This window comes from Nilaparvata lugens, chromosome 6 (genome assembly GCF_014356525.2).
Source record: "Nilaparvata lugens isolate BPH chromosome 6, ASM1435652v1, whole genome shotgun sequence".
NCBI lineage: Eukaryota > Metazoa > Arthropoda > Insecta > Hemiptera > Delphacidae > Nilaparvata > Nilaparvata lugens.
This window is the reverse complement of record NC_052509.1, coordinates 65,137,010-65,281,188: the sequence shown is the minus strand read 5'-3', so window position 1 is coordinate 65,281,188 and position 144,179 is coordinate 65,137,010. Positions and strand designations below refer to the sequence as shown.

The 144,179-nt window shown below is 33.1% G+C and overlaps 3 protein-coding genes and 1 non-coding gene across 42 annotated transcripts; all 4 read right to left on the bottom strand.

Annotated features, from left to right (window-relative positions):
* Positions 1-7,001: 7,001 nt before the first annotated feature.
* On the bottom strand, positions 7,002-26,035 carry LOC111050750 (zinc finger and BTB domain-containing protein 24). Its single transcript, XM_022337103.2, has 6 exons — positions 25,743-26,035; positions 25,064-25,225; positions 20,252-20,491; positions 17,974-18,383; positions 12,625-12,995; positions 7,002-8,924 (listed from the first exon to the last, which is right to left on the bottom strand). The coding sequence occupies exons 1-6, from the start codon at positions 25,881-25,883 to the stop codon at positions 8,215-8,217; spliced, it is 2,034 nt and encodes a 677-aa protein (XP_022192795.2). The 5' UTR covers positions 25,884-26,035; the 3' UTR covers positions 7,002-8,214.
* Positions 16,036-16,163, bottom strand: LOC120352136. Its single transcript, XR_005571734.1, has one exon. It is a non-coding gene; the product is annotated as a small nucleolar RNA SNORA53 (small nucleolar RNA).
* Positions 26,036-31,109: 5,074 nt separating the features above from the next.
* Positions 31,110-54,277, bottom strand: LOC111060214 (flap endonuclease GEN). Of its 2 annotated transcripts, none has more exons than XM_039431730.1 (8): positions 54,025-54,277; positions 53,228-53,411; positions 50,961-51,050; positions 44,279-44,544; positions 41,549-41,617; positions 37,814-37,970; positions 35,775-36,072; positions 31,110-33,281 (listed from the first exon to the last, which is right to left on the bottom strand). In XM_039431730.1, exons 1-8 carry the CDS (start codon positions 54,180-54,182, stop codon positions 32,404-32,406), a joined length of 2,100 nt encoding a protein of 699 aa, XP_039287664.1. In that variant the 5' UTR covers positions 54,183-54,277; the 3' UTR covers positions 31,110-32,403. The 2 variants fall into 2 exon arrangements, with proteins under 2 accessions (XP_039287664.1, XP_039287665.1); XM_039431731.1 differs by having other exon boundaries at positions 31,110-32,741.
* Positions 54,278-55,073: 796 nt separating this feature from the next.
* LOC111050753 (LIM domain and actin-binding protein 1) lies at positions 55,074-142,459 on the bottom strand. 38 transcript variants are annotated; one of them, XM_039431688.1, is made up of 21 exons: positions 141,411-142,459; positions 130,598-130,741; positions 128,294-128,446; positions 123,662-123,757; positions 121,588-121,671; positions 118,341-118,427; positions 116,012-116,110; positions 112,558-112,650; positions 110,424-110,572; positions 106,780-106,880; positions 105,934-106,005; positions 101,849-102,008; positions 98,518-98,630; positions 89,872-90,035; positions 85,528-85,756; positions 83,784-83,920; positions 81,064-81,246; positions 78,138-78,479; positions 74,904-75,107; positions 61,084-61,214; positions 55,074-55,666 (listed from the first exon to the last, which is right to left on the bottom strand). In XM_039431688.1, the coding sequence occupies exons 1-21, from the start codon at positions 142,248-142,250 to the stop codon at positions 55,516-55,518; spliced, it is 3,732 nt and encodes a 1,243-aa protein (XP_039287622.1). In that variant the 5' UTR covers positions 142,251-142,459; the 3' UTR covers positions 55,074-55,515. The 38 variants fall into 38 exon arrangements, with proteins under 38 accessions (XP_039287622.1, XP_039287623.1, XP_039287631.1 ...); XM_039431689.1 differs by having other exon boundaries at positions 98,536-98,630; XM_039431697.1 differs by lacking the exon at positions 81,064-81,246.
* Positions 142,460-144,179: the final 1,720 nt, after the last annotated feature.

The window sequence follows — 144,179 nt, the reverse complement described above, 5'->3', positions numbered from 1 at the left end:
AGAGCACGTTGCTCACGGTATCTAACCTGATAAGCAAGTGTAGTTCTACCTGCTGGGTTAATACTTCATGAATAATGACTACCGTATTTAAAAAGTCAAAAGGCTACAAATAAAGTTTCCACCTTAAAAAAATGGCTATTTGGTCAAGAATTACATTTTTAATTAGAACCTACTCTATATTAAGGTCCACGTTATAATAGCAGTAGAGAGAAATAGGAGAATAGAGTTGTCGATTCTCTGCATTGCCAATTCCTTCTATAGAGGAAACTGTTAATTGATATTTTATTCTTTTGTTTGAATAAGCATTAATTATGAATGCTCACAGTTCACAGGGAATCTAATAGGAACCAATATGGTACACGAATAGTTTTAATCAATTTTGACTACCGTAATGATTATTCTAACCAAAGCCATTCCACTCCTCCTTTTCCTCTATTATGAATTCTGTGCTTTAATATTATTGATTTATGATTTCTATCCATTTGTATTTTTCTGTTCAAACTACCTGTAATAGCAGTTCCACACCATACACTACATTCCACAGTTAACAATTAATTCCACAATTAGCACAGTACATTGCGCACTAGTCACAAGAATAGATTAATCTATAAATGATACATTTATGAAGGGACAGTTTATCTCTTAGTACTCTTCAACATATTTTTTTTCTCTGTATTATAAACATTTATCAAGTTTTTATATAATTTCAGCTAGGCTCTAAGCTACTCTTTCTTTATTTTCAGTGTGATGGTGCCTCAACACGTTTTTTCAAATGAGGTTACCTAACCACTTTATATTATTGTTTTGTAATGTTTTGTGTATTATTTATTATTGTAAATTGTAAAGTGTGTCAATAAATGAACTAAAAAAAAACTAAATCTTAATTTCACAATAATAAATGTCACATTTCAATCACTCGCTTCTATTAAAATAATATGAGAACTTGGTCAAATGCATCTAAGCTTGACACTGAAAAAATATGCATTGGTGACAAGGAAAATGAAAAATGAGTCGTTAAAGAGCTACACATTTAATTAGAAAATATAAATCACTATATATTTCAAACTATCAAAACGCTCACTCAAAACAAATTAACACACAATTGGTCCTCTTATCTTGAGTGATATTTGTTTTGAATATTATGTAAATCAATATGTTTTGGTTACATAGCATACAAAAATCTGGGTTAATGTACATATTAATAGGTAACAAACGATTTTGACAATCCCTACTTCTTATGTTTATAGGAATAATTGAGAAACAAGATCATGAATCAATTACAAAAACTTCAATTGTATAATCCAGTAATCAGTATAGTATAATTCATCAACATCTTTCAAAATACAATTTCAAGCAGAGTAAAAAATCTCTTTTCTAACACAGCAGTATTCTGATGAAGATTGTCAAATCCTATTAAACCAATAACAATAAAAATACTCGAAATTGTCACAATGTGTCTATCAAATTAAGGTGTAACAATAAATACAGATTTCACATTATTTTTATAAATTGTGATATACTGGAGCAGAGTAATGAGTTTCAACTCTCCTCCGCAGCACCTGTAAATAAATAAAATTTATACTCAAATATAATCATATTTCAGTACTAAATATCCATAATTTACTGGAAACTAATAATGATGTAAAATACAAAAATAGTTTCTCATTGAATAAATTTCAGTGACAATTTCGAGCGTTTTATTGGAAAGTGGATATCTACCATAAAATATCCTTTACTGTATAGAAAGTCAATTACGATTGTTCCACCAATTAATACTGTTTTAAGACTACTTGTAAATCATATTTTCCATTTCATCCATTCTGAAAGATTACCTGAAACCTCATTAGAATAATTAATCTCTCCATTGGTAATCGATGAATATATGTTATCAATATAATATTCCCCAACATCAAAATCGCATACAATATTCATACGTTTAATATCTAAATATTTACAGAAAAGCTGTTATAAAAACTTTACAAACTTTTACTCAATACAATAGACACACCACAAGAAAATAGATCATATTTTTGTAAATTTCTGTTTATTACAAAATGATGTTGAATAACTGCTTTCAGGCACTTAGCCATAAATTTTACAATATAGGACTTCACTTTGTAAGATAGTAAATGTTTTGTAATATATTTTCGAGTCAATATCTATCAATAAATCCACCCAGCGGGCTCCAGGCTCAGTTATTATATAATAATATGTGATGTATAGCAATTTATAAGGATAGGACTCTAAGGCTCAACTCACACTTACGCGACTCAGGTCGAGAAGAGACTCGACTCTAGTCGAGAGCATGTGTTTGCAAATGTTGACACTTAGACCAGTCGATTCTAGTGTCCACGACTGTCACCATTTGAAAACACATGCTCTCGACTAGAGTCGAGTCTCTTCTCGACCTGAGTCGCGTAAGTGTCAGTTGAGCCTTAATGAAGGAGTATTGAATAATTATTTCTAAAGCACAGGGTTTTTTGTATGTCGTGACAGTAACACATACAAAAATACTATTAATCATATTGACATCGTGACAAACAATATCGAGATAAATCGACATAAGCTAATATAATAAACCATGGAATTAATTTAATTGAGAAATTATTGGAAAATTGGATTATTTTCAAGAATGAAGAAGTTAATTTCAAAGAATTCAATCCTAGGACGTTCAATGATAAAAAATGAAGAGATCATAAGTACAAGAAGCTCTAAACTTTATTTATGTAAATTTTCAACTAAATAAAGTATGTTTGTGGACTCACAGCATATTCAATTCAATTTGGAAATAGTGTGATAGAAAATAGTATCATACGACAACCTGTTTTTCTCTTGGAAGACAGAGCTAATGAAAGTCAATACGATCAGTTGTCCAAAAACAGAAAAAAACTAACTTATACAAAGTTTGACACTATAATAAATAAAAATACGTATTGTTCCAACCTAGTCAATCATCCTCATACTCAAGTATAATTGTAATGTTTAGTAACTGGAACTAATATGTGGAAACTAAAACATTCTGTGACAATAAATATATTTATTTATTTATTTATTTATTTATGGAAATCTAGGAAGCTGGTAACATGACATCTTTTTTCAAAATTATCATTTCTTATAAATTATTTCGAGAGACAAACTTAAGGATAGAATTGAGAATAATGTACAGAATTTCAATATAAATATAATTAAATTTGTAATTAATTCTACAATTAATTTTAAATTAAAGTATCAAGCTCCAAAATAAATGAAAGGTTTTGTGAAATATTAATGAAAATAATTTAGAATTAGAAATTATACGGTAAGCAATACCGGTCTTCAAGTTATTGTTGTTTTTTTACAACTCAACAGGATATCATAGATTTTTAGTGACTTTATTGTCGATTATACAGTATTAAATAATTTTATCGTGTTGTGTAACGAAATATAATAAATTATGGTATACGAGTATAATAGGAAGAAAATATTTTCATTTAATGATAGAAAATGGCGACAATAATAATGATAATAATAATAGTAGTAGCCAATAATTTTAACAAAAGTTATTCTTATGATTATTATTATCAACTAATAGTATCAGGATGTTAAAATAGACAAATCACACAACTTTCAGAAGAGTACCACAGATAAAAATAAAAGAACCTATTAAAAAAAATTATGATAATAAAATAGAATGAAAACACTAACCAAAACGTTTTCATCGTAGCCCATTCGAAAAGTATAACTTTATCCCAAACATCAAGATTTTAAGCATTTTGCGTTGAAAAAATTCTAGTAAATCTGATTTTGACCTATTGATTGGAAAATATATACAAATTTAGAATAGACCATCCAGTGGCACATAATTTATTAAAAAATTAAAAGAGTTAAAGCACAAATAAAATAATAATTATTATAATCATATTAATGTAATTCTTTTAGCAATTGATTTACTAGCTATCCGTAGAAAAAAATATATATGAAAATAACTATTCAGAGTGAAATATTTTCAATCCTTCTTAATTGACGAAATAATTTATTTTTATAGATTATAATTGAAATAACTAAGCATATTCTAACTCAATAACATCATATTAACGTTCTTAAAATAGTCTTCAATGATTCTTTGACTAAGCAAGAACTGGTATTTGTGTGTGATTTGAAAGCAATATTTTCAGTTGATTTATCATCTCAAGCTGGGTTGCACAAAAGCCTGTTAAATTTTATTCATAATTAAATTCCACAAGAACCAATCAGAGAAGCCTTATTTTCAAAAAAAGTATTTTGTGATTGGTTCTCATGGCATTTAATAACGATTAGAATTTAACAGCCTTTTGTGCAACCGGGCTTTAAACTGTTTACTTATATCTGTTATTTAGCTTAGTCCAGTTTTTTCCAATTAGCAGTTTAAAGCCTGGTTGCACAAAAGGCTGTTTAATTCTAATCGTGATTGAATGCCATGAGAACTAATCACAAAAGACTTTTTAAATGTTATTCATTATTATTGCAGATACACAACACATGTAAAGCTCATGAGTCTCAAATGCCTACATAAGTACACTGTATTTTTACAATTTCTTTGAGATGTGTAGTTTTCAGTCAGGAAAACATAAGTATGTCTGATCGCCATCATTTGAAGAATTCTAATAAGATGTTATTGAGTTGGAATATACTAAATAATTTCAAAGAATATTATAATCTATAGAATATTGGATGGGTCATAAATTGACCCAAATTTAAAAAAAAATTAATTCACTATTTAATCTACTCCAATATTATCCACATTAATCAACACCACGACAGTCACACTTTTCACAAAACAGTACAAATTTCAACTTTGCAAAATAAATCATATTTACATACTAGTCTTAATCTATTTGTTTAAATACTTTTTTAGTGGTTACTTAAATTAGAATGTAAGTAAATAGAATTCGTACAATATTTAATTACCCGTGACCAGGTATGACTAGTATTATAATGATTACTTTCAATAAGGAGTCTTTGGAAAAGGAGAATGAAGAAATTGGGAAAATTATATTTTCTATAAATAAAGAAAAGATATTTCTCTGTATATGAGTACGATGATGGTTTAGACATGAATGAATGAATATTACAGAGGTGATAACAAAATGGAATGTAAAGTCAATTGGAGACTTAAAATAAGTCATGATTTCGTTTCAAGCAACATTTTTACAATTTCCCACATAACACCGGGCTTGCAAACTATCATGCCAATTGTATTGGATAAAGATTCAACTTTAAACTGTGGTTCTACTAACTCAACACAGACCTTGATCTAGTGAAAATCTGCTCTGCTGTGTAAACAAACTTGGAATACTTCAAGACCCAAAAATGGAACTTGAATAATATTTATCAGGGCATGCTTCATAAGAAATCACAAACACTCGTAATATAGGAATCACTGTACTCTGAAGGTGCATATAGACATAGAGAAACAATACCATAAGTAGATATCCCATGGTATAGGGCGTTTATGTCGCAACTTTTACTGTTACCTCAAGCTGATAGTCCACGTCATTCTCTCCTGTGAACCTTTATGACGCTGGTAGTCTCTCATATTGTGCCATTCATACACTCTTACCGGGTCAAAACAGTGAAAATCGACAATAATCGGCTTGAGATAACAGTAAAAGTTGAGACATAAACACCCTATACCATGGGATATCTACTTACGCTATTGTTTCTCTATGATACAGACGTATGCGCCACAAACACTTGCATTTCACTTTTCATCAACTGCTTATTATATCTGTATCTCACTGTTCGAATACAAATACAGATTTAATACGCATAGCATCAGCTGATGAAGAATAGAATAAGCGTTCTCGTGGCTAATAAGTCAGTACGCACCTTATGATAGCACACACTAGAGATGAAAAGCATATTTCTAGTGTGAACACATCTTACAGTCAACTGTTACTGCATATTGCGAAATATCTTGAAGTTTCATCATACAGATCCTAGCCTAGGTCTTCAATCATAAGAATCAGTTCTAAAGAGCGAATAGAAAATTTTAAAACTATCTACCACATCACAAATACAAAACTAACAGTATCATGTTCTATTATACAAAATTATCAGTCTACAACTAATCGAACCCGTATCTGTGGAGTATCTATAAAAATGTAGAAACTATTAAGTTTTACGCTTTTTTAAGAACAAGTTGAAAAATACAGATTATCACCACCTGTCAGTAATAACAGATGCATATTTTTTCAGAAATATAACAGCGGGAAAAAAATTTATCTCAATCGTGATCAATTTCTGGCAGACAATGCAGTGATGTCAATCACAAACGAATAACAAATCTGTGATTTCTATTGTCAAGATTTGCGGCATTTGAGAGAGAAAAACCGGACAATAATCAAGTCAGCAGTAAAAATAGTAAAAAGTTTACTATGTACCGGTTGCATAAAAGCCTGTTACATCTTAACCGTGATTAATTCCAAGAAAAGGAATCAGAGAAGCCTTCTTTTCAAAATAGCCTTCTCTGATTGGTTCTCGTGGATTTGATAATGATTAAAATTTAACAGGCTTTTGTGCAACCGGGCACAGTGTGCCACTTGTGTGCACACACTGCCACAGTGTGCCAGTGTGCTCACGGTTGTGAGTGTAACACATTTAATAATAAAGTATTTTAATAGGGCTACTTGAATTGTTCAATTATTATATAAATAACTAGTACACTTTTTAAACTTGGTTACATAAAAACTACTATAGTAAGGTCCACGTCATAATGACAGTATTTGATTAACTTTGATGTTGCTATCCTTGTCTATCATTCGACAAAGCCGGTAGTACTATCCTTTTCTAGCTCCACAACGATGCCAATTATGTTTTTGACAATGTAGAAATATAATTAATTAAGACAGAGAATCGGCAACGCTAAACGATGCCAATTATATTTTTGACAATGTAGAAATATAATTAATTAAGACAGAGAATCGGCAACACTATTCTCCTTTCTTTATCCACTGCCATTATAACGTGGACCTCACTATAGTATCAGTATTTATAGTGGGGTGTATATTTATTATTTATTCATAAATATACAAATGCAATCCAGGTAAAAACAACAGGCATTCGCCGGCTTTAAACCTTAATTTGGAATACACAGTCTAGAGGCTTTTGCCTCTATTAAATTATCTATGCTAATCATTAAATTTTATAATATCCAAATTTGTATTGTAATTATTTTGATGAATAAACTTTGATTTGATTTGATCAGCAATAGTGTCATTTTCAAATGTCAAAATGCAAACCGACATTTTGACACTTGAAAATGGCATGAGTGCTGAAACTAGAACTGTTCATGTAAAAAAGTTTAAAAAGGGTGTTTTATTTTACAAATAAATAACCTAGTAGTTATTTCTATAATGATTAACCATTATAATGCATGCGATCATACATACAGTAATGTAGAATTGGATAGTGTTAAACACGGATCAAATGATCATAGATGATAAAAATATTCTGAGATCAAATCTCCACAGATTTTGTAAAACCGTTGTTCAGCCATCAACGAAATCTATAAAACGTGGATAAATGATCTCTGAGATCACATCCCCACAGATTTTGTACAACCGTTGTTCAGCCATCAACGAAATCTATAAAACGTGGATAAATGATCTCTGAGATCACATCTCCACAGATTTTGTACAACCGTTGTTCAGCCATCAACGAAATCCATAAAACGTGGATAAATGATCTCTGAGATCACATCTCCACAGATTTTGTACAACCGTTGTTCAGCCATCAACGAAATCTATAAAACGTGGATAAATGATCTCTGAGATCACATCCCCACAGATTTTGTACAACCGTTGTTCAGCCATCAACGAAATCTATAAAACGTGGATAAATGATCTCTGAGATCACATCTCCACAGATTTTGTACAACCGTTGTTCAGCCATCAACGAAATCCATAAAACGTGGATAAATGATCTCTGAGATCACATCTCCACAGATTTTGTACAACCGTTGTTCAGCCATCAACGAAATCTATAAAACGTGGATAAATGATCTCTGAGATCACATCTCCACAGATTTTGTAAAATCGTTGTTCAGCCATCAACGAAATCTATTAAACGTGAATAAATGATCATAGATGATAAAAATATTGTGAGATCACATCCCCACAGATTTTGTACAACCATCGTTCAGCCATTATCGAAATCTAAGACGAAATCGATAACGAATTAGATTAACGAAATCTATCAAGACGAATTAAGTTTACGGAGAGTTTCCATCAGCTGTTTGGATGCCACCGACATAATTAACGTTTGTTTGCCAGTCAGATTACACACCTGAAGCATAGGGTTAGAGAGAGAGGCCACATTGGTGGAGGACTGAGAGTGAAGGAGGTTGGAGGGCAGTATAGCTTGGGCGTTGATAGTGGTGAGAGGAGGGGGCTGGTTGGGAGTGAGAGGGGCTAGAGGGGGAGGCTCGGAGGAGAGTACAGGAGGAGGAGAGGTGGAGGTGGTCACGAGTTTCGGGGCTAGTACTGCTATAGGAGGGTTAGAGGTGGAGGTAGCTAGTTTAGTGGCAACCGCCTCATCTTGTCGCATCTTCCGCTCGTGACGCATCTTGTGCGACCGGAGATACTGTTTGGTCGCGAACACCTTCTCGCAGATGTCGCACTTGAACAGAGTCGTGTCGTCTGCTGCGGCTGGCGCTGTGTGTGAACTCTGATGCAGCAGATAGTAGTGTTTAATTAGGAACGACTTCCCACACTCCTCGCAAACGTAAGGTCCCGCAACGCCGTGAATTTTTTTATGTTTGTGAAGGTTATCCTTGCGACTGAAGGTCTTCCCGCAGATGTCACACGGGTGACACTTTTGTCCCGTGTGTGACACCGCGTGTCGCGCCAGATGCTCTTTGCGACTGAACTTTTTGTCGCATACCGCACAGCTGTAGGGACGCTCACCTACAAAACGCCAGTTCAGTTATTTTCGTTCATCACACATCAATAATGCCAACCGATTTACTCCCTATCACACTTCAACACACCGTTTACCAGGATAGTAGATTATCATGCTTCTCAAACACCTACAAAATTCCCATTTTCATTGATCATACTTCAAGAATGCCACCCGGTTCATTTCCAATAATCACACTTCAACACACCGTTTACAAGGATACTGGATTATCATGCTTCTCAGATGTAATTAAGTTCATTCACATTGCAAATAATGACAACGAGGAAATAATAAGTAAACTTAAATCACAATTGAAGAAACGAACACGAACGACCAGGATAATAAATTGTCAAATTGGCATGCATCTCTATCATAACCAAGTTTATTTACATGGAAGTTATGCAAATTTATCTCTTTGGATGAACATTCCCAAATTCTGATAATTTAATGTAATAATTTATAATGTAAAGATATGGAACAATTATTCTCATAGATATAGCCTACGATACTGTTGTCAATCAGTTATGGCATTGATAATATCACGTGGTATTGAGCAATGATTGTTTGTCAGAATATTGGCGTTTTATTGATAGTTCATTTTGTTGTTTTGGTTAGTAGCCGGATGGGATATCTTATTTTTGTTTATGCCTTTATATTTTTATTTTCTTTATACTAATCTTATTGTTTGTAGTTTTATCATTTTGCAAGAAAGTTTAAAAAATATATATATATAAAAAATGAACTCACAGCTAGCGCACAAGTTCGCTTTGCTAGCTGTGCCAATTCTATTTATTCAATCGAAATGTATTATTCATTTTGATGATTATGTATCTACTAAATATTTCAGTTATTATTGTATTAATGATTTGAAGTATTTAAAGTGATTTTTTATTTTGTATTTTGGCAAAATAAAGATTTTGATTTTCCAACTTTACAAAAACGACACTGAATGTCAATTTTGGTTGTAATCACACTACATGATACAAATACAGTTATCATGATATAGGATTATCATGCTCCTCAAACACAAGCAAGTTTATTCGGATGACAGATCATGAAGAAATATTTTTGGGGAAAAATATGTTTCAATGTTGGGTAGTCATCGACACTGATATGAAGAAAATTTGGAATCGTACTTTTAGACAAGAACATCGTCTTACCACAATCTACTATGATTATCATGCTTAAGAAGCAAAATCAAGTTTTTACGATTACAGGTCATGGAGAAACAGTTGGGAAGGGAATTTTCAAAATTAGGTACTTATTAACATTAATAATATCGAGTGACTTGGCTGGCTCAGGTCTGGTGTCAAAGTTTTCAGGTCGCAACTGATCAATTTCAGGGCCTCTGACACGACCTAACGACTTCTTTTATTAACACTGGAGTACTATCAAGTTTGTCATCATACTTCATGACAGATAATCAAGTTTCATCAAATTAAAGATCATAACGAAAACACTTGAGATAGACACATTACACTACATTATCACGTTTCTTTTTAAGGCTTTTCGGTACACCTTTTTATTTTTATTTAAATAGGATAATCTTTTTAAGCGTGAGAAAAAGTGGCAACTGAACTTTTTAAGTGGTCTAATAAGCGAGTTATGGATTGTTGTATCATTCATTATTCGCTTCACACATCAGTTTTGGCATAATAGCCTGGGGAAGCGCACCGCACACATACATAGAACAAATACTGATATTACAAAAGAAATCAATAAGGATTATGAACTGTCTGCCATATGACGCTCACTGCAGGCCTTATTTCAGGAGGGACAGAATCTTTACAGTAGTATCCCTCTATATCTACAAGACAATTCTATATATAAAAAAGTATGTAACGGTTAGGCAAGGTAGACACAATATACATGAACATAATACAAGAGGAAAAAACGATTTTGACCTCCCATACAGTCGACTGCTGAAAACACAGAGACAGCCACACACACAGGGTTTCCGCTTTCATAATTGCCTGCCACACGATATAAAAAGTATAAAAGAGCCTAAACCATGTAAGCAAGCTCTAAAAAAATACTTTTTAGACAATCCACTCTATTCACTAAAGGAATAAATTTCCAGTGAAGAGTGTAATTCAAAAGTAGCGACTTTCATTCGCTTCCTTGACGTGCATGAGGGGCACGTGGCATTGTGATGTAGATGGTGAAATAAAAAATGAAATGGAATGAAATATTGAAGTGCTACCTAACTTTCCAGATTCCGTTTTCTTTCCAGATCATAAACGGAGTTTTTTTTAAATATACATTCAGTATATCATTGGCTTTCTTCTAATATGCGTCTTTTCGCGATTAATGCCAAAATAAACAAGTTATCAAATTTACAAAAAATGTTACTTTTTTATTTATGAACGATACGGGGAATAAAATGTTTTAGTTTGGAAAGATACATTTTTTGAATTTTTAAGAGAAGTTCTAATAATATAGTCGAAACCGTTTATGATCTGGAAAGTTAGCACTTCAACAACCCATAACTCGCTTATTAGACCACTTGAAAATTTCAGTTGCCACTTTTTCTCACTCACATCTTAACAATTATATTAAAAAAGATTATCCAATTTAAATAACAAAAAAGTGTACCGAAAAGCCTTAATTCAGCCAATGCTGAAAGTATAGTATGTGATCTAACACCAGCAAGAACTTCTAAAATCGGCCGGAAAAATGCCGAAATCATTTTTAGCATGCGAGGGAATAGTGAGAGTTCAATACCAAGTGTACCTTCATTTTTCGTATCATATAAATCAATCCCTCCTCCACCACTAAAAAAACGATAAAGAAACTGGCCCATATGAATAAAGTTGAGCATTTGCTTATACTTCTAAAATATGGAGCATTTGCTTCATTTTCTATGAATAAACGTGAGCAAAACCTTTTCTCATTGCTCATGCTCATCAAAAAAAAAAGTTTGAGCATTTGCTCAAAAGTAAAAGCTTTTGCTCAAAATTGTATGAATAAACTAGAGCATTTGCTCAACTTTTGAAGCAAATGCTTCAAAAAAGGTGAGTCTTATCTAGAGCAGCTTATCACCTTTTGCTCATAGTAAAATGGCTCAACTAATTCGTATGAGGAAGAGGAAACTATACCAGATACTATCACAACCAATAGTGTAGAACTATAAAACTCTTTTTAGATTCAACCATGATATATATCACCATTATTCCTACAAAAGAATAAATACAAAAGCTACCTGTTTTAAAGATAGCCATCACAAAATAGAAAATAGGCATTTAAGAATATGAGAGTGTAGACGATTATAAGAAGGCTATTGATATTCTAAGAATATGCTGAAGATTATAACAGAGATGACATTTTTTCACGCTATTATTTCAAAATTCTAAACTTAACTAACCTAAAACTGTATTCATAAAAAATAGAAAACAGAGCAGACGACGCAAACACAAGCGGTGCCCCCTGTTTGCATATTTAGCGCTTCCGTGAGCTATAAATACAAATTAAGGCTACAAAAGCGAATCAGCTGATGAAAAATCTTTAAAATATGTGAGCATTTGCTCCAGAGTTCAGGAGCATAAGGTAAGAGTATAAGGTAAAGCTTATTCATATCAAAATGAGCAAATGCTTTTGCTTCTACCTTTTGCTCATGAGCAAAACCTTATGCTCAATGCTTTTGCTCTGGTTTTATTCATATGGGCCACTATGTTTGAAAAGAAAATCTGAATTTTCTGTATGACTAACCTGTATGCAGCTTCATATGCTGAAGCAGATGTTCTTTCCGCCTGAACCGTTTGCTGCAAACTTCACACACCTCACAGGCCGGCCTCCTCCTGCCACCGGGACTCACCTCCTCATCCCCCTCTTCCCCCTCTTCCAGCCGTCCTCCTCCCACGCCCTCCTCATAGCCGACCATGTGACCGGTCAACTCCTGACTAGATCCACCACCTCCTCCTCCTCCGAACTCGCGATCACTCATCTCCTCCTCAACTCCTCTTCTTCCTGCTCCTCCACAATCGGGCAGGTCTCCGTTCTCCTCTGCCAGCGAGTCGTCCATCGACGGTTCAGTTTTCAGCTTGAAGAAAGCGAACTCGCTCAACTGAGCGTCTGATGTCCTGTGTCAACAATTTTTTCACAGTTAAAGATAGATAGATAGATAGATTCACTTCTTTTGCCATCGGATCATACAGTTATCAGCAACGTCAAAACAACTACAACTTAAATCAACTCAAATAAATACAATTCAAAAAACAAAAGTACAGATGGGATACTGCTTACTCAATTCGTCATCAGCATCATTCGTTATGAGCATCGTCACTAAGGTGACGATGATGATAAAGAATGGAGAAGAAGGGTGAGAGGTGAAAAGGAAGAGAAGAATGGTGTAAATATAAAGAGTAGGAAGAGATTGATTGATTGATTGAGTACTTTATTTATGTAGATTACAATATATACTGGCTTATACACTTATATACAATAGCTTACAATACAGCAAAATTATAGATGAATTTACATAATATAGACTAAGAAAATAATTATTGAACTGTATATGATATGAAAAAGCAATTTGTAATATAATAACTATAGATAATAATCATATTGTTATCCATCTACATAAATTGGCGGAGCTTTGGACATATCAATGTCCATTCTTCGGAAAGAATATTAAAAATATCCTCCCCACGGAGACAGAGGAAAGTAAAAAAATCTGGTGTGGCGCACTCACACAACTTTCCTCGCCGTTATGAGAATATTGATCACCTGACGCTAGTGTAAACGCGCATCTCAATTCAAAGATCTGAGCCAGCTGGTGACAGTTCAATAACGCTGGATACACACGAGATCTGCTATCTCTTAATAGTGAATGATTTAATAAAATCAACAGTTGCCAACAGTTTGCAATTGAATAATTACATTTTCTCAAATTTCAAGCTTATTCTTAATTTTAGGTGAAAATGTTACTGGACATTAATTGAAGAGATTTACATGCTCAATCTTTTCTACTCGAAATTATTCGTTTTAATTACAGTATATCTGAGACCTGATAATTGGAAATCTAAAATCAAACTTTGCATAGATGAGGCGGAACTCCTGAAATTTTTACAGATATGGGACTTGTGGCAGTTGATAGAGCTTATCGATGACTATTTCAGGTATAACTTTAATCAAAATCGTTGGAGCAGTTTTCGAGAAAATCGCGAAAACCCATTTCTTTGACAACATTTTCGCCATTTTAGCCGCCTTCTTGAATTGCATTTGATCGAAATTGTTCGTGTCGGATCCTTATATTGTAAGGACCCTACGTTCTAAATTTCAAGTCATTCCGTTAATTGGGAGATGAGATATCGTGTACACAGACGCACATACACTCACACACACACACACACACACACACACACACACACACACACACACACACACACACACACACACATACAGACCAATACTCAAAAACCACTTTTTTGGACTCAGGGGACCTTGAAACGTATAGAAATTTAGAAATTGGGGTACCTTAATTTTTTTCAGAAAGCAATACTTTCCTTACCTATGGTAATAGGGCAATGAAAGTAAAAACAAAAGTACAGATGGGATACTGCTTACTCAATTCGTCATCAGCATCATTCGTTATGAGTTACGATGATGATAAAGAATGGAGAAGGGTGAGAGGTGAGAAGGGAGAGAAGAATGGTGTAAATATAAAGAGTAGAAGGAGACAAAGGAAAGTGAAAACAAGGAAAAAGGGAAAAGAGTAATAGGAGAGGGAAGTGAAAGAGATGTAAGAGGAAGAACAAATACGTAAGTATACGTCTTCAAGGACCCTTTTTCTTTTTCTTTTTTTCACTTTTTGTGTATTTGAGAAGTTGATATTGTGGTAATTATTCATATTGGATGAAAAAGACTAAGAAATTGTCAAAAAACCACTGATTTATTGATAATTAGAAAGACCGGTTTCGGTTATTACACCATTGTCAATCTGATAAACTAGAGACCGAAACCGGTCTTTCTCGGTTATTACACCATTGTCAATCTGATAAACTAGAGACCGAAACCGGTCTTTCTAATTATCAATAAATCAGTGGTTTTTTGACAATTTCTTAGTCTTTTTCATTCAACCCTTTTTATGTTTTAGCACGTAACCCGTGCTTCGCAAGGGTCTGATTAAAACCTTAATCTACTTAAGTCTTTGAATAATTGAAAATAGGCTTATAAACGTCCTTGGTGTATCAAGAATCTATATGTAAAATTTCAAGTTGATCAGTTGAGTAGTTGAGACGTGATGATGCGTCATTTGTGAATTTTCTATCCCCTAAATGTATAAGCCGATTCTTTCCTTCATCATATTATAGATTAATTCAGTAAATTTGAAAGAGGGTTTTTTATTTCATTCCAATAATTTTAACAGTCCTATATAAGGAAAAGTGAAGAGCTATTACAGTATTTGTAATCAGCTCATCATTTGTAATCAGTTATTTAGTTCAGCGGTTGTAAAATATGTAATGTTCCACTCTGTAAAGGTACATTAAATAACGAAGAAGAAGAAAGAGGTGAAAGAGAAGAAGGGGAAGATGAAGAACGAAGGTGACGATGATGATAAAGAATGGAGAAGAAGGGTGAGAGGTGAGAAGGAAGAGAAGAACGGGGTAAATATAGAAGAGTAGGAAACAGAGGAAGATAGAAAAAAGAAAAAAGGAAAAAGAGTAAAAGGAGGAGGAGGGGAGAGAGATGGACAGAGACAAGAGGAGAGTAAGGACTAAGAAATGGAAAAAGAAAGAGAAGTAGAAGGAGAAACTTAGAAGTATAGAGAAGTATAAAGAGGAGGGGAGTACGAGACGAAGAATAAAAGAAAAACATGAAGAAGAAGAAGAAGAAGAAGAAGATGAAGAAGAAGAAGAAGAAGAAGAAGAAGAAGAAGAAGAAGAAGAAGAAGAAGAAGAAGAAGAAGAAGAAGAAGAAGAAGAAGAAGAAGAAGAAGAAGAAGGAACAGAAGAGAAACTGAAAACCTTCTTCGTGAAATAATTAACTATTTACACGTTGACTATTGAGGGTTGAAGCTCAAAACTCAACTTGCTGAAAACGAGCTTATAAATATAAATTTATTCAAATGAACAGACACAACACTTTTAGCCATGTAACCTAATTGCAAAAATTATTAGAATCGTCCCCAGGATCAGTGATGCTAGTGAAAAAGTACACAAGCAGATTACTGATCACGGAGGTATAATGCTTTTGCATACCTATGACTCAAGCACTTTCAATGAGAAAGTGGATCTAAGGGGTATGCATGAACAAAAATATCAATATAGGCCTAGTAAATTGTTACAAAAAAAATGTTCAATAGTTTTTTATAGAAGTTTTACCCAGTTTAAAGTACTTGAAATATCGGGGGAACAACGATTTCCAAACAAGAATGATTCTTAAAGCATGATTGTTTCAACTTGTACGCCAATATTATTTTTCGCCCCACTTGGATGTAATGAGCTGGTTTACGTGCGTCATATGGAGGCCGAAAGTGATTGTTTTCTGACCAGGCCGGTAAAATTTTTACGGCCCTAGGGCTGTAAAATAACCTTGAAGTCAGCTGATTCTGATTTGATGTGAACGTGTTTACAAAATAGTTTATGAAACGGAATCAGTTTATGCTTCTAGAATTGAATAAAGTTTTTGCAATAAGATACTATCATTTTATTTGGATGAATGAAATACAAATAATGAGATATTATAAACTATTCAAATTCAATTTTCAGAGTATAATAGAATCTAACCTCAAACCTCCTAGTACAGCGTTTATCATGGAACATGGTGGATAAACGGAATCATTTTATGCTTTTAGAATTCAATAAAGTATTCTGTAATAATATACTATCATTTTATTTGGATGAATAAAATACAGATAAGATATATATTATAAACTATTCAAATAATTTTATTTTCAGAGTAGGATAGAACTTCTAACCTAAACTTCCGTTGACATTCAGATTGGCCAAATTTCAAGTGTGCTAAAACAGCTGATCAAAAACTTTTCATTCTTTGTGTTTATTATTCAATAATCAAAACATTTATAATAATATCATCTTATTGTCATTTGGAAGAATAAAAAGTATAAACTCAACCTCGAACATAATCTTTTAGGTTATTTAGACAAATCAGAATAAAAAATAAAAATACTTGGACAATTTCTTGATATTCAGATTACCTCAGATTTGCTAGAGCTATGACCTTCCACTTTTGCTTTCGGAAGTGCTTATAATAGACAATTATTCTCATATATATATTGTTTATTTTCCTGTGTGGCGAAAAATAACGTTCTCACCATGGGCAAAAATGTTTTTTCCGGCTCTCAATCTTTTCTAGTCCTCGGCCTACGGCCTCGGACTTGAAAACCGATTTCGAGCCAGAAAAGTCCCATTTTCGGCCCTAGGTGCGAAATATACTATTACAAAAACATAATGGTGGGCCAGCAAGCATGAGGCCTCAACAATGGACGCACTGACATTATTTCGCGAGTCTTTAGAATGTCTTTTCTCATGGGGAGCGTCATCTATTTCGATCGTATAGATCACCCCTTAAGAGACAATGAATCCGACTAATGAGAAAGGAAAAATCAGTACGTTTAGGACGCCCGTATAGTTAGGGTCTTCAACTGTGAAGCAACCTTGAAAAATATTTCAGTTAAGTGTTAAGGTGCGTACAGACTTAGGGCCGTTTGCACAGTCAAAGCTTAAACGAAATTAAATCAGCTGTTGGCTTAAACTCAAAATGAAACACATTGTAACAAACGAGACTTGATACGTATTTAATCCAGTTTAAAATGAAATTTAGTTTAAACTTTGTCCAGTTTAAACTGCGAAAACGGCACTTAGTGTTAAATGCGATCATTCATGTAATCCTAGATTAGCACTGAACGTGTTCGTGGATAGTGAATATGGCCCTAAGGGTCACTTTCTTCAAAAAAATTGAACTAAAATTCTAGTTTCAACGATCAACTGACTCAATAAACACATTATAATAAATGCGATCGTACATTGATTAAACGGGTTCAGTAGTTAATCCTAAAGTAATTAATCCTATGAATCAAGATTATAGTCAACAAACCTGTTCTCGACATTCTCCGTGATGAAATTAGCAGCTGATTCCTTATCCTCATTGGTCAGCCCCAGCTGCAACCTGAACTCCTGATTATGTTGATAACTTATATCATGTTGCAGGGCATCTCCCATGCTGCTACCAGTCATCTCGATCAAAGTCTTCTTCTTCTTTCTGCCATAAAACAGCTGTTGTTCGACATCTTCGTCGATCTCTTCTTTCAGCTGCAATTCGGGCGACGACTGAAAGGTCAACTGCGACTTGTTGAGTGTCACGTGATTGTTATTGAGCGGTGATTCTCGTTTGACATTGCCGTTCAGCAGATTGGCACCGTTGAAGCCCATATAGTTCGAGTTGACAACCACCACTTGACTGGGCACACCGAGGGATACGTCGTTCGACAATGTTACACCTTGGGCCTGCAAATCAAATCAAAAAAATAAATAATCACTACTAGCAGGTAACCCGTGCTCTGCAAGGATCTAATTATAAAAAACTTGACCTACTGAAATCTTGAAGAATTTGATATAGACCTATAACCATCCTTGGTAAATTAAGAACCTAATTTCAAAATTTCAAGTTAAATCAGTCAGTCAATTCAGTAAAATCAAGACAAATCAGTCCAGTAGTTCAGACGTGATGATGCGTCATTCGTGAATTTGAGAAAAATATAAGACTTATACTGTTGACAATGAATCCCATAAGATTCGAAGCATGCTCCAGTCAGTGAGTGAATAATTCATATTTTTCACAACCATTAATAGTCTGCAAGTCGTCATTTCAGTGTTAGAACTCGATGGACCATATTGCAGTTCGTAACGGATGAAGAATATCAAGACTAGGCTATAACTTATAAAAACCTCAAATATTTTTGATGTGAGGAAACGGAACATAATAGAATTTTAGCACTTTTAATGCATTTAATAAACTAATTTATAGCTGAAATAGAATATTGATCAATTGATTCCACCTTTACTACTAAAGAATTGAAGTTTGTTATTTAAAGAAGTATATTTCCAAATATACAATGAACCGCAAATATTTGCACAAAAAATACATAGAACAACTGAAGAAGTATCTGAGATGTGCCAACTGCAGAGACCCTCGAAAGGATGACATATGACAGAGAGGCATGGAGAGTTGCTGTCAACCAGCCCAACGGCTGTTATAGAGATAAAAATATTTGCGGATGACTCATCCTATAGAGATCTAGCGGATGACTCATTAACTACGGGCTTCCATGAGCGGCTGGATAGTGACCTCTTTCTGGCCTAGACCGGAAAAGAAACCCTTTTCTGACGTCAGACGAGAGTCGTCTGCAAACAAGGTCTTTCAGATCTACATAGGGACTGGAAAACAGCTGCTTTCTGTGCAGTTTTGGCGAAAACGTATAATTCAGTTTTCAACATTGTGAGATAGGACAGCTACGTCTTCCGAAGACGTATTTCTAGCTACGCTTAGGCCGGGATTACACGGTCAAATGTTTTATAAAAGATCTTTTATAAAAGATATTTGACAAACATATTTGATAGTCTAATAGGCCATATTTTATAAAAGATTTCTTTTATCAAAGATAATAGGTTGGCATTAACTTTTATAAAAGTTGAGATTCTGAATTTCAGGTGATGTTAATTTGATTGAGGTTAGTTTTATTTCAGGTTAGTTTTTAATTTGAATGAAATGTCTTCGAAGTACACTTGGTGTGTTGAAACCACTATGCTCCTTATTTCCGAATATGAAAATCATGAAAGTCTGTCTATTCAATCCTAAACATCAATATTATAGAAATAGACTATTAAGACAATCAATTTATAAAAGAATTGCCGAAAATATAAACCTTGTAAGACCTGGATGTACACATGATGACATCAAGAAGAAAATAAATGTATTCCTCTACAATTACGTCTTCCAATCCATGGTCTAACCCAAACACGACGATTACGACGACGTTGTCTTTTTTTCAGGATAAGTGATATTGACACGACAGCACTAAGTATACTTGCACAGGAATAGAATTCTTCATCATCCATTGTTTTGCTACAACAATTGAAATAAAAAGTTTATACTTGATAAGTTGAATTAAAAAATACAAAGATCTTTGACAAAGGTCTCTTGACAGTGTAATACGGGTCCGAAATGTTTTATAAAAGAATCAGCATTCAAATCTTATATAAAAGATGGTCATCATCTTTTATAAAAGATCTTTTATAAAAAATCTTTTATAAAACATTTGACCGTGTAATCCCGGCCTTAGCTAGGTGTATAAAGATCTTCAAATTAAACTTACCTCCATTTGATCCCTAAAGCTGTAACTATTGTGAATGGAGTTAACGACAGGCTTTTTAGATGCAGCTGCAACTCTGGAAGTGGTCGAAGAGACGTGATTGATGTCTGGTGACTGCGAATGATTGTTTACAATTATTGTTGTTTTACCGGAATTCATAGCAGAGTCTCTGGTTGCTGGAAGCTCTTCAGCTTCGGAAGGCTGTTCTTTTGATACATTTTGTGATGTGTCTCTAATGTATACCTGAAATCATAAAACATAAATTATTACTCGAAAAACATTAATCTAAAATCATGAATAATTATCAATATTATTACTATTTTCAAAAGTAATAATCAATACTTATCAATAATAAGTGTGTTAATGATTTGTGTTTGTGATAAGTGTGTTTACAGTCTAAATAGTGTGTTTGTCTTTTCGGTCTCAAAATTTTATAGTTTTTTCAAAGTTTGGAATTTTCTATTAATTGTGATTGATTTAATTTAATTTAGAAGTATTTTCTCATTTAAAAATGATTTTTGTGTGTTTTGAATTGTAAATTAAGTGTGTTATTGATGAATGTTAAGTGATACATAACCTAGCTACATTTGGACTGTTGTATAAATTAGAATTGGAACCTTTTTGGGCTTATAAGCCTGTGGTACTTTTCTGTAAGTGTGTAATTCTGAATGATTAAATAAATAAATATGAATAAATAAATAATACTAGTAGTTCTGTGAACAGTAGACCTCGCGCTCAGTGAGTTACATTGACCTGTTATGTTTTCTCAAAAATTAATAAATAATTTATCAATTTAAAATGTCTAGAAAAAATCCTAAATAAACATAGAGCTTTCTGTCCTATATCGTACCGTGACGTGTCGTCCCGGAATGTGAGTGTGAGCGCTGTTATCAGGTCTAGCTGCAACTGTCTACAACGTTGATGGAAAGATACAATTTTCAAGATGTTCTATGTTTTTGAACGGGTAGTATTATAGTCAACTGTCTACTAACGTTGATGGAAAGATACATTTTCAAGATGTTCTATGTTTTTGAACGGGTAGTATTATAGTTCACTAGACAGCTGATTTATGATGAATAATTCTATAGTCTGATTTTTACTCTAATATTGGCGTATGAAGGAGGCTCCTTTTTCCTTTTATATTATCCTTGAAATGCAAAATTTTCAAAAACCTTGTATATACGTCGACGCGCAATTTAAAAAGGAACATACCTGTCAAATTTCATGAAAATCTATTACCGCGTTTCGCCGTAATGCGCAACATAAAAACATACACATTTAAACATTCAAACATTTAAACATTAAGAGAAATGCCAAACCGTCGACTTGAATCTTTGACCTCACTTCGCTCGGTCAATTATAATACTTATTATTTGAACGAGCGTTAGCGAGTTCTCACTTTTAACTTACAGACCTTCAAGTGCTGACACATGATTTAAGCTGGTTAATATAGGCTACAACATAATTTACAACTTTTACATCAAAAACCTGATACGGGTTGAGACATCAATGTGCGGTTTTCACCATTCATTTTCTCTAAATCATCTTGTATCACATGACCACCTTATATGGAAAAAGTAATTTGGATTAATGTGAGGGACAGAGATGTTGAAGCGACAGAATAATTTTTCATTTCAAATAGGATCCCAATGAAACATATTGTCAAATTAGGTCTATTCTTGCAAAAATATTTAGCTATTTCCGCAATTTTCACCAACTCTGTATGATAAAGGCTGTTCGGTAAACTTTTTTTTATTTAAATTGAATAATCTTTTACAATATAATTGTTAAGATCATTATAAGAGTGAGAAAAAGTGGCAACTGAATTTTTTAAGTAATAAGCGAGTTATGGGTTGTTGAAGTGCTACTCCGTTTTCTTTCCAGCTCATAAACGGTTTTGAATTTGCCATTGGAGTTCTTTTAAATACATACAGTATATCATTGACTTTGTTCTAATATGTTTTATCGCGATTAATGCCAAAATGAACAAGTTATCGAATTTACAAAAAATGCTACTTTTTTATTTATGAACGATATGGGTAATAAAATGTTTTAGTTTGCGAAGATGCATTTTTTGAATTTTTAAGAGAAGTTCTGTTAATATAGTCGAAACAGTTTATAATCTGGAAAGGAAACGGAGTTAGCACTCCAACAACCCATAACTCGCTTATTAGACCACTTGAAAATTTCAGTTGCCACTCTTTCTCATTCTTATAATGACCTTAACAATTATATTGAAAAAGATTATCCAATTTAAATTAAAATAGAAAGGTGTACCGAACAGCCGTAAAAGTTGCGGATTTTAAAGATTACAATACAACAGTTCTTGAGCGAGTTCTCCAACCCAGGGGGTCACTAGTATTATTACTTGAAAAAATTATATCTAAAACCACGAATACTTATCAATAATTAATTGACTGAAAATACTATTCATAAATCTATATTCTTGACAAGGGAGAAATAAGGACCAGTCCATATTAAGCATTTTCAACCCAATGAGCCAATCGGAAAGCTTCATGCCCTGCCGACTCTAAAATCGCCATCTGATAAACACTTGGTATGGTCTAAAAGTATGATAGTTTCAAATACTACTGCAATCAAAGATTGCGATTCGAATAAGTAATAAAAATCTAATAAGACCTAAAATATCCTGTTCCATTCCAATATGTGAGTTAAAACTACCTGGAAAGGATTCTAGTTTTCGAAGAAGAATGACTCTGCTTCAGAAGCTTGATCTAGACAGAGCTGCCACTACTCATTTAGGGACATACCACATTAGGCGTTTTTCAGGCGCCAACTTTATCAGCCAATCGAAGAGCTTTCTGCCTCTGCCGACTCTAAAAACGCCTAGTATGGTCTGGCCATTATTTCACTCTCAATATCTCATCAGATGAGATAGTTGAATGAGCGAAGCGAATTCTATGTTTCAAGTCAATCGGCGTTTGTCTGTTTGTACTACAGTTACAGTCGCAGTTATAGTCCGATTTGGATAAAATTTGGTAGCCTATACAAGTACTTTGAAACAAGGCGCAGAAACGTATGTATTCAAAATTTTTAAATTCACTCCCGTTTTTTAAGATGGCGGCCCTTTATTAGGAAATTTTACCCTAAAAATCAATCTAACTTTTCAATACTTTATCAGATCAGGTTCAAATTGGGCTCATTCATCTCAGCTCTTCAGAGCGGTATTATTTCATGTATCACATGTTGAAAATTTTCTAATTTTTGGCATTTCGATTTTTTTTCCAAGTCCCAATTCAAGTTTCAGATTTTTTATCTTTTAAACCGTGCTTCCGAGCTCAAAAGTGTAGAGGACCTTTATTCTTCAGCGCTCCAAGGTGGTCTTATTTCATATATCACATGTTCAAAAATTTAGAATTCGATAATCACCCCCCTCCCAAAGTCACAAATTTCAAGTTTCAGATTTCTTATCTCTTTAGCTGTGCATCCTAGCTCAAAAGTGTAGGAAACTTTTATTTTCCAGAGCTCGAAGGCGGTCTTATTTCATACATTACATGTTGAAATTTTGAATTTTTTGTAATTCAATTATTTACCCCCCGCCCCCCCAAGACCAACATTTCAAGTTTCAGATTTTTATCTTTTTAACCGTGCATCCTAGCTCAAAAATATAAAAAACTTCTATTTCTCAGCGTCCACCACTGATCCTATTGCATTTATATAATTATACTCTAAATCCAATTTGAAATTCTATTTCTCAGCGTCCACCACTGATCCTATTGCATTTATATAATTATACTCTAAATCCAATTTGTATGTGTGTTTGTGTGTGAATAGGCGGGCGTGAGTCAATAGTGATTTTAGTGAGTGTAGCGAATTCTACTGTTCTCTTAACTACTAGTAGAGCTGTAATCAAGTTGGAGAAGCGGCAGCTTACCTAACTTGTATATGGTTTAACAAATTATAGATTAAACTGGCATATGGATATTGGCTATTGGGATAACGATACCAAGGCCCGGTTGCAGAAAAGCCGGTTAAATTTTAATCGTGATTAATTTCACGAAAACCAATTACAGAAGGTTATTTCGAAAAATAGACTTTTCTGATTGGTTCTCGTGAAATTAATCACTATTAAAATTTAACGTTTCAACGATTAATACGTTCAAAATGTACTAAATTTTGTAGTACTGAATTGAAGCGATTTAGATATTTATGACCAAAAATTTTATTTTGAAATGAGAATTTCTAAGGTCCTATTATGCTAGGATACTAGTAAGCCACCAGGAGTGTGACAAACAAACCCCCCTCGCTCCCACACTTTTGGTGTGCGAGGCATTGGATCTTATGGCGCTTATTAGACTAGGGACACAAGGGAGACACCCAGCAATGAGCCACCAGCCGGATACCTAAGTCTAATGAGGAAAAATAAAATATCAAGAAAACGAAAGAAAAAATGTGAAGTAGGTAGGCTAAGTCAGGTCAGCTTGGCTCTTGTCAAGAAATAGAAGCACTAAGTGCCGGTTGCACAAAAGCCAGTTAAATTTTAATTGTGTTGAATTCCACGAGAACCATCAGAGAAGCCGTCTTATCAAAAAGGCCTTCTCTGATTGGTTCTCGTGGAATTAATCACGGTTAAAATTTAACGGGCTTTTGTTTAACCGGGCCTGAGTCTAAAACACTGAACCAAAAATTAATAGAATATCAATATCACTGAACCAAAAGAGACTGGTAATGCGCAACTGTATTTTTCAAGTCAAATAAATGTTAAACTTGAGGTTGTTTTTCAACCACATCCATCTATCACATTAGCCTATATTTATAGATTCTTTCAAAGCTAGTAAAACACAATAGTATTACCATGTTATTTTTGACAAAATCGTCGGAGAATCTGATTGTTGAGAAAAACGTTGTCAACATTTTTCTTGCATCCAAACAGGCTTCTCTAAAGTTGTAAGCAGTTTCCAATTTTTCCTCGCACTGACTGCAAATATTTTTGGGTAATGAATCGTCTTCGTGAACCTGTAAAAAAAGAAAACATTAATTTCCATTGTGCAATTAAATGAACAAAAAATTTGAGATAAGCCTAATTTATTTTGAAATTAAGCTAATTTTAATTACTGTAATTGTTAACTAAGCCTGTTTATTCTAATTAAATCAAGTTTGGTAAGTAATTTAGCAGTTACCGTACCATTATTGGTTAGCATTTAAGAAAATTTGATTGAATTATTATTAGAATTTTTTTCCACCAATATAAGAAAACTACCTGGTACTTTGATAAGAATTTTGCTGCATTTATTCAACCCTTCTTTATTTAGTAACTTTTTTAATTTGTAAATATGTCTGATTAGAATAGACTTAAAAGTAATAAAGTAAGAGATTAAATAAATTTATGGCAATATCAATTGTGGCTTGATTGAGAACCATATGCAATGAGCGATACAGGAGTGATTACCTAATGGGTTAGGTAGATTGCAGATAATTATAAACTACTAACGATAATAACATTACTGACAATTAAAGCAATAAAATTACTTACCGGGAATGAAAGACATGCTTCAATTTTAGTAGTAATCTGTCGTTTTTTCCCTTCACTGCGAAAAATATCAAGCTTGCTACCTTCACTAGTAGTGCACAAACGACACAATTCGTAGTAATTCACTCTTCTGTACCCAGACATTTCGTTTATTTTCCAAGATATCTATCTAAAAAATCTATATTCACATTTGATTTATAAAATTGTGAGAATAGAACTATTCAAAAACTTAAAATAGTTCTTACTATTTGTCCATTTTTGATAATAATGGAGGTTTTGACTTTTGATACATACAAACAAATATGGCGTATCTCGAATTCTCGATTTCGATGATGGCAGTCGATATTACACTGGTTGACTTTCTGTCGATGTGACTTACCGCAAAGATTCAAACTAAAGATGCGTTTACACATAAACTAAACTAAAGATACAAAAGAAACTAAAGATACCGCAAAGATACAAACTAAAGATGCGTTTTGTTAATAACTTTGGTATGAACGCAGCTATAGTTTTTATTAGTACTGTACAGTACGGTAACTAAATAACTACTAATGTACAGTATGGTCATATTATAATAGTTGAAATTTACGGTAACTAAATAACTACTAATGTACAGTATGGTCATATTATAATAGTTACTGTACACAGTAGAATATTATTAAATTTTTTACAAGCGATTAATGCAACCAAATTGAATTGTAACTGAGCAAAATATTTATGAGATAAGGATGACGTAAATAAAAAAGAATTTTAATAAGAAAATAATAATAAATTTCAACTTTTGCTCAGTTTATTCCGGCAAGCTCTATCTTTTCTTTTGCCATTCATTGCTTTACCATTGCTAATACCATCACTAACAAGATATTTATAGGTAGGTACCGTAGTTTAAATATTCTTTTAAAGCTGTGTTTACACAAAAGTTATCAACAAAATAATGTTAATAACTTAATCCTTAAAGAATCTATTAGATTGAACAAAACTTGACAAACACATAATTATGTCATGTGTATGATAAGTAAAGTTATGCTCAACCTAATAGAATCTATACCTACTGTAAGGATAAGTTATTAGCATTTTGTTAAAAACTTTGGTGTAAAAGCAGCTTCATATTTTTATAGATACTTTTTCTATCTTCAGTATCTATTCTAGAACTATGAATACAGGTATCTTGCACAGATTTGATGAAAACACAATAATCTAGATTCCATTTTACCTAGAAAAATGTTTGCAATCTTTATTGATCAAAAAACTCATGAAATAAAATTCATGAAATAAAATTCGACAATATCATTTCAAAAGAGTTAAGCATTAAGTATGGTGCTTTAATAAAGAAAAGATTAAATTTGGTAATGCATTATATTGACATTTATAAAATTATGTTAAATATTGTATTAAACCCATAATTATTTGGTAATGCATTATAGACATTTTATAAAATTATGTTAAATATTGTATTAAACCCATAATTTGGTAATGCATTATATTGACATTTTATAAAATTATGTTAAATCTGGTATTGAACCCATTTTGAAAATAATTATTTATTTCACTGCAATTTTCAAAAGTTATTTATAAACTTGAGAATATTAAACTCTGATAATACATAATACTATACATTCTATTAAGACAACTGTAACATAAAAGTTATATATATAATTAAAATTGGTAAGAGGAATACGGGTTTCAACTCTCTTACATAAAAAAAATGACAATCAATATTTTTTAATAAAGTGAGCTAATAGGAAAATTCGAATACGAAATAGCAATGCATTTATTTATTAGCAAAATGCTAGAAACGAAATTTAAAACATACTGTTAAATGAATTGGTTTCTAATTTTCAGAATATCTCTGAATAAATACAGAGTTTTCAAATATTTGTTTTGTTATAAAATATAGTACGGTACAGTTCTTATTTTTTCTCATGTTTACAATCACAATAAACTAATATTAAATTTTCCCCCACATAAATATGAAAGTCTAACCTTCTTAGTCCTTGAAATATCTGCCATATACATATAAACGTCTCCCTATTAGACCTACATTATCTATAAATATAAAAGCGAAATGGCACTCACTCACTGATTGACTGACTCACTCAATCGCAGAACTAAAAATCTACCGGACCAAAAACGTTCAAATTTGGTAGGTATGTTCAGTTAGCCCTTTAGAGGCGCACTAAGAAATCTTTTGGCGATATTTTAACTCTAAGGGTGGTTTTTAAGGGTTTAAAGTTCATCTTTTAGCATGTATATTTTTCTTATTCCAATATCTTAATTGTAATTGAAATGTCCATACCATATGTTAATATAGAACTATAATCTAGAGAGAGTACCTCTTCGAAACAGTTGTTAACTGGCAACTAAATTAATAATGTTGTCAGGTTGGCATTAAGTTGAGTTGAATTTGTTGGGTTGGCACCAAATTGAAGATTGAAATGCATTTATCGCGGAAAAATTGATTGGGCACTGCTACTTCAATCAGAGCTATCCCTGGGAATATTATATTACTAGCCGTCCGGCTCGCTTAGCTCGGCATATCCGTTTAGACAGACGTTTAGTCTGGATCCCCGACTGGATCGTTCTAACATATGATAAAAATTAACAAATGAAAAATGCAGGCGAGCGAAGCGAGCCTGCTGACCTCATTCTTGGACGATTCAATCGGGGGTCCAGGGGGCGGAGCCCCCTCGCTAGACGGATATGGCGAGCGAAGCGAGCCTGACGGCTAGTCTCTACCATAAAGTACAAACATAACTATGAGTCTCAAGTTTCAAAGAATATTAGGATTGATTTAGAATTAAAAATTATTTCAAAATTTTACCTTGATAACAATGCTGATTATTAAGAATTGAGTACCTATTTGAAGTTAGACCCTGAAATTAACCCTATTTGAAATTGGAATTTATTTCAAGGAATGGGAAGAATGATGGTTTAAAATAAGAATGGAATTTATGAAAAATTTTCATTACAAATATCTATAACCATTCGAACGTGCATCTCAACAGAATTTTTCTCAACTCCACTTGCTTTTTACCAATGTACTTAGGCAGATGGTAACATGTTCGTTATGATCTTTCTTTTCAAAATAGTTCAAATTTTAAACGACTTGTGATGGATAAACAGGATAAATATTATAAATTACAGGATAAATACTTATTTGTATTGCTATCCTTACAAATATTGTTATTTTCCAAGTGTGGCAAGTCGATTGATTATATTTCTTTCAATATATAATTATGAAACTTGAATTTAAAAAAAAAAAAACACTTTTGAAGTGAAAATGCACTTACTTTTGTAGTGACGATGGGAAATTTCCCAGTCTGATGATGACCAAAAACAGGTCGAAACGATCGCCACTACAAAAGTAAGTGCATTTTCACTTCAAAAGTGTTTTTTTTTTTAATTCAAGTTTAATTTTAACAGTGAAAAAGTATGGATACACAACAGATATAATTATGATAAAAATTCGTTGAAAAAAGTAAAAAATAGTGATATTCAATTGATTGCATCAAGAAATTATCAATTTCTAATTTAGATGATGACTGTAAATCTAAAATCCCACACCAAATTAATGTCATATATTTTATTTTTGTTTTAAACTGTTCATTAAAAACCAATTCAAATATTGTACCGTGTTTAAAACTGTATTTTTTGTGTATTGTTCTTTAGAATTCTCTCATTAGATGTGCATTTTATTATAGTATTGTTGGTTTACTAACGAAAAATGATGATATTAATAATTATTGTATAATAATCGGTGATTTACGGTACAATAATAATATATCCTCTAAATTAATTACGATTCATCATATTGAATTTCCAAGATAAAGTTATTGAACGATTACGATTACATAGGAGAAAAGCAAGATATGTGTCAATCGAACACTAGGCCTACATATTCTCAATTTTTATTATATTTTGAATGCATTTACATTACATTTACATTTATTACATTCCTTAATCACAACATCAAATTAATGATTAGGAGAGAATCAACAGGATAAACCCAAAACTGTTCCTCTCCCTAATTTTGATAAAATTAGTTCAAATGAGGTTATGAAAACACTTTTATAAAGATCACAAAAATTTACAGTCCAAATATACATTATACTAAAAAATTAGTATCTCTGTTGATCAGAAAGATGAAACAAATTATTATTACACTTGAAAATGCATTAATAAATTGAAAAATATTAAAAAACTTGATAAATTTGAAGCCAGAAAAATGACAAAAACATTCACTATCAACAAAAAATATTTAACGATTACGATTTGAATCTATTCTGATCTTGTTAGTATTTAATAATAATCTAATTATGATAATGTGAGTTGTATTATATCTACCCACTTAGTTAAATTACAATAATTTTCGCACATAGAAAATAAGTTGTTGAAGTTGATTCACAACTTTACATAAACAAATTTTATAGATCTGTTGGAATTTTATAGAATTTGTAATGAAGTCAAAAATTGATTGAAATACAAGCCCACACAATAAATTTTCCTAGAATTTATCCAAGCCTAGAAATAGTTGTCAGTTTCTATAATTTACGCTTATGCAAACAAGTATAGAATTATCTTTATACAATAATGTGTAATGTGCCTTCATATATCTATATATATAAAAGCGAAATGGCACTCACTCACTGACTGACTCACTCACTCGCATAACTAAAAATCTACCGGACCAAAAACGTTCAAATTTGGTAGGTATGTTCAGTTGGCCCTTTAGAGGCGCACTAAGAAATATTTTGGCAATATTTTAACTCTAAGGGTTGTTTTTAAGGGTTTAAAGTTCGTCTTTTAGCATGTATATTCTTCTTCTCCCAATCTCTTAATTATAATTGAAATTTCCATATCATATGTTACTATAGAACTATAATCTAGATAGAGTACCTCTTCGAAACAGTTGTTAATTGGCAACTAAATTAATAATTTTGTCAGGTTGGCATTAAGTTGAGTTGACTTTGTTAGGTTGGCACCAAGTTGAAGATTTAAATGCATTTATCGCGGAAAAATTGATTGGGCACTGCTACTTCAATCCTGGGAATATTATATTACTAGCCGTCGGGCTCGCTTCGCTCGCCATATCCGTTTAGCCAGACGTTTAGTCTGGACCCCCGACTGGATTGTCCTAACATGATAAAAATGCAGGCGAGCGAAGCGAGCCTGCTAATCTCATTCTTGGACGATCCAGCCGGGGGTCCAGGGGGCGGAGCCCCCTGGCTAGACGTATATGGCGAGCGAAGCGAGCCTGACGGCTAGTTTGTAATATTCATGAGGTTGTATGATTTTAAAATATTATGCTCTCTTTGTACTGTATTCAAGGAAAGATTTGTGATAACATATTTGAACACGTTTATTTTTACAAGTGAATTAAAATAGGATGTTTATTGAATATCAGGTTGAAATTATATTCTATTGTGAGGTTATCAGATATTGTATTGTTTCAGTTTCATGTTACTGAACTCGGGTATGTTAGTTCCAGATATCTATTAAAAATGTATTATATTTACGGCTGTAATTTGAATTTAATTTCAATAAGGCATAGATAAAGGAGAGATAAGATTCATCATAGGCAAACTATTCTTTGATTGATTAGAATCTAATAAGATTCATCTATTTTCTGTTTGTATCTGAACTGATCAAATATATATCTTGTTCTTTGTAGGACATCTTTTATACAACTATTAAGTTCATTATTTTTTAATTTGTTCAAAATTAAATTATACAACTTTTAAGTACATTATGTATTTATATGATAGATTATGTACTTTTATGATACATCTTATACAATCTTCAATCATAATTCCGTTGTTGTAATTAGCATCAAATAACTTGATGTGTTAATAAATTTTTAGTTCATATTTTTCTAATGTTAGACTTTACACCAGTCAACTGTTCATTCCATTTTACTCTATTTTTAATTTTATCTTCTTTCATTTGTGATTTATCATTAGATCAATTCAGGTATTTTATATTGAGCGTTAAGGTTTGACACTTTAATCGAAATCCATTCACTTTGTAATGAATTCTCTCAAATTGTATTTTCATCTCAGGAATTATAATAGATACACATATACGTTTCCCCCGCAGGTTTTTCAAATCTCGATGTACTGGACTATATATGTTTTCCATAAGAGATATGGATTATCTATCCTATATTTTCAAGTAGAATTCTAAGGATTTTAGTTTACGCCTCCTGGCAATTAGAATGGTTTTAAGTGATTTTAGAATGGTTTTTACGAGATTGACTAATCGTATGTGATAGATAGGATGTGTAATTTCAAGTATTTTCCATTGTGATAGAGATAACGTTAGAAAAGACAGAGCTATACAAAGACAACCCTTATCGCTTGTGATTGATGATTGACCGTTTTTCTAAACCTTATTTTACATAACACGTCTACTTGTTTCTTAATGTGATTTTAGAATTTTTGCCACCTCCTGATTTCTAATAATTATGATAAAGTATTATTAAAATAATAAAATCGATGAAAATTTCTGCTGCTATTTTCATTAGTAGTATAATAGTTTCAATATAATAGTGCTGCTAAAATTACTCAGTCATGTATAGTTTACAAATAATACAGTAATGAAGCCAATATTGGAACAATGATTTAAAATCTCTGAACTATCGAAGAATGTATGTGTTTATTAGCCATCAATCACTATCTGAATCTATAACAATAACATCATCATTGGTTTGAATATTGTCAAACTTTCTTTCAACAACATTATCTATAGCAGTAACCCCATCAATCTCATCTATAGCAACAACGTCATCATCATCATCATCATCATCATGCATTCTGCCCATATCAACAATACGATTTTTTACATTAGTTTCAAGTTTCCTACTAACAATTCCATTAATTATAGCGGACATCTCAAACGATTCAACTTCGTCGTTATCATAGAGATCAAAAAGAGACAGATTAACGCCTGTACTGCATTGACTGACCTGGTGAGGAGGGAGAGGAGAACACGATTTCCCGCCATCTGAAATGAGAGACAGATTATTTTTCGATTCCCGCCTGGGATTTCTTTGTTTTCTAGTAGAAACAACAGATTTATCGGGACTGAAATGGTCGGAAACATCTAAACAGCCCACTTTGTAACTGATCTTGTTTGGGGTGCTTTGCAGTAGAGGCGAGAAGGCCAAAGACTGTTTCTTAATACTACTGATGGCAGGGACTTTCACATCACACTTATCACTAATTTTACATGCATTGTCGTTTCTAGTTTCAGCTAAAAACTTGTCAATAGTTTGCAGTCCTTTAACCTCCTTTATTCGCTTTTTGTTCGGATGTTTTTTCGGTTTCTGTTCTTCGAAACTCAGATTGTTCATCAACTCTGAGACGTTTGTCAAGTCGTCCAACGGTTGTTTTTTGGTATTTTTCGACAATTTACCAACAACAGCTGTATTCCTTTTCCTTGTTTTATCGACTTCCACTGCAGATCCTAGTGCTCTATTCTTTGTGACTATTTTATCAACGTCTAATGCAGTTTCTACAGCTGTTTTCTTCTTTCTTGTCGTAACTGAAAAAGTAGGTGATTGCAAAATTCAGAAGCAGGAATTAAAGTGAGAGAGGTAAAGTGACAGGAGAGTAACCTAATATCAAATAGCCAAAACAAATAGAAAAGTACTAATAAACCATGCTTTACACTAAAATGGAATGAAAAATACAGGAATACTGATTTGAAATATTAATGAAAAAAATGTTGAATAAATTACAAATTGAATGGAGCTTTGAACGAAAACACATGAAAAAAATAATATTTTCGAATTTTGTGTCAATTTTATTGGGCTTTCAACTTGAGCAGCATGATAATTTAAGGTTGTGCAAAAGCTACAAATAAACTTTCTACTGGTGATATTTTTCAAAGTTTTTCGATTTGTATACTATCAAGCTATCAAAATGAAAAACTTTTCTCAGGAAAACATTTTTCTCCGATCATTACTTTTTGACATAATATGAGCGCCTAAAGTTTTAATCTTTGGGACAGAACATTTCTAATTCGGTAACAGATAAATCCATGAGATTTGGAGGATAAGTTCTTCATGGTATTGTTGATTGAATAAAACAAAAATGTTCTGGAAATAACAATTTTTGAGGATGTTATTCAATTTACCAAAAATAACTCAACTAAAAGTTCTTTTTGGTAAATTGAATAACTTTCTCAAAAACTGATATTTTCAGAAAAGTTTTGTTTTATTCAATCAACAATACCATTAAAAATTTATCCCCTGAATCTCATTGATTCATCTCTTACCGAATTCGAAATGTTCTGTCCCAAAGATTTAAACTTTAGGCGCTCACATCTCAAAAAGTAATGATCGGGAAAAAATGTTTTCCTGAGAAAACGTTTTAATTTTGATAGCTTGATAATATGCAAATCGAAAAATTTTGGAAAATATCACCAGTAGAAAGTTTATTTTTAGCCTTTGCACAGCCTTAAACCTAGCGCCGCAGTGCAGGATGGTTTCTTACAGCTTGGCGTTGTTGTCATTCGAGATGGGTGTCTGGCTTGGAAGTGTTTCGGCCGCATTGCAGGATGACTGTTAACGGTTGCCGGAAGATCAACAGCTGGATTTTTTTCGTTATTTTTCGTGATAGAAAAATTCTGATTGCAGATTCGTTCTCAGCGACCCCAAGTTTAGCCTAAAGGCTCAGAATGTCAACAATGTTTTTAAATAATTAAAAATCATCATGAAAAGTCATTAATATGGTAGTACACCACGTTTCTGGTAACTTTTTACTGGTGACTGAAGTTATTATTGACACACAAAAATCAAAATAATCTTGAGAAAGAAAACTGCTGATGAACACGAATAAGACCGCCACTCCATTGTTCTATTGTCTCGGCTGCTTGGCTGAGCCTGGCTGGAGGGATCAAATAACCGACTGGATTGATCTTTCGTCTGTCCGCTAGGCGGAACTAAGCCGACCATTGCTGGGTGGAAGATGTTACTGCGGCCGCTCGCATTCCCACCAACGCTGCTATTATTTGCTGTCTCAGCGCCTAGTCCGATTCAGCCAAGCAACCAGCCTGCACTGCGGAGCTAGGTTAAGATTTTGCTTTAGATAAGGACTGAAAGGGTGACATGAAGAGTCTCTTTCAAAAATTTCAACGTCAGAGGTACAAATCTTGAAAAAAATATTAATTAACATTCTTCTTACAGATATTATTTTAATTTGATATCATAAAAATCGTAAAAATACAATAATATATCTTTCAAATCAAAAAACTTTGGGAAATGTCGCTAATAAATGTTACACCGTCTTGCAAACAATGTTGACAGTTAGAAGTAGAGTACACTGTAGATAATTTTGTAAATCAAGTATTAACAGATTAGGGCCCGATTGCACGAAAGCCTGTTAAATTTCATCCATGATTAAATTCCACGAGATCCAATCAGAGAATACTTCTTTTCAAAAAAGTCCTCTCTGATTGTTTATCGTGGCATTTAATCGAGATTCAAATTTAACAGACCTTTGTGCGCCCGGTTGCACGAAAGCCTGTTGAATTTCAACCCTGATTAAATGACACGAGAACCCATCACAGAAGCCTTCTTCTTTCTAATTGGTTCTCGTGGCATTTAATCGTGATTAAAATTAAACAGGCTTTTGTGAAACCGGGCCTATATGGTCCTTGAATTCTCCAAATCTAACTGTAATCATAGAGAAACAATAGCGTAAGTAGATATCCCATGGTATAGGGAATTTATGTCGCAACTTTTACTGTTATCTCAAGCCGATTACTGTCGACTATTGTCAATTTTCACTGTTTTGTTGGGGCGATAGTGTATGAACGGCACAATTTGAGAGACTACCAGCGTCACACAGCTGCATAGGAAAGAACTACGTGAACTATCGGCTTGGGATAACAGTAAAAGTTGCGACATAAACGCCCTATACCATGGGATATCTACTTTTGCTATCGTTTCTCTATGCTGTAATGTTCTGAAAGAAGTAGACAATTATTGTCTATTGATTGAAAAATTGAATTATAAAAAAAATGTCAACTCACCTTTCTTAGGTTTAAATTTCGAAGCGTAATATTCATCATACAAATTTTTGTAGGCGTTTCCAATGAGATCTTGCGGCTCAACAGTGACTAGTTGGACATCTTCAAAGTCAGTCATGAAGTCGGCAGTCCAGCGAACCTCAAAGCAATTCATTCCTCTCACCACTCGCTTTTTCACGATCGAGTTGCACTGAATAGGCGAAGGAATACTTGCGTTTTTCAGGTGCCATCGTGTTAGAAGTGGCAGAAACTTTTCTATCGAATAATCATGTTCCCAAGTTAGTTTTAGGTCTGCCAATTTCTGAAATGAAGTAAAATTAAATTAGTCTCAATTATTTACTAGTAGTTCTGTGAATAGTAGACCTCGCGCAGTTATAAACCAAAGCCTCCTCTTATACTGTCCATCAGAGTAAATACTGTCTGTATGTCGTGTCGGCGAGATATCGTTGTGGAAACGGCTAATGGCTGTTGGGGTTGGTGTATCAAAAATGCTAACATCAAACGCTAATCTCCTTCAAGAGATACTGGCAACAGGACAGCCCGAGTTCAAAGCAGAGAAAGGTCGAGAGACAATACTATGTTATTTTAGTTATTAATTGCATGCAATCAATAGTTCATAAAAATTGCATTCAATGAGACATGCAATTAATAGTCCACACAGCAGCTGATTTTTCACCAAGTTACATTGAGATATTGAATTGCATGCGTCATGGCATGCAATCTATAATCCACTCGACAGCTGAATTATGATGAATAACTTATTCATCTAATTATCATAATTATCTGATTTTTACTCTAATATTGGCGTATGAAGGTGGCGTATCTGCCATTTTGTTTTTTTTTTTTAATAATAATTTTTAACCCAAGAACAGTCTGACCGAATACCATACCATGAACCATATTTGAAATGGTTCTTACTTTGGTCAAGACCTAAATAATAAATCCGGTGTGGCGTACAACTTTCCTTGCCGTTATGGAAACTGATCACCTGACGCTAGTGTTCACGCGCATCTCAAGTCTACTATTCAAATATCTGAGCCAGCTGGTCACAGGACAATAACGCTGGAGACACATGATGTCTGCTATCTCTTCATAGTGAATGATTTAATAGAATCAACAGTTGCCAACAGTTTGCAATTGAATAATCACATTTTTCTCGAATTTCGAGCTTATTTCCAATTTTAGGTGAAAATGTTACTGGACATCAATTGTTGAGATTTTCATGCTCAAACTTTACCACTTGAAATTTTTTGTTTAAATTGTATCTGAAACCTGATAATTGGGAATACGAAATAAAACTTTGCATAGATGAGGCGGAGCTCCTGAGTTTTTTACAGATATGAGACTTGTGGCAGTTGATAGAGCTTATCAATGACTATATTAGGTATAAATTTGATCAACATCGTTTGAGCCGTTTTCGAGAAAATCGCGAAAACCCATCTCTTAGACAACATTTTCGCCATTTTAGCCGCCTTCTTGAATTGCATTTGATCGAAATTGTTCGTGTCGGATCCTTATATTGTAAGGACCCTAAGTTCCAAATTTCAAGTCATTCCGTTAATTGGGAGATGGGATATCGTGTACATAGACATACATACACTCATACACACACATACAGACCAATACCCGAAAACCACTTTTTTGGACTCAGGGGACCTTGAAACGTATAGAAATTTAGAAATTGGGGTACCTTAATTTTTTTCGGAAAGCAATACTTTCCTTACCTATGGTAATAGGGCAAGGAAAGTAAAAACGGCAGGTCTTAATAAGTCTTAATAAGTTCACAATAATAGTCACACTTGGAAGACAGTTCTGAAGACTAGAGTAGTTACAAACTACGCTACCTTCTACCACCAAAAGCCTTCAGTTGGTCATTTTCAATAAAGCCTTCTCTGATTGGTTCTCGTAACATTTAATCATGAATAAATTTAACATGATTTTGAGTAACCGGGTCTAATAGTTAGTTTGTGCTGCAATATTTTTAAACAGTATTTATTTATTCAGAAAATCAGTGAATTTTGAACAATATTTTAGTTACTCACAATGAAGGCAGGAAGATCAGGTTTGCGCCATTTCCATTCGGGAACAGTGACACCATTCTCTGCGACAGGATTCAGAAATTCCTCAATTATTTCTTGCGAAGGAAAGTCTGGGTCTTGAAGTGCCTTTTTCCTTATATTTAATTCCAGTCTCTGCTCCCTAAAATTAAAGTAATGTTACATTAGACCATGAAGAATAGTCTATTATAAACCTCTGAAACACTGTAAATCATGTTAAAAAATTATAATTTTTATAATTAAGGAAAATGTTTTTACTCAATAAAAAGTAATTTTACAGCATAAATTTGTAGTAATTGCCGTCCCACTGAACTAAAGTATTCCGTTAATTGAAGCCTTAGAGCAGATATACAGTAATTGCAATTAAAATGATCAATTTCCATACTTATTGACCGAGCGAAGTGAGGTCTAAGATTCAAGTCGACGGTTTTGCATTTCTCTTTATGTTTAAATGTTTATATGCTGCGTATTTACAGCGAAACGGCAGAGTCTTAAGTTCACAATAAAAAAGCACACATGGACCCATCAGAGATGAAAAATTTCATGAAATTTGACAGGTATGTTCCTTTTTGAATTTCGCCTCGACGTATCCATAAGGTTTTTTAAAATTTTGCATTTTAAGGATAATACAAAAGAAAAAGGAGTTTCCTTCAAACACCAATATTACCGTAAAAATCAGACTATAGAATTATTCATCATAAATCAGCTGTCTAGTAGACTATAATACTACCCGTTCAAAACCATCGAAAATCTTGAAAATGTATCTTTCCATCAACGTTAGTAGACAGTTTGTTTATTTGTTTATACATGTCATAGGCCATTACAAGAAAGCATGGACAATTGTCATACAAAAATCAGTCAATAAAAACATAACTTAATCTAGCAATACTAGTTCTTATTTCTAAACAATGCATTATATTAAGATGACAAAAGTAACTATGACTATGATGCACACTATTATAGATACCAGTAACACAAAAAAAACAAACATTTATAGATAAAAAATAGAATAGTAGAGTACGGTACTAAAATATAGTCAGTCTATCAGCCTCTTTCACATAGTAATTAATCTTGAAAATGTTGAAAGGAAGGCCTAAGATTTAATTTATGAGTGCCTGCCAACTATACGGACACTCCTCAATCAACCAGTCCTTAGTCATTCTCTTGAACAGGCCAAGTGATTGAGCCTCCTTTAACCGGGTTGGCAACGAATTAAAAACCTTTATACTTTTATGCTCCGTACTTTGTTCATAAAATGCTGTTCGGTGCTGATTAATTCTTACAACATTTCTTGATCTGGTGAAATGATCATGAATATCAGATCCTGTTGTCCAACTGTCATGTGACTTATAAGCAAAAATAGCCAGGTTGTAAATATAAAGAGCAGGAGCTGTCATGATTCTTGATGACTTGAAAATGGACCGACAAGAAAATCTATGGGGCTTCCCAAATATGATCCTAACAGTTCTCTTCTGGGCTTTGAAAACCATCAGTGCATCTCTTGAAGCACCCCAAAGCAGTATGCCATATGAGAGTAGTGACTCAAAATACCCATGGTAGGCAGCAATCACAGCATCTCTTGCCAGAACCCCAGATAATCTTGAGATAATGAAGGCTGCTGAATTGAGTTTTTTTATCAGTGATTCCACATGAACTGACCATGCCAAATTCCGGTCGACAGTCACTCCCAGGAACCCTGCCGAGGTAGAGGGCTGAACCTCCTCACCATCAATATCAAACTGAAAAGAGCCCAGCTGTGATCGCTGTATCTGGAATTCAATAAATGAGGTTTTCTTAATGTTTACCTCCAACAAGTTTGCCTTGCACCACTGAGCCACCTCACTAAGCACAGAGTCTGCAGTCAGCTGAAGTTCATCACTATTCCTAGCTGTTATTAGGAAATTTGAATCATCAGCAAAGAGAACTGATTTGGCATGATGTACATTTGCAGGGAGGTCATTAATGTAAATCAGAAACAGAAGGGGGCCCAAAATTGATCCCTGTGTGACCCCTCTCCCAACAGGACGAAGTTCAGACCTGAATTTACCATTAATGACAACACCATTATCGCCCTCTATTTCAACCATCTGGTTTCTGTTACTAAGATAAGACTCAATCATCGACAAGAAATTACCTCTAATTCCATAGTAATGAAGCTTCCTTAGGAGAATGCTGTGGTTCAGGCTGTCAAATGCCTTCTTCATATCAACGAAAAACCCCATGACCTTAACACCCTGATCCAATGATGAATAGATATCACTGATGAAACTCTCCAATGCATCTACGGTTGACATTCCAGCTCTAAAACCATATTGACACTCACTTAAAAGATTGTTATTCAGGAAGTGAGCCAGCAAGGGGTCATATATTGCTCTCTCCCATACCTTGGACAAAGAGGTCAAGTTAGCTATAGGTCGGTATTTATCCACTTCCTTCCGAGAGCCTTTTTTGAAAATTGGCTTTAGCTTAGATACCTTGAAGCAGGCGGGGAATGACCCAGAAGCACATGATCTGTTCAGAAGATGAGTGACAGGACCACTGACACAATGGAAAAACTCATTTAGTATTTTTGAAGGAATTCCATCAGACCCACTGGACAAACATCTGAACAAAGTAATCAGTCTGAGCCTCGTGGTGAATCTCATTCAGATATATAGGTGACCAGTCACATTGACCTAAGTAGTGAGAGAATTTCAACTTGTTTTGATCAGAGAAAGATCGTTTCATTACAGCCTTGAGAGATTTCACCTGATGCAGAGGTAAAGGAACAACTATCTCCTGAGCAAAGTGATCGGACAGAGACAAGCTAATCACTCTTGACAATACAGCATCAATATATTTGACACTGATGAAACCATTATCCAACAGAGTGGAAGAGTGAGCTGTAACCCGAGTAGGCTCCCCAATCACATCCTGAAGACCATAGGCACAGAAGACTGACATCAACTCCTGCTTTGAGCTTGCTCGCCATATCCGTCTAGCAAGGGGGCTCCGCCCCCTGGACCTCCGACTGGATCGTCCAAAAATGAGATCAGCGGGCTCGCCTGCATTTTTCATTTGAGCATGCTTCATTCCATCAGAAAGTCAAAGTACTGAGAAAACGCAGAAAAGCTGAGAAAAACGCTGATTTTGGGTGTATCTTTGATGAAATATTAAAGTGACCTCATCACAAAATTTTTAGACCCTAGCTAAGCCTCTGTACCAAATTTTAACATTTTCTGTCTATTACTTGATGAAAGAACTGAGAAAACGCAAAAAAACGCAGATTTTGGGCGTATCTTTGGCGTTACTTCAAATTCCTTCCAACACAACATTATCACACCCTAGCTTAGCTTCTGTACTAAATTTGAACAATTTCTGTTATTTTTTCTCGTTAAATCTGAGAAAAAGCAAAAAACGCTGGAAAAACGCTAATTTTGGGCGTATCTTTGACGTTATTGCAAATTCCTTCTAACACAACATTATTACACCCTAGCTGAGCTTCTGTACTAAATTTGAACATTTTCTGTTCACTTGTTCTCGATAAAGCTGAGAAAACGCTAAAAAACGCAAATTGGACATTTTTCCAAATCCGTTCTTAGTGCGCCTCTGAAGGGCTAACTGAACATACCTACCAAATTTGAACGTTTTTGGTCCGGTAGATTTTTAGTTATGTGAGTGAGTGAGTGAGTCAGTGCCATTTCGCTTTTATATATATATAGATGCTCATTTGATACTTACGCGCTCAACTGAGAAGAACCTTTCAATTCCAAGTTTTTATAATAAGGATCAGTTCGCCATTCTCTGAGTCTGGAAACAAAATTAATAAAATATAGAAAACAATTATGATGAGCTAAAAAAAATAGACATAATATTCGTAGAATAGATGAGAACAAGCTGAATACTATTGTGAAAGAAAACTGTGAATACTGAACGCTTAACATCAGATAAATTGGTATCAGCTATCCTCTATAGAGAGCAGTGGCAAGGCAGAGAATCGGCAATGCTGTTCTCCTATCTTTCTCCACTGACATCATAACGTAGGACTGACAATAGTTTACATCATAACGTGGAACTCACTATAGTGTTTATATCATAACGTGGAACTCACTATAGTGTTTATATCATAACGTGGAACTCACTATAGTGTTTATATCATAACGTGGAACTCACTATAGTGTTTATATCATAACGTGGAACTCACTATAGTGTTTAATTCATAACGTGGAACTCACTATAGTGTTTATATCATAACGTGGAACTCACTATAGTGTTTATATCATAACGTGGAACTCACTATAGTGTTTATAACATAACGTGGAACTCACTATAGTGTTTATATCATAACGTGGAACTCACTATAGTGTTTATTTCATAACGTGGAACTCACTATAGTGTTTATATCATAACGTGGAACTCACTATAGTGTTTATAACATAACGTGGAACTCACTATAGTGTTTATTTCATAACGTGGAACTCACTATAGTGTTTATTTCATAACGTGGAACTCACTATAGTGTTTATAACATAACGTGGAACTCACTATAGTGTTTATTTCATAATGTGGAACTCACTATAGTGTTTATATCATAACGTGGACCTCACTATAGTTTATATGTACTACTTCAAAACAGCTGTTACAAATGATTTTAAGGGCCGGTGTCCGAGCTCGGGATTTAGCTAAGTTCTAGCATAGAGAGACAATAGCGTAAGTAGATATCCCATGGTATAGGGAATTTATGTCGCAACTTTTACTGTTATCTCAAGCCGATTACTATCGATTATTGTCAATTTTTACTGTTTTGTTGGGGTGATATTGTATGAACGGAACAATTTGAGAGACTACCAGCGTCACACAGCTACATAAGAAAGAACTATGTGAACTATTGGCTTGGGATAACAGTAAAACTTGCGACATAAACGCCCTATACCATGGGATATCTACTATGCTATCGTTTCTCTATGGTTCTAGACATTAAACAGCTGAAGTCAGAATACTGGCTTTCCGAAACGGGGCGTAGTCGTAGTCACGTTCAAATTAAATTTTGAAAAACTAGAAAATTGAACACAAAATAAATTAAAGAGAAAATAGTTTCAAGTTTCAGCAATTTTGAATTATTTAGAAATTTAATTTCGGCAAGGAGAAATGATTTCAATCATAGAAATGAGAAAATAAGGATCGTTATAAAAACTGTGACTACGCCCCGTTTCGGAAAGACAATTTTCTGACTCCAGCTGTTTAAAGTCTAGAACTTAGCTAAATCCCGAGCTCGGAAACCGGCCCTTAATCTATCAGTCGAAAAGGTTCGGTGAAACGTTACATTTAGTAGGTGGCCTTTTTATTATTGTTTTGAGAACTAAAAACTCATATTATTTCAATAATTTGTACAAAAAAGAACTCAAGTCCGAGAGATATTACTTTTAACATGAAGAGGGGAAACCAGTTTCTCCTTCCACAGTTTGTATGAGAGGAGTAAGCATGTTGCGTACAATTGGATGCTGACACAAAAGTATGGAGAATGCTGTTAGGTAGTGGGAGTGATTAGTGAAGGAAAGAACATTGGGCCTCTCTGTCTTTGAGAGAGAGCCGTGTGAAAAGTAATATCATAGAGGAATAATAGCATAAGTAGATATCCCTTGGTGAAGGGCGTGTTTATGTCGCAACTTTTACTGTTATCTCAAGCCGATTACTGTCGATTATTGTCGATTTTTACTATTTTGACCCGGTAAGAGTGTATGAACGGCACAATATGAGAGACTACCAGCGTCATAAAGCTTCACAGGAAAAAACTACGTGGACTATCAGCTTGAGATGACAGTAAAAGTTGCGACATAAACGCCCTATACCATGGGATATCTACTTATGCTATTGCTTCTCTATGGTAATATCTCTCGGACTTTGAGTTTCATTAATTTTAGTAATGGAAAATATCCATCAAAATAAAATTTCAAAACGAATGAATGAAGTAAAATATTATTAATAGGTATAAGACGAGGTTCATCGAACAACTCTTCATCAGCGGGGAGTGAAAAGCGCTGGTATAAGATTGTTCAATGCTCTACCTGCGCATCTCAAGCAGATGAACGGTAATGGTTTCAAAACAATAATAAAAATGAATTACGGAATGTCACCGCATATTCAATTGCGGAATTTATGGCTCATTGCAAGCAAGTAAGACTGATAAGACTAAGATAAGATTAGACTGATAATTTTAAGACTAAGTGCCGGTTGCACAACAGCCGGTTAAATTTCAACCGTGATTAATTTCACGAGAACCAATCAGAGAAGGTGTTTTTGAAAAGACGGCTTCTCTGATTGGTTCTCGTGGAATTAATCACGGTTAAAATTTAACCGGCTGTTGTGCAACCGGGCCTAAGACTGAAATCGTTTAGACTGATTGACGAATCTACATACCCCTTTAAAAGGTGGTCAATAGATGATTTAATAATATTTATTATAATTAATCACCTCCTCAAAACTTGGTACTCTTCAACAGTCGAAAGAAACTTGACAGCCGACTCTTTGCCAACCCCGTTGACTCCATTGATGTAATCACAGCCACAGAGCAGAGAGAAGGCGAGCAGCTTGAATCGTCCCAGAGATAGTTTGCACTCTATGCTATTAATGTCGTTCTCCTCACACGTGTAATGCGGACTCAACATGAAATGCCGCAAAACCACACGACCACCATACAGAAAACAGTCGCTGTCTTGGGTTATGACTGCTTCCACTTCCTAAGAGAAAATATTATGATGAATTATCTATAATAATGGAGGAAAGAACTGGCTTATACATGAACGGGATGGGAAAATTATGTTTGACGCATCATCACATCTGAACTACTGGATTGATTAACTTGATATTTTGCCTATATGGATTCTTAATCTACCAAGGATTGTTATAGGCCTATTTTAAATTCTTCAAGATTCTAGTAGGTCAATTTTTCAGTTTGTCGAGTTTTTACTTAGACCCTTGTGGAACTGCTAGTCTCAAGGTCTATAAATACAGGTCATGACACAGTCCCGTGATGCATTGCAAAATCGCCATTTTATGGGGTTTTCAAATTATCAGCTGTTATCATTATTGAACAACATGATGTATAATTTTGTTATATTGTTCAAGGAATATTGCTTGGCTTTGAATTGTAATAGTTATTTGTGCAACTAGTGCGCAAAGTGACAGTTTGATGCACCGAAAGAAACGCAAACGCAAGTGGTTTGTTGAGTGCAGCAGAGGAACTTTGCGCACGTATTTCACATTAAGTTTTTCCTACAGTTACCATTGAATATGAAAAGTGGGTAATTATGGGTAAAATTGCCTGAAATGCATCAAATGTTTTTCTGTATAATTTTATTATTGATAAAAACCTTAATTTATTGTCAAATTGAATAAAAATGTTGTCCTTGGTTATAATATATACTTAATGCTGTGCTCGTTGTGCTTCGTTGCACCTCTGCTCACTATAGCAGCCACAGCAGTCACTGTTACCAACTTCATTTTGATTTTGCTGCACTGTTGCTCCATATAACCTACTAAGTATTTTGCGTTGCCATGTTGCAAATCTGGAGTGCAGGAAAATTTTTCCCGCACTGGAGCGGAAAAGTGATTCTTTGCGTTCTGTAATCAGTGCAGCAATGGTCACTTTTCAGGGTATCTGTAGGAAAATAAATTTTTCCGACAGAATAATAATATTTAGATTCCAACTAGGAAATGAATTGTTGATTTTTAGATTTAATTGGTTGGGAACTTCAAACTGTTTTTGAGATAAGCCTTTTGTCCCAATGCCTTATGCATCACAAGAAGTTACAAGAATAAAAACAATTTTTAAAAATGAAAAAAGAATTATTGAACCATTTATCATTGGAATTTCATTATTTAAAAATCGTAAACCTGAATTTACATATTATCTGAACAAGAATATTGTTTTTAAAAAGCGTAATGCATGATTTTGTTATGAGCAGATTGGAATATTTCAAATCTACCGCCATAGAGACCCCACATAATGGCCGCTCCATAAGGAACACGAGTGTCATGACCTGTATTTATAGACCTTGGCTAGTATATAATATAATAAAGGAAGAAATCGACTTATACACGTACGGGACAGGAACTTCATGAATGACGCATTATCACGTCTGAACTATAGAAAGAAAGAAATATTTATTGCCAAAATCATTAAACAAACTTTACAATTGTGAAAAATATAAAAATTTTCATATACAATACATTGCAAAAACTTAAAATTAAAATATTTTAAACTTATAACTAAAATATAGGACTGATTAACTTGAAATTTTGCAAAAGATAATAAATTTACCGAGGATGGTCGTATGCCTATATTAAATTCTTCAATATTTCAGTAGATCAAGTTTTCAGTTTGTCAATGTTTTAATTAGACCCTTGCGAAGCACAGGTTACCTGCTAGTGTTGAATGAAAATGTTATAAGAAAACAGACCTCTTTTAAAATCTACAATATTATGATTATTATTGGCAACATTATAACACCATTATTGGCAATAGTGTTGGTTATCATGCATGTAATATTTATATAGTCCAGGCGCTGGCTTACATTGAGCATACATGAGAGAGGCAGAGAATTTGACTTCGGATTATTGTTAGGGGGTCTTTAGTGTATATGAAACTCGATGTCGTCACGTCCCAGGGTGGTCGACAGCTTGGGGGGGAGGGGGGTAAGTTGTAAAAAACGCGTGCTTATAAAATCGCCTGTCCTGCAGTTAATATTCATAGTACAGCTTTTAATTTTTCCTCAAAATTATGTACACATAACTGGCTTTCAATGTGGTCTTGTACATTTTTGCGATAAACCGCATAGTTTCTCCGTAAAAAAATAAAATATCTCGAAAAATGTATTTTTTTATTATGGACTTTTTGTTATTTCTCGAATATTCAAGTCATTAGCCGACTTAGAGGAAAAGGCTCCCAATAAACGTTGTAGGCCGTTTCTTCCTGAATCCAATGATATGTATAGTTTTGGGGTTACGATCATAGATGCGGCGGTGGGAGGGGGATAATTAGCACTGTTACGCTGCGGCGCGGTCCTCCCCCATGATTAATGAAATAATGAAAATACTGAAATAGAGGAAAGAGCTGGCTTATACACGTACGGGATGGGAAAATTATGTTTGATCACGTCTGAACTACTGGACTGATTAACTTGAAATTTCGCATATAGATTCTTGATCTACCGAGGATGGTTATAGGGCTATTTAAATTTTTCAAGATTTCAGTAGGTCAAGTTCTCAGATTGTCTATTTTTCAATTAGACCTTTGTGGAGCACAGGTTATCTGCTAGTGTTGAATAAGAATTTTATAATAAAACATACCTCTTACAAAATTTACAATAATGATTATTATTGGCAATAATGTTGGTTATCATGCACGTAATATCACCAATAATATTATTGTAGACTAGCCGGTAACCCGTGCTCCGCAAGGGTCTATTTGAAAACTTGACGTAATCAAATCTTGAAGAGTTCAAAATAGGCCTATAATCATCCCCGGTTAATCAAGAATCTATATGCAAAATTTCAAGTTAATCAGTCCAGTAGTTCAGACTACTGTGATGTTTGATGCGTCAATAGTTATTAGCTACGTCAATAGCTACATTTTTAGAATAGAGATGCTTCCCATGTTATTTAAATGGAGTTACTTCAACGCTCTAGGGAGTTTTCCTGTTTTTCCTCCCGAGAGCGAAAAAGTGACTCTTTATTATTATGTTCCAAGGAGTAAAGTAAGCAATTTAGACAGGAGGTGGAGGAAATAGTTATTTGTATATCTAGAGTGAAAAGTACGACTTTTTCTCCCTGTGGGAAAAAGTTTGAAGCCCGAGGCAAAGCCGAGGGCAGCAATTTTCCTGAGGGAGAAATAGTTATTTGTGCTACTAGTGCGCAAAGTGACAGTTTGCTGCACCGAAAGAAACGTTTATGCCCGAGCCGTAGGCGAGGGCGGAATGGTTTCTTGGGTGCAGCAGAGGAACTTTGCGCACGTATTTCACATTAAGTTTTTCCTACAGTTACCATTGAATATGAAAAGTGGGTAATTATGGGTAAAATTGCCTGAAATCCACCAAATGTTTTTCTGTGTAATTTTATTATTGATAAAAACCTTAATCCTAAAATCCTAAAGTCCTCGTTGTCCTTGGTTATAATAATATATATAATGAATAATAATTAGCGCGTTGTGTTTCGTTGCACCTCTGCTCACTATAGCAGCCACAGCAGTCACTGTTACCAACTTCATTTTGATTTTGCTGCACTGTTGCTCCATATAACCTACTAAGTATTTTGCGTTGCCATGTTGCAAATCTGGAGTGCAGAAAAATTTTTCCCGCACTAGAGCGGAAAAGTAATTCTTTGCGTTCTGTAATCAGTGCAGCAATGACCACTTTTCAACGTAACTGTAGGAAAAAGTATTTTTCGCTCGTGATGTACACAACATTTTTCCTCCATCTACATTTTTTTATAGAAACTGCAAATAAAATCATTCTAATAACTTACGTATTGGTGACAATGATTCCTAACAACATAACCTAAATCTAAAACCTAAAAACCGGTCGTCTGATTGGCACTGCCGATTGCGCTATCGGCAAAAGTTGTAACAATTATATCAGCTGAGCAGCTACCAAAAATGGCTGATTCCAGATCACGCGGTTCAGATTTGAATTGCAGATCAAAAATATTTGTTGGCTGGTATTTTGAATAGAATAAAATATTTTAAAAATTGTATAAATTTTTATCGTCTACTAATATTAAGAATATAATAATTATCATACAAACATATATTTCATGAGTTAATCAAATTTCTGATTGTGGTATTGAATTCAGTTGACTCAATGAGAGACACCTCTATTATGCTTTCTCATCTGAGCTTAGACCTTCTGACCTATTACAATGTAAGTTTCAAAATAGAGATGCTCCCCATGTTATTTGAATGGAGTCACTTTCACTCCCTAGGGAGTTTTTCTGTTTTTTACTACCGAGAGCGAAAAAGTAACACTTTAGTATTAGGTTTCAGGGAGTATAGTAAGTACTTTAGACAGTAGGTGGAGGAAAACATAATTTTCCTATCCCGTACGTGTATAAGCCAGTTCTTTCCTCTATTATAGTATAGATTATGACACAACAGCATCTATTGCATGAATCAAATTGAATGTCACATTTTTTCCAGCCCTATTAAATACTTAACGTTATTATGGACTAGCCGTCAGGCTCGCTTCGCTCGCTATATCCGTCTAGCAAGGGGGCTCCGCCCCCTGGACCCCCGACTGGATCGTCCGAGAATGAGATCAGCAGGCTCGCTCCGCTCGCCTGCATTTTTCATTTGAGCATTTTTATCATATGTTAGGACGATCCAGTCGGGGGTCCAGACTAAACGTCTGGCTAAACGGATATGGCGAGCGAAGCGAGCCTGACGGCTAGTAATATAATATTCCCAGGATTGAAGTAGCAGTGTCCAATCAATTTTTCCGCGATAAATGCATTTAAATCTTCAACTTGGTGCCAACCTAACAAAGTCAACTCAACTTAATGCCAACCTGACAAAATTATTAATTTAGTTGCCAGTTTCGAAGAGGTACTCTATCTAGATTATAGTTCTATAGTAACATATGATATGAAAAATTTCAATTATAATTAAGAGATTGGGAGAGGAAGAATATACATGCTAAAAGACGAACTTTAAACCCTTAAAAACAACCCTTAGAGTTAAAATATTGCCAAAAGATTTCTTAGTGCGCCTCTAAAGGGCCAACTGAACATACCTACCAAATTTGAACGTTTTTGGTCCGGTAGATTTTTAGTTATGCGAGTGAGTGAGTGAGTGAGTGAGTGAGTGAGTGAGTGAGTGAGTCAGTCAGTCAGTCAGTGAGTGCCATTTCGCTTTTATATATATAGATGAATAAAGCATGTTATTAATGTTCTGAGGCGAATAACTTAATTGCATTTGAAAACATCAACTTCATGTAAGGGTGTGATCCCATTGAATGCTGCTTATATGTGCAAGTGCGAGTTGATACAGACATGAGCCGAAAGACAAAATGTGAAAAGTGACATTGAAACACGTTGTGACTTGCATGTAGCTTCTCTTACTGAACGCAGCCAGCAAGTGCAAGCGTTCAATGTGAGTGTTCTAATTGCTTTTTCCAGATTTCGTTTCTCATCTGCACGCTTAACCAAGCTTGCACTTGCACATATACGCATTCATTGTGATCACACACTAATTCTTCATTTGAGTGTAACAACTGATGAATTAATTGATAAAGGCGCATTTTTGTTTGTGCGTAAACTCCCGCAGTCGACGACGACAAGCATTGTTGACATTCATATTGTCCAAATTTCAAGTGTGCTAAAACAGCTGATCAAATAGCTTTTCACAAATTTTGTGTTTATCATTCAAGAATCAAAGCTTTTCTAATAATATCAACATATTGCCATTAAAAAGTATAAATTCAAATTTCCCCATTAAAACCTAATTCACAAATTTGTTTTTAGATATGTTGTCTACGTAAATGTATCTTGTGCTTTGTATTGTGAATTGAAATTGAATAATTGAACATAAAGGTGCGTACAGATAAACGCGCCGCGAACATGAGAAATTCACTTTTAATCAGCTGACTATATCTGAATTTTTACAGAAACGGTAAGATACAGATATAAAAAGCTTGGCATCAGCTGATTAAAAAGTGAATTTCTCATGTTCGCGGCGCGTATATCTATACGCACCTTTATCTTTTAGGTTATTTAGACAAATTGAAATCCAGCCAATCTGAGATCGTCACCCTGTCGTGGTCGATGACGGCCTTTATCTTTTAGGTTATTTAGACAAATTGAAATCCAGCCAATCTGAGATCGTCACCCTGTCGTGGTCGATGACGGCATTTACGCACAAACGAAATTTTTTTTTTTCAATTCAATTCAATTTATTTGCCATATATACAAGATTTTTACAATTGAAAATTCACTATATTTAGTTTTAAAAGTTTAGTTTTAGAAAACCCAGCTTAAGAGTAAATAAGAGAGTAAAGAGTTGAAGAAAATAAATGCTGACCACATTCAAATGGGATAAGGCACAGCCAAAGAAGAAGAAGAGTTGAAGAAAATAAAATCAAATTTGGATAAAATATGAACTCACTCCTTTTTGGTTAAGCCAGGCGCAATAAGCTTCAGCCTCTCCAGGGGCTTGAACCCAAGGCACGCCCATTATTGTCAGAAGCTGCTTGCACTGGAAAATAAATTAACAATAATTATACTCTGAGTAGATTTCGGCCCACACCCTGATCTATCAGATCTCCTAATGTGGCTCTGGGCCGGCTAGCCTTAGTCAGAGTGACTTGACTGTTGGACTGCGAGATTCCATAGGCTGATGAGATGTGTTCGGCCGCTTCATTTATGCTTCTTAAGCTGCGTACACATATTCGCGCTTCCAACTCGCACCGAGCACGCTCCTCCCTCGTACCGCCCTTGTACCACCATCGAACCACAGTCGCTCCGCCCACGCACCCATCATGAACGTTACGGAAGATGTTAGATCTTCTCGCGTTCCCCGGTCGAACCACTGTTGCTCGCCGGTCGATCATCAATCGCTCTGCTGGAGTGACGTTCGGTTGCGGAGCAGAGCGAAAGTCTGTACGCACCTTAAGAGCTCTCAATCCTTCGTCAGTTCGTGACAATACAAACACTAAAACTTGACTTGAAAACAAAATTATTTGATAAACTAGAAATCAAGTTCAACCATAAACATACAAAAACATAAACATACGGGGGGTGTCCGTAGATTTTGGTTGGGGAAGAATCGGCTCTCTGAACTAGAGGTCATGCAATGGCTAAATGGTAGTGATTGGAATAGGTTTGTTGCTTTTTTGAGGGATGCCCTGAAGATAAGAAATAATATGGTGTTAGAGTTTAATTATTGAAGTTTTGTTTTAATTAGGTTTGATTATTTATTATTGAGTTTATTGTTTTATGTTTGTTGGCATTATTGATTTTGTTAACAGTATATACGTATTCATTTTTAGTGTATATTTTTCTCTTAATATTTAAACATTTTCCACAAATATATTGATAACCGACTCCTGGCAGACAACCTTCTCGGTTATGCCAAAATTGAATGGTTTAGTTTGTTTTCTTATTTCCTTGAATGATTCAATTTCGATTCAATTCAAAAAGTTATTTATTTCACAAGTCTTACAAGCAATGACAGTGGTAGCCTACATCATAAAATAGGAATACACTTTACAATAAAGATAAGACAATGTCAGCACCACAGAAATGACAGCGATATACAAATATATATTAAGAAATATTTACTCTCGCAGAGGCATTACTGCCTGTGTGCGAGAATGAATCTAAGGTAGGAATAGGCATATATAAATATTTCGCATATGATTAATATATGCATATGAAATGCTTTTTATGATTTTTTTTGTTTTTTTATTCTTAGCTTTGTTAAATAAAGGCCTTTTTCATTCATTAAACATACAAAACTGACAATGGATTTGAAAATAATTTGCTCTTCATAGAAACAGTCAATATAAATAGAAAAACCTCAGTGCCTTTTTTGAATTATTTTACCACAACATGTTTAGGACATTCGGACATTTATGACTTGAAAATGGCATCAATGTCCAAAACATGTTGTGATAAAATAATTCAAAAAGGGTACTGAGATTTGTATTTGTATTTATATTACAATAAGTAGCCCTAAACAGAAAAGAGACAAACAGTAAATAGTTTGATTTGGTTAGCTCATGTACTGAGTAATTCAATCAGTAGTTTCAATCCATGACCGGCAGTCACCGGAAAGATTTCGTCAAAAGGTAAAAAACATAAAAACACTAACTGAGATGGCCGTAGATAACAAGTTTTGTGAGGCTCAGCGGCTCAACTATCACTTTCAGTCCCATGGCATCTGGTTTGGAGCCGACTCAAAACTGTTCTATGAGGTTGTCTATCTCGACCTCTCTTAGAGAGTAGACGGGAAAGTTGAGTAGTTTCTCCAGAAGGAGCCTACGGAATCCCAATCTCTAAATTTTCAAATTTAGATCTCTAATAGTATTATTTGTATTGTTATTTGATATTATAAATTTATATAGTAATTATTTTTGATGAATAAACACACGAACGCTCTGTGGTAGTCGGTTGAACAGCTTCAAAGTCTGCATGAGGCAACATTTTTTTTGCCTATGAATAACTTAACCCAAGATTTTTTGGGAGAGCAATTCTTATGGCGTATTGGACTACTGTCATTTGGGTTATAATATATTTTCCTGTTAGACAATTTAGAGGGGGAGAGCAACTGCACCCCTTCTCAACACAGTTTACCTATACAGTAGTTCCAACTTCTAAGTAATTAAGATAATTAAAAAATTACCGACTTTTTCTATATAAAAATCAGCTTACCTGGTTTTGAAGAGCTTTCAATCGAGATCTGGAGCCAGTAGCTGTCTTTTCTCCAGTCCGACCACCCCTTGCTTGGATTCTGGCTATGATTGTTTTGTGCTTTAATTCGGGCGCATCTCCATCCAAAACAAATATAGGTTTACAGTTGTTCAATAAGAGGAAAGATGTGCGGAAAAATAGATTCCTAAAAGATGATAAAAAATACTGAATACCTATTTAATTATGGAGTTATCTAACTATCTCTACTAAAGACAAATATATTTTTCTAAGATGGCTTAACAGATTTAGACCTTAAAGTAGCCTATATGCAAGCGTCTTACACGCACTAATTTTTTAGCTCGTTAGCCGGATGCGTTTTCTAATGAGGTAAATTATGTCAAATAGAGCAAAATAGACGCTCCTGAGGCCATGGCAAATGGTATGCTTTCAAAAATAAATTCAGCCCTTCAGACGCTAGTATAGATGAGGTCTTACACCTGTACAAATTACAAGATTGTACTTTTTAATTGAGAAATAGAACGTTTAATGGACATGAAAGAACTTGAGTATGCAAAATAAACTTGATACAGGCCTAACAACAATAATCTCTTCACAATGAATCTTGATAACTTCAAGAACTTCTAAACATCTGCGAATATTTCTTATGAAATCTAGAAATGATTCAAATCAAAAAGTATAAATCATTATTGGAATTACAGATAGAATATAACAATATTCTGAAAGTTTTCTGTATAATATTGTATTTGTATTAAACCTATATTATACAACTTGATGTTTACGTAGGGTGGTATACTAACCTCAAATACATGTTGCGTTGTGAAGAATAATCAACCACATTTTGGCTATCACATATCCAAGCACTTAAATCGATAGCAATTTTTTTGTTTTGAAGATTCCATACAGATTTCTTTTCACTAACTGGACTTACTATTGTCCAAAGATCTTTCACCCCCATTTTGCCAATTTCAAATTGACAGTTGGAAGTTTAGGAACTTGCAGACGTGAAGATGTTTTTGAAGATGGTCGATATCGATGAACTGTCACTTAATCGACTAGACGATATCGACATTTCCAATACAACATTTTTTATATATCGATGGTTCTTCAAATCGATTTGAAAACCCATTAATATATCAATCTGTAAACCATCGATATATTGATTTAAAACCCATTCATATATCGATTTTAAGATCCATTGATGATTAAAATAATCGATGTAGCGATCGATACTTCCACACTTGAAGAGTCGCTTGTGGCAAGCACGCAATTTTGACGAGAGTGTGGATGTGATTATTTTTTGTGGATGCTCGTCTCGACTAAAATCAAAGCGAAGGCGAGCGGTGACATAGTAGTCATTCACACTTTCGCGCTCGTTTGTCATCTGTACGCACTTGACAAGAGTGTAAGCTACATATTACAAGAAAAATGTAGCCTACATTACATTTTCTTCAGCTAAAATATTTCTTTTTTGCGAGCTTTCCCAAGAATAAGGGGGTAATATGGTATCATTTATATCGAGCATAACGTTCTTACAATAAGGGCCAAACCACATGAAGCGTTATGCCAGGCGTTTTTGGCAGACGAGTCGGCAAGACAGGAAGCTCTCCGTTAGGCTGATTCCCGAACGCTAATTCAATCAGCTGATAATCAGCCAATCGGAGAGCTTTTGCCGACTCGAATGCCGCTAGTATAAAAATGCTTCTGTGGATTGGTCTTTGCACTTTTGAACTTTTTAAAAAAATAAAGTAAAATTCTATTACATGTCTAAAGAGTATATCAAGAAAGTTTTTAGTCTATTTCCGGAAAATATAGAATCTTAAATCTATTATTTTCAAGAAACAGTGATGTTAACAGTAATGAAACAGAAACGAATTATTTGAGAAATGAACATAGACAAATTGATTTCACACAGGAAATTGTAAAAATAATGATGTTTGCATCATAATAATTGGATGACTGACATAATAATACTAACATATTAAAGGAATTGGAATCCCTTTTTGTCAACTATACAGAAGAAATAGTGTATACTTTCAATACGAATGTCTAAATTATAGGTTTAATTGACAGTAGAACAAACTACTATTTTTTAGAGGAAAAGAGTAAAGTATTTCCAACATGCAGGACAAAAATAACATGAATAATAGAACATAAATCAGAACATATACAATACACACTGAACATACAACCAAGACAAAATTATAAATATAAAAACATGGAAGTTGATTGAGTCATTCACAGTCTTTCTATACAAATGTGTGTTGTTGATTTTGTCAATGGCCAGCAGTTTAGTGTGACCCATTCACAATGGTGGCTTCCCACTTCCTCTTATGTTGATCAGAGCCAAATCCTTCGTCGTAGTTTCCTTTCACAATAAATAACTGCTTGAAATGTGGAAGACAATACAGTTGGCCATTATTCAGCGTGTAGGTCTCCATCCTGAAAAATAGCCAACAAAGTTCTTGTTACAATGCTCATATTTCACTACATATATTTTCACTTTATGTGTAGTTGAGAAGTTGATATTGCGGTAATTATTCATATTGAATGAAAAAGACTAAGAAATTGTCTTTAGTCAATAGTTTTTCCATTTACATATTTGTTTTATTATCTTTCACACTTGTTTTCTTGGTTCTTATTTTGTACTCAAAGTAAATTTTATTATCATGGCGATTCTGTTGCTTAAGCCGCCATTTTGTCACACCGTTGAGGGGGAGGAGACTGTCTAGCTAGGCCAATGGCAGGCGTTCATGCCCTCGACCAATAGCAGTACTCGCCTACCAGTATAAATTCTGCTGCTCTTGTATTTAGTTTTAGTTTATCAGAAATTGACAATGGTGTAATAACCGAAACCGGTCTTTCTAATTATCAATAAATCAGTGGTTTTTTGACAATTTCTTAGTCTTTTTCATTCAATAGTCATATATTTTGTAGTGAATGAATTTTTCAGTTCACCAATTATGTAACAATGATCATTGAAAAAAAATCATATTTTATAGTTAATGAATTTTATTAATGTCATCAATAATGTTACAATACTCATTAAAAATGGAGCTCATATTTTGTAATTATTGGGTTTCCCCGTTTATCAAGAATGTTACAATACCCATCAAAAATGTACCCATATTTTGTAAATATTGAATGACCAGTTCTTTCAATGATAAACTTTAATAACCTTTTCCTCCATCTCCAGTCTAAAGTGCTTACTTTACTCACTGGAACATAATACTAAAGTGTCACTTTTTCGCTCTCGGGAGGAAAAAATAGGAACACTCCTTAGAGTGTAAAGTTTCTCCATTTAAATAACATGGGAAGCATCTCTATTTGAAATAGGTTAGAAGGTCCAAGCTTAGACGAGGAAGCATGTAGAGTAGTCATTAAAACATCTAAATTCAATACCTCAACCAGATATTTGGTCAATATATGAAATTTATGTTTGTATGCTAAAATTATTACAAACTTCATACGGTATCTCTATACTGAAAAATGTATATTTTTTTATTCCATATTATTCAAAATACCAGCCAACGAATATCCCTCATTAACTCATCAAATTTGAAACGGGAACTTCATCATAGCTGTAGTTGTGGCGGTCATTGTTGTTACAACTTTTGCCGGCAGATAGCGTACAGCGCTGTCGACGGAGAACTGTGATTACAAGCCAGCTGTTTCTGTTTACTTTTTAGATTATGTTGTAACACATTGTTTTGTCACATACGTTTTTAAAAATTATTTTAAAAATGTTTTGTACCTATATCACGAGTGAAAAATGTTTTTTCCTCCACCTACTGTCAAAAGTACTTACTTTACTCCCTGAAACATGATACTAAAGTGTCACTTTTTCGCTCTCGGTACTAAAAAACAGTAAAACTCCCTAGGGAGTAAAAGTGACTCCATTTAAATAACATGGGAAGCATCTCTATTTTAAAAACGTACATTTGGAATAGGTCAGAAGGTCTAAGCTCAGATGAGGAAGCATATAGAGTAGTCATTAAACCAACTAAATTCAATACCTCAACCAGACATTTGATCGATATATAAAATTTATGTATGTATACTGAAATTATTATTACAAACTTCATAATACTATACTAAAAAAATGTATATATTTTTTTCTTTTATTCCATGTTATTCAAAATATCAACCAACGAATATTACTTATTAACTAATCAAATTTAAAACGGGAACTTCATCATAGCTGTAGTTTTGGCTGTCATTGTTGTTACAACTTTAGCCGACAGATAGTGCTGTCGGAGGAGAACTGTGATTACAAGCCAGCTGTTTCTGTTTACTTTTTAGATTATGTTGTAACACATTGTTTTGTCACATACATTTTTAAAAATTATTTTATTAGCAGTTTTTATAAAAATGTAGGTGGAGGAAAAATGTTGTGTATATCACGAGTGAAAAATGTTTTTTCTCCCTCAGGAAAATTGTTGCCCTCGGCTTCGCCTCGGGCTTCAAACTTTTCCCTCAGGGAGAAAAAACAGCACTTTTCACTCTAGATATACAAATAACTATTTCTCCCTCAGGAAAATTGCTGCCCTATGCTTCGCCTCGGGCTTCAAACTTTTCCTTCAGGGAGAAAAAACAGTACTTTTCACTCTAGATATAAAAATAACTATATCTAAATTTGGGAGAGGAGTATCACAAGGTTACCTTATTTTCTCTTTCCCTATCATTTTGATGACGTACTTAATCGATAAATAATAAAGTTCTTCAGACATATAACTTGACACCTGTGAGAGACTGGAATCCCTAAATCTAATATCCAAGTTAGATCCTAAATATTATGTCCATCCTGCACCGGAGTATCTTATTCATTTGTTTGCAGTTTGTTCTGCTGCTAGTCATATATTCTTTTATTCCAAACTGGCTTACTACTACCATAGAGAAAATATAGCATTTGAGGATACCTCATGATATAGGACTTTTCAATGAATAAATGAATAATGAATTTATTGCCAAATAAAGAAATATTTTTACAAATGAAATAATCATTAAATTACAACAGTTTTTTGCGTGACTGGAAAAAGAAACCTTGAGCTCCAGCCACGAGTTCTAAAAATAAGAAATACATTTTTAATCTAATAACAGCAGTAGAAATGATACAATTCTGTTGATGGATAATAATCTATAGTTGATGAATTTTATCAATAATCAAGTACTTGATAAACAAAATATAGATGCACAGAAAAATAATATAAAAATTATAGTTTTAATAATTTTTACACAATTAATATTGCCAAATATTATATATTATTTTATATTTCAAATTTGACTGTTTGCTCAAGACGATTGTACTCGTAGTTCTTTTTCGTGAAGCTATGTGACGCAGGTAGTCTCTCATATTGTGCCGTTCATACACACTCACTCAGCCACGACAGTAATAATAATTTACAATAGTCGACAGTAATCAGCTTGAGAAAACAAAGAAAACTGCTCGAAATTTGGAACATAAACGTTCTATACCATGCGATATATTCTCAAGGGCCAAACCACACAGAGCGTTTTTCAAACGAGTCGGCAGGGGCAGGAAACACTCCGATTGGTTGATTATCAGCTGATACACGAGCGCTAACCTAATCAGCCAATCGGGGAGCTTTATTGCCGTCTCTATACAAGGCCAAATGGCTGGGTAACTGTAGGCTAGTATTCGCCTTCTAGTGATGACGTCACATAACAGTCATGTGGCGCACGCGTCTCTATACAAGGCTATGGGAGCCTCCTGCCCGGCCGCCGTGTCTGAAAAACACTCCGTGTGGGTTGGCCCAAATGCTACCTTATCTCTATGCTTCTACAATGGTCTGTATGTATGTGTGTGTGTGTGTGTGTGTGTGTGTGGTGTGTGTGTGTGTGTGTGGTGTGTGTGTGTGTGTGTGTGTGTGTGTGGTGTGTGTGTGTGTGAGAGAGAGAGAGAGTGTGTGTGTGTGTGTGTGTATGTATGACTGTATGTATAACTGTATGTGCGTCTGTGTACACGATATCTCATCTCCCAATTAACGGAGTGACTTGAAATTTGGAACTCAATGTCCTTACAATGTAAGGATCCCACACGAACAATTTCGATCAAATGCAATTCAAGATGGCGGCTAAAATGGCGAAAATGTTGTCAAAAACACGGATTTCGCGTTTTTCTCGAAAACGACTCCAACGATTTTGATCAAATTTATACCTAGAATAGTTATTGATAAGCTGTATCAAGTCTGCCACAAGTCCCATATCTGTAAAAATGTCAGGAGCTCCGCCCCATCTATGCGAAGTTTGATTTCAGTTTCCCAATTATCAGGCTTCAGATACAATTTAAACGAAAATTTTAAGTGGAAAAGATTGAGCATGAAAATCTCTACAATTAATATCTTGTAAGATTTTCACCTAAAATTGAGAAAATGAAAATAAAATTGAAAATAAGCTCTAAATTCGAGAAAATGTGATTATTCAATTGCAAACTGTTGATTCTATTAAATCATTCACTATGAAGAGATAGCAAACCTCGTGTGTCTCCAGCGTATTGTCCTGTCACCAGCTGGCTCAGATCTTTAAATAGTAGACTTGAAATGCGCGTGAACACTAGCGTCAGGGGATCAATTTTCATAACGGCAAGGAAAGTTGTGTGAGTGCACCACACCAGATTTTTCTATTTTCATCCCATATTTCAACTTTTGTTTTTCTATTATATCACACATATTCTCCTTTATTCGAGTCCTAACTCCGCCTAATAAATCATTTTTTCAACATGAATTTGTGTATTTAGAACTGTGAAACTACCATTAAGGGCCGTTTGCACAGTGTAAGTTTAAGCTAACTTACACTAACAGCTAAAGCTTAAACCAAATCTGGATTTTTTTTTGGTTTAAACTAAAATTTCGTTTGCACAGTAACAGTTTAAACACTGTATTGAGTTTAAACTCTGGGAAAGTTTAAACCTCCAAAGCAGGAGGTTTAAATCAAATAATTTGGATTAACTTGACATCTGTAAAGATTTGATGAGGAAACAGCTGATAGTAAATTATTTTTCGACGGTTGTTTTTAATGCTTCTGTAGACGATAATTTATTATTAATTTAGGTTATCGTGAATCATTATTTGAATATAGAAATAATTATAATGGAGGAATTGATAGAAGTTGGTAATGCGATTGATGAAGATGACTGCAAAGAAATTTTAAAACTAAGAAAAATTGGGCAAAAACGAATGATTTAAATTTCTGGGATAATAGAGAATTTTCTTAACGGTTTTGCTTGAGTAAAGCAACTACCAATCCAGTATTTGATGAAATAAACCACTTGATAGAAAATAAGACAATTTTCAACAGTAGTCTTTGATTAGGAAACATATTTTTAATAACACATAACTGAGATATTTGCTTTCCAGTGATTTATAATAAACGAGGAAGACATATTAGATTTAAGCGTAACAAAATCGCTTTTTTAAAAACATTTAAAAATATATTTTTTGGTGCCTACTTAGTATAAGTTTTTATCTAATAGTAATATAGCATTCATCATTTTTTGATCGCATCTCACTTTTTTATTACTGTACAGCTTACGGCTCTGTGGATTTTGAACAAGGAAATAGTAGCTACATAACCTCAATTTACTGATGGTTTTTAAACAAATAACAAATTTCCTGTAAAAATCAGCCTTCATGATATAAACGATGACATTCTATTACTAACTTAACGCTAAACTAGTTTAACTTAAACTGGATAAGTAAATGCACTGAGAAAACCGATTCAAGTTAAGCGTTAAGTTTTAGCATTAACTCAATCGAATTTAGAAATCTGTACTGTGCAAACGGCCCTAAGAGAGGAAAGGACAATTATGGAAAACGAAAATATTTCTGACAGAAAATTACCTGAGAACGCAGCTGCATTGAGTACAGCGGAAGCATTTCTTGTGGAAAACTTTTCCGTTGGTCTCGACTCGCTCGAGAATGTAGACTTTTGTATCACAAGCTGCACACACGCTCATTGACTGCGCTGGGTCCTGAAATCAAAATTAAACAGATAAAAATAATTTACTTATTTAAACATCATCTTTACTAAAAATAAATCGAAATAAAAATCTCAGTACCCTTTTTTGTGAATTATTTTATCAAAACATATTTCAACATTCAGGCCATTTTTAAGGTCTTGAAAGAATCAAGGTCTTGAAAATGGCATGAATGTGTTGTGAAAAATAATTAAAAAAAGGGTACTGAGATCTTCATTTCTATTTATATTACTAGTAGCCCTAAACAGAAAAGAGACAATCATCTATACTCTACACCTGGCGCATCACGAGAAGGCCCCTAGTTTTCATTGAAGGCCAATGGTTTTCTAATGGCAGACAGGGCCCTTCTCGTGTTGCGCTAGGTATAACCATTACTCTCAACTCTCAATAAAGCTTATGTTATCTCTTCTCCTTGGTACAACCATAGAGAAACAATAGCGTAAGTAGATATCCCATGGTATAGGGCGTTTATGTCGCAACTGTTATCCCAAGCCGATTACTGTCGGTTATGGTCGATTTTTACTGTTTTGTTGGGGTAAGAGTGTATGAACGGTACAGTATGAGAGACTACCAGCGTCATAAAGCTTCACAGGAAAGAACTACGTGGACTATCGGCTTGAGATAACAGTAAAAGTTGCGACATAAACGCCATATACCATGGGATATCTACTTATGCTATTGTTTCTCTATGGTACAACTAACCAGAAATTGATGGGAACTCAATCAGCACTCATGACAATGATTATTTTAGACAACTCAAAACTTATGAAGAGTATGGCATTAAAAACTATAGTGAGGTCCACGTTATAATGGCAGTGTTTGATTAGCAATGGTATTTCTATCCTTGTCTATCATTCAACAAAGCGGATAGCGCTATCTCTTTCTAGCTTTGCTTTGTTGCCAGATCGTCTCTCTTTCTAGCTTTGCTCTGTTGCCAGATCGTCTTTTAACAATGTAGAATTAATAATGAATTAACAAAACATTTCATCTTAATTATGTAAACTCATTATGAAATTATTAAAACATATAATGTCTTGCTTAATAAAATATAATTGATTATTTTGAAAGAGAATGAACAGTTCATATTACATCAATAAACCTGTATCAGCAACCGTCTATAGAAGGCAACAGATCGTCTATAGACAAGACAGAAGATCGGCAACGGCAACGTTGTTCTCCTATCTTTCTCCACTGCCATTATAACGTGGACCTCACTATAGTAAAACTCGAATACCGTAGGAAAATCTATCAACTCAACGAAAAAAAAATCAATCATGAAAGTTAAAATAAAATAGGCCTACTTAGCGTTAATAGTGATAAGAAAATAAGATTAAGGCTGTGCAAAGGCTAAAAATAAACTTTTTACTCGTGATATTTTTCAAAGTTTTTTGATTTGTATATCATCAAGCTATTAAAATGAAAAATTTTTCTCAGGAAAACATTTTTTTTTCTGATCATTACTTTTTGAGATAAGAGCGCCTAAAATTTGAATTTTTGGACAGAACATTTCAAATTCGGTAAGAGATAAATCCATGAGATTTAGAGGATATATTATTCATGGTATTGTTGATTTAGTAAAACAAAAATTTTCTGAAAATATAACTTTTTAAGATAGTTATTCAATTTACTAAAAATAACTTCTAGTTGAGTTATTTTTGGTAAATTGAATAACTTTTCCAGAAATTGATATTTTCTGAAAATTTTTGTTTTACTAGATCAACAATACCATGAAGAATCCATCCTCTGAATCTCATGGATTTATATCGTACCGAATTTGAAATGTTCTGTCCCAAAAATTCAAACTTTTTGCGCTCATATCTCAAAAAGTAATGATCAGAAAAATTTATTTCCTGAGAAAACTTTTTCATTTTGATAGCTTGATGATATACAAATCGAAAAACTTTGAAAAATATCACGAGTAAAAAGTTTATTTTTAGCCTTTGCACAGCCTTAACTACAAAAGTTGTGGAGAATGAGTTGGAAAGTAAGTGATAGAAGATTTTAAAAGTGAGATACAAGAAATAGAGGACTAGATGAATGATAGAAAGAGAGAAAAAAAAGAAATAATTAAAAGGTGAGATAAACAAAGACAACGGTGAAGGCTATAGTGAGGTTTACTTCAAGCTGTCAGTATTGGTTAAATGGGAAACATTGATTGTTATTCATAAGGAATGCTGACAGTTCCAAATGAATCTAATACATACAAATTAAGTTTATAACATAGAAGAGAATACATTTATTTTTTTGTAGTTTGAAATGGACTGGGTATTTGAGAAATAGTTCACTGGAAGTTTATGTCTCCTTGAGTACAAAACTTTATACTTCTTTCAAAAACCATTATACTGATACATATTCGAATAGTATTATTACAAGACAATCAATCCAGCTTTCTTCTGCTTGTAAAAATTTCCAGATTTTGCAACCTAAATTATTCTTTTACTGTACCTATTTACTTTACTTCACTTTAGAAAGTTAGATTTCAACTACAGCAGGAAAAATCATACTTAAAAAATGCACCATAAACATATCCTATTATATTAACCGAGCAATTTCTGTATATCTATATATATAAAAGCGAAATGGCACTCACTCACTGACTGACTGACTCACTCACTCACTCACTCACTCACTCGCAGTACTAAAAATCTACCGGACCAAAAACGTTCAAATTTGGTAGGTATGTTCAGTTGGCCCTTTAGAGGCGCACTAAGAAATCTTTTGGCAATATTTTAACTGTAAGGGTTGTTTTTAAGGGTTTAAAGTTCGTCTTTTAGCATGTATATTCTTCTTCTCCCAATCTCTTAATTATAATTGAAATTTCCATATCATATGTTACTATAGAACTATGATCTAGATAGAGTACCTCTTCGAAACAGTTGTTAACTGGCAACTAAATTAATAATTTTGTCAGGTTGGCATTAAGTTGAGTTGACTTTGTTAGGTTGGCACCAAGTTGAAGATTTAAATGCATTTATCGCGGAAAATTTGATTGGGCACTACTACTTCAATCCTGGGAATATTATATTACTAGCCGTCAGGCTCGTTTCGCTCGCCATATCCGTTCAGCCAGACGTTTAGTCTGGCCCCCGACTAACATATGATAAAAATGCTCAAATGAAAAATGCAGGCGAGCGAAGCGAGTCTGCTGATTTCATTCTTGGTCGATCCAGTCGGGGGTCCAGGGGGCGGAGCCCCCTGGCTTGATGGATATGGCGAGCGAAGCGAGCCTGACGGCTAGTCTGTTTATATTTTTATATTTGGTTATTTAAGTTCACCGGATCTCGAAAACGGCTCTAACGATTTTCACGAAATTTGGAACATAGTAGGTTTGTGATATAAACATTCGATTGCACTAGGTCTCATCCCTGAGAAAACTCGCTGAAGGACATGAAAAGGGTAACAATTATTCATCCTTGGAAAAACAGATGATAATTTCGTCGTTTGTCGAAAAAGAAGGTGCGTGTGTGGGACAGAAACAGAATTATTCCCAGCTGTGTAATCAATCAGCGAAAAATATTATCTAGCTAGACAATTTAATCGACTTGATCAAAATAATCTGATTTGTTGACATGACATGATAATCCTTCTAAACTAGAGTATATCATAATTTTCAAAGTTGATCATTATTTGCCAATAAGTGATTAGTGAGTGTTATTTTGTTATTCAATTCGGTTTGTAAATAATCTAAATTAGAACTTTTCTGTTTTCAAATGTTTGAACTGAAAATTGAACCTGAATTCAAGTGTATGGAGCATAACCTACTTTCTGGACTATTTAAAGTGTATAAATCAAAATTCGGGGAAGAAACAGTTTTGGGCTGTGCCTGTTAGTCCTTCCTCAATCATTTTAAAGAATTGTGTTTGGTTTATTAATAGTCAATAAATAAATAACAAGCGAAGCCCGGTGCCCCGATATTTACTGTATTATTACTCTAACGATCAAATAAAAAACATAAGCAAAAATAAATATATATTAATAACAATAACACAGAAACATATGATAGTAATAATTAAGATATAACTCACCTTGTGCATATCACAAAAATGTTCATTTTCATTTCTCAATAATATCTTACAGTAGAAATAATTCACAAAATATACAATTTCCAACACCAAACAACTCAAGTATTAATAAAAGTTTTATTTTCTCACAGTATTCAAATACAGATGGAATTACAAAACTCAATAAAATTATTCCTCTAGAAGTAAACAAACATTCAAAATGTTTAAAACAATATATTTCTTTTAGTGTTACTCAAAAAGTAACAGTAGTTATCATATTATTTCATAATAATAAATATATGAAATCGATCTTAAAATATTGATTACATAATGGATTACTGTAACAACAACTCTTCAATAATTTTCCTCTAATAAATTTATGAATGGAAATATTTCCAATAAAGATAGTAGAAATATGTTGAGTATGAATGAATAATACACAACGACTACAAAGAGATTAAGAACATATTTCTAGTATGATGAACTAGAAAAACTTCTAGTAAAGGAAGCTGACGAATGAAAATGCCGCGAGATGTGATTAAGCTTAGAATGATGATCACAAATTGTAAAGTTCAAGCATATTCACTATATAATATAAAACGTAGTAGTAATCACTGCTCTTCAAGACTCAAAACATTCTTTCGTTGTCCGAATTATTATATTCAACTGCATCGATGTCAGTTATTACTGAAACAAAAGAGAAATATAAAACTATTAATTATTGTTCTCTCTTTATTTATCGTTATCTATGTAGTTGAAACAGTAATATAGCCATATATAAATGAATCAGAGTTTTGTGTAGAGGAATTATTTAATAATCAATCAACTATTAGTTGAATATCTGAAAAATCTAATTTTCAACTTTACTCCATTGAAAGAGGTTTAATAGTTTCATGTTGAATTTGTTTCATTATTTAATGATCAATCAACTATTAGTTAAAAATCTGAAAAAAAAACTAATTTTCAACTTTACTCCATTGAAAAAGGTTCAAGAGTTTCATGTTGAATTTGTTTCATTATTTAACGATCAATCAACTATTAGTTAAAAATCTGAAAAATCTAATTTTCAACTATACTCCATTGAAAGAGGTTTAATAGTTTCATGTTGAATTTGTTTCATTATTTAATGATCAATCAACTATTAGTTAAAAATCTGAAGAATCTAATTTTCAACTATACTCCATTGAAAGAGGTTTAATAGTTTAATGTTGAATTTGTTTCATTATTTAATGATCAATCAACTATTAGTTAAAAATCTGAAAAATCTAATTTTCAACTTTACTCCATTGAAAGAGGTTTTAGTTTCATGTTGAATTGGTTTCATTATTTAATGATCAATCAACTATTAGTTAAAAATCTGAAAAATCTAATTTTCAACTTTACTCTATTGAAAGAGGTTTTATGTTGAATTTGTTCAACAGTTGAAATCATAATTGATTAACTTGAGGGAGTTGTTCCTCTCAAGAAGACAAACATTCCAAAATGAACAGTTTATCTTCCATGTTGATTTCAATAATGAAAAGTGAAAAATAATGTTCAGAGTATAGAAATCCTAGGTTATTATTGTACTCTCATTTCAACTTTCTACAATTCATACAAAGTCACTTTGAAATTTATAATTGTTACTGGTTTTGATCGCACAGTGGCATTGAAAATTCACTTAGATTATAGATGAAATCACATGAAAATAAGTAATGAAATAACAACGACAAATCACAAGAAATATTATTGTTCATATTTATTTATTATATAGTAGGGGTTATATTGAAATTAGGGGGGTATGGTCTTATTCGTGTACTTTATTTATTTAAGGATTTGGTTTTTCTTTATTCTTATTTCTTTATTTCAGTTAGAATCTTGGGAGCTTTATATTTAAGATTTTTTTGTTTATTACAGTCTGATTATCGGCAGAGAGATCCTTGCCGTATTACCCAATGTCATTTCCTATCAACACTCAAGTTTATAGGTTATATATTGGGTTCTTAATGTTTCCTCACTAAAAATTTGCACTTTCACTTCCTGAGTTTCTATTTTATAAAGTTTAAAATTAAGAAAACTCGTTTCTAAACACAAATTCATATTTGAAAAGCAAACAAATATAAAATTTTGATGATAATATTGAAAGATGAAAATTTTACAATTCAATTTTTGTATATTTTCCATGTCCATTTCAAGAACTCATTATCTATACAGTAGTAGTGGACCAAAATATGATAACTTTGAAAACTATGTAGAAATTTAATGTCAATGCTGTTGGTAAAACTGATTCTATAGAATCAGACGAAAATTGCAGGCGATTAATGAGACAACCTGACACTTTTGACTATGATGAGATTCACTCTGAATTTGAAATTTAAATTGAATGTGAAATTTTCATCTTTCAATATTATCATCAAAATTTTATATTTTGATATAATACATAAAAGATACATGAAATATTATTGTTCATATTATTTATTCATATGGCATTTATCGGCAGAGAGATCCTTTTGGATGTTCTGCCTCGCCGTATTACCCATTGTCATTTCCTATCAACACTCAAGTTTATAGGTTATATATTTGGTTCTTCATGTTATAAATAAATAAAATAAAACTTTGAATTTGAACAGTTAGCATTGGCTGAATGGGAAATATTGATGAATATAACAATACTAATACTGGACAGTTAAAATTTGATCTTTTAATATTCAAACTTTCAATAAATAAATTTTTATATCCCATAAGCCGCCTACAATTTTTGTCAGGTTAACGTCGAGCGCTTAGCTCTAGGGACAAACTAATTCCGCTAGATCACTCCAGCTGTACTATTCACTTACTGCCCCAGCATAGCAGGCGTAAAACCGAGCTTTAAAGGTACACATACCAGCGGCTATTATTGTATCTATAGAAGAAGTTTAAGCATCAACTTTATTTATCAAGAGCAGCGCTACAAGTTGCTATGAATTTAAAGACTATAGAACGAACATTGAATGTGAAAAAGGAGTTTAAAATGCATGAAATTTAACTTTTTGCAGATTTTCAAAAACAAAGTTGATGTAATTTTAGCTATATTGAAGAGGAGACTTGCATATTTTTCTGAAATTTTTCTGACCTGTAGTTTTTGAAGGGTTAGTGTACCATCTGACTCAAAAAAGTGACTTTTGAAGCCCTATTGTTCGCTAACAGAGGCTGATAAAAATATTTCAATTGCATAGATTGATAGATTGCATAGATTACATGTCCTAAGAACCTGTCCAATAGATTAGAAAAATAAAAAAAATTTTTTTTTTGGAAAAAAAATATTGAATGCACAACCTTAAGGAATTATGACAGTTAAAAGTGAATCCATCTACTGATGGAGTTCTCCTCAATATTGAAATGAATACTTTTGAGAGACTTATAATAGATGGAATATAATTGAATTCATCTCTTTATTATCAAAATCAGGTTTTGATCATTAATCTCCAAGGATACAACCACAGCCACCGGATGATTTAAAAAGGACTTTGAAACTTTGAAAATTCATATAAATTTTATTAAACAAGGTACAGAGCTGGTTTTGGTGTTGTTTTAAAGGAAAATACTAAAGTTTTTACTTTCCTTGCCCTATTACACTAGGTAAGGAAAGTATTGCTTTCCAAAAAAAATTAAGGTACCCCGATTTCAAGTTTTCTATACGTTTCAAGGTCCCCCGAGTCCAAAAACATGATTTTTGGGTGTTGGTCTGTGAGTGTGTGTGTGTGTGTATGTGTGTATGTCTGTGAACACGATAACTCCAGTCCTAATCAACCGATTGACTTGAAATTTTAAACTTAAAGTCCTTATACCATGAGGATCTGACAATAAGAAATTCAATAAGATTGAATTCAAAATGGCGGATAATTACTAAAAAACCATGTTTTTCACGGTTTTCGCGAAAACGGCTGCAACGATTTTCTTCAAATTTATACCATAGATAGCTAAGCCCTATCAACTGACATGAGTCTCATTTTTGGGAAAATTGCAGGAGCTCCGTAATATTCTTGAGAAAAATGGCAGATAATTACTAAAAAACCATGTTTTTCAAGATTTTCTCAAAAATTACTAGACCGATTTTTTTCAAATTCATACCCTGTATAGTTATTTATCAGCTCTATCAACTGGCATAAGTCTCCTTTCCGGGAAACTAATGGGGGGTTCACCCCATCCTTGAGAAATGGACTTTGTAACCTCCTTCTCGTGCATGAGGTAGGTAGGTAGAGCAGTTAATAAAAAGAACACATAGTCGAGATACTTCATCTGTAGAACAGCTGTTTTGAGGACTTTTAAAAAAAATCATCGAATTTTACAATTTACACAAAAGAAAAATTACTCTGAAAACAATTATAAATACACATATACTGTATACAGAAGTCTGATCGTAGTTTCAAATAAAATGTTGCCGCTAATCGTCATTATGTTATTCCCCTGAATTATTCTCGTTTAGAAATTGGGCTTACAGTTCAATGAGCAAGGAAAGTTGTGTGAGTGTACCACAACAGATTTTTTTACCTTAAACTAAAGATGTTCTATGTAACTTCCGTTGTTATCCTGCAGACATCTCATCGATACTCGATTTCTTCCCAGACTCGCACTAGCATTTCAGTTCAGGTGTAACTTGCTCAACAGCAGCGCAAATCCTTGCTCTATGTTCAGGTAGAGTGGCTGGCAAAGGGGGTAGTACGTACACAATATCTTTCATAAAACCCCACAAGAAAAAATCCAGCGGTGTTAGGTCTGGGGAACGAGGGGCCATGCAATTGGCGCATTACGGCCAATCCACTGATTTCTGGGAAGAAATCGACTATCGACTGTAGGATAACCAACGGAAATCACATAGAACATATTAAGTTTAGTTTAAGGTGAAAAAACTTGAAGTGTTTTCCTTTAAAACAACACAAAAACCAGCTATGTACCTTGTTTAATAAGATCTATTTAAGATTACAAAGATTACTTTGTTTAAGATTTAAGGATAACCAACGGAAGTCACATAGAACATATATAGTTTAGTTTAAGGTAAAAAAAACTTGAAGTGTTTTCCTTTAAAACAACACAAAACTAGCTCTGTACCTTGTTTAATAAGATTTATTAAAGATTACAAAGATTACTTTGTTTAAGATTTAAGGATAACCAACGGAAGTCACATAGAACATATATAGTTTAGTTTAAGGTAAAAAAAAACTTGAAGTGTTTTCCTTTATAACAAAACCAAAACCAGCTCTGTACCTTGTTTAATAAGATTTATAAGAATTGTCAAAGTTGTAAAGTTCTTTTTGAATCACTCGGTATAACAGGGCCGTATTATTGTAGGAGGCTCTGATACAACTCATTAGCCAAATTCATGATTGATTCAATCTGTTTCAACTTGAGGCAAAACGAATAATTTTCAATCACAATCTCTCATTGAATATCATAAAAGATAAATTTGATCATATTCGATTACAAAAAAAACGGATTTACAATCATATTTAATTATTAGAGACATCTCATAAAATCTAAATAAGACAATTAATTCATCTATTTATTGAAAAATGACATGCACTCACCTGATTTGACATCTCATGCACACAACAACGCTTCATGCAGGATGCAGGACTCTGGTTGCCATCAGTTTGCAATTATTTAGCCGGGTGGTTGGTTAGTGTTTAACACGTTAGAAAACTAAAAACGAAAACTTGGAAGCCAATATTATAACAAAAAAACTGTAAAACAAGATCAAAACCTATCCCCCTATGAATGGAAGAAGCAAAAAGTTGAAGCGAATTTGTTATCAATTCTTACTCCTCAATTTGTTATTTCATTACTCCTTTCTTCAGAAAAATTACAGAAAACAGGAAGCAATTGTCCAGATTTCATAGAGAATTATTTTCAAGAAGCCACTGTATACCGTTTGTTAATTGTTAAATACCAATATTGCTTCTTATTGTATAAGGACATGCACTGCTGGAGATTTTCCACTTCAATAGCAAGTTGGAATTAATTGTGTTTCATAGTTTAAATCCATAAGCTAACACTACGTTTACCTAACGCTAAACCACGTTTACTTGTAGAAATGATTGCATTTATCATAATGTGTTTCATACGGGGTTTAAACAAACAGCTGACATTTCTCCGTTTAAACCGAGTCTCCGGGCCTGAATATCAGAAATTTGATTTCAAATATTTGATGAAAATCCATACCATTTTTACTTTCCTTGCCCTATTACCATAGGTAAGGAAAGTATTGCTTTCCGAAAAAAATTAAGGTACCCCAATTTCTAAATTTCTATACGTTTCAAGGTCCCCTGAGTCCAAAAAACTGGTTTTTGGGTATTGGTCTGTATATGTGTGTGTGTGTGTGTGTGTGTGTGTGTGTGTGTGTGTGTGTGTGTGTGTGTGTGTGTGTGTGTGTGTGTGTGTGTGGTGTGTGTGTGTGTGTGTGTGTGTGTGTGTGTGTGTATGAGTGTATGTGCGTCTGTGTACACGATATCTCATCTCCCAATTAACGGAATGACTTGAAATTTGGAACTTAAGGTCCTTTCACTATAAGGATCCGACACGAACAATTTCGATCAAATGCAATTCAAGATGGCGGCTAAAATGGCGAAAATGTTGTCAAAAACAGGGGTTTTCGTGATTTTCTCGGAAACGGCTCCAACGATCTTGATCAAATTCATACCTAAAATAGTTATCGATAAGCTCTATCAACTGCCACAAGTCCCATATCTGTAAAAATTTCAGGAGCTTTGCCCCATAAATGCAGATAGATTCCCAATTATCAGGCTTCAGATACAATTGAAACGAAACAAATCAAGTGGAGTAGATTGAGCACGAAAATCTCTACAATTAATGTTCAGTAACATTTTCACCTAAAATTGAAAATAAGCTTTAAATTCGAGAAAATGTGATTATTCAATTGCAAATTATTGTTGATTCTATTAAATCATTCACTATGAAGAGATAGCAGACCTCATGTGTGTCTCCAGCGTTATTGCCCTGTCACCAGCTGGCTCAAATATTTGAATAGTAGACTTGAGATGCGCGGGAACACTAGCGTCAGGTGATCAATTTTCATAACGGCAAGGAAAGTTGTGTGAGTGCGCCACATCAGATTTTTAAAGCTGCGTTTATACCAAAGTTATTAACAAAATGTTGATGACATAATCCTTATAGATTCTATTAGATTGAACATAACATGATGAGCATATGTGTTTGTCAAGTTTCGTTCAATCTAATAGAATCTATAAGGATTGAGCTATTAACATTTTGTTAATAACTTTGGTGTAAACGCAGATTAACACGACTATTAATTATAAAAATTAATTAATTATACAAATTAAATTATTAACACGACTCTAAATTATTGATGAGTTCATGACAAATTAAATATTTAAGAAAGTTTCAGAATGTAGAATGATATTATAGTAGCTTTACTTCACGAGTATATTTATAATTGATGAGAAATTATAATCAAACACTGTTTCAACTTCCAAACCCGTTCAATAAGATGTCTTCTTCCAAACCCTGTCAATAAGATGTCTTTCGAAAAATCACAAAATTCAGAGTGTTTGAATTAGTCTTCACCGCTTCTTCAACCACACTGCATGATGTCCGGCGTTAAATTCGTGAAATAAACATCGTCTGTGAGTGTTCCTAATACATGTTGATTGTGACTTGGTTGAAGGTAGTAGTCGATTTCAACTATTTTTATTACAACGTTACAACCTCCTGATTTGATAAAAGATGAACATCTTGAGTTAACATCAAAAATAAACATTGCCTGTGAGTTTTCCTAAAACATGTTGATTGTGACTTGATTGAAGGTAATTGTCGATTTTCCACTATTTTTATCACAACCACCTGATTTGATAAAAAATGAACATCTTGAGTTAACACGAAAATTGTTGATGTAGGTGTTATTCTGGATTTCCGACTACTTCTATGTCAACAGTTCAACCTTCTAAATTAACAAAAATGTGAATCTAAACAACGGGTTTAAATGAAAGAGGATATCAGACACAACAGGTTAACTACAACAATCAAGCTTTCACAACGGAGACTATGACATGCATTGGAAAAATAAATGCATCTTCAAGTTCCTCCTCAAAAAATAATACACGAAGTATCCACAAGTTTATTTTCATGATATTATATCATTTCGTGAAAGAACAATAAAAATTGTTCTTAAAAATTCTTATGTGAGAAATGGTAAAAAAGGAATCCAATTCAATAAAAGCTTAAAAAATTTAAAGCTTTAAATTTTTAAAGCTTTAAAAATTCTTATGTGAAAAATGGTAAAAAAGGAATCCAATTCAATAAAATTGTCGAAATTGACTCAAAATTCCATGAATTATTTTTTTACAACCAACCCTGACATGAATCATTCCAAAGATTTCAACTTTTGACGCTCATATCCCAAAAATAGAAACGATGAAACAAAGTTCTTCCTTAGAAATTTGTTCCATTTTGGTAACTTGATAGTATCCAAATCGAAATAGTTGAAAAATTTTACCAGTAAGACGTTTCCAAAAGCGTGGTGCACAACCGTGATGCATCGTCAGGGAAATATTAAAAAAGAGTGTAAAAATTGAGTTGAAAGAAATTCTTACAAATAGTTTACCACCAACCAGTTACAGAGGTTTTAGTTTTGATAGTTTTGGCTTTAGAAATATTAATAACTAAACCATCATAGAAAACAAGTATTGAATGAATGAATAGATAGAAGCTTTCATTGTCAAAAATAACAACAAGTTACAGACTCTTGAAATGTAAATTATACAATAATATTATAGAATAGTACTCCTCACCTAGGAACGAGTCTGTGTGTGAGGGTTGGTAATGTGTTTTATAATATTGAATTTCAGAAAAAATATATTTGAGCCATGAAAGGATTGCATCCTTTAGTAGTGGGACGCACTTTATTCTGTCAACATTATTTGAATAAGAAACATTGATGTTATTCATCAGAGAGGCTGACAGTTCGAAAATCAAAATCAAATCAAAATCAATTTATTGCCATTTTTTTTTTACAAAATTAATCTAACAGTAGATCAAAACTACCATCTTAGATTATTTCCCAAATTTTTCAATGGAGAGGAAAACTGTAATGTAACTGAATGTAATCATTCTATTATATTCGGTTTTTAATCAAATCAAATTCAAATTTCTAGTTTTTTTATTTCTGGACTGAAAAGTGGACTGAAATCAATTCAAGTGGAAGACATAACCCATCATCTTTATTCATTCTTAACTCTACCTTCATTGTATTATCATTCATCCCATCATCATCACCTAGGCTTAAAATACTTCTAGAAAGTCGCCTTTGGAAAATAATGAATGACTGAAAAATTGGAGGTTAAAAAAATAATAACATCAAGTCAACATGGCGGGTATTAAAATAAATATTAGCTGGGGAATGGGAGCTACAAATCTAAGAGGTCTGGACCCTGTTGCATGAGAATATACAAGCTAATATTATTCCTATTTTATTAAGTAGATTCCTATTATAATAGCCGGCTGACTACTAATATTATTATTTTGTATTTTCTCATGCAACAGGCCCCAGGTAGTATACGGCAGGTATTATTTTATCATGGCAGGTATTACGGAAGATATGGTATAGATATTAGCTAGGGAACAAATGAACTAAAGGCTAACACAAACACTGGCTAAATTAATATGAGAGGGATTTGTTGACTAAGCTTACCACAAAGCGATTCACTTTTGGCCTTGACTTTTCCTTGGGCTGTTCAGACTTGAGTGATTCAAAGTGCGCGCGCAGAGACTTGGTCGAGTCTAGACTCGCCTGGTCGGAGTCTAACATGTTTATGGCGTTGTTCTTAGACTGCTTCTCCGGTTCCCAGTGCTCGAATTTTTCCTTCAGCGATTTGGCTCTGGCCGCGTTCTGAGCCTGAAATAGAAGACGTTCACAATGAGTTTCAAGATTTTCTTACAATCATTTTATTACACATTGTTCGATAATTGAACTCTAGGAAAGACACAACAGGCTTATCGTAAATTTGTACAATAATTGAACTCTAGAAAATAAGCAACAGGCTTATCGTAAATTTGCACAAACAGAAGAAATATGTACATACAAAATCATAAAGAAGATTTGATAGTTTTTCTATTATTGTAATGATAAAGTTAATTACTATAGGAATGACTAATACCCTCTTTATACTGTATACCTCTTTAATACTCTCTAAAATACAAATCTATTCTCTCTCTAGCACTCAATAATTTAGTACCCTCTTTAGACTTTTTAATATAAAAATAACTAGTTATTTTATTTATAACGAGCAATCAAGTCATTTTCAAGTGTCAAATTAAACAATTCAAGTAGCCAAATGCAAAAGCATTTAATTAGAGCCGCTCTAAAACGGCCTAGACTGTATCCAAGCAAGAATTTGTTTGTTGAATTTGGGGTTCCAACGCTACGACAGGTCTTTGTAGGGAAAATCATTACACATGCCAATAGAAATAAGCAGCATCTTACTCTGAATACACATTTACACAACCTTCGTCCGTCTGTACTCAATCCTTATACTCGAAACTTTACAAGATTAACTATAAATAAACATCAATTCACATACTTCATGGAATACTTTGCTAATATAGTCCCATATCACTTTATAAACAATAGAACAAAAAAACTAAGTAGTGAAATAGAAGAGTGGGTAAAATCTAGAGTTTATTTCAAGATAAGTGTATGAAATGATAATTTTGTATAACTGTAAGATCATAGTGTATAATACGTCTGTTATAGTACGTTTTTCTTGATTCTGTACTATAGGTATTATAGTATATATCCACTTTTAGTATTGATTAATGTTATAATATTTGTAATTTTCAATCGCACTCACTGCTGTGCCACTTATGTTAACAAGTTCCACTTATGTCGGTAGTGCCTCTTATATAAATTTACTTATTTATAATATTATTTATAGTATCTATCATATTTCTAATGTAAGTACTGATTGTAAAATGTTATGGCAAATAAATTTCAAATTTCAAATTTCAGCCCTATTGAAATACTTAATAAATTCAAGTTTCAATAGAATACAATAGTATCAACATATTGTCATTTAGAAGTATAAACACAACCTCCCCCATTAAAACATAATCTTTTAGGTTATTTAGACAAATTGAAATCTACCCAATCTAAGATCCTCATCCTGTCGTGGTCATCGACGGAATTTATGCACAAACAAAAACACAGCTTAACAATGCCTGTCGTCGTCGACTGCGGAAGTTTACGCACAAAGAGAAACCCGTCTTTAGGATGTGATCACATTGAATGCGAATATTTGCAAGTGCACGTCAGTTTATGCAGTTTATACCGCAGTCGACGACGACAGGCATTGTTAAGCTGCGTTTTTGTTTGTGCATAAATTCCGTCGATGACCACGACAGGATGAGGATCTTAGATTGGGTAGATTTCAATTTGTCTAAATAACCTAAAAGATTATGTTTTAATGGGGGAGGTTTTAAATGACAATATGTTGATACTATTAAAAATGTTTTGATTATTGAATAATAAACAAAAATAATGAAAAGATATTTGATCAGCTGTTTTAGCACACTTGAAATTTGGACAATATGAATGTCAACTGCGGATGTTTACAAACAAACGAAAATGCACCTTTATCTGGAAACATTTGTATTGTCCAAATTTCAGGTGTTCTAAAACAGCTGATACAGAAATTTCACGTTGTTTGTGTTTATTATCTAAGAATCAAAACATTTCGAATCAACATATTTTTCAAGTCAACTTGAAAATGTGACCGGTGTGGTCACGAAACCATGGTCGCGTACTAAATAAAACAGTGTAGAATTTGACAATATATTTGTGTTTTTATTCAATTCAACATATTGCCATTTGAAAGTATAAAATTGACCTTCCCCATTAAACCATAACTGAACATAATCCATAAGGTTAGACAAATTGAAATCCACCCAATCTGAGATTCTCACCCTGTTATGGTCGACGACGGCATTATGCACAAACGAAAACCCACATTGAAGCTGCGTACAGACTTGAACGCCACGAACCCGCGCATTTCACTTTACATCAACTGATGCTACGCTTATTATATCTGTACCATTGTGCCGAAAATTCTAGGTAAATTGATCTGTATCTTACGTTTTTGTACAGAAACAGATATAATCAGCTGATTAAAAGTGAAGTGCGCATGTCTGTAAGCAGCTTTTTAGTTCTTCTTTGTTTGTTGACCGAGCGAAGTGAGGTGAAAAGAAAGATCTGACAGAATGAAAAGGTACTGGGAAGAAAGGAAGAGAATTGAAGCGAATAAACGAAGAAAGAGGACTAACCAGAGACTACAGTGATCCTATGTGGTCATAAAATTAAAAAAAAACCCAGCTTAAATCATGTGTCAGCTCTTGAAGGTCTATAAGTCAAAAGTGAGAACTCGCTAAGGCTCGTTCAAATAATAAGTATTATAATTGACCGAGCGAAGTGAGGTCAAAGATTCAAGTCGACGGTTTGGCATTTCTCTTAATGTTTAAATGTTTGAATGTTTAAATGTTTATATGTTGCGCATTTACGGCGAAACGCGGTAATAGATTTTCATGAAATTTGACAGGTATGTTGTTCCTTTTTTAATTACGCGTCGACGTATGTACAATGTTTTTGGAAATTTTGCATTTCAAGGATAATATAAAAGGAAAAAGGGGCCTCCTTCATAAGCCAATATTAGAGTAAAAATCAGACTATAGTCTGATAAATCAGCTGAAAAGTGATTAGACAGATGTGTGGAGAAGCCAGTCTATTGCTGTATTTCCGTAAGGTCTATAGTTTCAATCGGGTACTAGTGGATGAGAATACTGCGTCAGGTCTACTGTTCACAGAACTACTAGTAATAATAAAGTTGAATTTGAAACTAATACTACACATGAGTGGCAAAGACTTAGTACTTGCCTGTTTCAAAAACTCATCCTCAATCTTGTCAGACGCGCGTACAATTCCGTTGTTCTCCTCTTCCTCACTTTCCTCCTCCTCTTCCTCCTCACTCTCCTCCTCCTCCTCCTCTTCCTCCTCCTCATCGTCCTCGTCCTCCTTGTAGTCGGGAGGAGGCGTGAAGCGCTTGAGCGGCTTGAGGCCCTCGGGCACAGGCTCCCTGGCTTCCTCCATTTGCCGGAAGATGGAGAGCATCTTGGAGGTGGTCTGGCTGCGCTTCACCACCGCCTCATCCTCGGCCACCGGGTCGTCGCTTCGCACCACATTCGGGTCGCGGTAGATCTCGCGATCTGGAGACTCAGTCTACAACCATAGGAAATATTCGATAATATTATCGATATTATAATTATCGTTGGTATAATCATCTTCTCTTCATAACAGAAATTTGATGTGATGAATGTTTTGTTACTATAATGTTGGGAGTTATTATTTCAGTGAATTTTGTTTCTCCTCATCAGCGGTAACAATTTGATATCAAGAATAACTACAATTGCTTATAAATAATAAACAATCAACTATAATGTTGGGAGTTATTATTTCAGTGAATTTCAATCGTGTATTGCGGAAAAGTGGTTTCAAAGCATTATTCAATACTGGAATAGTTATTTGTGCAACTAGTGCGCAAAGTGACAGTTTGCTGCACCGAAAGAAACGTTTACGGAATGGCTTCTTGAGTGCAGCAGAGGAACTTTGCGCACGTATTCCACATTTAATTTTTCCTACAGTTACCATTGAATATGAGAAGTGGTTGATTGAATGATTATGGGTGAAATGATGGCTGAAATCCATCAAATGTTTGTGTGTGTGTGATGCTGTTATTAATAGCAACTTTAATTCATTTAAAAATTAATAATCCAATTGAAGTTGAAAATTCTCAGTCAAAGTTCTCATTTTTATTCATTCAAGAATCAGAAAATGGGACAAAAACTTCACATTCAAAATACACGCCAACAGCTTGTTGGCTGAACCGAGATGCAAGATGGCTGAACACAACAAGATGGCTGAACCGGCAAGCGCGCGAACAAGCGGGAAGAATCGTACCTAAGTTTGTTTCATCCAGCTAAAAATTACTGAAACACGATTCAGAAATTTAGACTTTTGCTCAAATTAACGAGAAAAATGCTCAAAGTAAACTGAAAAATATTTATAAAAATAACATAGACAACAGAGAATATTTATTGTAGTATTGTTATAATTTTTATTCATATGAATATCGAACGGCAAACATTTAACTTCAAAATTCTAATTTTATAATGTATATTAATTTGCTACTTTTCTCATTTCTTGGAGTTGAAATAATAATTATCAATAGAAAAGAACTATTATTTATTATTTAATGATGAGAATTCGTAAATGATGATTATTTAATTAGGATTTAGATGAACATTATTCTTGTTTTGGATTTCTAGATTGGGATTTTATCATAAATGTAGGGTAGCCATTGAAATGATTCTTATCTGAATCTAAATCTAACCACAGTCATTTTTACCAACTTAATTTTTGTTTTCGTGCACCAATCCTCCATATAACCCACCAACTATTTTGTGTTGCCATGTTGCAAATCTGGAGTGCAGAAAAATTTTTTCCCGCACTAGAGCGGAAAAGTGAATCTTTGCGTTCTGTAATCAGTGCAGGAATCGTCACTTTTCAAGGTAACTGTAGGAAAAGTGATTAATGACACACATAGAAATTCAGTGGACTCAAGTAAAATATTACAAGTTAATTAATCGTGAAAGTAAAATAAAAAAAGAGAAAAACTGAGAATGAAAAATAAATCTTTGCTAGGCGGAGTCAGGACTTAGGACAATCCTCTCTAACACTTCGAAAGCTCAAACTGATAAGAGAAAATCAAACCATTATCATGGTGATGAAGTTATCATAATCAAACTATATTAATAAGCATACAAGTATCATTCGGTTACAACGTCAGGAAATGAGAAATAGCTGAAAAGAAGGAAACGCAAAACTAATAAGATGTTCAAAAATTCAGGGTTGATGAGAAGTATTTCCTAGATGTAAAATATCAAGCAAAAATTCTAGTGGGTTAGTATAGTTATTTGTGCAACTAGTGCGCAAAGTGACAGTTTGCTGCACCGAAAGAAACGTTTACGCCCGAGCCGTAGGCGAGGGCGGAATGGTTTGTTGAGTGCAGCAGAGGAACTTTGCGCACGTATTTCACATTAAGTTTTTCCTACAGTTACCATTGAATATGGAAAGTGGGTAATTATGGATAAAATTGCCTGAAATCCATCAAATGTTTTTCTGTGTAATTTTATTATTGATAACAACCTTAATCCTAAAATCCTAAAGTCCTCGTTGTCCTAGGTTATAATATGCGTATTAATAATTTGCTCGTTGTGCTTCGTTGCACCTCTGCTCACTATAGCAGCCCAGTCACTGTTACCAACTTCATTTCGATTTTGCTGCACTGTTGCTCCATATAACCTACTAAGTATTTTGCGTTGCCATGTTGCAAATCTGGAGTGCAGAAAAATTTTTCCCGCACTAGAGCGGAAAAGTGATTCTTTGCGTTCTGTAATCAGTGCAGCAATGGCCACTTTTCAAGGTAACTGTAGGAAAAGTCTATTAAAATTTAGAGACAAACGTGGGTTTGATTATGTTTCGATCATGTTGCAAGGATAAGATAAGGTGTTGCAAAACATTAGTTGATTTGAGAAATTGGTATTTTATTTTTATTTATTTGAAAATTTACATATTTGAGGGCACCAGGAACTGAATCCCATTATTGCTCTCATAACGCACATTGAGCCTACAAACCCCTACTTTGTGATTGTTAATTCAAAACAAAACAGGGCAAGATCGCACATTTTCAACAAGATACTTTGTTAGTTCAGTTCACACCACACTAAACTTGAATTATTATAACCTTGACTTGGCCCTCACGGGGAGGAGTGAAACGGAAAGACTTTTTCTCTTTCTCTGGTGGTTTGTAGGTTTCGAAAAATTTGAACTTATTGGAGACGTCAGCTGTTTGTACAGTCACGTCTTCAACTCTGTCGCTGGACTTCACTACATCCTCTGTTGACACTTGTCCTCTACTGATATATACCTGGACATTCATTCATAAACTAAGATACTCGAAAACGAACATTTCAATGAGAAAGTATTCCAATCATAAACTTTGAATAAGTTGTTATAAGATGAACATTGATTGTTATAATATTGTTTGGTGAACAAAATTCAATTAAATAATCTTTTCTCTTTAGGGCGACTTTTAATATAAATCTCAGTACCCTTTCAAATTATTTCATCACAACATGTTGTGACTTATATTTGTGATTTATATAGACAACTGTAAATAACAAATAGTGAGTAGGTTTTTGATTCTGTATTCGAATTTTTCAAATAAGTGCAATATTTCTTAAGTTTTTAATTTATTGTGATACATTCTGTGATTTATTAAGAGTATAAAATTAACCTTCAAAATTCAAAATTTTAAATCATCATTCCTGGACCGAAAATCAAGTGACGAAGCAGTGTGTGATTACATAACCTTATCTTTTGGACAACATTAACATTTTATCAAAATTTTTGGAGAGAAATAGTACAGGCTCAGCCTAGTTTTACCTCCAATGTCATAATTGTATTATGATTATAGTATTTTATACAATAAATGAATAAAAATTAATATATTTTTTTCAATTTTATAAATTTATTTGAAGCAAAACTATTCCACGTAGCATTCATTTCTCAACTATAGCTTTCTCAATACTTAAATTTATAGCAATTATTTCCCATACTTAAAAATTAATATGAAACAATTTATTGATTTTATGTAGTACTTTCACCCTTAAGATCATAATTTCAGATTATAACTTTTAATGAGAGTTAAGATTGAAGAGAAATAAAAAACACTAGCAATAATTAAACTTAAATAAGGGTAAAATAATAAATGAGTAAATAATATATATTTTCTGTATATGGCTACTTTTTATAGAAATAGGGTACTGAGATTTTTATTTTTCTTTCTATTTCGAGTAAATAATATTATACTATTTGGTTAGATCTTCTCCAGAAGTATTACAGCTCAATTTATTACAAACAATACCAACATTATTATTATTATTACACTTTGGTTGGATTGTATTGTCATGTTGAGCTTTGTTTGATTTATGTATATGTATTTATGAGTGTTGAATAAATAAATTTGAAAATTTGAAATTTGAATCTATTTTTAACACTGACGTGTTGATGTGTCAATATATGAGACTAAAAATAAATCTCATCACTCACGGAGAATCAGTAAATAATTTGAACAATTTATAATAAATAATACAAACTTAAAAAATAAACAGACTTTACATATGGATCAATGCATTGGTAGATGATTTTTGGCAAGCAAATCAGTATTATAGTTGAACATTGCATAAATTTCAGTTTTAATAGCAAGTGCTTGTTATTATTGTAATTTGTGTCAAACTATTTGAGGGTTTCCCTTAATCAAATAGCAGTTAATGTGAATAATGAATAATAAAGTGACTCCCTATTGATATTATTATTGTTACTCAATTGATGGATGCTTTTATGGGAACCTCTTTTTCTACTTCCATTACACTTCATTGAGCAAGGATGAGAGAGCACTGAGCTCATTTGAAAGAAAAATGTTCAGAAGGATTTGGGGACCAAAATGGGATGATGGAAATTGGAGAACCAGGTATAATAGTGAGATTGATGAATCCATTGGGCAAGAAAACATTGTACGGTCCATGAAGGCAAAACGTATAGAATGGCTGGGTCATGTGGCAAGGATGGGTGAAGAGAGAGTCCCATTGAAGATGATGGATGAGATGATGATGTGGACAAGGAGAAGAGGAAGACAAAGGAGGAGATGACTGAATGACGTCCTGGGCGATCTTCGGGTGCTAGGAGTGGCAGACTGGCGACGAAGAGCACAGGAGAGAGAAGTTTGGAGGCATTATGTAGAGGAGGCCAAAGTCCACCCAGGACTGTAGAGCCACATAAAGTAAAAGTAAAGTATTACACTTCATTGAAGAAGTTAAACAAATAACCTTGAAAAACTCATATAATATTTTTGTCAGTTCTATCGTCGCTGTTGACTACATCTGATTCGGAAAACTTGCCTCTCTACTTCATTTGGTTCCAATACAATATGACAATATGTCGTTCATATCCGTCTCGATTCATTGATGATAAGATGACATATTTATTGATTAATTGATACAAGGCTGTTGCCTATGATAACATTCACAAAAAATTGATAATATTAAAATTAAATCAAACTTAAGAAATAAATAATTATTAAACAGTTCCGCATCAGTATTAATCAATTACAAATACCAAAGTAAAAACAATATACTATGATTGTACTTTGGTATCAGTTTGAGATATAACTATGCAATTGGCTGTTTCCTCAGTTACCGATTTCTCGCAGATACGAGACCCAGATTGTCCGCCGATTGGCTGCTTCTCACCAACAGCTGATATCAGTCAATCGGGAGACATTCTGGGTGTCCTGTGTGGAAACGTCCATTACAAAGTTCAAGAAAAAATAACTGGAAAGTTCAAGAATATAATATTTTATCAATAAATAATGACAAAAAATGAAATTGTAAGTTTGAAACTTACATCTCGAGCCCTGCGTGTGGCTTCAAGGCTGTTCTGATGTTGCACTGGCTGAGGAGTTGGAACTGGAGTCGACTGCTTAGTTTTCGCTACATTTGCATCCATTTCCAAGAATAAGCTTCTCGATTTCTTCGATATTCCTGAAAAATCGCACAAATTTAGTTTACAGTCACAGCACAAGTAAACTGAAAATAATTTAATGTTTGATTGTTTTATAAGATATTTATATTGATTCAGAAGGAATTTTAGATTAAATCAATATTTGATTACCTAACAAATAATATCTATATTGATTCAGAAGGATTTGTAAATTAAATCAATCTTTATTTTTTTTATTTATTACAATTTAGTTGCGTAGAGCCACACATTTTTGAGCAAGGCTCAAGTGGCATGCAACATGTCAAGTTCAGGATCGGGATCCTGAGAATGCGTTGCAGCTCTCCTCTATTGTATAGGGACATGCCTCTACCAATGTCCTGGTTATCTTAGATTAAAACACTTTATAACCACCACACAACCTAATATCCTCTGGAATACAATAATTATGAAACTTCAATCCTGAGTAATACGGCCCTTTTTCAAGTAGAGAGAGAGAGTCTATGAATTGGGAGCTGGAACAAACATGCATTTCTACCTCGAGTTCTGTATGCATGATTATTAATTCGGTCAACATTGAAAATTTCTGAATTTTTGAACACAAAAGAAACCACTTCCAAGAAATAGATAGCTGGAACTGAAAGAAGCTATTCACTCTGATTTTTGAATGATTTTAATTTACAATGAAATTTGTGTTCACTCTAAGGCTCAACTCACACTTACGCAACTCAGGTCGAGAAGAGATTTGACTGTAGCCGAGAGCATGTGTTTTCAAATGGTGACACAAAGATCAGTCGATTTCAGTCTCCGCGACTGCCACCATTTGAAAACACATGCTCTCGGCTACAGTCAAATCTCTTCTCGACCTGAGTTGCGTAAATGTGAGTTGAGCCTTAGAGTGAACACAACTTTCATTGTAAATAAAAATCATACAAAAATCAGAGTGAATAAAGATTGATTTAATTTACAAATCCTTCTGAATCAATATCGATATTATTTGTTAGGCAATCAATAATATTGATTTAATCTTAATCTCATGTGTTTCCAAATTGTGACACTCGGACCAGTCGATTTTAGTCTCTGCGACTGTCAGCATTTGAAAACACATGCTCTCGGCTACAGTCAAATCTCTTTTCGACCTGAGTCGCGTAAGTGTGAGTTGAGCCTCAGAGTAAACACAACTTTCATTGTAAATTAAAATCATTCAAAACTCAGAGTGAATAAAGATTGACTTAATTTAAAAATCCTTCTGAATCAATATCGATATTATTTGTTAGGCAATCAAATATTGATTTAATCTAAAATTCCTTCTGAATCAATATCGATATTATTTGTTAGGCAATCAAATATTGATTTAATCTAAAATTCCTTCTGAATCAATATCGATATTATTTGTTAGGCAATCAATAATATTGATTTAATCTTAATCTCATGTGTTTCCAAATGGTTACACTCAGACCAGTCGATTTGTCTCCGCGACTGTCACCATTTGAAAACACATGCTCTCGACTAGAGTCGAGTCTCTTTTCGACCTGAGTCGCTTAGGTGTGAGTTGAGCCTTAGAACACTTTTATAACGACATAGATGTCTGAAGTAATATTTTCTAATTTGACTCAATCTAATATGTTTTTCGGCTTCATAGTTCGCTCACCTTCCTCGAACACACTCATATCCTCGGTGCCATTGTGTTTGTGCTTGTCGCTCTCTTCATCCGAGTCAGAGTGGACCACCTCTCCGCGCTCAAACTTCTCCCTGACGGTGCGCGCCTTGTCGCTCCTCAGTGACTCCACCTCTTTCTTCGAGAGGCCACTGCTCCCCTTTCCACCCTCGCTCTCTGCCACCGCCTGCTCGTACATCTCCTTCATTTTGCCCTGTTTGCCCTGCAACACAAAAATTACAAAATGGTTAGAAAAAAGATAGAAACATAGAGAACAGTAATCCTCCCTCATAAACACTTATAGAGTTAAATACTTGCATGTTTGATAAGAGGTAAATTCTCTTAATAAAATATAGATATAAGACGAGGTATATTATTTTTTATGTTTTAAAAATGTTTGTTTCCTAGATAGTTTCTGTTTTTGTTATTAAGTAACTTATAATGGAGCCCACCAAAGTCCATGACTTGGGCTTACATTACAATGCCTTGGGTGCTTAAGGGTGTGCAAAGGCTAAAAATAAGCTTTCTATTCGTGAAATTTTTCAAAGTTTTTCGATTTGTATATCATCAAGCTATCAAAATGGAAAATTTTTCTCAGAAAAACATTTTTTTCCTATCATTACTTTTTGAGATATGAGCGCCTGAAGTTTGAATTTTTGGGACAGAACATTTCAAATTTGGTAAGATATAAATCCATGAGATTTAGAGGATGGATTCTTCATGGTATTGTTGATCTAGTAAAACAAAAATTTTCTGAAAATATCAAAAATTGAATTTTTCAAAGATTGAATTTTTGGGACAGAACATTTCAAATTTGGTAAGATATAAATCCATGAGATTTAGAGGATGGATTCTTCATGGTATTGTTGATCTAGTAAAACAAAAATTTTCTGAAAATATCAATTTTTGAAAAAGTTATTTTTAGTAAATTGAATAACTATCTTAAAAATTGATATTTTCAGAAAATTTTTGTTTTACTAGATCAACAATACCATGAAGAATCTATCCTCTAAATCTCATGGATTTATCTCTTACCGAATTTGAAATGTTCTGTCCCAAAAATTTAAACTTTAGGCGCTCATATCTCAAAAAGTAATGATCAGAAAAAAAATGTTTTCCTGAAAAAACTTTTTCATTTTGATAGCTTGATGATATACAAATAGAAAACTTTGAAAAATATCACGAGTAGAAAGTTCATTTTTAGCCTTTGCACAGCCTTAATAAGATGAGGGATGATAATCAAATTTGAGACAAGTGCAACGTTAGCAGTCTATTGTAGGAACGCTGCAGCTGCAGCCCTGAGGACTACGCTAGTTCACAATTCAATTACATGATTAAGACTATCTTGCTTTTAACACTGCGATTCGCATGACGGCAACGAAGACAATGTCAAACATTCAAAATTTCGGCTTGAAAATTGTCCCACTTTCATCACCGTATTGCAAATTACAGTGGTGAAAACAAGACCTGGTTGATAGAAGATATTCAACTGCAATGCATAATTAAGCACAGGTCTGACCTTGCAACTTATTGACTCAATAGCATCTTTCTGACCTATGACACAATTATGACCCTATGGCTACTATTTTTCAGATCAAGAGAGCTAATAACAACTAGAAACTGTATTACATCCCTATTTTTGTCACATTATATTAATGTTATCAATAAAATAAAAATTACTGTTTGTTAGGTTACAGTGGTTTGTTTATGTTTATTGTATTTTTTTTATTTAACATCAATATGGTTTCATCGACTGAATAGAAATCTAACATCAGTAATGACATACATACCAAGAAAGGAGACGTATTAATATTTAAATTGGGTGCACAATTTTATAAAAATATTTTACTGTTCTGTTTTTTTTTAAATTGAATTGAAAAGAGACATGCAAATTTTTGAGATATATACAAAGCGTCATATGGATGGAAAACTACCTCAGATCATGTTTTCTAAAATTAAAATTGAATTAATTTGATAATTAACAGCTGACACCGGTTGCAGGTAATCACAGTGTAAATACAGTCTTTTATAGGTATTGGCACTAGAATAAGCCCCGATTGCATAAAAACATACTAAATTTAAAAAATGATTAAATGCCACGAGAACCAATCATAGAATTTTTTTTTAAAAATAAGGCTTTTTGTGATTAGTTCAGCTTATTTTCAGACAGACGCCTTCAACTAAAAAGGCCTTCTTTTTGAAAATAAGTCTTTTCTGTTTGGTTCTCGTAGCACATAATTATGATTAAAATTCAAAAGGCTTTTGTACAACCGAGCCTGAGTTTTATTTTTTGCTTGAATTGAAACTAGCCAAACTAGACAAAAACACGGCTTCCTAAATTACTTTAACCTCCAGTTCTTATTGAGCTTAAGATTCTCACTGAACCCTGATTAGGCTCAGCTCACACTTAGGCGACTCAGGTCGAGAAGAGACTCGACTCTAGTGGAGAGCATGTGTTTCCAAATGGTGACACTCAGACCAGTCGATTCGAGTCTCCCCGCGACGTCACCATTTGAAGACACATGCTCTCGACTAGAGTCGAGTCTCTCCTCGACCTGAGTCGCGTAAGTGTGAGTTGAGCCTAAGGAGATCAATAGAAAACTGAGATATATACAAAGCGTCATATGGATGGAAAACTACCTCAGATCATGTTTTCTAAAATTAAAATTGAATTAATTTGATAATTAACAGCTGACACCGGTTGCAGGTAATCACAGTGTAAATACAGTCTTTTATAGGTATTGGCACTAGAATAAGCCCCGATTGCATAAAAACATACTAAATTTTAGAAATGATTAAATGCCACGAGAACCAATCATAGAATTTTTTTAAAAATAAGGCTTTTTGTGATTAGTTTAGCTTATTTTCAGACAGACGCCTTCAACTAAAAAGGCCTTCTTTTTGAAAATAAGTCTTTTCTGTTTGGTTCTCGTAGCACATAATTATGATTAAAATTCAAAAGGCTTTTGTACAACCGAGCCTGAGTTTTATTTTTTGCTTGAATTGAAGCTAGCCAAACTAGACAAAAACACGGCTTCCTAAATTACTTTAACCTCCAGTTCTTATTGAGCTTAAGATTCTCACTGAACCCTGATTAGGCTCAGCTCACACTTAGGCGACTCAGGTCGAGAAGAGACTCGACTCTAGTGGAGAGCATGTGTTTCCAAATGGTGACACTCAGACCAGTCGATTCGAGTCTCCCCGCGACGTCACCATTTGAAGACACATGCTCTCGACTAGAGTCGAGTCTCTCCTCGACCTGAGTCGCTTTAGTGTGAGTTGAGCCTAAGGAGATCAATAGAAAACTGAGATATATACAAAGCGTCATATGGATGGAAAACTACCTCAGATCATGTTTTCTAAAATTAAAATTGAATTAATTTGATAATTAACAGCTGACACCGGTTGCAGGTAATCACAGTGTAAATACAGTCTTTTATAGGTATTGGCACTAGAATAAGCCCCGGTTGCATAAAAACATACTAAATTTTAGAAATGATTAAATGCCACGAGAACCAATCATAGAAATTTTTTTAAAAATAAGGCTTTTTGTGATTAGTTTAGCTTATTTTCAGACAGACGCCTTCAACTAAAAAGGCCTTCTTTTTGAAAATAAGTCTTTTCTGTTTGGTTCTCGTAGCACATAATTATGATTAAAATTCAAAAGGCTTTTGTACAACCGAGCCTGAGTTTTATTTTTTGCTTGAATTGAAGCTAGCCAAACTAGACAAAAACACGGCTTCCTAAATTACTTTAACCTCCAGTTCTTATTGAGCTTAAGATTCTCACTGAACCCTGATTAGGCTCAGCTCACACTTAGGCGACTCAGGTCGAGAAGAGACTCGACTCTAGTGGAGAGCATGTGTTTCCAAATGGTGACACTCAGACCAGTCGATTCGAGTCTCCCCGCGACGTCACCATTTGAAGACACATGCTCTCGACTAGAGTCGAGTCTCTCCTCGACCTGAGTCGCTTTAGTGTGAGTTGAGCCTAAGGAGATCAATAGAAAACATGGACAATTCCCTGATCCTCGGACCGTGATTAAGACCTCGAAAGTAAGTAAGAGCTCAGTGTATACGTGGCTCATACAATGTGCCAGCTCTACATTTCCTGTACATAAGCCGCTTTAGTTATAATTGAGTTTTTCAAATAATTTCAATTCAACATTCTAATAATTAAAGGTTTATTAAAAATTAAAAGAAGGAAATATGTTGATGTTGATCAATTTTACCAAGAAAAGATGCGAACCAAATGAATGCTTCATAAATTAAAAGGTTTTTTAAATAAATAAAGGTTTATTCGTAAAGCAGGAAATAAGTTGATGTTGATCAATTTTACCATGAAAAGACGCGAACGAATAGAATGCTTCTCGCGTTTGCGTTCCTCCAGCCATTCCTCTTTTGTCTGTGCCTGACCGCTCTCCCAAGAGCGTTTTACGTCCTCCATCTTTCCGAACGCGGTAGGACGCTCGATAGCCTTCGTGCTACGCACTACACCGTCTTCTACAAAAAACAAATCCAACCAAAAAATTAGCAAATTGGAGAAGAAATCACGAATGTGGAGTCAATAGAGCTACAGTACTCTGACAAGCTTGATAAGGAATCAAATAATCGAGCATTATTATAATAAAACAATGACGAATGTTTATATTGAATATTGAATTGTATTGATTGAATGTTTAAAGATAAAAAATGATATGGTGTTAGAGTTTAATTATTGAAGTTTTGTTTTAATTAGGTTTGATTATTTATTATTGAGTTTATTGTTTTATGATTGTTGGCATTATTGATTTTGTTAACAGTATATACGTATTTATTTTTAGTGTATATTTTTCTCTTAATATTTTAAAATTTTTCACAAATATATTGATAACCGACTCCTGGCAGACAACCTTCTCGATTATGCCAAAATTGAATGTCTTAGTTTATTTTCTTGAATAATTAATTATGCATATGAAATGTTTTTTTTTTGTTTTTTATTCTTAGCTTTTTTAAATAAAGGCCTTTTTTATTAATCTATTTATTATTCAATATTTGGATTGTTCTAATGTGATAAATTACAATTTGAAGCAATTTTGGACATTTTTAATGGTGAAGACGATTTGAAAATGTTTTTTTTGTGAAAATTTAAAATTGAGTTTTTTCAACCTTCTTTAACCTCAAAATTGTTCCAGCAATCAGATTTTTAGCTTAAATATGTGTAATGCTAGTTCGCTGGTTACCCACATTGGGTAAAATGGACGCTAAATGGACAAGCAAATTATGGCGGTCATACAAACTTATTTTCTCCTGACCGAAAACTACACAACATCTCAAAGAAATTGGAAATATACAGTGTATCTCTAGGCATTTGAGACTCATGTGCTATTTAAATAAATAAATGACGAATGTCATTTCTATTTTTTTGTATTTTATGTATATTTCTGTTGATAGAGATACTATAAATCAAATAAAAGATTGAGCTATAACTTGATAATGAGTAGGTATTCCATGGAAGAATGACAAATTATGATATTATTATCATTGATAAATAGAAATCAGTATAATCATAAATGAGAAAAAAATGGTGTCAGTATGGAGTTTTTCAAGATTTGAAGCTTGATTTTTTATTCGACAAAATTGAAAGTTTACTCTGTGTCAAGGAATTATTTAACCACTAGAAATTCAGATAAAGTAGTACTTTACTCATTTTTAAAAGTAATTACTGTTTTATTAGCAAAAATATATTACTTCTATAGTTTTGATTACCTTTGGATTACAATTATATTGCTAAGAATGTTTGAAAATACTAAATATTTCCTGAGTCTTGTAGCTTTGAAAATATAATGATAGTAGGCCTATTCAAATATTTTTTAAATGAAACACAAAATATCTCACAGTAAAATCATAATTCAAGAAGCCTTTTGTTATCGATGAATGACTTGAAGCGACTGAATTAATCGATTAGTTTGTGCTTCAAATGTGTTACAAAGATACAGAATTATGCAAACACATGAATATAAACGTTGAGTGTTGAATAAGACGATGTTAATAAGCTTAATATATGTACATGAATAAATGAAATAGCTATTTATCAACACTGATATGGTAGTTAAATATTGCAAATATAATTTCTAATGAACCTTGACCATGAAATATTATAACAATTATCCGAATTTTAATCCAGTTATCTTAATAATATGCTTATATTGACAATAATCAGTTAAATATTGCAAATATAATTTCTAATGAGCTTTGACCATGAAATATTATAACAATTATTCGTATTTTAATCCAGCAGTTATCTTAATAATATGCTTATATTGACAATAATCTGATGCATTCTATATTAACATTATGATTCTATAATTCTATGGATAGCGCTATTACAAAATTCCAGTCCTATAGCAAAAATCGAATTTTCTACAGAGGTGCAGAAACCAATAGGCCATAATTTGACAATCTATTTTATGATGATTTAAATTTCAAACCAAACCCATTCTCATTTGCATTTACTTCAATTTAAATCCGTAATTATTATATAAATAATAGCTATGCTCTGTTATAAGTAACACTAAATACAATCAATTTTTTAATGTAAATTTTCATCCAAAACCCATTCATTTGCATGTACTTCAATTTAGCTAAATTTAATTCCATAATCATATAAGTGATAGCTATACTCTGTTGTAGCTTGAGTAACATTAAAAAATCTGGTGTGGCGCACTCACACAACTTTCCTTGCCGTTATGAAAATTGATCACCTGACGCTTGTCAGTTCACGCGCATCTCAAGTAGTCTACTATTCAAAGATCTCAGCCAGCTGGTGACAGGACAATACGCTGGAGACACACGAGGTCTGCTATCTCTTCATAGTGAATCATTTAATAGAATCAAAAGTTGCCAACAGTTTGCAATTAAATAATCACATTTTCTCGAATTTCGAGCTTATTTTCAATTTTAGGTGAAAATGTTACTAAACATTAATTGTAGAGATTTTCATGCTCAATCTGATAATTGGGAATCTAAAATCAAACTTTGCATAGATGGGGCGGAGCTCCTGAAATTTTTACAGATATGGGACTTGTGGCAGTTGTAAGAGCTTATCAATGAATATTTATAAATTTGGAGCAGTTTTCGAGAAAATCGCGAAAAACCCTGTTTTTGATAACATTTTCACCATTTTAGCTGCCATCTTGAATTGCATTTGATCGAAATTGTTCGTGTCGGATCCTTATATTGTAAGTACCTTAAGTTCCAAATTTCAAGTCATTCCGTTAATTGGGAGATGAGATATCGTGTACACAGACGCAAATACATTCACACACACAAACACATACAGACCAATACCCAAAAACCACTTTTTTGGACTCAGAGGACCTTTAAACGTATAGAAATTTGGGGTACCTTAATTTTTTTCGGAAAGCAATACTTCCCTTACCTATGGTAAAAGGGCAAGGAAAGTAATATCATCGTTAAGAAAACTATATCATGTAGACACTAAAGTTACTGTAGGCCTACATTAATCTATAAAGTAACTGTAGCAGTCTAGCAGACACCAGTGTCTGCTTGAGATCGTTTTCTCAGTTATAATTTTATCGAGTTTTCTCAGTTCAAATTATAATTACAAATTATTTCAAATAAATAAAACTGTAATAATTTACCTATACACTTGATGGCTATTTTAAGCCTGGTGCATTCACTCACAAACATTATCAGATATCACAGTTTCCCACAATACGATGGACGGAAATAGCCAACACTTGTTCCGGTGTGTACTATGAGAGCAAACTAATAAAACTAACAGTTCGGATGCTGAATGCTGAACTGGCCGACTTTATGGCAATCAGTGCGGAACTAGTGTCCTTGAATCCGCTCATGCGCGTACATGAGTCTGTATGAGTGAATATGTAAGGCACAGCAGTAATTAAGCCTCGTCTTTTGTAATTAAAATACTGTAATCCTTGCAATTTTATCCAATTTAGCACCTCAGATTAAAATTTCACAGCATCAAACAAAGATAAATAACGTGATCCTTGCATTTTTTTTCCAATTTAGCACCTCCGATTCAAATTTCATAGCATGAAACAATAATCTTGCAATCTATTTTTATGTAAACTGATGCTGGAAATTTATTTTAGAAGAACTACTGATTCGAATTTCAGTGAATTGTATTTTGAAACATGAGACTGCATTGAAAAAGTTTTTGATGAGTCTGGCAGATATTTGTGCACATAATTTTCAACGTTAGCTGAAAAATGTCGAATAGATTAAAGATAAGCTTCAGTGTATTGTTTTATATTATGATTTGATGAATCTGTACATAAATAGAATTATTAGTTTTTCCTGATTATGGATTATTATATTTGTATTTGAGATGAAAGTTAAGAGATTATTTTAAGACATTAAGATTTTTTTAAGACATTATTTATAATGTTCACATTATGAACATTATTTATTTCGTTCTTTGTTAATTATTTATTTAGATAAAAACTAGAAATATTTTATAGAGAACTACAATTTCTGTAGGGAAGAAGAGGAAGAGGGAGAAGAAGATACAAAATGTTGGACGACATCATGGAGGGGATGAGCTACTATGCAACGAAGCGACTGGCAGAGAATAGAAGAGAGTGGAGGGCTGCTGCCATATAGAAGGACCTGCTTACGAGCAGAAAACTACAGACAGACAATTTCTGTGGCTTAATGATTGAATTACTTTACTTCCAATCAATGAATCAAAAATTGGAAAAATGAATTTATGGATCTGATTGACGGTGTTATTTCCTTGCATAACATGATTATTATATTACTTGCAGCTCCAAGAAAATATAAATATGTTAATCATTAGATCAAAACTTATATTTTGATGAATAGAATATTTTTAAGGAAATAGGTTTGTTCAATCAATTACGAAGTTAGAGCGATTTGAGATCAATTTGAATTGAATGAATGACAAAGCATATTCTATTGTTAACGTGAGTAGTATTTTATCCAGTTGAAAAATTTTCAATGATGAGTGCACATAAATTTTTGAGATATTATACAAGAAATAATTAATTAGTAGAACGTGTTTGAGAATGCACATTATGAACATTATTTATTTTGTTCTTTATTAATTATTTATTTAGATAAAAACTCGAAATATTTTATAGAGAACTACTATTTCTGTGGCTTAATGATTGAATTACTTTACTTCCAATCAATGAATCAAAAATTGGAAAAATGAATTTATGGATCTGACTGAAACAAATGTCCAACAGAAATATTTTCCAAAGTTAGAAACTTGAGGGTATTAGAATATAATAAGAGTATTTAGATTTGGATGTGGAGTTTTCTTTGTTAATTGAAAATCTTTGAAATTATACAACAATCAAGTAAACTACGCAGAATTAATGATTTGATTGTATGGTATGAGATGTTGTGGTATTTTTCCATAATTGAAAGAATAAGACTTTGATATTGTCAATACCACTTTTATTTATTCGAAAATTAATTTATAATTCAGAACCAGGTTTCATGGTAAAACCTACCACATCTTCAGCTGAACTCTAGTTAAAAAAAATAAAAGTGGTATTGACAATATCTAAGTCTTATTCTTTCAATTACGCAGAATTACTTCGGAAAAAATTAACAGAGTTCAACTATTCTATTGTAAAGAGATAATATCAGAAAGAAATTGATTTAATAGAGATTGGTGTAGAATTCAAAAATTATTACTAGTTAACATTATGTTTAAATAGGTATTAAGTTCCACTGGAAATCATTCAATTTATATCAGCATACAAACTTTAAATACTAAAAACCATGATTGAAAATCAAATGCTGGGATAGAATCTACCAATTCAAATGGACTACGGTTCTAGATTCTGGGTCAAAATTAACAAATGTCTGATTTTGTTGATGCATTGAAAAGCAAGCAGGAAGTAATGCTTTGTATACAAATTGAATGGAGAAACACTAAGTATCAAACACCGTATCAAATTCATTTTCAAATTCTGTACATTCGTTTGGGTGACATGCTACAAGTACAGTATAAATAACAGGGCACAATCTATAAAAATGTATCTAAAATAGCAAGATTTGAGTCTAGAGTAGGATATGAAAAATCTGGTGTGGCGCACTCACACAACTTTCCTTGCCATTATGAAAATTGATCACCTGACGCTAGTGTTCCCGCGCATCTCAAGTTTACTATTCAAAGATTTGAGCCAGCTGGTGACAGGGCAAACACGCTGGAGACACACATGAGGTCTGCTATCTCTTCATAGTGAATGATTTAATAGAATCAACAATAATTTGCAATTGAATAATCACATTTTCTCTAATTTAAAGCTTTTTTCCAATTTTAGGTGAAAATGTTACTGAACATTAATTGTAGAGTTTTTCATGCTCAATCTACTCCACTTGATTTTTTTTTTTTGTTTCAATTGTATCTGGAGCCTGATAATTGAGAATCTATCTGCATTGATTGGGCGGAGCTCCTGAAATTTTTACAGATATGGGACTTGTGGCAGTTGATAGAGCTTGTCGATGACTATTTTAGGTATGAGTTTGATCAAAATTGTTGGAGCCGTTTCCGAGAAAATCACGGAAAACCCTGTTTTTGACAACATTTTCGCCATTTTAGCCGCCATCTTGAATTGCATTTGATCGAAATTGTTCGTGTCGGATCCTTATAGTGGAAGGACCTTAAGTTCCAAATTTCAAGTCATTCCGTTAAATGGGAGATGAGATATCGTGTACACAGACGCACATACACTCATACACACACACACACACACACACCACACACACACACACACACACACACACACAGACCAATACCCAAAAACCAGTTTTTTGGACTCAGGGGACCTTGAAACGTATAGGAATTTGGAAATTGGGGTACCTTAATTTTTTTCGGAAAGCAATACTTTCCTTACCTATGGTAATAGGGCAAGGAAAGTAAAAATAATATCAGTTAGATACGCATGATATACATGAAATTGTATGCTATTTAAGTTCAAATTTATTAATATAGTCCTAAATGTGAGATAGCCAACCATCTTTTTTTATATTTTCCCGACAAATAGACTCTAAAGTGGGATGCTACGTTAGTTTATGAAAATTATTCCAAGTATGTAACGGACTTTTTTCCATATTGTAAATGTTTTTTTCATGTTTAATAAATACCTCTGACATGGGTTACATGACAGAGAGGATAAACTTTGTGAAACATTTTATCTCGGGAGCTCTGAATGATGTTTTATTCTGCATGATATTGGTGAATATTTTTATCCTTTTTGTTAAGCTAAAGGTAATGCTAAATAATAATAAATAATTATACTGATACTACCTTCCATAACATCCCTCGTATTCTGAGTTCCTCTACATGATGTATAACAATTTATAGTTATTTATTTATTTTATAATGTATCAATTATGTCAGTAAGACCCTTTCATAGGACTGTCTGTGAGCCTCTATATCTATGTGTATATCGTATATCGTATATCAAATCTGATAGGCAGAAACAGAGTTCCATTATTTCTTATGAAAGTGTTCACAAGATATATTGATACTAAGTTTTATATTTTTCTATCTTCCAAAACTTTTCTCATATCCTACGTTCATCTACATTATGTATGACAATGTACTAAATTATGTTAATAATAAACTCTAATGGGATTGTGTGAGAGCCTCTATATGCATATCAAATAGATAAATCATCTCTCACAATCATCATCAGTTCCATCAGCCACGCACAAGCCTCGAGCTCATTTGGGCATCACCCTCAGCAAAAAATAAAAATGAATAAATATATGGAAAGATCTCAACAGGCTGAATGAAAATACAAATAAACTAGTTAGATTTCGTCATAAGTTGAGAAGTTAATGCATAACGGACAATACACTGTCTATGATATTGTTCATTGCTCTATCTATATTGATAAAACAATATTTGATATTAACATGTTTCTATCTTCTATAACTTTTCTCAAATTCTACGTTTCTTTATATTATCCTATTATATTAAGCGAGCAATTTCTGTGTATTTGTATTTTTATATTTGGTTATTAACGGATCTCGAAAACGGCTTTAACGATTTACACGAAATTTGGAACATAGTAGGTTTATGATATACAAATTCGATTGCACTAGGTCTCATTCTTGGGAAAACTCGCTGAACGACATTAAAAGGATAATAAAATTTATCCTTGGCTGAAATAGCTGTGGATAGTAAAAAAGTGAGTGAGCGAGTGAGTATGTGAAAAATCAAAAAATCGCATCCCCGAAATTCATAAGATGACATATAGCTAGCTGTGAAATATTAACACGATCATTTTAGAAAATTGTGTTCTGTTGAACAATAAATAAAAATAACAAGCGTAGCTTGGTGCCCCAATATTATATAATAGTGATAATTAAGTGTTATATTTAAATATAGTTTGGTGTTTTAATTTCTCTAAATTCAAAATGTTTAGCTTATATATATTTTTGGACGAAAACTGAACTTGAACGTTTTACAGGAGAAACATAACCTATTTTGGACATTTTATTAATTTATCAAAATTTGGGAATGGAATAGCTTTGGGCCAAGCCTGTAGTTCCTTCCTAATCATATTTATATGATTTGTGATTCTGTCCACGGATAAAAATAAATAAATAAATATAGCAATTACCTCAATAAGACTCTTCCATGGAACTGTGTGAGAGCCTCTCAAAGTATATCACATGATATAAATTATGTTTTATTTATTTTGTATTTTTAATCTAATATTTTATTTATTTCAAAAAAGGGTACAATAATTATATTTTATAAATAAAAATAACTAGCCCTCAATTCATAAAATATATCAGATGAATAACTAAATGAAAAGCTTTCAAAAGGCTAAATGAATATACAAATGAACGGGTTAGATTTCGGCACAATTTAGAGAGTTAATGCATAACGAGCGGACAATACACTGGCCATGATAACTGAGCAGCACATGACACATGACACCCTGTAGAAAATATCGACCCTTACTGCGAACAGCTGTTTTACCATCTTCCTCCTCTCCGGAGCTGGAGCTCTCCTCATAGTCGATTCCATTCAGAGACTCGTCTGTCACTCCAATGTCCATGCCTTTCTTCTGGAATCTGCAACAAAATACACACAATTATCAACATGATTATATTAATTATTAGTAATAGACTAATAAATTTAAAAAAATATTATGCTCAGAGTTATAGTTAGTTCCATCAAGCCTGGTTTTCACTAGTAGAGTTAGGCTCAACTCACACTTACGCGACTCAGGTCGAGAAGAGACTCGACTCTAGTCGAGAGCATGTGTTTTCAAATGGTGACGTCGCGGAGACTAGAATCGACTGGTCTGAGTGTTACCATTTGGAAACACATGCTCTCGACTAGAGTCGAGTCTCTTCTCGACCTGAGTCGCGTAAGTGTGAGTTGAGCCTTAGTACTGTCTTCTATTATTGATGTAGATATTTACTTATCTATATATATAAAAGCGAAATGGCACTCACTCACTGACTGACTGACTGACTGACTCACTCACTCACTCACTCGCATAACTAAAAATCTACTGGACCAAAAACGTTCAAATTTGGTAGGTATGTTCAGTTGGCCCTTTAGAGGCGCACTAAGAAATCTTTTGGCAATATTTTAACTCTAAGGGTTGTTTTTAAGGGTTTAAAAATCGTCTTTTAGCATGTATATTCTTCTTCTCCCAATCTCTTAATTATAATTGAAATTTCCATATCATATATTACTATAGAACTATAATCTGGATAGAGTACCTCTTCGAAACAGTTGTTAACTGGCAACTAAATTAATAATTTTGTCAGGTTGGCATTGAGTTGAGTTGACTTTGTTAGGTTGGCACCAAGTTGAAGATTTAAATGCATTTATCGCGGAAAAATTGATTGGGCACTGCTACTTCAATCCTGGGAATATTATATTACTAGCAGTCAGGCTCGCTTCGCTCGCCATATCCGTTTAGCCAGCCTTTTAGTCTGGACCCCCGACTGGATTGTCCTAACATATGATAAAAATGCCCAAATGAAAAATGCAGGCGAGCGAAGCGAGCCTGCTGACCTCATTCTTGGACGATCCAGTCGGGGGTCCAGGGGGCGGAGCCCCCTGGCTAGACGGATATGGCGAGCGAAGCGAGCCTGACGGCCAGTATGTATTATATTATCTACTATTGTATGCCTATCTTCTAGCTAGGCAGTATGCTGAAACACGTCAATACACGCCAAATAAAAGGGTTCTAGTTGACTCATCTATAGTGAGGTCCAAGTTATAATTTGATTAACATTGGTGTTGTCCATCATTTGACAAAGCAGGTAGCGCTATCCTTTTCTACCTCCGCAACGTTGCCAGCTCGTTTTTGAACAATGTAGAAGGTTAGGTTAGGTTAGGTTGGGTTAGGTTAGGTTAGGTTAGTTAGGTTAGGTTAGGTTGGGTTAGGTTAGGTTAGGTTATTCGATCTCAATTCTATTTAATCATTGAAAAATATAATTTCTTGACAAATAAGATATAATTTATTAGTCATTTTAAACAAGAAGAAACAGCTAATATTAAATAAGATACACTGGTATCAGCTATACTCAATAGAAAACAGTGGCAAGGCAGAGAATCGGCAACGTTGTTCTCCTATCTTCCTCCACTGCCATTATAACGTGGACCTCACAACAGACATCAATAAAAAAATTCACTATGAACGCATTGTTCAGAATGAGAAAAGCTTTGAAACATTCATGAATCAACTCAATTATTACAATGATTTATTTTCAATTATTAATAAATTATTACTATTGCCATCTTTTTCAATGTCAGCATAGGAAAATTCTAACTAACACGTGGCTACTTAAAACCCCGTTTTATTTGAAAGATGTTCAACAAGATTTATGTATTAAAATTTTTTGACGTTGTCTATACATGTAATTTATTGTTAATTATTAAAAATTATATTTTTAATATGTGAATATTTCCTATTTTTCTCCCTTTTAGATATATGTATGTGTTGAAAGTTCTATCCCTGTTTTATAAAATGAGTGGGGATGGATATTTGATGGAAAATATTGGACAAGACAGTTTGGTTTCACGGCAAACTACACGAATGCTGGTGAGACTTCCCAAACCCAACTGTACCACCTTTCAAAGATGTTTCATTTTTCTGGGACCAAAATTTCACAATATCCTTCCTGAGAAAATAAGGAAACTGAAAATTTGCAAACAATTCATCCGTAAAACGAAGTGTTGGCTATGGCTTCATTCACCTTTGGAAATTGAAAATTTCTTCAGAGTGGTAAGCTCTGAAATAAATTGTCATAAAACCTAAACATTTTTCTTCTTCTTCTCTCTTCTGTCTTAAATTCTTTTTTCTGCCTTAAAATACCTATTGGTTGATTTATAGGTGGTGGCTTCCTCCCCACTGTTCACATGAAGTTTATATCACTATGAGATATAAGTAACGAGGGGAATGCTCCGATGTGTCAATTGTTGAATGTTGATGACTGTGTGAATGCGTGTGTGTATGTGTCGTATCGTTTTCATATGTCCCATTATTCAAACTCCTATTCACGGACAAGGGCTTTGCGGAAGCTCTTTTGTGAATAGTATTTTTGTTTGCATCGGTTCTCACATAAAATGTTAAGGTTCATTTCCACCATCAGTTACATTATTCCAAAATGTTGATATGAGTTGTGTACTTATAAATTTAAAGTTAATTTCTACTATATTATTGATACATTATGATATAGTGCCAAATTAACCTTTCAGAAGTGCTTAGTATCTTTAAATTGTTAGTTATAGGTATCTGATGAGATGTTTTTTATTTTGTTGTATTGCTGATGTAAACAATAATACTTGAAACTTGAAACTATTTTAGTTAGAATAATGTGAAATATTTATTCTATGTTTAATTTTGAAACATCTAAATTTGAAAATCTACTTTGTAAAAATACTTGAGGACTGAAAATTTTCTGAATTGAAGGACTAAAAGACTTGAACTATTTCGGACTATGTGTTATCTAAATTTGGGAGAGGAATAGCACAAGGTTACCTCATTTTTCCTCTCCCTATCATTTTGATAATGTACTTATTGTATGAATGAATAAAGAATTAATGACAATAAAAATATTTGATTTAATTTGATCTAATCATTCATTTTTGAGAACATTTTGAGGAACAGAGGGGGAACTCAAATTACTGTACTCTTATTATAGAAAATTACTAGTACCCTTTAGTTATATTTGTATACTAACACGGCTAGTTTTGAGCTCTTAGGCCACTTTTAAGAGTATCAAAATGGCTATTAAATTGATTTCGAATAGTACAGGATTGAACTGACTTGGCCAATTTGCTGAGTATGCTGGGCGATCTCTTGACATTGACACTGGAAGGCTGACTGTCATGGCCGTTCTCAGTTGTCGGCTTCTCAAATGCCTGGAAACGCGACTTCACGTTCAAACTGTTCAGCTCCTCCAGACCCAAATCCGGCTTGTCACTTGCTAAAAATCAAATATTCATTTTAATAAATAATTTGAAATCTAATGCTCCAAAATACAACAATTCGTAAACAATAGTGTAGCTTATTTGATAGAGTTTATTTATTATTATAGTTATTTTATATTTTAATCATGTATTATATTATTATTATTATTATTTTATAGTTATTTTTTAGGAGTTTAATACTTGGAAAGTTCAACAATTCTTTGTTGCTTTTTTAGAGATGAATTTCTTTTTTACAATAATAAAAGTCATGAATCAATAATTATTTTTCACAATTGTGAATCAAATATAAACTCAATTTAATGATATATTATATTATTATTTTATAGTTATTTATTAGGAGTTTAATACTTAGAAAGTTCAACAATTCTTTGTTGTTTTTTTAGAGATGTATTTCTTTTTTTATAAAAATGAAAGTCATGAATCAATAATGATTTTTCACAATTGTGAATCAATTATAAATTCAATTTTTGTAATGTTCCATGATAATTATTAAAGCTTATTTTTCATTTCATTTTATTTGTGATGGATTCTTTCTAAATAAAAACTCAAGGATTTTGTTCAGTAAATTGTTATTCTGAAAAACATAAATAGAAATTGTCAACCACTTTTTATTTAAACAAGATAAGATTTTCCAGAGTTTTGGATCTCGTTGTCAATTTTCAATGTATTCAATAAACATATTCTACCATTTTCAAGTTTTATCTATATAATATATGAAAATTAAAGTCTGTTTGTGTGTTAGTTTGTTTCTTCCCTATAGACTCGAAAACTACTTGATAGAACGCATGAAACTTTGGGAATATGTTGTGTGAATATTGGGGATGGTTTCTGACCAGAAATTTTAATAGGGGGGCTAATAATAATTAAATATTAATCTATTTTACAGACCTATGTTTTCGAAATTGTCGGCCGAGCGGCTAACGTAGAACGGGAAGATCATCATGATTCAAGAGATCATGTTGTGATAATACGATTTAGCATCTAAACTTACCAGCTATAATAAACACGTCACTCTGTGATAAAATTGTTTACTGGTATTAAAACGGTAGTTTTAAGCACATAGGAAGTCCGTATTGAGATGTAAATGAAAATATTGATTGTCAGATAAATTTCATGATTCACCAAATAAAGTCAAGTGTGGCATGAGATACATTGATTTTTGGCGGTACGAAGTTCGCCGGGTAAGCTAGTAATCAATAAAAAAAACAATAATATTACAAAAAGTGGGTGACAATTTATATTTGTGTTTTTCATTATGGAAAAATACCACATCACGAAAAACACAACTGTAAAGAGTCATTATTCATCTGAACTTCAAGTTCTATGTCCTATTAAACCAGTTATACCAAGAATTAATGTGGTGAAAAATATTACTGTACCGTATCAAGAAAATTCTAATGAAACAAGGAAAGTCGAATGTTTGTTATGATAAATTCAAATTAGTAACGTATTTTCAAATTGCACTCAAGGTTCAATGATCTATTGAAACAACAATAATTGCGCCTACTGATAAACTATGGTTATGGTAAATATAATTATAAAACTCGAATGAAACAGTCAAAAGTCAAATGTTTATAAAATTATTCCAGTCATAAGTCATTAGTGATAAAATATTTATTATCAACGTTATATGCCTTCAATATCAACTGCCGATGCCCATCCAAACCTTGATAAGATAATAAATATTACATAATGAAGATAAATAAAACCAGACTGAGAATAGACTACTATCTTCATCACCGTTATGATTTAAAATTGGTCTCTCATTAAAATGTAAAGAATTCTTGGTTATTGGTAATGAATCAAAATTATTATTATTTACAGTATTTTTTGAATGATAATCATAACATTATAATATATTAAACGACTGTAGATTTCATAGATAGTGAAAAATTGTAATAGCCATATTATCTTTCCAATTATAGATTAGGAAAAGTTAAGATTCTTTTTCAAGTCAGAGTATATTTTCCATGAATGATAATTATTACATTATATATATTAAACGGCTGTAGATTTCATGGAAAATGGAAAAAAATGTTAATATTTTTGAAATTGTATTACTTTGTTGATTGAATGAAGAAAGCACATTACAATAACAATCAATATGGTTGCAATTTGAATTAAAAGCACATCACAATATCTATTTATCTATTTAATCATTCAGAATATTACACAACTTATAGAAAAGTACCACAGGCTTATAAGCCCAAAACGGTTCCAATTCTAATTTATACAACAGTCCAAATGTTGCTAGGTTATTTGTCACTTAACATTCATCAATTACTCACTCAATTTACAATTCAAAACACACAAAAATAATTTTTAAATTAAAAAATACTTCTAGATTAAATTAAATCAATCACAATTATTAAATAAAATCAATATCAACCAATAGAGTTGCAAAACGATTAGCTAATTATTAGATGAATATTAGTGAATCAAAAATCACAAAAATTGAGCTTTCTCAATCTCTTTTCATTCACTAAAACCATTCAAAAATTGAATACAAATTCCCAATTGAATTTACATGTACTAATTATTTTTCCAATCACTAAAACCGTAAAAAAATTGAATACAGCTGCCTAATCAATTCTTCATAAAACAAACACTAAATTCTACATACCCATTTTCACACTCTTATTATGAAAACCAAATAACTTGAAGAAGAAAATAAAATGTAAAAATCTTGGATCAACTATGGAATCAATCTATTGTGATTGATAAGTTGAGAAACTATTTTAAGAATCAAATTAACGTTAACAGTACACTGGACACCACAATGATAAAGCGTAACCACGAAGATGTTAACTGGCTCTCGTCGGGTTACTAAATGAAACTGATATCTCAGGCCTCATGCCAGGCTGTAATCACTCAGTTGAAAATGCAAGGAAACAAGACAAGTGTCCTTGAATATATCCTGCATCCATGGAAAGCTTTAGGCACTCTCTCTTATCAATAACTATTCAAATTTCTCTCGATGTTTCTTTAATGAAGGTTTATCATGAAAAACAAATTTCTTGACCTTAATAATAAATAATTATAAAATTTCCAATTCAATACCAAAGCTCTAGGTATCCTGCACAGAATCAATGTCATTCATGTCTTGATTAATTAATAATAATTAATTATAAAATTTCCAATTCAATACCAAATAAGCTTTAGTATCCTGCACAGAATCAATGTCACTCATGTCTTGATTAATTAATAAATTATAAAAACAGAGACTCCTCTTCATATTTTCTAAAGAGTTGAATATAAGGATTGCAGTAATTTATTTTGTGAATTAATTAAATTTGATTTCGATATCCTATAACATTTTTCACTATTCACCTTAATATTACAAACAAATTATAATGGATACATTTTAAGTTATACATAAAATTATCTAGAAAACTGTTAAAATATTGGAAATTCGATTGATATAAAATGAGTTTGGATGTAAAAGTTTGTACAAGAGTTTGTGAAAATGTTTGGAATGTACAAAGGAAGTTATGAGGAAAACTTGCAACAGTTCTATACGTGAAAAATCTATTTAAATTCATCAATTAGGAATTAATTATTTGAAACAATATTTTATCAGCTATTATTCCATAATTAATATAATTTAGTAGATATTAATGAAAAGTGATTGAGAAGATATTACAAATCGATCAAACATCAAACAGAAATAAAACAAAATCTTTGGATTACACATTAGTCAAATGTCATTTCAAAGCAGGTTAAGGTTTAGAATTTAGATTAGGTCATTTTTTCATTTATGCAGATTTAAAGATTGGATAACGAAAGTTCAAGTTATCTTCATCAAAATTTATTTCAGGTTATCCAATGCTGAAGAACAATGTTAATAATTTCATTAATTCACACAAAAACAATTCGATTAGTACAAGAAAAACTTGAAAGACATTTTTGAAAGAAAGGTACCTCGCACCACATCGGGGGGGAGCTCTAGGGGCTGATTTTCACGAATGATCATCTCAGGTCTTCGACGAACAACTGTCAAAATAACTCAATTCAGTTTTCAGAACTTTAGTTTTATCAGTAAATAATGTATAACAAAACAAATAAAGACCAAATGAGAGTATTGTTGTAAGTACAGTACTGTATCCTTTTGTAAAAATAAAATTCAATGTCAATATCTTATAAGAATTTTACAAAACAAGTTAATACTAATGACAAAGATGAACAGGTACTTGGAATATCATCAAATAGCAGACACTTTAATGAGAGATATCATTCAACATAAAGTGAAATATTATAGACCTACTTATAATGAAATATCATTCCATTTTCAATAAAATATTATTCTATTTACAAAAATCATCATGGTTGTTAAAACTGCAACTGATTACTTGGATGTAAACTGACAAAAAGCATAAAGGAAGTAAATATACCTATTTAATCTGTGGAAAAAGCATGTCTACCTAATATCAACAAGAAATTCTACCTGTGTAACTTTGATACAATTAAAAAAAACTTTACAATTATTATAATATAATGTATTCTAGCTGAAAGCTACATATATACTCTGATGAATATAATACCTGATTCGACAATATAAGACAGAAACTTTTTGTGTAGTTGAGAAGTTGATATTGTGGTAATTATTTTTATTTAATAAGACAGAAAGAGCATTCTTTGACATTTGTTTTAACACTGTATCTTTTTATAACAGAATTGATTATTGTCGAAATATATTTTTTAATTTATGGATTATTGATTGAAGTTTGAATATGTTTGTAAAAATAAAAGTTATTTTGTTTACGTTACCTGGTTCATCTTCATTCTCTACCACAGCTTTCGGCTTGAAAAGCTCGCGGAAGTGTGGCTTGCAGTACAGGACTCCTTCATGGCTGCTGTAGATATCAAGTCTGCAAACAAAATTAATCACTTTAGATAAAAATATATCACCAACTTCCTTAATTATTCTCTGGAATAAATAAATTGGAAAAATAGAGAAGTTCAATTTTGAAATACTGATGAAGTGAAAAATGCACTTAGGCCTACCTACTACATGCTACATAGTGAATAGAGAAGATCAGGAACATTCGATGCAAGCCTTCGAATACATTATAAATAACTAAATAACAACATTTAGTTGAGTTATTTTTGGTAAATTGAATAACTTTTTCAAAAATTAATATTTTCAGAAAATTTTTGTTTTACTAGATCAACAATACCATGAAAAATCCATCCTCTAAATCTCATATATCTTACCGAATTTGAAATTTTCTGTCCCAAAAATTCAAACTTCAGGCGCTCATATCTCAAAAAGTAATGATCGGAAAAAAATGTTTTCCTGAGAAAACTTTTTTATTTTGATAGCTTCATGACATATAAATCGAAAAATTTAGAAAAATAATACGAGTAGAAGGTTAATTTTTAGCCTTTGCACAGCCTTAAACTATATGCATAACAAAAATAAAATATAAAAATTGTATTAGCTTCAAATAAGCTTGAAACAGTTATAGTTATTTTCTCTCAAAATATCAAATAATAAATTTTTTTCTCGCTCGTCTTTCAAATGGTTTTTATATATTTCAAAACACACAGAAAGCTTGCTTTTCTAGAAGATTGAAATCTAGATTAAATAGATAGAATACTTTATTGGCCGTTAAGTAAACATTTTACAATGGGCTTTGTAATTTCTATAATATGTGAGGACTCAAAAGAAATCCAATCAGTTATACTTAGGCTCAACTCACACTTACACGTCTCAGGTCGAGAAGAGACTCGACTCTAGTCGAGAGCATGTGTTTTCAAATGGTGACGTCGCGGAGACTAGAATCGACTGATCTGAGTGTCACCATTTGGAAACACATGCTCTCGACTAGAGTCGAGTCTCTTCTCGACCTGAGTCGCGTGAGTGTGAGTTGAGCCTTAGGTTCTAAATACATTCTATAATAATTGATTATACGTAGAATCATACAAATGATTAGTCTTCAGATAATATTACCTACTAGTACTTAAATACATACAATTATCATAAAATCATAGTAGTTATTACAATAATTATCATAAAATCATAATCATTATTAAATAAACTACATCTGAGTCTAATCTCTAAAGGTGCATACTGACTTATGCGCCATAAACACGCGCATTTCACTTTTCATCAGCTGATTCTATGATTATTATATCTGTATCTTACTGTTTCTGAACAACATAACAAGAATCGCATCAGCTTATGAAAAGCGAAATGCGCGTGTACGTGGCGCTTAAGTCTGTACGCAGCTTATTAGAGATTGAAATTTGTCTCAATATTTTCATATACCACACTGTTTCATTGATTTTTCAGCCACATAATGATTTTTATTGGAATTTGAATTATCATAATTTAAAATAAAATGCCTATACAGAAATTACTATGACTGACAAGTTCTATTCAGTTAACTTATTATCAGGATTGGCAAACGCTGTACTAACACAATTCCAATTTCAGTTTCAGGAAATGATGTTTGACAAATCTACCGGAAAAGATATCCCTTATCACATACTAGACGTAGAGACCAAAAAACAACTCAAGTACTGCACAATATGAGTTCTAACACTGAGTTTACAGTGAAATAGTACCTACTAAATGACAGTTTATTGCTTCGAAATATTTGCAATAAAACTTACTTATTTCATCTTCATTTTTATATACCTCATGATTCCTAAACCTTACTACACCTCTACAAACTCTAATTGGATTACGATCCTAATAATGACTTAGAACAGTTCATCTCATAAATTTCGGGAGAGGAATAGTTTTAGACTTAAAGGTGGCCACTAACGACAGGCCATGTGGGTTGAACCACTACCTCCGTAAAGAAAGCCGTAGTGCATTCGGGTGACGTCAGCACAGGTAGGGCTCCTACACCAATAAAACACTAGCTGATATAGATCAGCAGAAATCAACGAATTTTTATTGGTGTAGGAGCCCTACCTATGCTGATGTCACACGAACGCACTACGGCTTTCTTTACGGAGGTAGTGGTTCAACCCACATGGCCCGTTATTAGTGACCACCCCAAGTCTAAAACTGTTCCTCTCCAGAAATGTGTGAACAGACGGGTCCAAATCATTATCGGGATTACGGCTTTGTTTACGGAGGTAGTGGTTGAACATATGTGTTCACACATGCTTGTCATGCATGTTGTGTCATCATCTAAAGTCTTCGAACAAATTTTTTTAAGATTGGGTTATTTTGCGTTATTTAATTCTTCTTCGCTGCTCATTTGCGGTTAATCTATTTTTGTATCATGATTGCGCAGTTTCACAAAAGCCTGTTCAATTTTAATCATGAGAACCAATCAGAGCAAGATTTTTGAAAAGAAGGCTTTTTTGATTGGTTCTCGTCTCTTGTGACATTTAATCCGGATCAGGAGTTAACAGACTTTTGTGCAACTGGGTGTAAAATTTGTAATTTTTCAGTGGTTCGATCATTATTCATTGTTATTGATTGTTTATTGTATGTTAGAAGCTACTGTCAAACATCTGTTTTTCGTTCAAAGTCTATCGTGTTAAGGGCCCCATACACAAGGGAACTTGGATCGGCCAACTTGGTTCGGGGAACCAAGTTCGTTTGGATTTGCCCACACACTGTAGTGGGGAGAGCGAACAACCATTCGTTACTTCAGTGTCTTTCGGGATCTAGAGATGAGCGTTTCAAAGTTTGCAGCTGCTGTGAGAAGAAAATATATTGAATACAATTATATAGATAGAATATATCGCCCTGGCGGACGAACCGAACAAAGTTTTTAGTCCAGATTGAAGACTAAATTCGTCACGAATTTGGTTCGCGGTTCGCCAATTTTCCACATACACTGGGGAACTTGGTTCTTGTTCCCCGATTCAAGTTCCCTACTGTATGGGGCCCTTAAATGTATTTCTCGTCTGAAGACATGTCCATTCACACATGCTCCACACACTTGTCCTGTCATCAGTGGCCACCCTACAGGGCTCTTCACATTTCGCTACACTACGCTGAAATACGTCTTCGGAAGATGTAGACGTTCTGTCCCGATTACACAGCAGTCGGTTAAATTTTAATCGTGATCACGAGTACCAATCGGAGAAGGCTTTTTCGAAAAATAGGCTTCTCTGACAGATTCCCATGAAATTAACCACGGTTGAAATTTAACCGGCTTTTGTGCAGCCGGCACCTATCTGCCAACATTCGAAGCTACATCATCGTTCACATCCCGTACACATCAGCGTATCTTTCAATGTTGAGAGGTAGGACGGCTACGTCTTCCGAAGTCTTATTTCAGCATAGCGTAGGCATGTGAAAATGCCTTTAGGCTGTTCTTCCCAATCATATCATTAACTGATTGTGTCTGCATATGTAAAATTTAATTGAATGGATGAAATAATAATTGATGAGATGAATGAATGAAATGAATGAATGGATGAATAAATGAATGACTCACGTAAGCTGTTTGTTGCATTCTTGGCATCGGAAGCAGTTCTTGTGCCAGACAGATCGTTCGGCCTTCACCTGCTCCATGGCGAACACAGTTTTGCCGCACGACTTGCATGGTGGGTTCACCGTTGGCGACGCGGCTGGCTCTCCGGCTCCCTAACAAACAACAATCCATTCATAATTACCTAAATTATCATCAAAATTGAATAAAAATTATTATGAATTAATAATAATAAAAATAGCTATTAATAATAGCTGAATGAATAATTGACTTTAATTATTTTTATCCATTTATTGTACTAAATACTACAATTATAATTCAATTATGACGTCAAATAAATCATAAGGGTAGCCACTGACGGTAGGACATGCATGATATGTTGTCAAACATTAGGTGGGCCATCCACTGGAACCGATTTCGTCCGAACTAGCATCGGCCAAAAACTACCGAATTCGTCCGAACGATCCCCTAACAAAGAAAGGAATAGATGCTCGTTCATTGCAACAGGTTCATACGGCCGTACACGGCCGATCATTTTTTCGATCTGAATTGAATGGGATTTTCCGGCTCTATCCGGTCGAACTAACTAGTCGAGCTGAGACAACAAAGGGTTCCTAACCCAATTGTTACAGAGAATTGTTTGTTTTTGTGTTTTGAAGTTGTTCTGTTTCATAAAGTTGCAACTATGGACAATGAAAAGTTGATATGTTTGGTTCAAGAGCATGTTTAATTGTGGGATATTATGATAGACAAACAATATTACCGTCGTGATGTTCAATGGAATCTGTGGACAAAGATTGCTGAACAAATAGGATCTGAAGGTTAATATTATTGTAATGAATAACTAATTTAGTTCCGTAGATATTTGTTTATTCAATTTTTAAAATCTCAATATAATCATTGTTTATTACAAATTATGGTGGATATGATAGTAGTTATCTCCGATTTTTCTTTGCTGCTCTACTTGAGGGGGAGTTATTATTCTATATTCTTGTAATTTTCCAGGGGTTTATTCATAGTTATTAGTTGTTTATTTTATATTAGAAGCCTCTCGCTGATAACAAAACTACATGTGTGTGCGTGCATGATTAACATGCATGTTCTACCGTTAGTGACCTGCCTTACATGAACAATTACTATAACAAATTTTGAGAGGAATATTATACGGTTCGCCTGTTTTTGCTCTTCCAATATCACTTTGATGTTGAGTAATTTTGTTCTAATGAATAAATAAATAAATTGGGCAAACTAAAGATTGTCTTCATAATTGCATTTTTTATTGAAAATACTGTTTATTCCAATGTACCTAGAATACATGTATTCTAGGTACCTTGGTTTATTCTTTTAAAGGAGCTATCAGCAGGGTCACAACCTCCAAAGTTTTCCCCTACAATACAAAGGTTTTAAATAATATTGAACAAGAATTCAATTAATGAACTAAATTGTTCTATCATAATTTATTGTTCTCTGCACAATATTGTTTTGTAATTGAATAGGTCTATGCGAAAAATATCTCTGATTGAATCAAGATTTCGCTTTTCTTTAAGTCATGCCCATGGCTCTCAAAACTGTTCGTGAGTGTCTTTTATTGCCAATTTAGAATATTCATGACATATTACAAACTCTTTATAATATGACATATCATTAAAAATATAAATAAATAAACATAATTATTCATACATATACTTAGATAAAATATATAATCTAGGCATCACCAGCAAAAAGAAACTTTTTGCCCGCTGGTGAGAGTTGCAAAACAGTAAAATAAAAACAATATTTCGAAATAATTCAGAAAATGTAGGTTCAAATTTAACTAATAATTACAGTAGAAACTTTAGAACACTAGGAAAATCAACAAATAAAGTGCAGAGAAAACACTATAAAATAAAAATAAAGGAAATTAAATTATATTAAACCGCTATATTTAATGTAAAAAATATTCTCTCTTAATCCACTCTTTCAAGCTTTTTTAACTAATTTTTAAATCCAAATCAAGAGGTATTTCATTGATCAGTTTACTGCTCGTGTAAATTAGCTGCCTTCTGATCAATGAAAGTCTTGCTTGTTTTAACTTGCATAGGAAGTCTATTTATTTTTTCTTAAATACATATAAATTTTGCAAAAACCTTTTGCTACTTACCCCAAAAGTTTTTTGAGCTCTGGAAGAGTCGGAAGACCGGACATGCAGCAAAGTCTTCTTCTGCAGCTGGTCGAATTTGCTGAAGCTTGATTTCTGCAAACATAAAACAAAGTTATCCAATTAGAGATCACATTAACTCAATAATCACTTTGTAATCAGTATGCTCAATAACACAACAGAAACATAGAAGGTGGAATATTCAAGAGAAACGATGGCTGTTTCTAGTTATGTTTTAGTCTCGGGTTTACATCGCCTGAAAAACATTCCCATCTTGAGTGCTAAGATCATCTTTCAAGCAATAACTCACGTAACTTGGTTAATTATATATATATTTTTTCAATTTATTCGTTGTTATTGTTTTTTTATATCAAGCCTTTGTACATTCTATCAGTGCACAATTTATGAAGATAAAAGCATAAAGCAAATAATTTATTCAAATTTAATACTAATGCATGATACTGTTTAGCTTTAATTCAAATTTGATACTAATGAATGATACTGTTCAGCTTTAAACAATATTAAAATACACCTACTTATAACAAAACATATAGAGTTTTTTTAGGGAAGAATAGAGAAAAGATGTTGATTTTACTGGAGATTGACTTTTATATATTTTTATACATTACTGAATCAGTAACGATTGGTGGTATTGTGATATTTTATTCCTAAACGATTTCGATTTTTGAAGGATTTCCATCATAAATTATCATACAATATCACAGTCTTTTAAAATACTTATTTGTTTCGTTCTCCGCTAATCAATTATTATTTAATTATTTTAAGTTTAATCAATAATAATAAAAATTGATCGTTAGTTTGAGGATTACAGCTCCTAGATATTTGAGATTTCAAAAATCTCAATAAAATTGATTTCTCAATTTGATCGTAGTTTATAAATTATTTTACAATTTTTCCTACCAGAAAGTATTGTTAACAAACAAAACCAGTTTCAACACAAAAATAATTTTTCAAGGTTTTCTGGCCACAAGTCCTGCTTCGGTTACAAGAGAAATTGGACTCTATTCAACACAAAAAGTGATTTTTTAAATTTTCGGTGCTCAAACTTTGCTGGGGGTTACAAAACTCACTTACCGAGCTAGAAGATGAGGAGGATCTTGAAGGAAGAGTCATAGAATTACGAGTGGAAGGCGCTGAACTTTCATGATTTACCAAGCTCCAATAGCTAGCCGCCTGTGTACGGTTTGCGCATTACATGCAATAGAAAAAGCTCATGCATAGTACAAATATGTAAACATTACATCATACATACACTACATACTCGATTAGCCAAGGACATTAACATTTCACTAGCATTAGGAATAAGGTACAAGACTAGGATACAACCTTCAGATTATGACATGCACCATTTTTAGGCAAACAAGAGAATATAATAAATGTCAAGTTAAATAATATTATTAATAGCAAAGATTGTTATCCAAATATAGGTTACCTACATCCTACAAATGTATGTTATGTTCTTGATTTTCCAGATAATTAGTATTAAACAAGTCTACTTATTAACATGTCTACATATTATAATAACGTTACACCATACAAGTTAATGAAACATATTAATGCAAAGAATGAAAGCTTCCAGACGAAATACATAGGCTACTTTATTTTGTATTCAAATATTCAACTCACGTATTCTTTTTCAACAATATAGGCAAGTAATCCAAATAGAAAAATTTTGTATTTTTGATACCCACATCAGAATATGCTTTTCAGATAAGATTCCCACTTTTCATGCAGCATATAAAAAGCAGAAATTTCCTACAGAGCAGAAATGGATTTTTTAATAATTATGGACTATATGACGATATAGTATATCATTATTTTATATATATTATACAATATACATTATTACTGGAATTTAATTTTATTTTAAATATTATTTTTTCTGTACTCTTACTATGTATAATGAACTATTGTAATTGTGTTGTTATGGAAGCAATTTTTGAGGGAAATCCTGTATAGTTCCATATTTTTCATAAATAAATAAATTAGAAGTATAAGGCGTACTTTACTCATCTTAGGCTGAATTATCTTTGAAATCAACCCTTTTTGATTCTAGACAGGAAACTAGAGTCTAGTGATAAATTCATGAATGAAAATTGGACTTGTATTGCATAATAGTTCCACTCAGTTAAAACTTAAATTTCAGTAAAGAACAACAAATTATTGTTTCAATTTCAAACAAAAATATTTCATTTACACTCATTGATATAAATCTACTCATGATGTGCACATAAGTACTTACTCATTGTGAATTATTTTTTCCTATTATTTGTATAACTGAAATATCACGTGAAGGGTTATACCAGAAAGTATTGTTAACAAACAAAACCAGTTTCAACACAAAAATAATTTTTCAAGGTTTTCTGGCCCACAAGTCCTGTTTCGGTTACAAGAGAAATTGGACTCTATTCAACACAAAAAGTGATTTTTTAAATTTTCGGTGCTCAAACTTTGCTGGGGGTTACAAAACTCACTTACCGAGCTAGAAGATGAGGAGGATCTTGAAGGAAGAGTCATAGAATTACGAGTGGAAGGCGCTGAACTTTCATGATTTACCAAGCTCCAATAGCTAGCCGCCTGTGTACGGTTTGCGCATTACATGCAATAGAAAAAGCTCATGCATAGTACAAATATGTAAACATTACATCATACATACACTACATACTCGATTAGCCAAGGACATTAACATTTCACTAGCATTAGGAATAAGGTACAAGACTAGGTACATTCTATCAGTGCACAATTTATGAAGATAAAAGCATAAAGCAAATAATTTATTCAAATTTAATACTAATGCATGATACTGTTTAGCTTTAATTCAAATTTGATACTAATGAATGATACTGTTCAGCTTTAAACAATATTAAAATACACCTACTTATAACAAAACATATAGAGTTTTTTAGGGAAGAATAGAGAAAAGATGTTGATTTTACTGGAGATTGACTTTTATATATTTTTATACATTACTGAATCAGTAACGATTGGTGGTATTGTGATATTTTATTCCTAAACGATTTCGATTTTTGAAGGATTTCCATCATAAATTATCATACAATATCACAGTCTTTTAAAATACTTATTTGTTTCGTTCTCCGCTAATCAATTATTATTTAATTATTTTAAGTTTAATCAATAATAATAAAAATTGATCGTTAGTTTGAGGATTACAGCTCCTAGATATTTGAGATTTCAAAAATCTCAATAAAATTGATTTCTCAATTTGATCGTAGTTTATAAATTATTTTACAATTTTTCCTACCAGAAAGTATTGTTAACAAACAAAACCAGTTTCAACACAAAAATAATTTTTCAAGGTTTTCTGGCCACAAGTCCTGCTTCGGTTACAAGAGAAATTGGACTCTATTCAACACAAAAAGTGATTTTTTAAATTTTCGGTGCTCAAACTTTGCTGGGGGTTACAAAACTCACTTACCGAGCTAGAAGATGAGGAGGATCTTGAAGGAAGAGTCATAGAATTACGAGTGGAAGGCGCTGAACTTTCATGATTTACCAAGCTCCAATAGCTAGCCGCCTGTGTACGGTTTGCGCATTACATGCAATAGAAAAAGCTCATGCATAGTACAAATATGTAAACATTACATCATACATACACTACATACTCGATTAGCCAAGGACATTAACATTTCACTAGCATTAGGAATAAGGTACAAGACTAGGATACAACCTTCAGATTATGACATGCACCATTTTTAGGCAAACAAGAGAATATAATAAATGTCAAGTTAAATAATATTATTAATAGCAAAGATTGTTATCCAAATATAGGTTACCTACATCCTACAAATGTATGTTATGTTCTTGATTTTCCAGATAATTAGTATTAAACAAGTCTACTTATTAACATGTCTACATATTAGAATAACGTTAGACCATACAAGTTAATAAAACATATTAATGCAAAGAATGGAAGCTTCCAGATGAAATACATAGGCTACTTTATTTTGTATTCAAATATTCAACTCACGTATTCTTCTTCAACAATATAGGCAAGTAATCCAAATAGAAAAATTTTGTATTTTTGATACCCACATCAAAATATGCTTTTTAGATAAGATTCCCACTTTTCATGCAGCATATAAAAAGCAAAAAGTTCCTACAGAGCAGAAATGGAAATTTTTTAATAATTATGGACTAGATGACGATATAGTATATCATTCCATTATATATATATTATACAATATACATTATTACTGGAATTTAATTTTATTTTAAATATTATTTTTTCTGTACTCTTACTATGTATAATGAACTATTGTAATTGTGTTGTTATGGAAGCAATTTTTGAGGGAAATCCTGTATAGTTCCATATTTTTCATAAATAAATAAATTAGAAGTATAAGGCGTACTTTACTCATCTTAGGCTGAATTATCTTTGAAATCAACCCTTTTTGATTCTAGACAGGAAACTAGAGTCTAGTGATAAATTCATGAATGAAAATTGGACTTGTATTGCATAATAGTTCCACTCAGTTAAAACTTAAATTTCAGTAAAGAACAACAAATTATTGTTTCAATTTCAAACAAAAATATTTCATTTACACTCATTGATATAAATCTACTCATGATGTGCACATAAGTACTTACTCATTGTGAATTATTTTTTCCTATTATTTGTATAACTGAAATATCACGTGAAGGGTTATTGCAGTATTATAACTACATCACATACTGTAGCAAAATGTCTTGAATCACGGAAAATTATTAATTTGACAAGAAGCTTTTTATTTTTGAAATTATTAGTCCCACATAGTGTTTATCACCATCTAATACAACCAATCTCCAGAAGTGTACCCCCTTTTTACTGAATGATTGCAAAATTAGTCACCCACTAACCCATTCAAATTTCGTTAGAAGATTACCATACTTGAACCATAGCCAAAATTTACTATAAATTCATAAATGGACTCCAATTTTATTACTTTGGCTCCCCATTTCATGAACAGTTCCCATTTCATCATACCTTAAACTCCCATTCTATACATTAGACTCCCATTTTATACCTTTGGCTCCCCATTTCATGAACAGACTCCCATTTTATACCTTGGACTCCCATTTTAAGAACAGACTCCCATTTCATAAACAGACTCCAATTTTATACCTTAGACTCCCATTTTATACCTTGGACTCCCATTTTATACCTTAGACTCCCATTTCATACATTAGACTCCCATTTAAAGAACAGACTCCAATTTCATAAACAGACTCCAATTTTATACCTTAGACTCCCATTTTATACCTTGGACTCCCATTTCATACATTAGACTTCCATTTCATAAACATACTCCAATTTTATACCTTAGTCTCCTATTTCATATATTGAACTCTCATTTTAAGAACAGACTACCATTTCATAAACAGACTCCAATTTTATACCTTAGACTCCCATTTTATAACGAATACTCCCATTCTATACATTTGACTACCCATTAGGGTCCCATTTTATACCTTTGACAATTGACAGCACATATTAGTTTCTAATCCATCTAAATTTTGTTAGAACTCTACCTAACTTGCACCGATGGACACAATCTGTTCAATTTCGTCTTTTTGACTCCCCATTCCATAGATTCCCATTTTATACCTTCGACAATTGACCGTATTAGTTTCTAATCCATCTAAATTTTGTTATAACTTTACCTAACTTGCACCGATCGACACAATCTGTTTGAATCTTTACTACTTTTTCTCCAGAGCTGGAATCTACAAGTTGGATAGAAGACAAAACACTAGAGTAGACTCACCAAAGCTTTGACCGAGACCCCGGTATGGATAGACAGTTTTGCAGGCACCTCAGACAGGCGGCGCAAATCACCCAGCGAGCGAGCTTTCTAAATCGGAATAATTGGCAACATCATGCATTGTTAATCAATCAAAGCGATTCCACTAAAATTACTAATAGGCTAGCAGAAGCGCGAGAGAGAGAGGAGATAGACAACCCGCTCATACAAACCTCTCACTTATGCTTATCACAATAATTACTAGAATAAGGATTGCATGTACCATTTCAGTTTGAATGAAGATATAGATCAGCTGTTGGTTGAAACTCGGAATATACAGTAACAGATTATGATCCTCCTTGCATTATGATCCTCACTTCGTATGAAGCAATAATAATTTATTTATTTTCTCCATCTTGTTTCAGTTTACCCGAGATTGATAGGTGTGAAAAACGAAACCGGTATCTTGCACAAAAAATTATCATTATTTCAGTTTGAATGGAGATACATCAGCTGTTGGTTTAAGCTCTGAATTAAACACATTATGATCCTCGCTTTGTATGAAACAATGATAATTTCCTTTTTTTATTTTTTCATTTTACCAGATATTGATAATGGCCTAAAGCGTGTCCACACTGAACAAATGTTCGGCAAACATATTTGTTGAGGAGCTCTGGGACAAACATTTTAAAAAGTTTGGACAGTCGTTGTTTGTCAAACAAAAAATTACTGTTTTTCCAAACATTTTCAGGATTGACAGCTGTAAAACATAAAACCTGTTCTTCCCACTTACAAATATTTTGTTTGGTGACGCGTCCACACGTGTTTGGCTTCGGGCAAACATTGTTTGTCAAACATAATAAAATTTGCACAAACTTTTCAACAAACATGTTTGTCAAACATTTGTTCAGTGTGGACACGGCTTAACAACCAAGAACGGTATCTCGACTTCAAATAATAAAGTTCGACAATAGTCTTTTCATTCTTCCAGAATTTACTTGATGGATAAAATATTAATTTAATTTGAAGATGATAAATGAATATATTCTTATAGCGTTATACTGAGATAGTACATACAGTCCCAAGTGATGTTAAGTATTATAAAGCATTCCACAAGCATAATATGATTTAGAACAGTGTTCATAAACTGTTCTCAACAACTATCTTAGTCAAGCACACTTTGGTTGCCTATAGTGAGGTGCACGTCATTATAATGGCAGTGGAGAAAGATAGGAGAACAACGTTGCCGAGCCTTTTTCTTGTCAATGCCTTCGGTCAAATAGTCGGTAGCTGATACAGGTTTATTAATGTAATATTAACTGTTCATTCTCGTTTAAAATAATCAATTACAATATTTTATTAAGAAAGAAATTTATTTTCCAATAATTTCATAATTAAGATGAAATATTTTGTTAATTATTACATTTTTAAAAGACGATCTGGCAACAGAGCAAAGCGAGAAAGAGATTGCTTTGTTGAATGATAGACAAGGATAGCAATACCATTGCTAATCAAACACTGCCATTATAACGTGGACCTCACTATAGTAACCAATAACAAGAACAAATCACAATAATTCTAGTAGCTGCTTTAACAAAATTCTGATTATTTTACGAAGCATACGAATGCTTATCTCAGAAGTCCTCGAGAGACGTTCATAAATAGGATCTTTATAGTTGGTTTTCATATGCTTTTAACCTAATATTATGCCGGATTTCAGTCTAGATCAGCCCGGTACAAATAAAAAAGTCTTCATGGAGAGTAGATGCTAAGTAGGGATGGGTATCGAAAGACAAAACATCGATGTTTTGAACATCGATGTTTTTTCTCCTAAACATCGATAAGTGAAAAACATCGAACAGTAAACATCGATGTTTTTAAACATCGATGTTTTAAACATCGACGTGTTGCCGTACATTTTACGGAAGATTATTGCTAAGAGAGTTAAATGAAGTCTAGTGTGTAACAAAAGACACAGGATAACAGTAAGTCTTGCTCTCTTATCACTACCTAGTTTTTTCATTTGATAATTTTTTATATTAACCTTATTCACAGTCTGCATTAAAACATCTTCTTCAATACGGCAACTAGAAATTATTATGAACGGTTTCAGAGGCGAGGCGTCCGGTCATCTCTGGATTCGCCGATGACTGGACAGAAATTGATATGTAATGTGTATATTATTTTATTGAAAATATTTAAAATAAATACAAAAATGGTGAAGAAACCAAAAGAGAAACGTTTTTTTTGCGAGCGCGCCAAGCTTGAATAAAGTAAACTACTGTTCCATCCGTTCAATGTGATTCTCAAAAATCTGCGATTCCAGTAATGCTATTTAGCATTGGTTACCACCACTCTTCTGCATCATCACTCTCCCTCTCCATGGTAGAGTAAACGGTCAAAGACATCGCTATTTTCTGCGATTCCACTGTTCCGCGCCAGTGTTGCAAACCGTACGATAATTATTTTGTTTGCAATTTGTTATTGATAATAATTATAATAATACTTTTTTTTCTATGGTTGGTTTTGAAGCATCTCAATTTAAAAATCTACTTTGTGAAAATAATTAAGAACTGAAAATTTAGTAAAGTGAACAACTACAAGACTTTATCTATTACGGACTAATTGAAACCTTATCTGAATTTGCAAGAGGAATAGCACAAGGTTACCTTATTTTTTCTCTCCCTGTCATTTTTGATGATGTACTTGTTGTATGAATCAATAAAGAATTTCATTTCAATTTTTTCAATTAATTTGAAGGCCAGTTTCCGAGCTTGAGATTTGGCCAAGCTCTAGACTTTTCAACTCTAGGATTTTGAATAGTAAGTCTTTTCTTATACTAGATGTCATCTTTCTCGATAAATAATTGTCCAAAATGAGACATTATATTTAAAGTAGGGGAGGGGGTGCAGCTTTCATTCAAACTTTCAACTGAATTGTTCATGGAGATGACTGAGCCAAAAAGTCACGCCTCGCCCCTGAACGGTTTGTGGTTTGGGTGATAGATATCTTAATATCAGTTGATATAAAAAGTATTGAGCTAATATGCGGTTGAGCACATGTCACCCACACAATGCCAATACATGTTCCAATATCAATTTCTATAATTTCAACCGGCATTGTGTATTTGAGATATACATATTTAATAACACCAGGAACTAAAACCTGTAGCCTATTGTATTGGTGGGTAATCAAATTAACTTGCATGATAAGAAGAGGGAATTGAATATTAAAGATTAATAAGCAAATAGTTTGAAAATGAAAATCTTACCTGTGAGTTATTAATGGCGGGTGGTTCGGGAGTAGTGAGCTCCGCATTTTCGCACGCCTTGTGCAAATCTCCAAAGCTCCTCCTCTGAAGGCGGTCACAATTTTTGCAAACAACAAGCACAAAATGAGCATGCAAAAGTAACGAAACAAAAGCAAAAATGTTATCGAAAAAGTTATACAAACAATTAAACCAAAATGCATTGAAATGTTCGATTTGAAAGATGTCAAGCAAAGGTAGAAACAAAACTGTATAGTAAATTGGAGGCAAAACTAGGTAGATAACATAGAAAATTGCGTAAGATAAACAGAGGATTATGTAACAAAAATTATTATTGGTGAAATCCATTCTAGGGGTTATTTTTGAGATCAATAACTGATAAAAACATGTCAAGTATGTTAGAAATTTAACAACTGAAAGATATCCACCATAGCAGTGTTCGACCACAACTGATTCCTTCTCAGTTTCCAATTGAAAGTTCTGGAGAATAATGAACACAGTAAAGATATGCTCTGGTTGCTCCCAGAGGCTATAATTAGAATCCATTCAATTTATTATTACCATACGGATGCTTTCCATTCATATAATCTTCTTACAGCATCTACAGCCTGCTTAGAAATTAACACTACTTCCTAGTTCATTATTATAGTAATAGACGGAATAAATGAATTAAAGAATAGCTAGAAAGTATCAAGTTTATGGTGGTCACTGATTCAAGCGTAACGAGTAGGTTGAAGTTGAGAACGGCATTGAACTTCTGGTTCATTTAAAAAAAATTATTCGATGATAATCTACGGTTAGTAAAATTACACTTATAGCTTTATCAAGTACTCATCAAAATTTGATTCTACTCTATCTTTCAATAAGCTACTTGTTTTATAATGAAAATGAAAGTGGTAGAATTTTTTTTATTCAAGTTCATTCATCCTCTCATATAAAAATTAGCAGGATCTTTGGAAACAAATTAATGTAGAAGGTAATATTTTTTATCATATTATGCTACCACAGTAGCATAATATGCTACCACAGTTTACTATGCTAAACATACTACGCTACCACAGTATCATAGAGAACATTTTATACATTATACTTTGAGAGTTTATTAATTTGAAAATGATCCATAGTAAGTTTAACTTTAAACTGCCAGCATTACCTATAAATAATATCAACCTAAGCTAATTGTCTAAAAGTAAAACTCAATAACCGATAGGAAATCGTAGATTGATTGAAATAGGAAATGTAGTGAAGATGGAACAGTTATAATGTTAATGAAACTAGAAATATAATAATTATAAAAGAAAATTGAGTTTATAAAATAGTACAGTTTTAATAGCATATTATTGTGAAGTCGAAACTTTTCAACTGAATAAAAACAGTTGAAAAAGAGAGTTGTACAACGGTAAAGCAAGGTACAACATTGAGTGAGTTAGTAGAGTACATGAAACGTAAAGTTAGATTTCAACGGTTTAAATAAAATGGTATTGATTATTCTGAACCTGGACTGATTAGAATATATTACTGTTAGACTATTTTAAAAACAGACCAATTTAATACAGTAAACAGACCAATATTTTAAAAACAGACCAATCTAATACAGTAAACGGACCAATATTTTAAAAACAGACCAATTTAATACAGTAAACAGACCAATATTTTAAAAACAGACCAATCTAATACAGTAAACAATTAAAGCTGGGTTTACACCAAAGTTATTAACAAAATTTTTATAACTTAATCCTTATAGATTCTATTAGATTAAACATAACTTATCATACACATGATGAACATATGTGTTGTGTCAAGCTCCGTTTAATCTAATAGAATCTATAAGGATTAAGTTATTAACATTTTGTTAATAACTTTGGTGTAAACCCAGCTTAAGTTCATTGATTTATTTGAAATTGAAACATAACCAACAAATTAATGATACTAATATGCTGTTCACTATTCAATTACTAAACACATCAAACATGAATTACCGTACTTACTATGATTAAAGATTTAAGATTACTTACTATGAATTACTATAGACCAAAATAAGATTAAATGAATGAACAAAAACCAAACAGAAACATACCAGTTCTTTTATGGGCACAGGAGCAGTCACAGGTTCTTCACAGGGTTTAGTTACTTTTGACAAAGTTTTGGCTGCCTCACTACAATATGTCTGCTTCTAATCACACCAAACACACAAACAAACATTTCTAAACATGCTTGTTGAAATAAAATCACAGAAAAGCAAACAAAAAAACATTAATAAACAAAAAATGCTATGCTAAGGAATAAGTTACTACGCCTAGGGATGAGAATATGCTGGGCTACTATTTATGACATGAAAATGATAATTTTAAAGCAAAATAACTACCTATACTACTACAATGAGAAGATTTACAATTGCTTCACCAAAAATAATGTTAACTTTGAAAATAATTATAATGGTGATATTGGAGATCAAGTTCTATTATTAAAATTTCAATAATAAAAGTTGCACAACTTCTTCAAACAATTTTAATAGATAGCTTCCTACTGGCTCGACATAAAAAGTAAAATCAATAAATACAATGATTACCAGGATTCTAATTGATGAGACAATATAATCTTAGATGAAATAATATGTTGTTAAAAGACAATGATTTCATACAATGATGTCACACAGAGTTAAGCATTGGAAATGAAATTTTAAGAGATAAATTCCACCAGAGATGGTTTCATGAATGATAAAATATAGATAAAATTGAATTGGGTATCTTATTTTTCACATCATTCCATTTATCCAATTATTTATATTACACAACTTTTAGAGAAGTACCACTGGCTCAAACCCAAAACGGTTCCAATTCTAATGCAAAACTTATATAGGCCTATTATAACATGAAGTGATGATTCCGAGATTGATTGCCACACAAAATTAATTCAGTTACAAACATTGAAATCCATAAAGTTTGGGAATTATCACATAATATTATACATTCCAATTTATTTAACAACATTAATAAACACGGCTTTCTGAACAAAATGTCATAAAGTTTTGGAATTATCACATAATATTATACAACCTAATTTATCTATCGACATTAATGAACACGGCTTTCTGAACAAAATGCCATTCAAGAATAAAAATTCTACTGATTTTATTATGTACTCAACGAACATTGAGATCCTCTTCAACTCCATTCACCACTTTTGGATCGAAATTAAAATTTGCATCATTTTGCCTATACCACAACAACAAACGTCTTAAAGAAAATACAACTAATGGAACAAGTATGATCATAGTATTATTCTCAAAAACTACCGATAGACCTAGAATATTATCGGAAAATTCAAACAAGGAAAGACAAACATGGTGTTGTTTGATCAAGCGCACAGAAATTGGAAAAAAGTTGTTGACTGAGTTGTGAAAAATACCGAACTAATATCGATTTCACCTACAAATTTTCAAGTGCCAAAGATAAGAGAAACAGTCTGATAGCTCGCTGTGCATGTCATGCCTGCATTTGATGATTATTCAACAGTCCGACACCTCGATAAATCATTCTAACATTTCACGAACTTAACAGTGAATAAATAAATTGAAAGGCTTAGTATATTTGGGAGATTTATTTAATGAGCATTTATCACTCCTAGCCTACAATATTTAACGAAATTATACAGTTAGTATATAAATTGCGAGGTGTAATATATTTGGGAGATTCAATGAGTATAATAAATCTGTTTAATAGATTTATTAAAAGAAAATTGAAATGAGAAATTCACTAACAAATTTTCTTAAGGATAATCTATCATCTTCTATACTATAATAAATGGAAGAACTGGCTTAAACACGTGTAGAGGATAAGAAAATTATGTTTGACGCATTATCACGTCTGAACTACTGGACTGATTTACTTGAAATGCTGCTTATAAATTCTTGATCAACCGAGGATTCTTATAGGCCTATTTTCAATTCTTCTAGATTTAATTACGTCAAGTTTCAAAAAAAAAACCCTTGCGAAGCACGGGTTACCTGCTAGTATATAATATAGACGAGCATCTTATACTCCAAAAGAATTATTTTGTAAACTTGACATCAGTGAAATATGATTGATATTTTTATATTATATTATAGGGGAAGCATAAGCTGTGATAACATAGCTTGTACAGAGATATAACAAAATAGTGCAACTTAATTCTGGAACGACCCTCGTATAAGCCTGCTGAACTCTAATGTCTGATTCAAAAAATTGCTGGATTTTACTGTCTGATTCAAGAAAGTAATTTCAATAAATTTGGCAACATATAATACTATGTTGTTTAAATAGTTATAGCTAATTGACAACTCAATATTATCAACTTCTCTTAAGAAGTAATAAGGTTGTAAGAGTTGCAAAACGTCCTTACGATGGCAAAGGTGTGAACATATTTAAATTCAATGTATAAATCCATTAAGCTCCATAATAATAATAATATCGAGTGACCTGGCTGGCTCAGGTCTGGTGTCAGAGTTTTCAGGTCGCAGCTGATCAATTTCAGGGCCTCTGACATGACCTAACGACTGCTTTTTAGGCAGCCGGGACCGACGGCTTAACGTGTCCATCCGACACGTCATTAAGCTCCATGATGTCATGAGATTCACAATAGACCACAATTATGTGAATCATTGGAGTTCGATATTCGAAGGTGAGAAAATATAATTAGTAGCCTAATGGAAAAATTGCGAAGACCAAATTTATCGAACCTCCTAATATCGTTGGTTGAATGCTTTCTATAGTAATAGAAATTGAACTGATCTACATAATTACGAACTAAAATTATAATGTGAAAATGACATAACCAACATTTTGATTTGGACAGAACAGTATAAATTGGAAATGGGGCAGTTTTGGGCATGAGCCTGTTGTGCCTTTCCTCATGTTAAATATTTGTACACAATGTGATAAATAAATAAATAATAAATCTTATATTACGAGTGGTAACAGTAAGACACCATATTTGAAACATGAAGGGGTTTAGAATCCACAAACAGAAAAATGTTATGGAACAGTTGAAAGGAAAGTAGATATTTTTGTTAACTGATCATTTGCATATATGATATTCAATAAAAATAGATTACCGGTAAAGAACATCAAGATCAAATTATTATCTGATATCTGATTCCATATCACCACCATACTACCAGACATTAATGACATAGGCAATGAACAGAAAGATTTATAATACATGGAATAAAAAACCCTAATATGAAATGATGTAATCTAGTGCATAACCCTATTTGATATCAATAATCCACAAATAATAGCCACTACTGACAATCTACAGAAAAACAATTCAAGGTGATGAATAAAACAGATATTATATAAGTGATATATTCTTCTATTGACTTACTTTGAAATTGATTCTCTATTTGTTCTTGAATTATCAGATTCTCTTCATTCAGTCTTCAAGGTGATATATTGTGTGCGTATATTAGATAAGATGTAAAGTGATCTAAGCTGGTATGAATGGACAATATCTGAGCCTGTTTCATTCATTACCTTGATAAGGGAGAGTCACACAATAATTAGGTTTCTAGTGTAAATTGATTAAGATTTTACAACATATAGTTTCCAAAAATATCTGGAATAACAAATCTACAAAAAAAGTCACGAAAAGCAATTAACATTAAGGTGCATTTTCGTTTGTGCGTAAATTTCCGCAATCGACGACAAGCATTGTTGACATTCATATTGTTCAAATTTCAAGTGTGCTAGTAAAGATGATCAAATAACTTTTTTCCTACAGTTACCTTGAAAAGTGACCATTCCTGCACTGATTACAGAACGCATGAATCACTTTTCCGCTCTAGTGCGCAAAGTATTACTTTGCGTACTCTTGATACTTTGTGTATTATCTTGCAGCCATCCCAATCAGCTGTCGACATTGTTGGCGTGTATTTTGAATGCGAATTTGTTCTATCTATATTTTTTTCTGATTTACAAATGAATGAAAATGAGAACTAATTAAATTATACATTTTTAATATTATTCATTATTTCAAATAATATTTTTTTCATTGGTTGATTGGTTGAAAAATTATTTAAAAATTAAGATTTACTCAAAATTATTCAAATTTTCAAATTAATTGGGTTAATTTAATTTTCAATTTGAATAAATTATCAATTATTGATTTTCAATTGGGTTATCAAGTTTAAACTAAATTAAAGTTGTTATTAATAACAAAGTTATACAGACAAACATTTGATGGATTTCAGCCATCATTTTACCCATGATCAACCACTTCTCATATTCAATGGTAACTGTAGAAAAAATTTAATGTGAAATACGTGTGCAAAGTTCCTCTGCTGCACTCAAGAAACCATTCCGCACTCGCCTACGGCTCGTGCTCGTGCGTAAACGTTTCTTTCAGTGCAGCAAACTGTCACTTTGCGCACTAGTTGCACAAAGTATTCATTATTTGTGTTTATTATTCAAGAATCAAAACATTTCCAATAATATCAACATATTGTCATTTTAAAGTATAAAAAGTATAAACTCAACATCCCCAATTAAAACATAATTGAACATAATCTTTTATTTTATTTAAAAAAATTGAAATCTAAAAAATCTGAGATTCTTACCCTGTCTTGGTCGTCGACTGCATTTATGCATAAACGAAAACCCAGCTCTAATCAAAATATTAAATTAAATTATCTACAGAATTCAATAATAAATTACAATGAAAGTGAACTTACCAAATCGCGAACACACACGTTGGATAGATCATCCTCCTCGACAAAGGTGATGGAAGGTGAAGACGTTGGTGAGAGAGAGAGCGACTTGTTTGAGTTTTGTTTTGTGTAATTTGGTAATGTTGAATAGCCATTGGTGATTGGTTTATGTATTACCTTCAAGTGACAGAGACAGAATACAACACGTAAGCACACTCAATCAACACAGACACATGCATTTAGATGCAACAAACATACAAATAAGTTTTTAAAACAAAACTCAAAAACAGGATACTTCCAAAAAAACTACGAAAATACAAATAATATTGTACTAGGATCTGGTAGGATGAGGAGTTCTGATAAATATGACATTTAGAAACGATACCCAACAAGATATAGGAACAACCTAAGAGACGACACACACCAGACAACCATGTATGAGCGAGGTTTTTCGTTGTATTTTTCGATGGTATTCAGTTGTATAATTTATTGCCAGCTCATATAAAAGAAATGACTGGTACAAAATTCAGAGATCAATTGAAGAAGGAGCTGCTGTCCATATGCGCGTACTCAAATGAAGAGTTCAGAGAGTACTACGAGTGTCGAAATGGGGTTTAGAGAGAAAAGAAAAAAAATGTATTGACTTTTCATGTGCCTATTTATGTTCTAAACTACGAGCGTCGAGATAAGGTTTGGAGAGAAAAAAAATATATTGACTTATCATTTATGTATTTATGTTCTGTATTTTATTGACTTACGACATTGACAAGTCCAAATACTCCTTTTATAGGAGGTCAGTGGATGAAAAATAATAATAATAATAAAATAATAATAATAATAATAAACAAATAATATATTAATTTTTGAAAACGGAAATACAAAACGTGAACTTCCAAAATAGTATAATAATTGAAATCTTGTTGTACTAGACTTAGAATAAGGATTTATCTGATAAATTGATAAATTGTAGGGTGGCGAATTAATTTGAATGATTAATACCATAGAGGAACAATAGCGTAAGTAGATACCCCATGGTATAGGGAGTTTATGTCGTAACTTTTACTGTCATCTCAAGCCGATAGTCCACGTAGTTCTCTCCCTTAAAGCTGTGTGACACTGGTAGGATCTCATACTGTGCCGTTCATACACTCTCACCCCAACAATACAGTGAAAATTGACAATAGTCCACGTAGTTCTTTCCCTTGAAGCTGTGTGACACTGGTAGTCTCTCATACTGTGCCGTTCATACACTCTCACCCCAACAAAACAGTAAAAATCGACAACAATCGACAGTAATCGGCTTGAGTAAAAGTTACGACATAAACTCCCTATACCATGGGACATCTACTTACGCTATTGTTTCTCTATGTTAATACCTACGGAGATGTAATGAATGACTTGATTTGCTGAAAGGATCAACGTAAAAATATATTGACACTCGAGTTCTTGAGGAGAATATTGGTGTTTAAATATGTGGATTTAATTCAATATGATACGATTCTGTAAGTGGCAAGTGATACTCATATTTTGATTTGCTTAAAATGAAATAATGTGGTCGAATTGTGGATTAATTGATGATGAGTATCTGTTTTCTAATTTACTGATCACAGCTACTTGAAAAACTTCCAAGTTCATTAAATTTTTGAAATGGTTTGGATCAGGAAATTACCTATAAAATTATTTTGCTAAAATGTATTACAAGAAAAATATGTTTTACCAGCGAGAGACCACACATGTAATACTGTACTAGGAACAAAATGGAACATTCCAATGTTTTCTTGATAAATAAATGATTTGTCAATTTTATTTCTAAAATGCAATTGTCACCTTAATATTCCCCATTATGCATATAATCGAGCTGGATGAGAAACATTAAGCCCCGCACACACACATCAATTTTTTTCGTAGGATATTTAGTCGTCCTTATGAATTCTATCAGATTAAACGGAACTTGACAGACATCGTCTGTTTGAAATCATCTGTTTAATCTAATAGAATTTATAAGGACGGCAAAATATCCTACGAACAAAAATCGATGTGTGTGTGCAGGGCTTTTCTGGGAATGGTGATAACTTACAAAATGATAAAGATGGAAGAACTACCAATGAAAATTGAAGTATTTTCAATTGAATTGGAATTTTCCAATGATTTTATCAGTGATTAGGAATTTCAGGACTCAACAGAAATGCGTTAACGTGAAGTGAAATTAATACAGAACAAAGTCTATAAGAACAAAATACAGAAATGTCAACACAAAACAAGAACCCCATGCTTACAAACAGATAAAATTAAAAATATGATTGGAAACTCTTTTGAGGTTCAACTCACAACTGAAATGTGATTCTCCTTCTCTTCTGACTTTTTGGTTTTCTTAGTCTTCTTTGTTTTAGTTGCAGTTGTCTCTCCTCCTTCACTGCTCTTCTTCTTTTTCACAGTCTTCTTCTCGGTTATCACTGATTCCGAAGACTCAGTCTAAAAGAGAGAGAAACAAAACATTGTTATTATTTCAAGCCAAATTAAACGATGAGCTTGTCTACAATATTATTTTAGACTCAATTTTTTTCTGTCAATTATTCTTTATTGATTGATACAATAAGTCCATCATCAAAATGATAGGGAGAGAAAAAGTAAGGTAACCCTGTGCTTTTCCTCTCCCAAATTTAGTTGAGGTTACACATAGTACGAAATAGGTTAAGTCTTGTAGTTTATTACTTTACAAAATTTTCAGTCCTCGATTATTTTCAAAGTTAGAGTTATTTTGGATCTGAAGTTATATACGAATCTAATCATGAACTCAACGTGGCTCCAAGACTACTGTTCAATTTAAATTGAGATTTGATGTATTTTAGTGTTAATACCTGTTATTTCTATCAGCATTCGGCATTGTATGTATTGTGTGAATGAATGAATAAATATATAAATGAATTAATTTTACAAAACAAATTTCTGGATTCTAATATGAATTAGCACCTCATATTTCATTGAACAAGTCTGTTATTCATGTTCTACATTTATGGATTATAGGCCTAATTGGAAGTTCTATAATTTCTACTGTATTCTGATTCGGCATTGTATGTATTGTGTGAATGAATAAATAGATAAATGAATTAATTTTACAAAACAAATTTCTGGATTCTAATATGAATTGGCACCTTATATTTCATTGAACAAGTCTGTTATTCATGTTCTACATTTATGGATTATAGGCCTAATTGGAAGTTCTATAATTTCTACTGTATTATCCAAAGACCTTAAAGATGCATAGACTCACATGCAGCGCTAGTGTCGTACTTGGAATTGAAATCCGACATTGAGGGGGCAACCCATAAGATTTTTACATACCAATGCCACCAATGCCTTTATGATCTATAGTATTACAGATTATATTTATATAATATCTCGTGCTAAAATACCCCAATGGCGGCCTTCAATTTCAAGTAAGAGCTATCATTGGGAAGGCATAGGCATTGTGGATCTATATCTCTTTAAGGTCTTTGGTATTATCATTCGTTTTATTAATAATACAATTACGTCACATTCATGTTCATAGTAAGGCTGGTCACACACCGATTAGTCAAGACAAGACTAGTCATGTTTAGTCACAATACTTCACATAGCTGCTTATGGAGTGATGTCTAATTGCAATGACTAATCAGTGTGTGTTGCGTCATAAGCAGCCATGTGAAGTATTGTGACTAAACGTGACTAGTCATATTTTGACTCATCGGTGTGTAACCAGCCTAACTGAATACATCTCAATGAAATAAAGCAACTGATTGAATAAGAAACGGTACGTATACTGTATTGGATTATGAAACATAAAACATCTGGTGTGGTACACTCACACAACTTTCCTTGCTCATATTTGAAACTACGATCAGACTTTTGTATATGTGTATATATAATTGTTTTCAGAGTACTTTTTCCTTTGTGTAAATTGTGATATTCGATGACTTTTTTAGTCGTCATTTTTTTAAAGTCGTCAAAACAGCTGTTCTACAGATGAAATATCTCGACTATGTGTTCTTTTTATGAACTGCGCTACCTACCTACCTCATGCACGAGAAGGAGGTTACCAAGTCCATTTCTCAAGGATGGGGTGGACCCCCCATTAGTTTCCCAGAAAGGAGACTCATGCTAGTTGATAGAGCTGATAAATAACTATACAGGGTATGAATTTAAAAAAAAATCGGTCAAGTTATTTTTGAGAAAATCGTGAAAATCATGTTTTTTTTAGTAATCATCCGCCATTTTTCTCAAGAATATTACGGAGCTCCTGCAATTTTCCCAGAAATGAGGTTCATGTCAGTTGATAGGGCTTATAAATAGCTATCCATGGTATAAATTTGAAGAAAATCGTTAGAGCCGTTTTCGAGAAAACCGTGAAAAACATGGTTTTTTAGTAATTATGCGCCATTTTTTCCGCCATTTTGAATTCAATTTTATTGAATATCTTATTGTCAGATCCTCATGGTATAAGGACCTTAAGTTTAAAATTTCAAGTCAATCGGTTGATTAGGAATGGAGTTATCGTGTTCACAGACATACACACATACACACACACACACACACATACACACACACAGACCAACACCCAAAAATCATGTTTTTGGACACAGGGGACCTTAAAACGTGTAGAAAACTTGAAATTGGGGTACCTTAATTTTTTTTGGAAAGCAATACTTTCCTTACCTATGGTAATAGGGCAAGGAAAGTAAAAAAGCGTTCTCCGTTTGTGTAAGACTTTAGTTACTTTTGTGTGATATACTTTAACCTAAATTGAGATTCACTTCACGCTGTCAGTATTGTTCGAATAGGAAACATAGATGTTTTTTTATAAATAATGATGACAGTTTGAAGTGACTCTCATAACACAGAATACATTATTTTTTTAGTATTTAGTGTAATTTTAATCCTGCAGAGTGTAGACGAACAACATATTGTTTGCATCCAACCCATTGTATACAGAAGGCGTATCCCATTTTTAGACTGGCCTCCACGGGTATTTGTTTACAAATGTTATTAACTACCCTCAAAAAACAACTTGACACAACAAACTCTTTTTCATTTATCTAAAACTCTAGCATGACGAACCGCCTCGAAACTGTGGAAAGACAAATTATAACCTCAGGGTATTTTCATATATTAGTATATCGCTGTCATTTCTATGGTGCTAACATTGTCTTATTTTTATTGTAAAGTGTATTATTATTTTATGATGTAGGCTACCACTGTGATTGCTTGTAAGACTTGTGAAATAAATAACTTTTTGAATTGAATTGAATTGAATCATAGTTTTTGATAATGTGATATTGTAACTGATTCTATTGTAGTAATTTGATACAAAGTTGGTCTCCTTTCATATACTCATAAAACTCTACATTTAGAGTTCGTTTTTAGGGCTGTTTATTTATTTATTTATCTATTTATTACGTTAGCACAAACAATACAATGATCGGAAAAGAAAAAAACAGACTATTGCCCAAAACTTTTTCAATTTCCTAATTTAGTTTCAAATTATCCAAATATTATACATAGGTTATATGTCCATTTAAATTTTCTACACCAAATTACAATCTGAGAATATAGATTAGAATAAAACAATAAATTTTAAATTTGGATAGATTAATAGTAAAACTTTTGTAAAAACATGAAAACTGTAAAACATGTAAAACTGTTCTAGGGTTTGATATCAGCATGTGGGTATCAACAATGTAATTTACATTCTATACTCTCTGGGTATTAGTACATAAAAATAAGAAGATATAAAAATAGACGATAATAGACAAGATAATAGAGCAATATTGTCTGTGACTTAGCCACCAAGTCTATGAAGAAATCAAGACTTTTGAAAAACAAGTCATCCATTAATAGTTTAAACACAAATTTGTTATGTACGAGGCACATACCGTGTAACTCAACTTCAATAATAAATATAAAATTGATAAAAAAGAGATAATATTTTTCCAAAAGTGATAAGGATATCCAGAGTATGGCTTACTACTTGAATATCAATTTACATAATGACATTATTATTATTTGTTTTATTATCTTCACACTTGTTTTCTTGGTTCTTATTTTGTACTGAAAGTAAATTTTGTTATCATGGCGATTCTGTTGCTTAAGCAGCCATTTTGTCACACCGTTGAGTGAGAGGAGACTGTCTAGCTGGGCCAATGGCAGGCGTTCATGCCCTTGACCAATAGCAGTACTCGCCTACTAGTATAAATTCTGCTGCTCTTGTATTTAGTTTTAGTTTATCAGAGATTGACAATGGTGTAATACAGTAACCGAAACCGGTCTTTCTAAGTATCAATAAATCTGTGGTTTTTGACAATTTCTTAGTCTTTTTCATTCAACATTATTATTATTTTAACATTGGATAGATCCATAAATCATTGCAAATTATGAAAGAGTTGAAGTGATTTGTTCACCTATAATATTACATAAAAAATTGAATAGACCTTCAATAATATTTATTTTATTAATTTCATCTATTTTGTATTTAACTTATATATAACGTTTTTTTATTTTTGGCAAATTAATGAATTCATTTTTGATTTATTTATTTATTTATACAAGCACAACATCAAATCAATGATTGGGAGAGAATCAGCAGGGTTATCCCAAAAATGTTTCTTTCCCGAATAATGAAACTGATCAATATTGTTTGATCTTTGTGGTAATCTCAACGTCAGCTACTAAAATGTGAACAAGTGTTTGTATAGTTTTGAATAATTAAGTAATAAATTAGAAGTTCAACGAAGAGTGAGAGGAGACGGCAGATAAGTACTTTCACTGGAGCAAAAAAGCAGATGCATAACAATTTCAACAATCCTCCTCAGCTTGAAAACTTTCTAATGTCAGAGAAATAGTATCTGAGAGTAATACTTCACTGGACGGGAAATTTGAGCAGGTAACTGATGCTTAGCTGAAGATTACAATGAAGAACCCGGTGAAAGACGAGAATTCTCTAAAGATCAAACTACTTTGTTCTTAGCTTGAAAACAGATGATACTTCAAAAATTGAAGATCAAAATAAGAATCTTCCAGTAGTATTTATTTAATCCATATCACTTGAAAATGGCATAAATGACCGAAACATGTTGTGATAAAATATTTTAAAAGAAGGGTACTGAGATTTTTATTTTCTTTATATTTATATTACAAATAGCCCTATACAGGAAAGAGATAGATGATATTTCTTCATTAATTCAAGTATTCAACCTTTTTTTGACACCACGTCCTAAATCTTGATTGAGTTTCTTTCGAGGTTTCTCGAAGGTTCAATTTAATTTGTTATAGTTATACAGGTGAAGGTGTAACCTTCCCTGTATAGTTCCCAGGAAAGGCGTAACCGCCGAATACCACCATAGATTCTACATGAAATTTGCTACAAAAATTGTCCAGGAAGATTTTCTTATCAACCTCAGTTTTTGAGATATTGATTTTTGATTGTATTGATTTTTCGTTACTTTTTAAAAACGTCAATAATTAGTTCATACTTTGTTATTATATTCGTTAATTTTTATAAGTTTTGGAATTTTGAATTCTCCATATGTTTTATTTATACTTTTTCCAAAAGTATTTGAAATCTTTATATTTTCAATTTTTGAATTAGGTGCTATTTTTACTTTCCTTGCCCTATTATCATAAGTAAGGAAAGTATTGCTTTCCGAAAAAAATTAAGGTACCCCAATTTCTAAATTTCTATACGTTTCAAGGTCCCCTGACTCCAAAAAAGTGGTTTTTGGGTATTGGTTTGTATGTGTATGTGTGTGTGTGTGTGTATGAGTGTATGTGCGTCGGTGTACACGATATCTCATCTCCCAATTAACGGAATGACTTGAAATTTGGAACTTGAGGTCCTTCCACTATAAGGATCCGACACGAACAATTTCGATCAAATGCAATTCAAGATGGCGGCTAAAATGGCGAGAATGTTGTTAAAAACAGGGTTTTTTGTGATTTTCTCGGAAACGGCTCCAACGATTTTGATCAAATTCATAACTAAAATAGTCATCAATAAGCACTATCAACTGCCACAAGTCCCATATCTGTAAAATTTCAGGAGTCCGCCCCATCTATGCAAAGTTCGATTTTGATTCCCAATTATCAGACTTCAGATACAATTAAACAAAAAAAAAATCAAGTGGAGTAGATTGAGCATGAAAATCTCTACAATTTATGTTCAGTAACATTTTCACCTAAAATTGAAAATAAGCTCGAAATTCGAGAAAATGTTATTATTTCAATTACAAACACTGTTGGCAACTGTTGATTCAATTAAATCATTCACTATGAAGAGATAGCAAACTTCGTGTGTCTCCAGCCTTATTGTCCTGTCACCATCTGGCTTGGATCTTTGGATAGTAGACTTGAGATGCGCGGGAACACTAGCGTCAGGTGATAAATTTTCATAACGGCAAGGAAAGTTGTGTGAGTGCGCCACATCAGATTTTTTGACACCACGTCCTAAATCTTGATTGCGTTTCTTTCGAGGTTTCTTGAAGGTTGTTCGTTATAGTTAAACAGAGAGTCGCAGGAAAGGTGTAAGGGCCGAATACCATAGATCCTACATGAAATTTGTAACAAAAAAAGTCCAGGAAGATTTTCTTATCGACCTTAGTTTTTGAGATATTGATTGATTGATTTTTGATTGTATTGATTTTTTTTAAAAACCTCAATAATTAGTTCATACTTTGTTCATTATTTGTTATTATATTCGTTAATTTTTATAAGTTTTGGAATTTTGAATTCTCCATTCTATGTTTTATTTATACTTTTTCCAAAAGTATTTGAAATCTTTGTATTTTCAATTTTTGAATTAGGTGCTATTTTTGTTGTTTGTATTATTTATTATTGCATAAGTTCGTATTATTTTTATTTTTTCATTTGTTTCTGTACAATTTTTATTGTAAAGGTGACATATTTGGGGAAATCCGTTGTCTCCATAGTGGATAAATTTAATAAATGGAAATAAATAAATAAATTAGAAAACTATGAGTCAAAATTCAATTCCTAAGGACGTGATTGTTGAAGATTATGAAATTTCAATAAGATTTATTCAATTTGTTCCTTTTGTTTGACGGTTTTGTACTTTCAATGTGCGTTCAAACCGTTGGAAATTTGCTTTTAAGTTGACAAATGCACTTTTTCAACTTTAAGCACTTATAAAATGTTCAAAAACGTCAAACAAAGGAACAAATTGTATGCATCTTGTTGGAGATCTCTTCCTCTTTTCAACCATATCCTTAGAACTAGATTTCGACTAATACTTCAATAGTTATTGACGTTTTTCAAAAATATCGAGAAACCGATATATCTCGAAAAAAGGCCAATGTAAGAAACTTTTTCTCGATATTTTTGTTGAAAATTTCATGTACCGGTATACAGTCTATGGTCTTTAGCTATTATAACTTTCATGGGACACCCTGTAAAATATATATACTATATATTGGACTGAATTATTTAAAGTGATTTTGATTATTTAGATGAAGGTTCATGGAAGTTGAAGAAATTATTTTCCACTCTTTCATTCGAATGTATTGTTTCATTATCGTAGCTTATAGGTATCTTACAATAGAATTGATAACCCTAAAGGTGCGTACAGACTTTCACTCTGCTCCGCAACCGAACGTCACTCCAGCAGAGCGATTGATGATCGACCGGCGAGCAACAGTGGTTCGACCGGGGAGCGCGAGAAGATCTATCATCTTCCATAACGTTCATGATGGGTGCGTGGGCGGTGCGACTGTGGTTCGATGGTGGTACGAGGGCGGTACGAGGGAGGAGCGTGCTCGGTGCTGGTTGGAAGCGCGAATATGTGTACGCAGCTTAATAATTCAATTGAAAACAAAATGAATACCTCTAGTGGTGTGGGTTAACAGTCTTCTCGCTTCGCGCTCTGAACGAATACAACCAATCTAATTATTCATAATCTAAATTGAACTCTAGAATAAGATATACAAGACAAATACAATACCAAGACAAACTAGTTTAGTTTTTCACTTAGTTAACTTTAGTAAATTTGATAGAAAAAGTGGATTATAAAACAAAGCTTCATTCATTTAGGTCCTATCAGGTGGTAAACTTCTATTAATATTATGATAATATTCGAATGTAAAAGGTGTTGAAGAGAGAGTACAGAGACAATGGGGGGGGGAGGAGTGAGGAAGAAACAAAGACATTGATGGTGAGAGAGACTGTTTCGAATAAGACTAGTCTTAATTAACGACTCAGAAAAAACGTGTTTCCTTTTGTGTTGAGCTGTCCAGAAGTGAGATTTGAAAAATGTTCTAAGGCTATCAATGCCTTTGTAAAGCGAGTATACAATTAATACATAAAAGATTTAATTATATTGTCCTTGTTAGGAATATCGCTATCATTCATTAAGGATATCCAATATTATGACAGTAGCTCTCACTCCAAGTTACAAGAAAATAACAAGGTTGATTGATATGTATATCCAACTCGGTCAAGAGCCCATCGTTAATTGAGAGAAAAGGCTGGGAAAAATCAAGGCTGGGATGAGGTCTGAGCTTTTCTAAAATCATCAATTATTCATGCTTCTCTCTGACTCTAGAGGGAAAAGATGCAGGAAAACACAATCAATTCAATTGACTTTCAGATGAATAACAGATTATCATTTCTTTCCTTTGATTTAATGAAGATTCAAATTACAAGCTTCAACACCTAGATACAAAAGGTTTTTGTACTTCTTTTCCAGGCTTTATTAGTTACAGGCTACTGTATCACACTGTAATGACTGTAATGGACGATGTGTGAAAGAGAAAATTGTTGTTTGGAAACAGTAACTCTTATATCGAGTTTTTCGATTTGTATATCATCATGCTATCATAATGAAAAAGTTTTCTGCGGAAAACATTTTTTTTCTGATCATTACTTTTTTGAGATATGAGCGCCTGAAGTTTGAATTTTTTGGGACAGAACATTTCAATTCGGTAAGATATAAATCCATGAGATTTAGAGGATGGATTCTTCATGGTATCGTTGATCTAGTAGAACAAAAATTTTCTGAAAATATCAATTTTTGAAAAAGTTATTCAATTTACCAAAAAAAACTCAACTAAAAGTTATTTTTGGTTATTTTTTTAAATTGAATCACTATCTTAAAAATTGATATTTTCAGAAAATTTTTGTTTTACTAGATCAACAATACCATGAAGAATCTATCCTCTAAATCTCATGGATTAATCTCTTACCGAATTTGAAATGTTCTGTCCCAAAAATTAAACTTTAGGCGCTCATATCTCAAAAAGTAATGATCAGAAAATAAATGTTTTCCTGAGAAAACATTTTCATTTTGATAGCTTGATGATATACAAATCGAAAAACTTGATGATATCACAAGAATGATATTACAAGCTCTGTTTCTATTGAAAATGATATTACAAGGTTCTCTAACGAGGGGATGTATTTAATAGAAATTATGGAAGATAGGTAGTAATTTCCATGATAAAGCAATATCTCTGATAGAATTTGAAGGTACTGGAATAGAATATTTTAAGGGCCAAGCCACATAAAGCGTTTTTCAGACATTTTTGCACTGGCGGCGGTCGAGTCGACAGGGCATGAAACTCTCCGATTGGCTGATTATCAGCTGATTCCCGATCAGTGTAAATGATTATCATCTGATCGGGAATCAGCTGATAATCAGCCAATTGGAGAGCTTCATCCTGATTGGAGAGCTTTTCTCCAACCGGAGAGATTATCAGCTGATTGGGTTGGCGTTCGAGAATCAGCTGATAATCAGGGCTTCCTGCCCCGCCGATTCGTCTGCCGCCAGTGCAAAAATGTCTGAAAAACGCTTTATGTGGCTTAGCCCTTGAAATATTCTATTCCAGTACCTTCAAATTCTATCAGAGATATTGCTTTATCATGAAAATTACTACCTATCTTCCATATTCTCTATTAAATACATCCCTTAAAACATTATATTCCAGTACCTTCAAGTTGTATCAGAGATATTGCTTTATCAAGAAATTACCATTCCAGGAAATTATCAAACCTAAAAAAACGCTTCATTGGTTGGTTCTAAATCCTTTCTGGGAAATGAAGGTGTGATTTAAACTTGATTCGGGAATTTAAGAAACTTCTTTTCCATGATACTAAAATTTTCAATCAAAATTATCCACAATCTGCTTCTTTGCATCTCAGTGAAAGTATTTATTTCAATTGAACTTTAAAGGTTTTTATATGACGACTTAAATTTGAATGAGCATTTGCAATTGAATCGGCCTGAGGAGAAAGGGAACATGTCAAAATTTTTCATTTTTTTCCTATGGTTGAAATGAGTTGTTTACTGTGAGATACATCGATTGGAGTTGAAAGGGAACATGTCAGCATTCTCTTTATACAAGAAACAGATATAGGCCTAGTATTTTTGCTGTACTGGAGTGAAAGGGAACTAGCATAGCCTCCTCTAATACATTAGAGGAGGCTATGGAACTAGTCATGACAGGCATGTTTCCTTTCAACCCCGAACATTCGAAAATCAACTGTTTGTCAGTTGTGATGTTTATGCTATTGTTAGGTTACCTTTGATTCATGCGTTCTTTTAAGGTTAGATTGCTTTCGGTTGAGGTGTTTATTGTAAAAGTTGAAGAGTGATAATTTATAATATCATCATGGGTAAAAGGAAAAAACTCAATTTTAAGGGGTGAATCATATATAAGTGCTTATACTGGATTAAAATTGTTGTCTTAAAAGAGTTTGCACCCTAATGACGAAAAACAATCTTGAAATTATCAATACTTTTATCTGTATTCAGTTTTTTCTCTCCCCTGAAAAATTCTGATTTTTGACATGTTCCCATTCTCTTCAGACCGATGTACAACCTGCAACTTTATCAGTATCAATCATTTCAATTGATATTTTCAATTCATTCAAATTTCTGCTACCCCTGAAACTTTCAAAAATCAACAATGCAACTTTATCAGATCAATCATTTCAATTGATATTTTCAATTCATTCAAATTTCTGCTACCCCTGAAACTTTCAAAAATCAACAACACAAGAGCACAATCAAATAAAAATGAAAACTTGCAAATAAAAAGAAATAGATAAACAATGTTGTTAAAACTACTATAAAAGAAGCAAAACAACAACAACTACTCACAACATCTTTGGATTTGTTAGAGCCAACAACAGTTTCGCACACGACATGCTGGACAGACACAGAGGATGCGTCGGCTTCATCAGTTATTGTCTCTTCAGATATCGGTCCATTTGTGGTCGAAGTCTGCTCAATAATCACAATCTCCCGGGTACAAGAAACAGCTTCAATGATCGACGATTTTGTTTCAAACTCTGTCTTCTTAGTGGTTGTCACCGACTCGACAACCACCAGTTCCTGATCCTCGGATTTCTGGTTTTCCAGATCCTCGGACTCCTTGATTTCCAAATCCTCGGATTTCTTGATTTCCAGATCCTCGACAATCACGGGTGACGTATCGACCTCCTCGGGTTTTGTCTCGACGACATCCTCGGTTGTCGCCTCGGCGACGGTTGTCCACGTGTCGAAGTCGTCGCTAGCGGGCGGCAGAGGATCTTTGAACACAGGGATGACAGGATCGTTCAGGGAAAAAGATTTGGAGACATTGCTGTCACCTTCGATTAGTTGCTTGTTAGACATGCATTCACTCAACTCGGGATCAATTTTGAGGTTATGTTGTTCTGCATCGATAGTCGATGTTTCTTCGGGAGTCGATATCTTGATATCGATCAGTACGGGACTATCGATCTTTGTTGTGTCGTTGATGTCGATCAACAAGTTGTCGCTACTTTCCTGTGATTTGTTGATGGTTTCATCAACTGCACCATTCAACAAATCAACATCATCTCCATCATGTTTCCTAGCAATATCTACAATGCTACACCTGTTCTCAGTTAAACTACCGTTAATCTTATCCGTGTTAGTATTTACAATATCGTTGTTATTCACAAAGTTGAGGAGCATAGCCTTTTGGACCTAATACTATTTGGACCTACTTGTCAAAATTCAGGAAAGGAAAGATGTATAAATAAACTTCAAAATCATACGAGAAGTGGAACAAGTAATGTGGAGTGTGGTGCAAAAGGAAATAAAAATGTTATGAGATACATGTGACGCAGAGAGGGAACACTCTATTTTTGCTGAGGGCCTTAGCTTGGAGTTGATGTCTACGTCTAGCTGAGCTTCTACATGGATAATGGGTGAATGAAAAATGTGTGAGATGTTGATAAGACCCCTAAGAGATAATTCGATGACTTAGAAGTGAAACCTCGTAAGCCAGCAAAAATTCGATGGCTTAGAAGTGAAACCTCGTAAGGCAGCAAAAATATTCACCTTCAGGTGAATTCTGAAAAATCAAGTTTCCACCAAGAAAAGATTGGATATTAAAAGGGCGAGTCCATATTGGGCATTATTTAGACGTTTTCAGATGAGTCGACAGAGCAGGAAGCTCTCAGATTGGCTGATTGAGGTTCAGGAATCAGCTGAAAAACAACCAAACTAAGGGCTTCCTGCCTTGTCGACTCGTCTGAAAACGCCTGAAAAACGACTACTGTGGCTCGCCCTCAATCAAGGAAGTAGAAGAAACGAATTACAGTAGAATATGAAACATAATATTGAGGATAGAAGAGAGTTTAAGAGGAAGAAAGGAAAAATTATGAAAAGAATGAAGAAGCAAGAAATTTGAATGTTCATGAAGAGGATAATATGAAAAAAATCTAAGATGAAAAATGTTTGATAAGAAAGAGTGGTGATATGAAGAAGAGAATAAAAAACTGAGACATTTTGATTGATGATTAAAGTAGTTGAGAGTAACTGACCGATCGGAGTGAGGTCTAAGATTCAAGTCGACGATTTGGCATTTCTCTTAATGTTTAAATGTTTATATGTTGCGCATTTACGGCGGAACGCGGTAATAGATTTCCATGAAATTTGACAGGTATGTTCCTTTTTTGATTGCGCGTTGACGTATATACAAGGTTTTTGGAAATTTTGCATTTCAAGGATAGTATAAAAGGAAAAAGGAGCCTCCTTCAATATTAGAGTAAAAATCAGACTATAGAATTATTCATCATAAATTAGCAGTCTAGTGGACTATAATGCTACCCGTTCAAAAACATCGAACATCTTGAAAGTTGTATCTTTCCATCAACGTTGTAGACAGTTGCAGCCAGACCTGATAACAGCGCTCACACTCACATTCCGGGACGACACGTCACGGTACGATAGGACAGAAAGCTCTGTTTATTTAGGATTTTTCTAGACATTTCAAATTGATAAATTATTCATTAATTTTTGAGAAAACATAACAACAGGTCAATGTAACTTACTGAGCGCGAGATCTACTGTTCACAGAACTACTAGTAGTAATGAGCAAGTATAATATACTCACTTCCTCATTATCATGAGAAAAGAGCAGTATAAAATAAAAGAGATAGAAACAAGTGATAAGTACTTGTTGAACCATAGTGAGGTCCACGTTATAATGACAGTATCTGATCAACTTTGGTTTTGCTATCCTTGTCTATCATTCAACAAAGCCGGTTGTACTATCCTTTTCTAGGTCCACAACGATGTCAATTATGTTTTTGACAGTGTAGAAATATAATTAATTAATGCAGAGAATCGGCATCACTATTCTTCTATCTTTATCCACTGCCATTATAACGTGGACCACACTATAGTAAGTTGTTAGTTTGTTAAATTCGAAAAAATAGAAGTACCCTAAAAGAAAAGAAAGAAAAATCAACGTGGATGTAGACGAGAAAAAAAGAGAATAGTGACAATGAGAGAAAAGATGAGAGTGAGCGAGGGACGAAAGAAGAAGGTCATAAGCAAGAAAGAGAGAAGAATATGGAAGATCATAATGAGGAAAAACAAAAGTAAAATGATAAA

What these genes read in the sequence shown, in the direction of transcription:
- LOC111050750 (XM_022337103.2), bottom strand. Translation starts at nt 25,883, where the DNA reads ATGTCTGGGTACAGAAGAGTGAATTACTACGAATTGTGTCGTTTGTGC. An exon ending in ATTTTGTCAAAAATAACATG is followed by an intron (nt 20,492 to 25,063) that starts GTAATACTATTG and finishes TTATGATTTCAG; the next exon opens with GTATACATTAGAGACACATC. An exon ending in GCATATGAAGCTGCATACAG is followed by an intron (nt 8,925 to 12,624) that starts GTTAGTCATACA and finishes GGCGTTTTGTAG; the next exon opens with GTGAGCGTCCCTACAGCTGT.
- LOC111060214 (XM_039431730.1), bottom strand. Translation starts at nt 54,182, where the DNA reads ATGGGGGTGAAAGATCTTTGGACAATAGTAAGTCCAGTTAGTGAAAAG. An exon ending in CCTGGCTTAACCAAAAAGGA is followed by an intron (nt 44,545 to 50,960) that starts GTGAGTTCATAT and finishes ATTTTCTCTTAG; the next exon opens with GAAGTGGAAGCAGTCATAAC. An exon ending in GAGTACCAAGTTTTGAGGAG is followed by an intron (nt 41,618 to 44,278) that starts GTGATTAATTAT and finishes TTTTGTTTCCAG; the next exon opens with ACTCAGAGAATGGCGAACTG.
- LOC111050753 (XM_039431688.1), bottom strand. Translation starts at nt 142,250, where the DNA reads ATGCTCCTCAACTTTGTGAATAACAACGATATTGTAAATACTAACACG. An exon ending in CTGTGCCCATAAAAGAACTG is followed by an intron (nt 121,672 to 123,661) that starts GTATGTTTCTGT and finishes GACCGCCTTCAG; the next exon opens with AGGAGGAGCTTTGGAGATTT. An exon ending in CCACACGCAGGGCTCGAGAT is followed by an intron (nt 81,247 to 83,783) that starts GTAAGTTTCAAA and finishes ATGAATGTCCAG; the next exon opens with GTATATATCAGTAGAGGACA.